The sequence below is a fragment of the Hippoglossus hippoglossus genome, chromosome 7, assembly GCF_009819705.1.
Source record: "Hippoglossus hippoglossus isolate fHipHip1 chromosome 7, fHipHip1.pri, whole genome shotgun sequence".
Taxonomy (NCBI): Eukaryota; Metazoa; Chordata; class Actinopteri; order Pleuronectiformes; family Pleuronectidae; genus Hippoglossus; species Hippoglossus hippoglossus.
Genome location: NC_047157.1, coordinates 18313025 through 18434920, shown reverse-complemented (window position 1 = coordinate 18434920; position 121896 = coordinate 18313025). Strand labels below are relative to the sequence as shown.

General features: G+C 41.2%; 3 protein-coding genes across 4 annotated transcripts; 2 read left to right on the top strand and 1 right to left on the bottom strand.

The window, feature by feature from the left end:
• Positions 1-11150: 11150 nt before the first annotated feature.
• On the top strand, positions 11151-26152 carry LOC117765103 (EMILIN-3). The gene is made up of 6 exons (XM_034591369.1): positions 11151-11794; positions 21239-21361; positions 22253-22575; positions 22751-23097; positions 23222-23572; positions 24129-26152. The coding sequence occupies exons 1-6, from the start codon at positions 11610-11612 to the stop codon at positions 25272-25274; spliced, it is 2475 nt and encodes an 824-aa protein (XP_034447260.1). The 5' UTR covers positions 11151-11609; the 3' UTR covers positions 25275-26152.
• A 4292-nt stretch (positions 26153-30444) lies between these two features.
• b4galt5 (UDP-Gal:betaGlcNAc beta 1,4- galactosyltransferase, polypeptide 5) lies at positions 30445-61050 on the bottom strand. Its single transcript, XM_034591368.1, has 9 exons — positions 60159-61050; positions 39334-39453; positions 39046-39159; positions 38421-38548; positions 36528-36644; positions 36179-36366; positions 35974-36096; positions 35571-35672; positions 30445-34966 (listed from the first exon to the last, which is right to left on the bottom strand). The coding sequence occupies exons 1-9, from the start codon at positions 60262-60264 to the stop codon at positions 34819-34821; spliced, it is 1146 nt and encodes a 381-aa protein (XP_034447259.1). The 5' UTR covers positions 60265-61050; the 3' UTR covers positions 30445-34818.
• A 1355-nt stretch (positions 61051-62405) lies between these two features.
• On the top strand, positions 62406-99098 carry slc9a8 (solute carrier family 9 member 8). 2 transcript variants are annotated; one of them, XR_004614502.1, is made up of 17 exons: positions 62406-63095; positions 63869-64047; positions 65155-65235; positions 66342-66400; positions 73723-73806; positions 74378-74479; positions 74737-74771; positions 76441-76584; positions 78432-78573; positions 78671-78776; positions 78866-78982; positions 79072-79154; positions 79247-79358; positions 79897-80117; positions 80968-81114; positions 82356-82536; positions 99073-99098. XR_004614502.1 is itself a non-coding variant. In XM_034591367.1 (16 exons), the coding sequence occupies exons 1-16, from the start codon at positions 62770-62772 to the stop codon at positions 82464-82466; spliced, it is 2049 nt and encodes a 682-aa protein (XP_034447258.1). In that variant the 5' UTR covers positions 62407-62769; the 3' UTR covers positions 82467-83689. The 2 variants fall into 2 exon arrangements, 1 of the variants encoding a protein (XP_034447258.1); XM_034591367.1 differs by lacking the exon at positions 99073-99098 and having other exon boundaries at positions 62407-63095; positions 82356-83689.
• Positions 99099-121896: the final 22798 nt, after the last annotated feature.

Below are 121896 nucleotides of genomic sequence, written 5' to 3'. Positions count from 1 at the left end.
TGCGTGTTTGACATGCACTGATACAGCAGTACACCCTGTGGTCCTTGAAACGCCGAATCGTTTTCACAGGGTTTCGTCTGTTTTCTTTCGTTCTCATTGAGTCTCTGAGTTCGGGGGGTGTTGGTTTTATTTATTGTTTCATAATGTGGCTGCTGTGAAACCAATGGGGACTGCAACTTTGATGAAGGGCTGTGCAAATAAATGGAGCCTGACGTGGCTTAAGTCATGGACACTGGTGGGAGAAGACTGCCAAAAGCACATTTTCAGAATTCCTGTGGCAGCAAAGGACGGTGTGTATGGTTTTTGTTTAACCACAAATGTTGTCTTTCTTTTCTGTTATCAATCTGGGAACTTGTTGCTCTCACTCTTTGGAGTTTAATGGCTTTTGACACCCAAAAGGGCTTTTTTCAGTTGGATACTTTTCACATCTGCAGGTCAGGAGAAACCAGTTGGCACCAGTCACTGATGCTGTGGAAGAGGGGACTCTTATTAGGTGCATTACCATGGAGCCTTCCATTCTGATTTTAAATAGTTTAAACTCAGGTTAGGTTAGTGCAGTGACATGTCTAAAGAGCAATGTACCTATGTATAACTATAGAATAAACAATATAAAAAGATATTTCAGGTTTAATGTAGTTGCTCTATGCTGAAGTGTTTTTCAAGGACTTACTTATGTAGGTTTAACTGCAGAAATATGTGTACAGGTGGTGTAAAGTTGAGACTGGAGTCTTAGGCATTATGGGCATGTTGGCCTGCCATGTGCCGCCCTGTATTGGTCAGAGCAGTACAGGCCATCTGCAGTACAGCTGCACAGTAGAGGACACTGATCAGCTTCTCAGTGACGCCCTCTACTCTACGATAACTTAGATAAACTTTTCATAAAAATGAAAACAAAGATCTAAAGGAGGAAGTTAACCTGGTGGAAAATGGATGGAGGAAGATGGAGATTCAGCTCAATCAAGAGTAGCTGAAACTAAATGATGAGCCCCTCGAAAGAGTCACTTTTAATTTGCGGCTTTTTATGTCTGCGCTTTAGTAGCATGACTCACAGGCTGACAACTGCAGATTACACACGACTTTGTTTAAGTGCTTGTGGATGTCACTCTGTTAATTTTCAAGATTAAAACATAACCGTTCTGTAAAAGAAGATGGTAGAACATGAGATACCTGTTTGTTAGAAAATACTTAAAAGTCTTTGAGCAAAAATGTCACCTTAACTATTTTGTCAGATAAGGAGTCAGAAACACAGACACATGTTTGCATCTTCGTTTAACTCTAAAATGTGACACAACAGCATTGTCAATGAAGGAGAAACTTTTTATACAGTATAAAGTAAATGCAGACTGATTTACAATTCCAAATTCAAATGCCTCCACTGGCTGGAGAACAATTAGTTAAAAATGCTTATTTATATTTTATGCTTAATTCCATCATTACTGTGCATTAGTTTCATGTATTTAACTTTTTCTACTTGAATCAAATCACCAAATAGTTCTGAAACGTCTCGTGCCAAAGAGATAAGACCGAGAGAGATGATGTATTCATCACTCTTGCACACAGCTGCTCAGATTAAATGTGTCGGTGCCAAAATCTTTAATTGGAACCATTTCAATCAGAGTTAAAAAAAAACATGCACATGTAACTGCAGCTAATGTAACTCCTGGTGCATGATGGTCTCATTGTAAAGGGGGATCAGGGCAGGTGTCTGAGAGGCTGGTGACACCTGCACCGATCGCACTTAACACACCAGGAGATATTAGCTTGGAAATGCAGCCAAGCTGTTCATGAAATTCCTCCTGAGGGTTGAAGGAGGAAGGAGTCAGTGGGCATTAGAAGGCAGGAGTAAAGAGAATGATTGCCGTCAGTGTGAACCGTGGACTATTGAGGGCGGAGGAGAGGAAGATGAGGAAACGGAGCCGACAGGTTGAGTGATACTCGTGGATATCGGCAAGGAAAAGGCAATGATGGCTTTACTCTTGTGAGTTTATGACCCTTTTCAAGTGCTGACCTCACATGAACCATTAACAACCCCCTGGTGTGTGTGTGGGAAAAACGTACACACTTACACACATAGAATGAGGGCAGGCACAAACGCATATCTGCGCACACACACTGGACGAGGTTGTTAGATTGATTGGTCATTGCTGTTTTCACCACGAGCCACAGGAAGGAGAACAAACACGAGAAAACAAGGCTCCTATTGTTTCCTCCAGCCTCCAACACAGATAAGGAAAGGATAACATGAGCGGTTACCAGGAGAAAACAACTCAAGCCCGTTTATTTGATTGGTTTATTTCCCTTTAAGGCTGATTAATGACATGACAGACTTAATCTAAAATAAAATAAAGACAGAGGGGGAAAAAAAAAACATTATGGCCAAGACTTCTTCAAACCCATCGCCCACTAAAGCCACAGTGAAAAACCCTGAACCCGCTGACCCTGAGAGAGTGAAATACTCTGAACCCTTTTTCAAGTCTCTCCAAATAACAATAATCCTCCTTCATCATGTGCGTCTATTTTGCCGTTGGAGAGGTTTCAGAGAGAGTGAGGAAAAAATGATAGAGACCACATCTCATACACATGGAGAAATGTATGCCCGTTCACACACTCTGCAGTGCTATCATAAGACTCATTGGCCCAGTGTGTGGTGGTCTCTCTGTGAAAACACACAACCTGCACCATACACGCCAGTCTGAGCCGTGGATCCCGGCCGCCTGAGAACTAATAATATTTAGCCATATAATAAACTGACACTCGGAGATTTGCTTTTGCTGTAACAGTGAGGACTGGTGAACCTGTTCTTGTTTAGGGAGAATGATTCGAAATGATCAACAGTGACTATTTAATTATATATTTCTTGAATTGAGACCAGCATTTAAGCATTTTTTAGACTTCTTAAAGGGATAGTTAACAAAAGTGTTTTGGAGTTTCAGGGGTAAACAGTGTAGCAGCCAAATTCAATACAATTGAGGTAACTGGCGACCACTTCTTCAGACTGTGGGCACAGAGGCAGCACGGACAGCACCTCCACCGGTACCAGAGGATCAATCAGTGGAGGGCTGTCAGCTGATTGAGCCTCTGGTACAAAAGGCAGCAGCAGAGCTGAGGGAGACACTGGGGAGAGAAAAACAGGAGACACCAGCAGAAAGTGCTGGCAAGTTAAGTTGCGTTGGTTTATGTTTGACGTTCGTCAATAAAAGATGCTGAAAAGCAACACGAATGTCTCTGGCTGTTTGTGAGAGACCCCGGTGGCATCGGACATTGCCACACAGACGTAAAAAAAACAACAGAAAATAAACACAACATTCCTCCATACTGCTTGTGTGGTGTCATCCAAGTGTCTGTGAATCTTCATTTTTCGGTGCATTATCCCTTTAAAGAAAGGTACGGTAAAGAGCAGTTTCTCACAGGGTAGAGTGAAATGAAAAACAGAACAATGAGTTCATTCAGGAAACCTTGTGAAGGAAGTCGGAGAGTTTTCGACTTCGAAACTCGCAAACCCTTCTCTCTGTTTACTTTTTAATCTATGAAAAAGGTGGAAGTTGACATCACTTACATTGACTCCACCCTCACATTGATATATTTTACTGCATAAGTAAAAGGTTAACACAGGCCCCTGTGTTCGATAACTATGTAGAGTCAACACATTAATTTCTGTGACTTCACAGTTGCGTTTCTGTCCCTCATCTAAATTTATCGTTATTGTAAGTTTGGCAAAGTAAGAGCGGCGTACAGGGCATCCCTTGTGCTGCAGTAACGCGTGTTTTCCTTCTGCCAGCTCCGGCTACGCTTAAATGATGTGCGTATGCTCGTGCATGTGGATACACACGCATGAGTGCATGTGCGCCTGTTTATGTCTCCCTCTGCGTGCACGTGCACATGTGTTTGTGCATGCCCGTCAGTCAGCCCTCAGCTGGGCAAACCTGGAGGATTGCATCACAGTGAAGAGAAAGGAGCAGGCCCGGCCAGTAAACTAGTCTTTAATTGCTTTGCAACTGAGAACACATTGCTGAGGAAACAAGGGGCTCATTGTGAGTGTGTGTTCATCTCAACACACCTCATATTTTCTGCAGACTGCCCACCACCAATGGCTCTGCAGCGTTTTACAATGAAACACAAAAGCCGCACAATTAAGATATAAGTGTTTGCATGCTGGCTCACATGCATACACCCTTAACACATGCGTCTGCACTTCTGCATGCCGATGTATTCCAACAGCAGACCGTGTGGCTGCTGCGGTGCAGTGTCGAAAACCCAGAGGGACAACATGAAGTCGGTCTGCTCGCTGGAGGATGAAATACAACATGGTGCTTCTGTGTTTCACTCTGCAAGAGCTCTGCATGATGAGGTCTTAAAAATGAGTGAGGTTGAAAGGTGTGTGTGTGTGTGTGCGTGTGTGTGTGTGTGTGTGTGTGTGTGTGTGTGTGTGTGTGTGTGTGTGTGTGTGTGTGTGTGTGTGTGTGTGTGTGTGTGTGTGTGTGTGTGTGTGTGTGTGTGTCTCATGATACATCTACAGTGGGTGGTGGTGGTCTGGCTTGGATGTAAACCAGATGTGGACTGGATGCAGAAGATCGTACCCACCGGAGTGAGAATGAAGCCTGTGTGTGTGTGTGTGTGTGTGTGTGTGTGTGTGTGTGTGTGTGTGTGTGTGTGTGTGTGTGTGTGTGTGTGTGTGTGTGTGTGTGTGTGTGTGTGTGTGTGCTGGTGCATGCAGAGCGCCAGCATTGATAACAAATCCAATATAATTTTGCATTGCACCAACCACATTTCGCAGAGTGGGGATTCTGTGCTGGCAGGAATGAGCTCATGCTACATATCACAGCCTCTGCTGTCGTGGAGCGTAGCGCTGCATCATACACTGATATTATTACGCCTATTTAAAAGCTGCGTAAGATGAACTGTGTCAGTGCAGGGAGATTCTGTTGAACCTATAAACGTCCAGGTCCTACGTGTATTACATTTCAGGGGGATGTAGAGATTAAGATGAAGGAATGAGCAGGAGATTTATTTTCAAGCCACTTTTCTCATGAGAGCCGACTACATGAAGTCTCATAACATGACCGACGGTTACGAGGCCACATGTTTTTGCAGAGCTGCTGAATTCGGAAAATCTGATCAACCTCTCTGACGACGCTGGGCTCAACTGCTGAGTCTCTTCAGATTTATCTTGTCTCAGTTATGTTGTCAAAATTGAATATAATTTATAATCTAACCGAGGCATGGAAATTGGATTTGGTCCCATTACCACATTAACAACAGAAATCTCAAACTAGCCATTATCTAATAATCATCATCATCATTAAATGTTTAAAGAGGAAGAATAAACTCTGAGTTAAGATGTTTTTAACTCATGTAAAAGAGAACGAGGATGGGATGAATGAACTGGTTTCTTTGACTCACATGGAACATGCATGTATTTGTCATTATCTGAACACGGAGTCTGTTCAGTGTATGTACGGCTCTTGTTTTAAATCTGTTCTCTGACCTCATCACTCGCTGCAGGAGCAGACCAAGTAAATCTCTGTGTGGGCTGGAGGCTTCAAAAAGAGAAGATTTAAGAAGGGCTTAAAAATAAATTCGAGATGCTCCTGCAGACGTTTTCCTGAAATCTTGCAGAAGGGCTTGTAAGGGAGAATGCAAATGTTCGTGTCAGTTGCTCAGGACCTTTTATGATATAACTTTTCCTACCAGTCAAGGGAGTGGGCGTGTTGATGACGTTACTGATGGACGCAAAACTGAGATGAAGAAAAAAGAAACACTTTACAATTATATCCAGATGAGAAAAAGGCGCCATACACGTAGAAGACTAAGATGTTGAGTTGGAAGACAACGAGATTTGAGAGCTTTTGGCAATAAGGGCTGACGTCTCGTATTAGATGCAAACTCCGGACCCAATTTAAATGAAATTTTCAGGAGTTCATGTGTGAAAACAGCTGTCAAAGCGTTTGGTAGATTAATGTGACTTTCATGTATATTGGTACATTCACACCAAACAAGAAGCAAATTTACGAATATACAAATTTTGGGTCATTCACTACACTCGCTTGAATTGAACCCAAACTGGGTTACCGGTCATCCTGAGGTAGCGCTGGAAAAATGGCTGTCAATCAGAGGCAGCTCCTGGAGGAGATGGTGAAGCTGTGTGTGATTTTGGACACAACTCTAGTTTGTTGACGCCATGAGGCAGCGTGGGCTCATGGGAATTGTTTTCTTCACCACCACTGTATATGAAAATCTACCTGATGCAACTCAGGTGCAATTCATGTTCACGGATGAGGTATTAAAGTTTTATTCACATTACGTTACAAATGGCAAAGAATAACTGTGATCCATGTTATTGACAGTGAAAGGAAAAAAATGCTGTTTTAATTGAAAGAAACGACCCAACCTTTTTTGGGGGGATTTCTCTGTGCTTTAACATTGTCAGAAACATTTTGGATAAGGTAAGTATACAAGTCAAAATAAATATGTAACATCGCTTTTTAATTGTTACATACTTTTTATCAACTGTTCTTCTATGGTGATATTGTTGGTGGAAAATTTAGTGCAGGATTTGCAAATGAACAGAGAGACAGAGTGACCCCCTCATTACAGTGCACTTCTTTGTAAGTCAGTGTGAGACGCTAAAACAAGGAGCTACAGATATTGGTGGGCAACAGCTCTGTGACGAAAACCTTCAGGAAGTTTCCGGGTCATCTCCAGCTCACACTGAGACTCTGTCTCCGCAGCCAAAGTTGTCACATTCTCACAGTGGAGATGCTGCTGCCGCCACAGTCTCCATGAGCTGCTCCTCTGTTCTCAGTCACACGCGGCCCCTCCCTCTCTCTTTACGTCCCACTTTAGCTCTTATTTGAGGACGGACGGCCAACACTGGATCACATACCTGCCATGGAGTGACAAGGGCTCTGGGGGCTTGTGTGGTCCAAAAAAGAAGAGGGGGAAAAAGTGACTGCACGCATGGGTGCACTCTGAAATGCCATTCCTTTCCCACACCTCCATCTTTATGAGTTCATATCCTCCCGGTCCTATTGTGGAAAAAGAAGCTGTTTCCATCACAGGAAGGCCCCTTTGACCCCTGTGAAAAAATCGGTTGTTTGTCCCTCCTGTAACGACTCGATCCACGATGATTAACCTTTGGTGTATTGTTTGAAAAGACCACACTCTACAATGAGAAATGCAGTCCTTCCCCCCTAAATAGTTAGTTGTGATCCAAGCCCTTTCTTTCACGATTATCTTAAAGTTTAAAAACGAAATTCCCGTTTTTCTCCTGAGTCGAAGATTAAACCGACCACAAGCCTCGTATATCCCCGTGACAGTGAGTTTCCGCACCGTCTCAGGACATTTTCCCGTACACTGCATGTGAGATCTTACCATCCCCAGGCCAATACAGAATACTTCCTCTCTCTTCGGTTGGAAAGCACCAGTGGGTCTTTACTGCCCGCAGAGTGGAGAGCGTGGCTAATTTATCACCATCCGTCTTAAACTGTTGTAGATGGAGGCCTGATTTTAACTGCTGGTGTCACATGTTAACGAGCAGGTTTTATGGTGGAAATGATGGGGGGTCACACCACCTAGAAATTAACGCACCAAGTGGCTAAATTGTATGTAAATGTCTCTTTTTTTATTTTTTGTCTTGATTTAGTTGGAGTTTTCCAAACTTCACATCTTTGGCAGAAGCTCTGGTGCGTCTCCAACAATGAGGAATTACGTTTTTGTCTGCAACTCTCCTGCCTTGGGAATAGAAAAATACATGACAACCATTCTCCTTGTCTTCAGCTCTTTATGAAGTTTGGGCCGCTTCCCAGGTCACTACTGTAAGAAAGGATCAAGTGTCCTCCTGGTTGCTAAGAAGCTGATGTCACTAAACTGGAATCCGTCCATTTTCTCTACTTCTCCCTCGCTGTGTCTGTGCCCCTGTGTTTAAATCTAATAAACGTGTGTCCTGTAGAAATCCAGGGGAAGACTGATAGCAACCAATGGGGATGGTTCATGAAGGGGTGAGGACAATTAAACTAATTGACTGGTGTCCTGTTGCACTAAAGTGGATTCATTAAGTTTGTCTGTTATCACTGCAGGACTGTGGAGGTTCTACACACTGATGGCTCCCATCAGGCACTGGAGGCTACAGAGAGAAACTGAACACAGGCTGCATGTCCCTGCAGGATACTGCACTCAGTGGTCAGTTTATTAGGTACACCGAGCTAAAGGCCGCTGCACACTGTTCTACTTTTGACTGATTTTAAAAACGTGGGAGACAAAAGACATAACATGGACAACTTGGCCAGAAAACCACACGCCCACAATTGTGGGAAACGATTTCACAGTGGCGATTCCAGAGACTTGGAATCTAACAGAAACTTGCAAGAGTCTTCTTCTTCAATCTTTTTGATAACAATTGGCAAACAACTTTTAGGTGCATTACCGCCACCTACTGAACTGGAGTGTGGAAAACTTGCATGATTGAACAAGACTTCAGAAGAAAAACAAACCGATGTCGTGTGTTCTGTTTTGCAGTGAAAAACAAGCTGGAGGGGAGTTGGAAGTTTATTGTTACTTTTAGTCGCAGTTATACAAGTATGCAACATCCGTTTGGTGACACTTCCTGGTCAGCTCACACCCATTGGCTATTGCGTAAATATCAAACATGTTTTTTAAGGCTGCAGTTTGTGGTGCTGTTTAACTGCATTGATGGACGACATGACAGCTCCGCAAAAAGTGAAGCCAAATCTTCGTGATTGCCCCCTGGTGGCTGGCTGCAGTAGAGGTCATAAACCCTGCCTCCTCTGGCTTAGCTGATGGGACATGGACCAAACAAAAAAGTCTGTCATTTCAGATAGTTCTTATCACACTGATATATGAGTTTTCGTTTTTCCAGTGTCTTTGATACTGCGGATTCACATCACAAGCACACACTCTGGCTTCCAATGTGCAAGATGTTGGCATTCGTTTCCAGCATATTTTGGCTTCATTTCTGCATATTAAGAGGAAATGGTGACACGTCATGTATATCCTTAATCCAAACCATAGAAAGATGAGGGAATTGCACATTGCGTGTTGTAATATTATTTGTCACAGTCACCAGCTTGGATTTAGTACAAAAGTCAAAGTTTTATATTAGCAAATGCTCAAGAAGCTACTAACTTTTCCCCCTCAGATTCCCATTAAGGACATGGAACCAGTCAAGGGCAGCAGATAAGAATATTTATCTGAAACCGCTCACAGATGTAGCACAAAGGACATTAAGTCTAATATTGGCAGAATGAGCTTCTGATCTACACATTAGACACAAGGAAATGAAAAAAGAAAAGAATAAATGGAATGAATGCAGAGGCACAAGACTTGTAGCCAATGATAATTTGTTTTTGTTCACTAATTAATAATTAAAGCAGAAACAATGTATTAGTTATCATTTCTTGTGCAATGTAGCTCTGCTTACTCTGGGAATAAAGTAATAGTAAACTCTCACAAAATCCCTAATATAGTTGGATTCAATCTCTGACCTCTATACAACCAATATTCCATTATTACTAAATGTTAACTGCATTTGTGTCAATTTATATTCAGGCTTAGGACATATTATTTATCCACCAACAAGGTGAATATGAGTCCAGCAGATGTTTTACATTATTATAAACTAACACAAGATTCACCAATATTACTTGATTTTCCCCAACATCTGGACGGTGTGCTGCATGGGACGGACATCTGTTTAAAATTGTGCCAGTCGTTTCTGTGAAAAATGGTATTTCAGAGCTGAGCCTCCTGCCAGAATAGACACGGATTCAGAGTAATTTCCTCTTCACTGTCTCCCTGCTTTTGTGAGGTGACAGTTTTTGAAGCGACGAGAGGAATCTCCTGCAGGAAGAAAAAAATTACAGATATATATATATATAGATACTAAAGAGCAAAAAACGCAAAAACATTTATAAAAAATAAATATTCTGAATAGTTTTCAAGCCCTTTGTTCCTCCGCTCCTCAGCTAGAGCCCATTTTGCTTGATAGATCCACGAACCTTCAGTCTGTATCTGGGAACTTTTCCACTTGTGTGAAGTGTCTGTTTGCCGACTGTTAAACTGTGTGTTTCTTTCACACTGAACCATAAATGAAGAGTAAATAAAGTAGGGTAAATGATGCACAGTCCACACCAAGGTGCGAAGGAAACTACAAACCAAACTGTCCAAACAAAGAGGCCCATTCAGATACCTGCCTCTTCCCCTAAAGCTCTGAGGGTCAGTCACACAACATTGAACATTGTAATTGTTGATACACTTTTAAATAATCCTGCATCATTTGTTACCACTAACAAAATGTCGAATTGCAAAGATGTCACCAAGCACCACCTATTTCATGTATCTATTGCAGATGAAGAAATACATTTCTATTTGTCCCTTTCTGCCGTTGCTGGGCGCTAACACTAGAAATGGCTGTGTTTTTGTGGGAAAGTGAAGGAAAGGCCAAAGAGATTCTGCAGGATGGGGTAAATATTATTAATTCTGTCTCGGACAAGCCTCGAGGGGGTATGAAAAATGGAACATTTCATTCAAGTCCCAGAGCGAGCCGTCTGCAAGACACAGGAGGCAGTTGAGCATGAATTCAAGAAGTACACCGAGGCGCTGCAAGACATAAGCAGGGGGTCAGGGTGTGGACCGCAACTGAAGCTGTGGCTGGGATTTTTAATGAGTGACCGTGGTGAGGCAAGGAGGAGGTCCATTGTGTCCAGAGTCTGCAGCGTCTTAGCTGGCTGCAGCCGCGGCCACGCACATGGCAGTGAACTGGGCCTGAGCTTTGATGCACAGCTGCTCCCGGAGCAGATGGAGAACGAAAAAGGAGAGGGTGAAAAAAAAAAATACAACTGTTAAGGGATTAAAGAGACAAAAACTTGAGTTTGTTTGAGAAAGGATAGAAATGGGACAGACGAGGGGATGATGAAAAGAAAAAGGAGGTGTGTGTGTGAGAGATAGAGAAAAAGAGAGAGAGAGAGAGAGACTCACCAAATCATATTAGCAGCCACTCCAGTCCTCCACCCCTTTGTGCAGAGCTGCCAGCCTGGAGTTGGGGTGGGATATGCAAATGCAGGCCATCGGTCCGCCTGCCCCTTCGCAGGCAGCAGAGCAGCACGCTGCTTCTTCTTGCACACACACCCTCACTCATGCAGAGGAGGGCCGAGCCTAGTCAGCAGGTCTCACACAAGCATGTGTGTGTGTATATGGAGCTGAAACTTTCCTAGAGGCACGCTCTCGCACACTCTCTCTTCCCTCCTTCTCTCCTCTGTCCTGCTCTCCTCTCTCTCCTTTCCCCTCCTCCTGCACACCTTTGTGTTGTTTTCCTTGCCCCTCTTCCTCCCCTCTCCCCTCCCTCTTCAGCCCTCACTTAGTTTTCCCCTCTGCTCTGCCCCGTGCACTCAGAGTGTGGTTAGTGTGCGAGCGTTGCAGGGCGAGATGCTGCTGATGCTCCGGCTGTCCGGGCTCCATGTCACCTCCAGGGCCCAGTGAAGAAGACAAGACTGCAGGTGTGCCGGGGAGCTTCAACACAACAACCTGAGGAACCTTACAAACTGTCGCTTTTTACCCTGTTCTCCTCATCACCAGTTGCATTTTAGGAAAAAACAATGAGGACCGAGTTGTGTCAACTGGCTGCCCAGTGCTTCCTCTTAGGAGTGCTGCTCTCTGTGGTGGACAGTAAAGGAACCTTCTATGGAGGCCATGTCAACCCTTTCTATGGAAACAGATACAACCTGTTCAAGGCTGGACTCAACCCTCACCATTTACCAAACAAGCCAATGACCCGTCACAAGTAAGTTCTCCGTTTTGGCCGTGTCACAGGAGCTAGTGCACGTTTGCTTTCCCTTCCCCGTGCTTCAGGGAAAACAGCTAGAGTGCATGCCAAATATCTCGAGTGCTTTGCGAGCCGGACCCACCTCGTACTGTATTCCCCCCAAGGAACACATGTCACCGGTGAGTTGTAGAAATATGGTTTCAGTTAGGGCACCGGCTCGGTATCAGATCCCTGAATTGACTCTGTGTTCCTCTCTTACTCACCATCAGCCCTTTTCTGTGGTTCACACCTAAAACCATCTGTGGCTGGGGATAAACATTATACAGCAACAATGACATTATGAAAACAAAGCCGTCATTATGGTCTTAATGGTGCAGAAGGGGTCGGGGGGTTGCTGAGTTGATGACAAGGATATTGATCCCTCGCAGCCGCTGTGTGTTTGTGTGTGTGCGTGGTGAGGAGGGGGCTCGATTAGAAGCAAGTCGTGCAGCGCGGCTGCCAGAAGGGAGTGGTAACACTAATCCTCTGTCGATTCAATTGAATTTTCAGTGAGATTACTGTTGAAAACTTTCTCTTTCTCCACTCAACTCTTCCAATATCAACACCAAGGATCTCCTGTTTCGGGTCACTGGTCTGTGATGTGTGTACACACACTGGACTGATATTGACGGGACGGTCAAACCTACACGAACAGAGTGGAATAACAATCCCTATGATGTGCATGAAATTTAAAAGTCATGAAGCCCGGGAGATGAAACTGAGCCCTGTGGATATATATTTTGCCTGGATGGCTGATATTTGGCCTGCGGGGCTCTCTCGGGTTTTCCGTCCCTTTCCCTCTCGTCTCTTTTGCTTGGCTTCCCCTGAGAGCTGTTATGTCTTTGGACAGCTCCCCAGTGACCTGCTGCTTCACTCAAACTGCCTGAGAAGACTGTTGATCGCACAGCCCCGTTGAGACTGCCGTTCACAATCACCTTCAGGGAAGAGAATCTTCAGCAACCCTGACTGCACATTCAGTTTTCTCCTTTAACTCGATCATCTGCATTCATCCTTCATCCTTCCTATTCCTTGATTTCAGGCATATTATTATGTGCACTGTTTAGCCCCCTCTCCCAGCCCTGCTTCACTTTTTCCACAGGGAAAAGTGAAAGCAGTTACTTATTACATATTGATTAACTCACTATAGCTCTGTCAAATGGACCATTAAACAACGAGACAGCCTCATGTCACTTAGTCTATAGCTGTGCATCAATTCAGGGGCCGCATCCTTCGGACCGTCGCCTAGCAACAAAGTGACGGACAAAAAAGTTCCTAATTTTTTATTTTTTAAACTTGTGTACCATTAGCCATTCAGTTTTACATTTTAAAAATAATTCTTTTAACGTTTTCGCTTTGCTTTTTGCCGCCATAACCTCTTTGAAAAACAGTTTGTCACAGAAGCGCAGGGATATGTTGGGCCAGGAAGGATCCAACTGGTGGAGGGAGCTTGTGTTGCTCGGGGGTGGAAGGACATATTTGTCTAGAGCAGCCTCTAAATTGGAACAGTCTAGTGGCACCGCTGTGACACAATCAGTCTTCAACTGCAGCCTCGGAAGGATGTGGCCCCCGAACATAGCTTATATTATAACATGTAAAGAAACTAAATTATACATTGTATATCATTGGGAATCGACCATCACCAGTGTGCTTGATGTTCGGATGCTTCATGCCAGAGGTCTCGTCCTCATCCTCGTCCTCATCCTCGTCCACCACGTCCAATACACATAGCTCCTCATGCATGTTGGCAGCGTACGACAGTGGCATGTTAACTTTTCCACAGTGGCACCAAAGAGGTTTATTTACGTCAGACACGCTTGAATCCTGCGGATCGATCAGTTTGAAGAGGGACAGATGGTCAGTAACTTCTTGTTGCTGGTAGCCGGTGACGTTTTGTGTCCATGTGTCCTGCCTGTGTTTATACGAGAGCTGCTGAACCACCTTGGACACAGTGGGCCCCGGGGACCTGTCAGTGTCAGACCACCATGACAGATATATGAGCTCAGGTGTTGTCGGCCTGACGGGTCAGTGGAAATAGAGACTTAAAAATAACACACGTGCCAAGTGTGTGTGAAAGTGTCTGTGCGAGTGTGTATCGGTCTATATGTGCGTCTGTGAAGAGTTTCACTGCTGGTAAATGCCTCCTCTCGTTTCTGACTGACCACACTGTCACATGGACAAAACTCACCTCTGTTTAGAAAGTGAGGGATATAAAAAAAATACAAATTCTCAGCTGTTGAGGTGCCAAAGACTTTTTTTTTTTTTCCTTTAGGTTGAATTATTATCTGTGTTTTGGCAGCAAAGCGAGTGATTTGATTTCACAGTCATTCCTTTCATTCAATACAGCCACTCTCTGCTGTTAAAGGAATCTAGAGCCTCTATTCACAGACTCTTAGAGTACCAGTGCACAGTTGAAATACTGCACTTTATTACACTGTGCATCAGGTGGCTTAGAGAGCTCAGATTTCCTGAAGTGTGTTTTAGTCTGTTACTGACATCTTCATCTTCAAGGGCAAATTATATAATTCAATATTCTGTGCAACACTTTCACAAAACCAGTGAGAGCAGCACAAAGGTAAAGAGCGAGTGTGCTTTGCATCTCAAAAAATTGCACAATAACATGTGAAACATAACCTCAGCACCATATACCCTTGGATTGGCTCTAGTATTTAAATCAATTAGGGTCCCAGCAGATGCCTCATGACTTCCCTGATCAGATTAGAGACATATCTGTGGGCTTGGCGATGATGTATGAGACAGAGATCAGGGGAGAAAGGTCAGTGAGTCAGTAGAGGTCAGAGGTCACGGGTTGCCGTTGTAAGTTTGTGTTGAGTGTCCAGCGGAGGACAAGAATGGAGCCAGTCTCCTGCCAAGGGTCACAGAGGCTGGGCAGTAAACTCCCAAGCTCCCCGCCAACAGCAAATATTTCTGTAACACACTGGTTTCACTGACCTTTTCGGCAAAGATTCTTTCTATGGTTACGCAGTTAATGTGGGAGGTTATGTTCTGATTGTGTGTTGATTGGTTTGATTGGAAGCAAGGTTACGCAAAACAACTAGATGGTAAAACTTTGGTGTGGATCCGAATTGCAAGAGAGGGCGTATTTTGACATTTGCACAGATTTTTACAGAGAATGGTTCAAGGACCTCGATGAGAAAAACAAGCAAACTAAGGGGACTGATCTTTATAAGTGTGTGCAAGTGTGTGCAGCTTGATTGAATTTACGGGAACTATTGGGCCTTGGCAGAGGTGCGTGCTCTGCTTAGCTCCATTTTAGTTTGTAGGTTGGATTTTCAGCAAGATTATTGAACAGATTTCCACAAAACTTGGTGCATGAATGGGGGCATGAGCCAAGAAAACACGTCGTAGAATTCGATGAAGATCTTTAAAAGAAGGGGGCGGATACAGAATTTTCTTTTTTTTCAATATTGGATGGATCTTGATGAAAAAAATCATGCATATTTAGAGGACTGTGTGTGTGCGATTTGGAAAAATCCAGATTGAACAAATTTAAATGTGGTTTCTTGAGGGTATGCACTGTACTGAGTGCACTAGTTTCTACCAACTTGCCTGGTGTAGCTGTCTTTCTTTTCTAAACAGCACTCTAGTATTTTCCAGTGACTCCTGCTACAGCTTTCACGAGAGCTACATTGTTTTGCTGAGCAGCTACAGCACCTTAATAAAGCATCACCACACATTGCTACCGGTTGTTATGTGTTATTGCTTTTGGTTTCACCCACAACTCTAACAAATCTATTTCAAAACCCTTTCTTTCAAAAAATACAGAGAACTATTCTCACTAAAGAAGATTATGTGCTTTGGGAAATGCCTGAGGATAAGTCATCAGTGTGTTTTTTCACTACCGGTCTTTGAGCTGCTTACTGTGTTCCAAGAGAAAAATTTCGAGAGGGCGAAACTTCATGGAGAATGAAGTAGCAACGACCAATACAGCGAGATCTTGTGTTGGTCTTATTTCAATGTCTAAAATTATGAATATGAACTTGTCATAATGAATAATGAAGTGTCTATAACACATGACTGCATTGCTGTTAGGATTAGAGACCAACAGGCAAACTTTAAGCACATGTCAAAGTAATGCGCTGCCTTTAAGCTATAGTAATCAGAGCTGGCTTGAATCTGAGTAACACATCTTTCCTTTAGCCCTAATCAGTAGCCACAAGAGCAACGTCAATCACCTCTGCACCATGGGGCCCTTAAGTCCGGCCAGAAATAGGACTCATTAAAAGCATATATGGAAAGAGATGGGCCCTGGAGGGGGAGTTGTTGGCCCATAGATCAGGTCCGCTGCAGCCGTAAATCTATCAGAGGCAACAGCAGTGGCCTGAGTTCAAACAGTCAGAGACCCTGCAGGTGAGTGTGTGGTTAGCACGGAGGAAGGGGGGACCCCCCCTCTAGTGCCGCAGTGTCAAAACAAGCGAGGCGATGGTTGGAGAAGTGGCAGGAGGACGACCGTGGCGCGTTCAGGCAACACGAGAGGCTTCGGTGGAAAATAAAAAGGTGGAAGGAAAAAAGAGAATATTAGAAGCAAAGGCAAGAGCAGGACTGGTATGCTTGGATAATTAAACAGAGATTACCTGCCGCTTTCGAGGAAGGTTATGAAAAAAGCAGAGCATGGAAAGGTGAATTGTTTTGGTCCCAGCAGAGGGTGGAGGTCAAGCAGCAATAATATTTGCAGAAAAGGCTCCACGTGAGAATCTGAGATGGGAATTCTGCTTCCCCCCTGGGAGGCCGGGAAGCGATTTAGAAACTGTAATATTATACTGGAAATATTTACAGTGGGCCCAGACATGGCAGTCCGAAAAATGACACGGCCCAGTGACAGAAAAAAGACAATATTTTGGTGTGAAGGGCGGCGGGGGGGGGGGCATGTTAGGAGAGAGAGAGGCAAGAGAAGTAGTAAGTGTGACTTTCCTGAAAGGAGGTGAAGGCTGTTTTGATTTTCATTATAGGGGGGGAGGTCAGGTGATGGTGGAAGGTGCACAAGAGAGTTTAAGAATTGGCGGCGGGTCAGTTGGGGTTGGGTGGTTCACTGAGGGTGTGGATGAACTGTTGACACATTGTTTTTTAGATCTTGGGTGTTTTCTTTCTGGTTTTGGTGTGATAGAGCTTCTACGTTTCTCATAACACACAAAAGAAAATGTGAAACATCATCAGGAACATTTCAAATACGGCAGCTTTAAGAAAGATGGAGTACATGAGACTCTGGCAGGGATTCGTTCATATGGGTGTTCAAGGCCTTGTTTAGTTTTAAACTGCTAATGAGACAAGCTAAATGTAATCACATTACATACATTAGGTACAGTTCAATTAAAGGAAGCATTGTGTGGTGGCTGTGGCTCAGGGGGTAGAGAGGGTCGCCCACTAACCAGAAGGATTGGTGGTTCGATCCCAGCACCTGGAAGTGTCCTCTGGCAAAATACTGAACCTCAAATTGCTGCCTACTGGTATGTGATATATTGAAGGGAATGTGTGTGTGAATGTGACTTATACCCTAAAGTGGTTGGAGTGGCCCATTAGACCTAAGAAGTGCTACATAAATACATTCCGCTTACTAAGCAGCAGGATTGGATGCTAGTAGTGTGGATCTTGGAATGGTGAAGTTGGTCATTTGGTGAATTGCATTTGGTTTGCACCACAAATATCTTACAAACTACTGGAAGGATCGTGGTTGTGGCTGCCTGACGATTCAAACCAATGACTTTGACGATGCTGACGCAGTGAGGAAACTTTTTTTGGTTCATTGTGAAAAGTCTGTTAACTATGAAATGTATGTCCTCCTCAGGATGAATAACTTTCATGATACCTGTTTGTCTCATCAAATGCCGTCATCAGCTCAAAATTTGTATCTATCCTATTCTTTGTAATAATAATAAATAATTATTATAAACTTTATTGATATTAAATAAATTACCTAATTACCTCCGCCAAGGAGATTTTCATCTGTGTTTGTTATTTACCAACATTACATAAAAACTACAGCATAGATTACTTCATAAATTGGTGAAAGGATGCAGTTTGGGTCAGGAAACAACCCATACAATTTGGCTGTAGTTCCACATCAGGGGGCAGATCCAGGCATTTAGTTTTTCCTCTTTCTTTAATTTAGCAAAATATGGCATCTTTTCTTTAGAGAGTTCTGTGTCAATCTTGATTTAAAAAATCAAACATATTTAGAGGGTGTGAACATTTTGATGCTGATTCCTAATTAAAATCTGCATCCAGTGAATTTAAATGTGTTTATATAACTGGATTGTTGAGCCTTGGTGGACATATGTGCTCTACTGATTTCATTCTATTTGGCAAATGTTAGCGTGCTAGAGCTCTTAACTGAGATGGTGACCACAGTTAACCTACTTCACCTCACCGTGAACAGGTTAGCATGGAGACATAAGTATTTAACTGGGCCAAAGTGCAGCCGTGCAGAGCCGCGAGCATGTCTGCAGACTTTCTCAGGATTTATTGACTTCCTATTCCTCTGACCTTCATCACTATTCCACCTCCAGGTCACTGAGATCCTCTGACCAGATGCTCTGCTCTGTCCCACAGGCACAGTTAGAGTTTTCTTATAAGTGACTGCGTTATTCCGTGTGGCCAACACCTCCCCTCTGTCACCCACGAGCGATAAAACAAACATCAGAAAGTATTAATAATGCACAATGCCCCCCTCTCTCCTCTCCATATTCTCCATATCCCACATCATACTGGATCAAGGCTTCTCATCCTTGCACGTGTCCAGACTGGGGATCCTCCCACACCAGCAGCTTAAACAAAGTTCTCACCTACCCTGCTGCAGCTGGTCCTGGTTGAGACAATAACAAACTCTAACATATGTCCACTTGCCGATAAAACTTGTGAAATCCTCATCCTGCAGAGCTGTGTGGCCTCCGTGGATGTAAAATAAAAGGGCCTTGAGCTTCGCTGTGAATGCGAAATATGCTCATGTGTATGTCTGCAGAGCTAAGACACGATATCCATATCTCTGGAGCTGAAACTCAACATTGCTCTTGTAAAAATCTGTTTATACGCAGCTGAGGAGGTGACCTGCTGCTGCTCTCGCCTACACCGCAGCGCAGAGGGACAGGATTTATCTCAGCGCTCAGCTTTGATTCTCGTAACGCCAGAGCCCCTCTGTCTGTAAGACTCACAATCCCAAATGACATTGACAGATCTGTGAAAACAGCCTGAGCGCAGACGGGGAGGGGAGCAGAAACAGAGACCTATAAACAGAGGAAAGGTGGTTCCTGCACTTTTTTGCTATTATGAGTCTTGGGGTCATTGGCTCCCCCCAGATGTGCACCTGACAAACAAACGGGTGAACATGGTCACTGACGGCTCTGTGCGTGAGAAGGATCACACACCTCCTGCGCTGTATTCCCAAACATACTCACTGAGTCTGCTCTCGATCAGCTGTCACAAATCCTTGTCTGCCTATAGAAGCTTTTCTCACTCTCACATACACAAAAACAAGTCATAAAGCTCCTTATTTCTCTCAATAAATCTGTCTTCATGAGGAGAGAACCACTAAAAACAATTTCGATTTAATAACATAACACTTAAAGCACTGAAGTGCTGAGAGTTTCTGGTTGGCAGTGCAGCCAGTTGCCAGGCGCCCCTGTGAAAGACTGATTACATCAGTTCCCTGCAACGACAATTTTGTGAGAACCCCCTTAAATTCTATGACCGGCTCTGTGCAGGAGCCTGCAACGGCACCATCGCTGGAAACCCCCTAACGAGGCCTCATGCCTTTTGCTTTTTGCCAAACGCTTCATAATTTTACAGGGTTGGTTGAAATTTTCAAAAAATGCGTGTGTATGAAGTGGTGGTGGGGAATTGCCCTGAAACTTTACTGCTTTACAATTTTTTATGCATGTGCACATTATGATTTTGGTTTTGTTCTCCCTTGGGTCCCTTTTGCCCGGGGCCCCCAAAGTCCCTTGAAACGCACCTGGACAGATCACTTTTTCCAGAATCCAGGAATATCAATCTCCACTACCACATGAATGTGTTATTGTACAAATATATTTGTGTCTGACATCCAACATGTCATTTATTTTGGTGCCAAAAGGCTGAAAAAATTATAATTAGGAGTTGTAAGGAGTTTTTCATGGTAAGGAAATATGGCAGAAATGGTGATGCAGCCATATTTGTTTGTTTTTATTCTCTTTAAGTGTTTTTATACACTTATAAACCACATGATACATTAAATCAATGTTTTCCAGCCACATGTTTTTTTGTTCACACTTTTGCAGCGACCAGTAAATTGCCCGTGCAAGTTTAAAGTGCTCCCATCTCACCACATCAGTTCAGGTCTTAACCGCCACTTCCTCCACAACGCATGACCTGGCAGCATGTTGTCAGGCGAGTATGAAAGGAGCTCTGTCATTCTGACTCCTTGCCCTTTTCCCTCCCCAGCTATTAACATATGTCAACACAGGGAGAGCGGTGACACCAACGCAGTCAGCGGTTTGCAGAAAGCGGCAGCAGTGGTTTCTCACAGACTTCGACAGGCTGTGCTGTTTGTTATCCCTCTGAACCTGTTAACTTGGCATGCGGACCCTGCTCAGCTCCCGTGTCCCTCCCTGCTCCTCCAAACACTTGTATTTGTCCCGAAACAGCTGTGGAGTAACATGAAGTACTGCATGTGTTGCTAAATGCTCCCTGCTGAACGTAAGAAATGCTTCACATGTGAGCCCAAAGAGCCCAGATCATCGTTTCCTGTGTTGCGCGGGGGCCAGGGGAACATTTAGCAGTTGCTATAGCTGCACTGGCAGTGGAGCGAGAGCTGAGAAGAGGTCCAGCTCCGCCATGATGCAACAACTGTTAGAAGTAGTTACAGAGAAGTTATTATGTGCTGGATTCTGGACACATGTGAAAACAGTCCCAGGAAGGTGTCTTGCTGCTGAGTTACCACTTTTAAATAAAACAAAACAAAAGACAGAGGAAAAGCTCAGAGCAAACATCTTCGTTTTCCTTGTTGTGCGAGTTTTTTTAAAGGATAAAAAACTAAAACAACATTTTTATTCAACCATATGTAACATAAAGCTCCTGTGAAACTCAAAGACTGTAAATAAAGATGGACGACGAGTTTCATCAGTGTGATAGGTCTACCTAAATTGACAGAAACCATCTTTGAGAAAAATAAAGTTGTACAATTACTTTTTACATTGGTCCTATCCATCTATCTATCGTCTATCCATCTATCTATCTGTCTGTCTGTCCATCTATTTATCTATCTATATATATCTTTGTGATGTGCAAATGTAATCTAATTGAATCCACTGAGTTTGACTGATTTACAGTAAACACACTAATGATAAATTAGATTGGGACTGTGGTGTTTTCATACCAGATATACAGATATTATCTGATTGATTTACCTCCAATGTCCCTCTGCTGTCCCCATAGAAACCACTGTGCCTACGTGGTCCAGAAGAACATCACATGCACCATGCAGGATGGAGTGTCCACCTACGTGAAGGCCGAGTACACCACCAAGTGCATCTGGGGTCAGAAGTGTCCTGTTGTCGTGTAAGTTATTATTTATTTTTCATCTTAACAAAACAACATAATGTGAAACAAACCTTTTTACAATTCAGTCTGAAGTCCAACAAGTTTGACTGAACTCTGAGGATTTAAATGTATATTTATCACCTAACATTCAGAAAACTGTGACATTGAAGAGCATACTCTATGCAAATGCTGCCCTCTAGTGTTCACATGGTGAGCTGTTCTAAGATTGATGTGGAGGTCCTCTGTTGCAAGGACAATGCAAAGAATATTTATATAAAAATTAACAACGAGCATCATTTATCTTTCAGCACATTTAGAAAATTTAAAGGCTCTGGCAAATTTATTTATTATTATGATATAATAATATGATAATATGTCATATTCTTGTTGTTCATGCCAAACTAAAAAAATATTCCAAATAATAAATGTATCATAAAAACTGTGGTCTAAAATAAACACTTTAAATGTATATACTGTACTTTTACAGTATGTGGTTTTATAAATCTTGTTAATGTCAAAAGCGCCCACACAGGGGAAATCAAAAGAGAAGACTTTTTTCCTCACTGTGTGTGTGTGTGTGTGTGTGTGTGTGTACGTTCACAATTGAAATCCAGCTTATAGGAGATAACACTGAAGTGTGGTGCTGACCCTGGTTCAATCCTCTGATGCCACATCATTCACACTACACTATATTTAATCTCCTAATCTCCCTCTAATCTGTGTTTAATCCCATAGAGAAAAAAATCCCTTTATTTCTGCCCAGCACCTCTCATCTCTCCGTCCTCTGTCCTGGGGATGTAATCTTAATTAACAGAACAAAAGCAGCTCTTCGGACAGACCCTGATGTGACAGTTGTATTAAAACCTAAACCTCTGACAGTAAACAAGGCTTTTCTCCTGTTTCCCTCAGGTACAGGACTTTCTACAAGCCAAAGTACAAGGTGGGTTTTAAATCTGTGACCGAGCTGGAGTGGAGGTGTTGTCCCGGCTACTCTGGAGAGCAGTGCTACGATGGACCCACGTCATCACCCGACGCCATGATACCACCTTTCAAGGGTGCTGGTTTGCCCCATCGTCCAGGGGTGAAGGGTTTCCCTCATGGGCCGAGACCTCCCGTGGACAAGAGGCCTGGAGGAGGCCAGTTGGAGCCAGGCAAACCTTTTCCCGGTGTGCCTGACCACAGACCAATACCAACAGGACAACTGCCTGGTGGAGGCGGAACACCAAACTATGGTAAGAACAGACTGATTTATTGTTAAGCCCAAGGGTTTAAACTCCCACAACTGTTGTCTGTGTGCAATGCTCGTGCATCTTTGTGCTTATCTGAGCGAGCATGTACAGAATTTAAAACTAAGCAGGAGCAAAAATAAATCCTCTTTTCTCCTTTTTTTCATCTCTGGAAATAAAGGAAACAGATTTGGGATTTCTGGTGTGACTGGTGAACGTTTGGACCGTATGGAGGAGGACCTGCGTCGCCTCACCCAGGGTCTGGACACGCTCAATGGGGTGGTGGCCGGCCTTGAGGAGCGGCTGAGCACATCCCTCCGAGAAGATACCAAGAAGATCCTGGTGTCTCTGCTGCCCAGCGGTCACCGCCTGCCTGACTCCGCCGTGGGATTTGGGGTGATCCCCGATGGGACTCCTGATGGACTGGAGGGAGGAGAAGGCTTCCCTGGAGTTGGAGACTTGGCAGGGAGAGTGACAGAAGTGAGCGACGAGCTGCGAGCCAAGGCTCACATCTTAGAGGAGATTCAGGTACTGTGACACCATGATGAGGCAAAGATCAAATGAATGTCTCTCCAGCTTGATCGAATCAGGCCTCAGTCTTCTCTCCCCTTCCTTAATTAAATGCTTCTTTCCGTCTGGTCTGGGTCTTTAGGGGATGGTCCTGGGGCATGATGGCCAGCTGAAGAGGCTGCTGGACGGGGCTAGAGGAAGTCCCATCCCGGGACCCGGCTCCAACGCTTACCTTGATGAGATCGTTGACACCAAGATGGCTGGCGTGCGGGCTGAGATCCTGGACGGCTTCGAGAGTCGTCTGAGCGGTCTGGAGAACCACTGCAACAGGAAGATCGGGGAGGTGCAGGAGCAGTGCCACCTGGAGCACATGGACGGACAGGAGCAGATGCAGCAGAATCTGGACGGAAGAGAGACGGGGATCAGGGAGGAGTTGGGCACCTTGCAGGCTCAGATCCAGGGTCTAACTCTGACGGAGAGCTGCTGTGGACAGGTAGGATGTGGATGAGATTGTGATTTCACCAACATGAAGTAAAAACATCCCATCTGTCAAGTGAACAGCACTGACATACATCTACTGATGGGATTTACTGTAGATGCAGCTGTTTAAATTTAGAGGCAGGAGAACTTTTTCCCTGTTTCTAGTCTTTATTATTCAATCAATCAGATCTTATTTGTACTGCACTTCTTACACAAACAATGAAACGAGTACTTTACAGAATAAAAGCAATAACTATAATAAAAAAACACCCACACAGCAAAGCAATAACAGGAAGTGAAGTCTCGTAAATTTGCAAAGAGGAAACACCGAAGGCAGGTAAATAAAGAAAGATAAAATGATAAAGATAAAATAAAAAAATACTTAAGAAATATGAAATACAAAAAACACTACTATTGTCTACCTTTGTCAGGGCAGAAATGTGTCTTTGCTTACATGTGCAAAAAGTGCCATAAAAGGTATATTAAAAACACATTTTATCACGACACTGTGATCATGTCTGACTTTTTTTTTGTTTACCAATGAACCAACACCTTCTTGATGTCTGCAGGTAAACAGTCTGTCCAAGCGGGTGCTGCTCTTGGAGGAGTCAGTGAAAGGTCTGACTGAGTCTCAGCGTCAGCTCCAGACTGCCCTCACTGACCAGAGCATCCACGTGGAGACGCTGATCGAGACGCGCCTGGTGGACATAGAGGGTCGTCTGAACACCACAGACGGTGGACCTGAGGGAGCTGGGGGGCTCCCTGGTGGTCTGGATGGCTTCAAGACCATGCTGGAGGACAAGCTGAAGACCCTGGAGGAGAGGGTGTTCGTGGCCGTGGAGGAGCTGAGCAATGCCACAGCCCCTGCTCTCCTGGAGGGCCAGGTGGTCCCAGCGCTGGAGACGGAGATCGAGTCTGTGAGGAGGAGAGTGGAGGGAGACCTGGACGGCATTCAGAAGCAGCTGATAGACCTGGAGCTCCTCTGCACCTCCTCCTGCTCGCCCTCCACCCCGCCAGCAGGGGGTGTCAGCATCACCGAGGTGGAGGAGGATTGTGAGGGGATGGAGAAAAAGATGACAGGCCGCCTGGACTCCCAATCCAACCAGCTGAACCGCCTGAACAACACCATTCAGAACCTGCTCTTCAGGATTGCACAGGAGGACTCAGAGGGCATGGTCCAGGGCGAGATCACCCTGCTGAAGGTCAACATCAACTCGGTGAACCGCACGCTGAAGGGCCTGAAGGACTCTATTAGCTTCATTGCAAGTGAAGTGGGCCACGCCAACTCCACCTGGGAGCAGAGAGAGCACCACATAGTCAACCAGGTCCAGGGGATCACCAAACTTGTGGGCCACCAGGCCTCCATCCTGGGGGCCGGGGAGAGGCGGCTGGCCCAGCTGAAGGGAGAACTGGTGACTTTGAAGAGGCGGCTGTCCGGGGAGCTGCAGGGCTGCAGGAGCACGGCGATAGAAGTGCAGAGAGAGGTGAAGGACTTTGACAGCAGGGTGAGCCAGGTGGAGGGCCAGTGCAGCAGCCTGGGAGAGCTGGCGGAGCAGCTGGAGAGGATCAGGGCGGAGCTGGAGAAACACTCGGACTCGTACCTGGCTGAGGTCAATGGGACCCTGGCCGTCCATTCAGAACAGCTAGCTGAGCTGAAAGGAGAGGTCAAAGACTGGGTGGCCAAGGAGGCAGCAAACCAAAAAGAAGACCAGTAGCATCTGAGCTACAGATTATTATTATTATTTTCTTTTGTTTTTTTACAAGGAGACTTAATGTGTGCTTCTCGTTAGGCTGATTCTCTCTTGTCGTTTTCAAATCCCATCTGTGCAGCTGCAAATGAACTGAACCGGTGAAAGACATTTCCCATAAGCCCCCCCCCAGCCCAGTGCCTCCAGATGTCCTGGGTATTTAGTTTAGCGAAGTGAGGAGGAGCAGACGCAGAATTACAAAGACACACATATGGTTGTATAGCTGGGCAATATTGTCCCTTGAGATTTTATTCAATAGGGCATTTGTTTTTTCTCAGATCATGATTGTTTCGTTTTTCATATTTTACCTTTTTTTCTTAAATTATATGAAGTGACTGCATTGATATGATGTAAACTGTTTGTATTAGAGAATTAATAGCAGAACAAAGTGAATGATATGGGACTGATACGCTGCTACGGGTTTCTGCTGACCAGCACATCCAACATCCTCTGTGCGGACTCTTGTCTGGCCCTTTTTCAAGAATACTGTATCAACTTGGTGCTATTTACATTTTTTTTGTAAACTCCACTTTTACACATGTTTAAAAATGGTATACGTGTTTCTGTTTTGACAGTTTTGACAGTTTTGTTTCCTGCCTCATTTCTCCACGTTTCAGAGAAGTTCCGTAATTCACCATTGGGGGACAGTGACGAAACGTTACATGGCATGGTAGATGGAAAAGAAATAAAATCTAAAACCCTCGAGGGCTGTGTGTAGATTGACGGCTTAATATGTACTTCTCCAAATGTTATATGGGTTGTGGATTATGTTCTGTTTAATTCAATACAACTTTATTTATCGCTGTAAATAACTGACTGTCAGTAAATGTGGAGTTTATTGTGGAGAGAGTTATTATTGTTTATCAGCAATCGCACATTTCTTTGTGTTTTTTTTTTTTATTGTCAAATTTAGCTCATCCGTAGCATTTTTTTGGTGCCAACAAATACAATAAATAGAAAAATAAAGAAAATGTTAATCACAAATCTAAAACAATCTAGATATGGTCAATCGATGAGCAAATATTATGATAAATTGGAAATGCATGAAATAATAAACCACTAAAAATAACAAAAAATACAATTACAAAAACTATCATCTATGAAGAGCTGAGAAGAGGCAAGCAGGAAGTTGATATGGTGTCATTCTGTGTTTGTTTGTTTGTCAGCGTCTCTGTTAGTTGGCAGGATTTTGATAAAACACTCGACAGACATCACTTGTAGGAGGAACAACTTCAATTTTCGTACAGGATCCAGGATCCAAATGAAAATCCCGATCTGGTGAATTTGAAATGTGGTTTTATACAGGGACTGTTGGACCTTGGTATGTGCTCTCTGAGGGGCCCTCGTGTTACAAATATAATCTGAAGGATTACAGAATTGGGTCAAACACCAGAGTCACTATTATGTGTACAGGTAGAGAATATCAACATCCTATAGAGGCAGTGATCGAAGAGGTCAGATGATCCACAATTTCCTTTACGACGTGTCGGTCAAGTGATATCCCCATGTTTCCTCTCTAGTCTTCTTTGAACAGATCTTTGAAACGTTATTAGGCTGTGTTGCTGTTTTAAAGACAAGAAAAAAGACCAAGAAGAACTTCTCTGATGAGTTTTTGAAGGAGGTAAACTTGGCCAGCCTTTGACAGTGAGAAGTTGACGGTCAAACATGAACCACTGTTTCTCTCATTATCAATATCGCAGAACCAGGAGCGAGAACAGACTTTGAATAACGACTGCGCCTTTAGTCGGGCTGCACTATCTGCAGGATTCACAGAATATCTGCACATGGTTGAAGACAGCAACATCTCCCACTGATTAAATGGCTGTCAGCCTGTAATGGGGACCAGAAATGTAATCATATATTATATACTGTGCAGCATATTGGCTCCAGGAATTTGAGGTGTGACTGCATAGAGTAAGAAGGTTTTTTTTTCTTTAGAGGCACTATTTAGAGGGCTTTTGTTCAAAACCCCTGACTTCACTAAACTACTTAAACTAAAAGGAAGCTGTGCTCATTTGATAAGAATGTAATTGAATCAGCGCATTTGACACAAAATAAACGCAGCTGCTCACAAGACTGTGGTCACGTGACCCGGTCAGATGATCACTGGGCCATTAGGTGAAAGTGTTTGTGGAGTCAGAGGTTTGGTGAGACTCGGTGATAATGGACGAAGCCGAGTGAAACCAACTGAAAAAAAACGAGTTGACCTTGCACCGCTGATGCACCGTCAGCAGGTCTTTCTGTACAGCATCAGCACATAGTTTTATATAGACAACATCTCTGGATAACCAGAACGGGATGAAGCAATGGTAGCGTAATGAAAACCAGAGGCTTCATATAAATATACACGCCGGAGAGGGGAAACCTGGAGCGGATAGAGAGGGTGGAGGTCACAGATGAAGGCACATATGGATCAGGCTGCATCTGGCTGGAATGATGATAGTGGAGAAGTACTGTATGAGAGATGTAATGAGAAAGAAGTGTATATACAAATGTGCAGTATGGTAAGAAGGTGTCAGAGAAAAAAAAAACCGAGATGAGACAGTAGATGAGAATGGATGTGACAGTCAGTGTGGGAAGGCGGCGAGCTGCGAAGATGAGCCCGGCTCGCTGGAGAGGAAAGCTCCAGCTGATAGACGGGGGATGTGACAAGGAGCTGGGCAAGCAGGAGAGCAAAGGACGGACAGTCAGTGACACAGAGAGACACAGCAGATGTGTTTGCAACCTCCCCGTCCATCGGCCGTGTCCCTGAATCCTGACGTGAGAGCAGGCGGGAGTCACAACAGGAGCAGGAGAAAACACGTCCGCTCAGATACGCAGCACACACAGAACTCTACAACCCGGCCAAACAGCGTTAATGTAAGTTTAAAGGGCCCAGAGCCCGGGGGGAATCGACTGGATGCTCTGCTGTCGTCTTTGGAAGCAGCCGCCGTACAAAGGACAGGCCTGTTAGTGATCAGGAGAAGACGGAGCACCACTGTACATATGACCAGAGAAAATACCATCATGGGGTGAGGAGGGTGGAGGGACAGGTTGTTGAAATGCAGGAAAAAATGCTTAAACCTGAGAGCAAGATGAACGGTTATGTAATACATAGCCCTGTTACAAATTCATGTGACATGCACACAGGAACGCTGCGTTGCTCTACTCCAGGGTCTCCTGTTTTTTTGCACATGCCTGAGACAGCACATAGTCATGCGTGTGTACACACACACACACACACACAATATCCCATACGGCACTGTTGTTCTCTCCCACTAAAACATCTGATTTAACAAGAAATGAGTGCAGGGCCCCTTGAATGCATGATGTCAGCACATATACTGTTTTATATAGAAGGTACACACTAAGCTATGCTGGAAAGCTAAAGGCCATGTCATTCTGTGTTTAGAGGAGGCATGCACACTCTCTCATACACACACACACACACACACACACACACACACACACACAGACAGGACGTACACACAAAAAATGCAGCTGCACAGAGGAAGTGTGGCTTGGATGAAGAGTCTGACACCATTCTGCACCACTGAAAGACTCTTCAGCTATTTCCTGATGCAGATTCCAGTTGAGGACCCTCTGAGGGGAGAATCGCTCGGAAACAGACACACAAGGCGCATACAAAGGCAAAGGCGCCACAGATGACATCAAAGCCTTTGAGTGGCACAATACTCATGGGGGTGCATGTGGATGAATTAATAACGGATGTGTGTGTGTCTGTGTGCGTTGCCTGGCGTGTGTTGTATACACATGCCAAGACAGCTCTTGAGATCTTAAGAGCTGCCCACTGTGTGTGTCTGTCAGCTAAGTGACACTGGTGCTATAGAATACCAAAGCCTTGTGTTTCCCAGACTCCATTAAGATGTGGCTACTCCAGCCAGGCTCTGTTCCTCTGCCAAGAACTCTCTCTCTCTCTCTTGCTCTCACACACACACTCTCACAGTGGCGTTTTCAATGAGGATACATTTAGGTATTTTTGCACGTTTCTAAATACACTCCATCATATGAATTACTGACATTGCACCTTATTTCTTATGTTTGGCGGAGAAAAAACAACTGTGGGAAATGGTGCAGAAAATGTGTGGAATATATTTAAACTCCCAAGTACATATCTCATCCCTGACACTTAGCATTTCCTTTTTTTTTTTTCTGAGAGCATAATTAAATTATCAGCTGTCACCAACTCGCAGAGATGCACAGTAAATGTGCTAAATGCCACAGGCCTGTCGCTGCTCTGATTCAAGCATCTCATTCTGTTCTGTGGACGACGGGCTGGACGGTTCCAACACACATCACCTCTGTCTCGGGATGTGGATGGAGACACACACACACACACACACACACACACACACAGTCAGCAGTCAGCAGTCAAGAAGAGAGAGTGGCACCATGAAGAAGAATACCAACATTGAGGAAACTGTAACAGAGATGTGGGGATTTTATTAGCAGCTGTGGATCACAAGAGCCTCAGCCATGCTGTCTGACACGCAAACACACACAATAATCCTCTGTTTGGGTGAGAGCATGTTAAGAGGGGATGTGATGCCGTCTATATCCCTGCTCACACTGCAAAACCTCACGGGTTACTCACACAGGAATTCAGCCCTCGGACCAAGGAAATTCAGTCAACTTTCCTCACATAGTTCATTTCGAAGGAATCACAGAATTCATGTGATAATAAGAGAGAAATATTTTTAAATTTTTCAGAAGTCTCTTGGAGACTCAGCGAATACAGAATTTTCCCCCTTTTTCTCGATTTCGCTAAAAAATGATTTATAGATCTTCATGAAATAGAAAAAAATCAGGCCTATTTAGAGGACTGATATCAATGAGTGTGTACAACATGGTGCAGCCTGATTGAATTGAAGGGGACTGTTAGGCCTTGGAGGAGGTATAAGCCAAAGCAAAGAGGGGAAAACTAAATATTTCTTCACAGGAAGCATGTGTGTGTACGAGTATGCACACTTGGGAAGCGCAGAAGCTGTAATATGCAGCATAACCACATTATTCTTTGGAAGAATAAAAATAGACCCACTAACCACACAGCGAAGGAAATGCTTAACCAGTGGTTCCAGGAAACACACTGAAAAGGAGATTGCGCTTAACAGACAAACGCACACAGAGAGCGATACAGTATGTTTACAAGTTTTATTGGTGTACTTTGACAATAACAATGATGGTATAAAAGAAAATCTCCATCATACAAATTTCAATAATCAAAAGATAATATGCCAATACACAAACAGATCCACGTAAGGCTGACATCAAGTTTTGACAAGTAGCTTCAAATGGCTTCAATTCAAGGAGAGTTTCTCTCCTTACAATCAGAGAGTATAGACTTTTAATTTACCAATCTGCATTCTGTTTTTTTTTAAGTAGTTAGCTTTCATACAAAAAAAAAATCTATGTCGATTTTGGAGTAGATCATGTCGCTGGTTTGGGTGCCTCTGTTTCATTGCATTGTAAGCATATGGTGTTTTTGGCTGACACATCGCTATCCTGCAGTGCTTTCCTTTGACCGTCACCTCACCCCGACTGCTGTCACTATCAAAGAGACTTCACATGCAGATACAAGGACACTGATTTTCATCTGAAGATTGATGCCAACGTCCTGCTATGATACGTCTCTCCTACCGCTGCAGCATACTAAGTGCGGGGAGGCCTCCGGAATGCGGAACACGTCTGAAATAGTGAGAGGAATCTAAGATTCATGGGATAAGTATATTTTTAATTTAAAAAAGGAGAAAAAAAAGGCTTTTGTGCTGGGAAGCGGTGATGTAAAAACATTGATGTCGCTGTGTAAGCTTCACTAGCACTTAAAAATGGCACCAGATAATTTGCCCCCCGGGCCAAACCCCTCCAAAACTTGTTCTTAACGCTAGCATCTGTAGTGATTTAAGACCTTATAGAATTTCTAAAACAGTACACACAACAATATTTACAATGATCAATATGATGATATGCACTTTTTTCAATTTAAATATTTTTGCTTATAAAAAAAAACACAACTTGAGTGAAAAATAAACAACACTGCAATAAATTAAGAAGCTTTAAGGCTGCCAGTCTTGTCAGATGCCCCAAAAAAAAATGGTCCCTTCATTTAAACTGGCACAGAATGGATCAGAGCAGGTGGGATTATGGTACAATGAAGAATGGTTTGACAGCAGCAGGCCTGGTCTTGTTCTGGACTGAGATCACATACATGGTATATGTAACAGGAACAAGACTAGCCAGGATGCTAACAATATTTCCTGTATTTAATAAAACGCATGAGGCTGATTTGCTCCTGTTAATACGCCATCTAGTGGACAAAGCTGTCCAGCAGTCGGAGAAAACCCTCCTTTTTTTGGACATGGTGTGATTAAGCTGCTCATTCTACATTATGGAGTATAGAGCTCAATACTGACTCTACAAGAATATCTACTGTACGTCATCCAGACGGCCTCCTGATATCGAGAGGTCCCTCTGCGCCTGAATCTTCACCTGAATACTCAAACTAAAACCATTTGGCTTTTCCGCTATACGTCCATCGAGCTTTTAATTTAAAGCAATGAAAACAAAAAGGTAGTATACAATGTAATCATGTTTGTGTCGAGAACTAGAAAATAAACCTGCAAGTTCTGTGAGAACCAGGTCATAGATCATTTTCTTATCAGTGCTGGAAAAACAAAAAAGCAAAATAAAAAACAAACTCAAACTCCAGATGGAGGACAGGTTTAGCCATTTCACTCAAACACACATGGAAAAGAAAACTAAACACACACGCTGCCACTGTCCTTGAATTCCACTGGGCGCCTCCCGGGTGACTGGCGAGGAGGTAAACGCGTGCTTCTGCTTGTGGCAACAAATACACATATTAGCTTCACCTGGCAGGATGAAAAGGCATCAGGATTAACGCATGTTTTGATGTAAAGACACAGAACATCTACGCCACTTCAGAGTAGATTGGAATCAAATGCAAAAGCCGTAAAAGCTGCAAGGCTGCTCTGCCTGTAGATACTAGTCTTTATGTCCGGGTTGGTTCCAGTAAGCACGTAGAGAGAGACTCCGCTTCAACAAGAGCTCTGGAAGGTCAGCACCATTGATTATCAATTAGAATAAAGGCGGCGCCCAGTGAAAGACAGTGACCACTAGCATTTTCTGATTAGGCGTCTTTCTCTTCCTGTGGTTGTCACACAAAATGGCCTCCTCCAACGTGTCTGTTCAGCAGATTAATACACACCGTTCCGTTTCATCGAAAACGAGCCCCACCCCTCCATCACATCTGAAGAGGAAAACCTGCGTCTGGATGAAACGCGACTGTTCCCAGTTTACACAGACCCGAACCTCACGATCCCACACGTATACACATTACTACAGGTTTCAGTGCATCTAACACTGTCATACAGTTTGTCACCTACTAAATCATCACATCAATCGCAAGAAAAATAAAAACTGAACAATTCCAGAAAATAATCCATAAAAGATCAAATAAATAAAAAGAGGTCCAGCCTCTTTGCTTCTTTTTTTTTTTTTTCACTGTGGGAACACAACAGTTTGTCAAACACCCACATTTTCCCCAAATAGATACATCTTAAGAAATGCATACAAGGCGATTTGTGTGAAATGAAGTAGCTGCATGACTAGGACAGCCAGTGAGGAAAGAGTGTCTGTATGTGTGTATATGTATGTGTGTTGCTTTTTTATTTTCTTTTGAGGAACTACGTGTACAGTATTGGGATATTTTTACTCGAAATCAACACTGTCAAACACAGGAATCAGGGAGGAAAATGTTAGCAACGGCTGCAAACTGCCATAGCGTTGTCAGTCTGTGCACAGATAGGTTTCATGCCATGCGACAAAAACTCTGCTGAGGCCACCACTACGTTGAGTCTGATTCACAAAACATGCCTACAAGCTACCAGGGATAATCACCTGATGTCTCAGATAAGCATTGAGCTCTGCTTTTTATCTCCCCAATTCCAAGTCACGATAAAGAAGTGCCAGTTAAAATAAAAAACAAAGGCAGCCATAGATACATTACTGAAGAGATTTCACAGCACCCACAGTGAAGGAGGGCTGGCTGACGTCATATACAAACACAAGACAATCTGAAAAATAACAAAGAAAAAAGCTTCTGTAAACACCAGTGACAGTGACAGCAATCAAGTATTTTCTACCTCCAATCCTCTTCTGTAAAAATGAAGGTGAGTAAACATCGAGGATGTTGGAACTAAAGTAAAGAGAAAAAAAAGGCGACAGTTTATCTTTCCCTGGCCTGGACTTCCACTCCGCACACAAATGTGAGGTCTCGAGTCAAGTCGGTCACAGTTTCAGGGGTGAAGACTCCTGGAAGTCACCCTGAAGACCTCGCACTGACAACAGACTACACACAGGCCATTTGCATAGCTCTCCCTCACTTCTAATCACACGCACGCACACACATACACACACGGTACTGAAAAGGGTGGCATGTTTGCTTAGGCAAAGGTGTGTTGAATGTGAAGTTTGCATACACAGTCACTCGTTCTCTGTCGTCCAATGAGGGTATGCTAGCACCCGTGCTATTGCATCTGTATAGTGAGGAAGTCTGCTGTCTGCTATTACAGCTTATTGCTAACAGGATGAGCATTGCTTTCCTACATACAGCCACTTCCAGGCAGCCAGAACATCCAACGCAACTATGCAAACACAAACATCACAGTCTGTAAATGGTATTTTCACAAGACAAACTATAGTTGTTAAGAGATGCTTAATTAGGAATTAATGTTCTCCAAACTTGGGATAAATTATTTTACATACAGTATATATATCTATATAGATATATAGATATATATATTCATAAATGAATGAAAGCACTCAGTCTTTATATATTTTCTCTTGCTCTCTTCAGCTGTAGATTTGGCATACCTTCTGCAGAACCAGCTGCAGGAATCAACGCGGTTGAAGTAGCTATGTGGTTAGAAGCTGTGGAGTGTGTGTGTGTGTGTGTGTGTGCGTATGTTTTCAACGTTTCCACAGGTTTACTGCAGTTGTGTAAATTAAGAAGTGCAAGAGCAAAGTAAAAATCAAAGCCTCAGGGACCGTGTCAGCACATGCAAATCAAACTGTTTGTGTGCGTGCGCATGCACTTGAATGAGCGTGTGTATCATGGCCTATTGTAATAAACGAGCACAAGAGTGAAGGGCCGAACTCATCGTTGACCGACTGAATCAGAAAATGAACGGATGAATGAATGAATGGATGCTGAAGGCCAAAATGGTGCAAAAGGCATGTGGAGAGAGAAGACTAGATAAGCCCAGATGAGAGGAGTGATGGACTGTAGCGCAGCATTTATCCTTATTTTCTAATATGATTTATCCAACATACTTATTTAAGTCTTCTTTTTTTTTTTTGCATACAAACAAAAGAAAGAAAGCAAAGTATCAATCAACCAAAAAGTCGTAAGCAGTACTGCAACTGGTGATATATGGCTGATGTCCCAGAGGACTTTGATTCCCATGTGGTCTGCAGTCCAGCTGTGCCTACGTCAGTAGACGGCTACGGGTGCAAGCTTTCTGCTCAAGCTGACTGTGATGTTGGTGTAGAGAGGCCTCCTGGACAACGAGGGGGAGTAGTTTAGGTTGTTAAGACCATCCACTTTCTGTCTCTCCTTTGAGTGGCGTAGTAGACTATACCTGAGGAGAGGAGAGGAGAGGAGAGGAGAGGTTTCACCTTGTTTCAATCTGAGTAATTCATAGTGCAAGTTACATAAGTTACATCAATTAGCACACTAATTTGTGAAGAATTAGGAATGAATATGAAGAGGAACAGGTTTAATTATCCCACATAGTGTCTAGATTGATGAGAACATCGCTGTCTGTGGTTTGGACAGAAAGCGACACCTGCATACTTTTTACATGGGAGTGATTCATAAGCAGATTTACCAGAGAAAAATTTTTTTTTTGTGAAATTATGTGTATTTTCATTGTCTCTGCCTCTGAATAAAGAAACGTTTATTCTTTGGGCTGTTTATAAAGAAACATTTATTCTAAGGGCTGTTTTAAGTAACTTAGAGCAGAGAGCAGAAGGAGCAATGATCAGAATTCAGCCCTGATGCGTACAAACATATCACATGCAAAGTCTTTAAAAGAGTGGAAATTCTCTCAAAGTTACTGCTTTTCATGTGACTGGCTTACATCACATGAGGCTAAGCCACATTCCAATTATCAGCCTCCACATTTAACCAAAGGGTGCGTGTGTGTTTGCGTGGGAATGAGCTGTGCGTGCATACAAACTAACCTTCCTAGGAACTGGACTTCCCCGCGATGGTGGTGTGGAATGGACATGTAGCGCCCCTGCTCTCCGCGCGGTCTACTTACTGTGAAATTGGCAAACTGCACCCTACACAAACATATTTAAAAGGTCATTTATGCATAATAAATAGTCAGGCGGTATTGTTTTCACAGGAAGTGTAATGATTATGACACTGACGAGGGACATGGCAGGGAGATAGAGGAAGTCTCAAAGTAACTGCACACAAAAGGGATCATTAGGCTAAATAAAGACACATGTTGAGAGCCCCCATGGGTGAGTACAGCTGCCTGTGAGCTGCGTGAGTGGGGGGCCGGCGAAACTGCTGTTTCTTAAAGGAGTTACAATAGGAAAAAAAATAAATAATCCAAAATCCAAAAGCTTCCCTCACCTATTCCAGAGGTCATCGTCCTCTCCTCCCCAGCCCCAGAACGCATTAGGAAATCCATTAATCTTCTTGAGCTGCTTCGCCGTCATGCCACTGACACCGCCGAAGAACTCATTATATGGAAGCCTTGGAGGGACAATTACACTTATTATATTCATGTTAAGGAAGGAACACATTCACTAGACGTGGTCACAGAATCCAGACTCACATGTAAGAGTACTTGTCGAGCTTGACCGCAAAGTGACGGGGCATGCCAGTGCAGCCGTAGTAGTTCCTGTCGTTCTCCATGAGGTGGTCCACGTCGTGGAAGACGAGACAGTCCCAGTCCAGGTCCTTCATAGCCTCCTTGTAGCCCACGTTGAACAACATGGCTCGGTTAAATGGCTCCGTGCCCCCCTAAGGAAAAAATAGATCAAAGAGATGATTTCGTATTATAGCAATTCCTGTTTTTGACGGTAGCTATGTTCAATCATTTCAAGTATCTACTGCAGACCTGAGAAAGTGTCAGGAATCACACGGATACACGTTAAACCCTGCAAATAAATGGGCGCATATACCTGCTCTACGACATAAAAGGCAAACTGGAGTCTCTGTTTCTGCAGCACTGGCACCAGGTGTCTCAGGAGGATTGGTAAGTGTTCGTGTCTGTTTCTAAATGGGACGAGGATTGCCACCTGGAAACACAGAATGGAGGAAAATACAATATATATAAATATAACAAAAATCGACAAGAAAATGTGGTAGATCGCACGGCAGCGAGATGTGTGACACAACAATGCAGGCATCCTGTTCGTCCATACTCACCCTATTACATAGACTTTAAAACTGAACAGCGGGGCAGAAAAAAGGTGCAACATTCCCATCTTGAACATGCAGTGTAAAAGGGGATTTAAGTAAACAGGAAAGTTTGTTCACAGTGTTCCATTATTTTCCACAAACTTCCATCAATAATAGAAACAAAGGGGCTCTAAATGTCTATGAAAGGAGTTAATTTTTCCCTATAGACAGTATGCGTACATTTTTACATGTGGCTGTCAGCTAGAAGAAAGTCATATTCCTGTTATGCAGCATAGGTTACAAAGTAAACAAGTTGGCATAAGCAAAAGTATGACTCCGACACATTGTGTACGTGAAAATAGGGACATTTGTTCGACATGCAGTCACTATATGTGCACTTCATCTCTTTGACATTATGTTTCTAGTGTTACATTACAGGGAAGTTAAAACAATGTGTAACAAACCAGTGTAAGTTTGATACGATCAAAGTCCTTTGCTTCAACCCTCCGGTGAACCCTGGTGCTCACTCTGACTCGCCATCTTTCCTCTGCATTATTCCCAGTCACTAGGACTAGATGCCGTCTGAGGCCGGGGGCTCTTTGCACTTTCCCTTGAATCACTAGCTCAAATGATTTGTCTACTGCTGGTTCAGTTCAGTATTCCAGAGTAAAAGTGTGAAGATATCAGCTGTTGCACACTAGTTTGTGGAGCTCAAGATAATAATCTCATTGTTACTATCAGTAACAGCTTTTTTGTTCCCCTTTTTAGTTAGAGAGTTTTGGGGAAAACTTTCCAATGAACTGTTGTTGGGGTTAGTAAGGATGACACTTCATGTGGAAAATGAGGTAAATCATACTGCCCCTGCTGTCATGAAGGTGTCAATGTTCAGCTTTTGTTGAAACTGTTTCAGGGATGTGCTGATTCAACCTTACAGTCATTTGAAGGATGTAGATTGATGTGCTGTTGAACTGCAGAGAGGTGTTTCTGTTGATATGAATAGGGTTGACAAAACAACTCATTTACCTCTCGCCAATACACAATACAATTCAGCAACTGCAGCCACCAAAAAACCCCACAGAATTAAATTATAATATTTACATATATTAACAAACAACGTGACTGAACCCGACCAGAACCACACAACTTTTGTCCAAACTAGGCCCTACTCATCAGGTCCTATGTGTCATCCAGATGGGCTCAGGTTGGGTGTCCAGACTCTACTTCACTCTGATGGAAATATCTGTCAAGGGCAATTAATATCCAGTGTCTTGCCTAAGAACACATTTCAGCATGTGGACTGGAGAAGCCGGGGATTGAACCACTGACCCTCTGGTTTGTGGATGAATCTGCTCTACCTCCAAGCTCTGCCATTTCAGATGCAGATGATACAGATTCAATGCTCCTTATAATCATTTTTCAAGTCTCAGAAGTGTACGAGAGCACACACCTTTTCTCAAAAAGACGCTTACGAAGATGTCTAGAGAGTTTGTTGTAATAAGAGCTGATGTAGGTGTGAAATCATGTGACCACAGCAGCAGACTTAATACATCACTTCCTGCCTCTGTCTGCCTCATGCGGTGGATTTGTTGCTGTTGTGAATGTGTCTCCTCCGGTGTTGTTCATGTGTGAAAGGCAACCTGCGGATAAACTCTGAAGCCAATTCTCCAACTTACCTTCCAGCGAGGTAAACAATCGTGGGGCTTCCAGTAGCCTCCTAGGGCAATGCTTGGCTCCTTCTCTAGCAAGGATCTTTCCACCTCCTCCAGCGACACCTCACTCATGTTCACCTGCAACCTGCCCTCTGTGAGTGTGTGTGTGTTTGTTGAGATGAAATAATGAAAAGAGAAAGATCAAATGTAATAAGATAAGGAAAATGGAAAGGAAAGAAATATGGAAAAGGAGGGAGGGGATAAAAAAAAGAAAAACGTTTGTTAAAGCCTGAAACAGTCGAGCGATCTGGAACATAAATTGCTGGGTAAAGCATTTCTGGGCTATTACAACATATTTGCATGCATCATCAATCCAGCTGAAATAAAACACAAGCTTAGAACCATTTCACTACTCATTGTTAGGACAAATATGTACAGAGGCACAATGAAAATCCACTTAAGGGAACATTTAACATGAGCCAAGGAAACCAGAAGAGTCACTGTTTAACGTGGTTAAAAGGTCAACCAAGGAGACTGAGGGAGATTTCCTTGTCTGATGCTGTACATATATGACAGAATCATGAGCCAGGATCAATGCCAAGCATTAAAACACAACTTTAAATCAAAAGCTTTAACGTTGTGTACTTACTCATGGAGGGAAGCCTGTCAGGACAAACCTCAGAGGGGAGGTAGGTGAAGCCCTCAGGGAGGTATGTTGGGGGAGGAGGATCGCTATCGCTCAAGTTGAAATCATAGGAATAATCTGCAATAAAAAAAAAAACGAGTCACCAACAACGAGACTGGATGACTCAAGTCGAACTTTTATTTTTGTTTAATCAGTGTTGGAAGCTGATTTGTGCCCTTGTAAGTGCATAAAAACCAACATAAGAGCTACAGGAATCATTTCTATTACACCCATCAGGCTGTATGTTCTTACCTGTGCCATTGACGCTGTATGCCCCTCTCACCACCTGCTCCAGGACCTGTGACCCGATGTATTTCACATTTTCTCTGATCTGGATCCCTCGGGCTTGGACCATGAACACGTACTCATTCACTGTGGACAGAAGGGATGCAAAAACAGAAAAGTTAGTTTCAGACAGTGTACATATTTTACAGTCCGACTATAGTTTCTTTTGTGACACGAGTCGAACATTTCTCTACACACAAAATAAACAACCAGAGTATTTGTAGGTGTTTTAGGTCCAGACAACATTTGGACTGATCTCCGCTAACAGCACATACAGATACATTTAGAAGTTGAGAGCTGATGCATTTCGATCATTGGCTTCTGGCCCCAAAATCTTGTCCCTCGCTTATGCAGAATCATATTTATAGAGACTACTCATGACCATACTCTTCTTCCCTCCATTCCCCCCCTTGTTGAGAAACAATTTAGAGCAGGAAGGTAAAATTGGAGTCAAAACACACTCTTCCACTTGATCTGGCCCAAACTGATTATCTGCCTTGGTTAGTTAACGCTGGGGGGGTGGAGCCACACATTACGGGTCATTCATTGCAAAGGAGCCAACTACTGGAATGTTAATCTATAATGATGGGGGAGGTGAGAGAAGAACGATACAACTCAAACAGGCGGAAATAAACTAAGACAACAAACGTGAATTGATTGGGCGCTTTCTTCCTTGTGTGCATGATAATTGCAATGTTTTCACTTATTATTCTTATCTGTAAAAATGTTTATTTACTCTTAGTCACGGATTTACAAAATTGATTCAGTTATCTGGTACAGGTAAAATAAAAGGATGGAACGCAGTAGAGCGCATACCTCTGCCAAGGCCCAACAGTTAACTTCAATTCAATCAAGCTGCACTATATCATATTGACTCAGAAATATCATCTCTCTAAATGTGATTTTTTTTTTTATCTAAACCCATGAAGTATTCCATGGAAAATGGTAAAAATGTGGAAAATCCCGCAATGTTAAAGAAAGTGAAAAAATGTATTCTGGATCTGTCCCCTGATGATGAATGTGTTCTTCCCTTCCTTCCACCAAGTTTCATGTAAATCCTTTCAGTTGTTTTGGGGTAAACTTGCTCACAAACTATCAAACATGCAAACCAAACAAGAAATAAACTGACAGGGGTAAAATATATCCTGAGAGCGGTTCAAGCAAAGAACGTTTCGGCCTGTATTTTAGTTTCTGGGAAAGCCTGGGCCATGTTCTGCATTACAGACTATAACCAGCACCATCAACATGCAATTAAGCACCAGCCATGACTACATCCTCAAATCACGTTTGAAATGTCTTATTGCTGCTGTTTAGTTGATTAACATGATGGTTTCTATTGGGAAGTTTACCAGAGAAGCTTAGTAACAGTTCCGCTCGTGTGTGCTGACCTAAATAAGTACAACAAAGGTCAACGTGCCAAACAGAAGCTCCACAGTGGAACAGAGGAAAGAGGAAATGTGGTCTAACTGACCGGAATTCTCCAGCACAACTCACTCAACTGTGTGCTTTAGGGTGATTATATATGCACAGTAAACAACTGTGTGTGGCTGATTTACTGGAGAGGTGACTCACACAAGTTTCTGGTGCCGAAACACGACACAGGGACAGTTTGCCCACAAGTCCTGGACTAACATCCAGGATCATTGACTACTTCTCCTGTTTCTTTGTTTGGAGAAGCAGGCCAGCCCGATGCAGCCAAACTGTGGGTTACAGCCTCAGTGAATCTAGATCCAACTCTCCGGCCATGGATCTAATCAACATTCATCTTAAAGCAATGCCAAAATAATCCACACCCTTCAGCCAGTACTTGCAGATGTGTGTCTCGGCATGTGATGCAGTGCTTGTGTATAATAATGCTGAGCTAGAAATCCACAGGAAGTGATTTGCCATTAGTAATTGTATTACAGTTTCCATCACATTCATCTTGTTTTATACAAACTGCCTTGCTTGCAGGACTAGAGACTTGTGGCGGAGCAGTTACTGAAATCAATGTTCTCATTTTACCTCTGTAACACGCAAATATTACTGTGGAGCTGGAGCAAATCTACGCGGGATAGAGACAACAAAAAGAAAAGCAAGAATACAGGGTAGATCCTGTTCTCTCTCTCTTGCTGTAAGATGCAAAAGTGGATCGACACACGCACGCACGCACGCACGCACACCCTCTTTCACTGATGCCTTTCTGAGGCATCATATGATGAGAAAATGCTGTGAGGCTTCTGGAGTGTGATCCAGTCCTGCAGGCAGCAACATATTTGTACATGTTGGTATCTCATGCCTGCCAGGAGACACAAAATGGAGTAGATGGAATGGAATCATGGGCACATATGTACTTATGGTGTGCTTCAGAGCAAAGGAAACTGGAATCTCTTCCTTGAACCATTTGTGCGTCTCTTTCTGAAAACGTCACTTGCTGGGTCCTTTAAACGACAGCTCGTCTTGATGCCCAGAGATGGAGAATATAAATAAACACTTGATCTACTGTACACAGACCAGGAGGCACACAGCTCCTCTCTCATCAAACAAGCACTCTATAGACTGGAGTAATGGTGAGTGCTGAGGTATTCACGGCTACAAACTGTGACAAATGCAATTAGACACGAGAGAGCTGGAGTTTAGAGGAAGCTAACGTGGCAGATCCGACACTAGGCCATAAGCGGCGCACATATAGGCATATGAGGGGGCACACGGACACATAAAAAACACAGAACATTCTTACGTGTCACTGGCAGGGGACATTGCATTCATACGCAAGCACATGATACACAAGTGCATGATAACCCCCCCCCCCCCCGCGTCCCAAAACTGCTTCTCATCCCATTAGAAACCCCCACTGTAACCCATGAAGCATGACTAGAGACCTTGAACGACCTTGCACTCTATAGCTCTCACGGAGCACGCTGTCCGCATGCCAGGCCTGGCCCACCTCTCCCCCTCTCTCGCCACATCCCTCTTTTATACTTATCTGTACTTCCCTGTATCTCTCCTCTTCATCCCCCTGTGCTGCTGTCTCTGTGTAATGTGGTTTGTATCACTATCTGTCAGGTCCGTTTGCTCCGATTGTTTAAGTAAATAATCTGAACGATGTATTGCAGGCTTAAGGGGACAGTTCCAGGCACAGATCCTCCACTGCACTGTACTGAGGTTAATCACAAAAACGGAAAAGGCCAACGAGGAAGCACACACACACACACACACACACACACACACACACACACACACACACACACACACACACACACACACACACACACACACACACACACACACACACCCCCCACCCCACCCCACCCCACCCTGCTTTGCCTCTGAAAGGCAATTAACTCCACATTGATAGCTCAGCAGTGGGAGGTGATCGTCCCTGTTCTGCTAGCTCCCTGATAAGAGCTGAAAGGCGGGTTTTTTTTGCACCCAGCAGTAATGGCTGCTGCCAACACAAGCGCACAAGCTCTGCAAGTACACACACACACCATACATACATCGAATCATTGCTTTCAGGGTTTAAAGCTGTCACTCTCAGAAAGACTCATTTTTACTGCCACTGCCGATCACTGACACGCAAAGACTACGGGAAGCAGGGGCAGGGTGTGTGCAAACATGTCATCCATCAGTGAATGCTGAACGTGTGCTATAGAGTTACAAAGGCCGAATTAATCACACTATCAGCTCTGTAATGCTGTAAATTAGCCATGCATGGCCTACTGCAGCACCTTATTGGAAAGTAAGCAGGCGATTACTGAAAACATCAGCACTAAATCCCTCACAATTAACTAGAACAGCCACTGTTATTTGAGCGTATTGATCTGTTGAGGATGTTTTGCGATTGGCATGAGATGCGGACTATAGATTTCTGATTGGATGTAAACTGACTTTTTTTTTTAAACACAAAATATGCGTGTTCCTTTTAAAAGATTATTGGATCTGAACTATAAGGGACAAGCATATTATTACATCCTTTGACCCTCTGTAAGTAAGTGATGCCAAGAAATCCTGAGGCTATGATGGATCGATGCACACACAGAAGCCTCCTGGTCAATACACACCATACACAACAAATTATATTTTTCATTTTCTTAAATCACCTCTTAAATTAGAAAAAAGGACTTAAAGTGGACATATCAACATCAAACCAGAGTTGCCAGAAATATTGACATGGATTTAAACATTGCCTTTACATGCTTTATCGAGCACTGAAATATTTAAGAAATTAAATACAACACAAAATCCAGAATTACAGGACAAATATGGGGCAAAACTAGAAAACATACCAAGCCCCACCAGTTTCCTTATGAAACCACATTTAAATTCACTAGATCCTCATTTGGATCTGCACTAAATTGTACACACCCTTATATCAGTCCCCTTAACATCCAAATATCCATTAATTATTCTCAGAGAAATCAACCAAAATGTTGAAAATCACCCAATCTCTCAACGTTAAAAAAAGTGAGAAAAAAAAAATCCTGGATCCACCCCCCTGATCCGGATTTGCACCAAAATAGAATAGGTTGTTTCCTGGCCCATACTACATCCTTTCATGTTTAGTTGGAATCAGTAGGGTAGGTTATTGTATAATCCTTCTAACAAACAGACAGATACACAAACAAACAAAGAAAGGCAGAACAAAAACATGAACTGATAAAAAACACCTGAATAACAAAATACAAGAATCAGATTCACTTCCAAGACCTGGCCACCTCAGTTAACCACAGGAAGGAAGGAAAGGGTATTAGAAGGGAAGGAGGATGTGGTGACTAGCTAAAATGAGGAAGATGGGGCACAACCGCCATAGCAAGATCTGACCTAATAAAATTGCTCCGTGAATCTATACATAGTATACATACAGACACAAACCTACATAAACTCTTGCATGGCTGATAATGGGGACAATATAAGTCCAGGGCTAGCTGTGGACACATAACAAGTCATCAGTAGATCATGAGGCTGTGCTCAAACCCCAAACTGCTTTGCGCACCCATGCACGCATTTGTCGTGCACACACACTCGCTCACACTCACAAAAACACAAACACAGAGCCCCTTTCACACCACACCACACCCCAACTTCCGAAAATAACAGAGGGGAACTACAATTACAGGAAAACCATCATGACTGCATTAACCAGAATCCTCACGTCACACGCGCAGGAATTCAAAAAACATTCCCAAGAGCTCCATTCCCTGATCGGAAACACAAACAGGCTGACTGGCATACATGAGACGGAGAATGAAAAAGTTCATGAGAGGAAGAAAAAAAAAAGAGAAAAAAAGGGCACAAGAAACAAGATTCTCAGAGCAGATGTCTCTTTGACGGGCTGAGTACTCCTCATTTACTGCAGCAGAAATGATGTCAGCACTCTGTCCCTGGCATCCCACCCACTTCCTGAGATCATCCATACCACTTCTATTCCCTTCTTCCTTTCCAAATTCCTCCTCTCACGGTCAGTTTCATTCATCCATTCGTTCATTCGTTCAGCTGGGACCACTTGTACTACGTCGCTACTCATCACCACGCTGTTTTTCTTTTTGTTGCCTTCATCCACATGCTGAAGTGACGTGCACATGCAGCAGCTTCAGGAAGTATTCAGAACCTGCCATCTTTGCACAAAACCTGCTCCAGAGTGCACGTGACCTATTAGCATGACATTGACCTCAAGTGTACAGTGGAGACAATGCTCCGAGTGTTTTCAGGTTTCTAAATGTCCTTGAGTGTCCCAGCCAAAGTCCAGACTTTACTGAATTAAAGGACTGAATACTTTTGTAAATTAGTTTCTAAATCCGTTTATGATCTTTAATCAATTAGAACAAGAAAGTCCCCTGTTCATCCACAAACACAGATACAAGAATGATAACATTATGGTCACATACTTCAAGCTTTTCTCAGTCAAACCCTTAGCCTGCTCGATTAACAGCACTAGAAGCCTGTTGGTGTGCACTAATACTACGTTCACACAGCAGCCCGAATCAAATTTATATCCCCTATGTGACCCAGATCAGATTTTTTTACGACAGTGTGAACAGCACAAATCACATGGAATCTGATCTTTTCAAATCAGATCTGTGCCACTTTCATATGTGGTTCTAAATCACACATTTTCTTTAAATGCAACCTCAGTCTGAATAGCCGTGTGACCAGTATTGGAATTAAGTGCGTCTTTTACGTCACTCTAGAACCACATTCTGCGAAAGAGGTGTTCAGTGGGGGGACAGTGAGGTTTTAGACATAATAAGGTCTTGGGGTGACATGTCTGTACAAGCAAAACTTGAGGGGTCTTATCGTAACCGGTCTGTGTTTGAAAGAAGAATGGGTTTAAAAGAGCACACGTGAGAATTCATCCATCCTTTACCTATACCGCTTATCCTTTGAGGGTTGCATCGAGGCTGGAGCCAAATGTGATGATAACCAACCCAAAATAGATTTAAGCCCCCTGCATAATGTCTTAAGATGGAGGTGAAAACATTCTTATTTAGATCAGCTCTAATGTATAACACTGCAAATTCACTTTACCATTCATTTAAGACCCAGGATGGGGTGTACATAGAGAGGACTCTGAAACAAAACCGTAACAGCCAACTGGTGGCCACCTCTCAGAAGCATTACACTTAACTTTATTTAGCCATTTACTGGGCAGAGCCTGAATATGCATACTGTTTTCACATCTCCTAACAGCCTACTGTTAGTGTCTAAGCTCCGTACCAAGATTTCCATCTTAATTAACCTCTCAGCTTTAAGGCTGTTTTCAACCGCCCTGGTTAATCAATGACACCATCGATTGACTAACCTCCAAACAGAGATAAAACAACACTGCTATCTTAGAAAAAAGGTTGCACTTGACACTGTAAAGAATTTGTAACTTTTTCCACTGACTCCTGACTAACAAAGATAAAACAGAGGGAGGAGCTGATAACATTCATTTACGAGCTGGGTCGTAACCCACCATGATGTGCAGTGTAATCGGAAACTAGGTGTCAGGGAAAATCTATTGTAGGTGATTAAATAAAAAAGAAGAAAAAAGGATCCTAAATAGCATATCACACTCAGACACAGCCTATACGAACACATGCCAGCAGGGACAGCATGAGATCTAGTTTGAGTTCAATTTTGGTCTTGCACTTGTCATTCTGCTCCTCCATCTGCTCTCCTGTCCCAAGTGTGTGTGTGTGTGTGTGTGTGTGTGCGCGCGTGCGCGCTCTCACACGCTGACCCTCCCTTGAATCACTGTGTCTGACAAGCCACTACATCGCAGCGAAACGCAGGGACCAGACGCTGCGAGAAGAATTACATAAACGACACGGTGGTGCCAGGCCCTTGTTTTTACTCTGCTTCAGGCAAATACTGCAAAACAGATCTAAGGGACGGAAAGTGAGAGATGGAGAGTGGGAGACAGACAGATTGTGTATATGTATGCATGTTTGGGTTAGAGCTCTAGAGAGATTCACTTTGCAGCATGACAATGATCACACACATACAGACAGAGTCACAAAGATATGTGGAAAAGAGGAACAAGGAATCCTGCATCAGATGGCGTTGCCCCCACTGAGTCCTGATATCAGCATCATGGAGTCTGTCTCTTCACATGAAGAGACAGACAACACTTAGACTAAATCCACAGAAAAACTGAGGCGAGTTCTTCCCGACCTTTACCCACGTTCACTGAAAAAATGCAAAAGTTTATAGAAGTATTGACATTTTTTGAGACACACACAGTGGTTAGCTGGTGAACATGGTGTATTTATTGAGTCAGATATATTTGAGTTTCCCCCTCAAAGACTCCTCCCACTTTTTAAAAAACAAATCATTGGGGAGATCTACAAGTTCAGTATTTAAAAGTATCTGTTCAGCTGTTTATGCTAAACAACTCTCACTTCTCCTTTGTTGTAAAGAAGAAATGTAAATACGAGGGGTTATCAATCCAACTTCCACCCTGATTACTCTGCCCTTGCTAGCTAATAATTCAGGGTCATTTTTCTCCGTTCTCACTTACTGTGGATCCCCGTATTATGGTTGAGAGGCTAAGGTAGTTGATGGCCATCTCTAGATCAGCTTTGGAGTGGCTTTCGTCATTTGTCCGACATAAATTACTGTTACTCTTCATTATGCCTCATCGGCTGAATCTCTGTCTTGTAGTGTTCCCCAAGGTTCTGTCCTGGGTCAAATGCTGTTTGTATTGTTCTTGCTTCCTCTCAGGTAAATAATAAATAATTTATTGGTGTATACCACCACTGGTATGCAGACTTTATTAAATATTTGTAATATGTAAAGCCTGGAAATATTCCCAAAAAGACATTTCTTCTAAATTGTCTATTATATGGACCATTGGATAGCTGATTACTTTCTACAGCTAAATACAGACAAAAATAAAAACTTGTAAGTCTGCCTCGGCTGGCACGGTCCCAGAGGTGATGGAAAGTCTTGGCCCTTTATCTTCTTCTGTTAAACCTCCCCTCTCTAATCTAGGTATCTCTACAGGCCAGGCTTTGAGACTAGTCCAGCATGTAAACTGTCTGGCTCATGCTGTTGCTACTAGCTGAGGAATGCTGCTAAACTCTTATTGTTTCCATAGCTAGAGATGAAGAGGATTAAACCTGCATTTAATTCCTCCCCCTCTGATGACTGTAATTCACTTTTTGCCTGTCTCAGCAACACATTGCAGAACTGCTTACTAGTGGATCGAAATGCTGCTGCCAAGCTTCTGACCAAGTCACCAGACGGTCTTATGTAACACCAATCCTGGTTTCTTTATACTGGCTTCCAATTCCAAATCAAGTTCAAATATGCTTGTGATTACATTTGGAGGCTTGCAGTGGTAGGCACCTGCCTATCTTAAAGAGCAAAAGCAGCCATTTAATTCCAGTAGGAATTTGAGGTCCTCTGATCAGGGTTTGTTGTTTTTTCCTCACTTTTGCCTCAAGACAGAAGGAGACTGTGACTTGAGGTCACAGCTCCCAAACCTTTAAATTATCTCCCATTGGATTTTCAAATTGTCGATACTGTGGACACTTTTCAAAAGCAGCGTTAGACCCATTTGTTTAGACTTGCTAGCGTTTAATTTGCCCTGTTTTGTTTCCGTCTTAATCAGTTGTATTTTGTTTTTATTTCATTGAGAAGCACTTTATCATGACTCATCTGCTATATACTTACTCACTTACCCAATAAGGAAACAGGTGAAAGCATAATTACGCATAGTGAGTCATAGCTTTCAGGTTTTGCCACTGTTAAAAAGGGTTCTTGATAAAAACTTTAAATTTCAAACATTCAAAACTAACAGAGCTGACAGAATCAGATGCATAAAGTAACGTTGATGAGGAACGAGGAGGATGCAAGTTTTTGAGCTCGCCTGGTTAGTCGAGTTTTTTTCCAGTGGCTCTTGGCTGTTGTACTAAGTGGGCCTGCAGGTGGTGGTGAAGTACCTCCACCATCTTCTGCTGTTTTGGCTCGCAACCCTTTTTCAGTTGTCTGTTGCTTAAGACTTAATTTGCTAACCAAACCCTGGCTCATCCTTTCACAACCCCTGATTTCAAAGAGCGTTTATTACTAAATAAATGCACACTATATAATTACATCTATAATCTTGTCTACTTAACCCTGCAATAATTTGGAACAACTGTTGCACACATAGTCCGGTCGCAACCGCAGCACTTAAAAGTAGTGAGACATTTAGTCGTGGGTACGGTAAGCAGTGATTGATTCCTGCAGTGGCTCCGTCATTCCCCTTCTGCCGGCCCACTTCAGCATGCTTTTTATTTTTGGCAGCTCTCCAGAGCATTCTTGTGTTATTGCAGTCGCTCAGTGCACAGGATTGGTAACACACACACACACACACACACACACACACACACACACACACACACACACACACACACACACACACACACACACACACACACACACACACACACACACACACACACACACACACACACACACACACACACACACACACACACACACACACACACACACAGCCTATTTTCTCCTGCTCGCCCTATTTTCCTATCCCCGCCCCCAGCAGGAGGATGAGGTCTCCTCACAGCTGGAGGTTACTCCTGTTGACTGAACAAATGGGCCAGAGCAGGCAGCTAGTATACCACTGCACTACCACAGTGGCTACATAGTTGAGCAAGGTGCAGAAAAAAATATACACAAACATCTCCCAATGGATTTCTACATGTTTGACACCATCTTGATGTCTTTCTACATGCTGACCTGACTTAAAAGTCCTAAAGACTTCATTTAGACCGATCGAGTTAATCAACTTCTGGCACTTCAAAAGTAGAATGCTCTTCAATCTTTTGCAAAGGCCCGAATTGGTTGATTTAAAATTTTTTTATCTCATGAAAAACTGGGACAAACAGTGCACTTACATTTTAATAATATAGTATAAATATCTGTTACAGTATCTATTCATTCTGTGTTTGCTGCAGGGGTTGTATCTGATTCATAGTACAATTGCTAGATTAAAACCATATTCTTAAAAGGTGGGAAAAGTGTATATATGGTATAGGCTATAAGCCATGTACCGCAGTACTCTGTTGTTTTATACTGCATGTATTAAATAATTGTGTACACATTAATTGAAAAAAAAAGTTTGGTAACTGCAGTTGGTGCAGTTAATATTTCATTAGACCAGGTTTGTTGTGTTAATTCACTGAGGGTTATGTAAACAGCTCAATGTGGAAGTAAGAAAAGATTAATACATTTAAAATTAGCTACAGATTACTTCATGCAACCATGAATCCAGGTCATGACACTAATTGAAAAGCTGTTTATTTGTTTCTTTCGCTGTGCATAAACAAAAGGCGATGACGGGTTTTGACTTGTAGTGTGGGATTTGAATACAAACCGGTTCCTGGTGGGGAGTCCAGAAACATGGGCTGAAATTATGTCTATAGTCAAAAGCAGTAAAAAGTTGTTCCAAATTAGAAAATAACAGTTATAAGAATATCCTCATTTAATCTGGTAGAAACCAATTGAAATAAATCTAGGTTTCTCAACATCAATCATCACTCTAGTCTATTACTAATTATTTCTTTGCAGTTTGAGCCGTTTCGAGCCGTTTCGAGCCAACTCCAAATACAGATCTAGTAGATGGTGTCACATATTTGCAGTTCACCATCTAGCCTCTAATTTTAGAGGCTATAGTCAAGTACTATTTACAAGATGCTGGGAATTATCCCACACTGAATCTGCCTGATCATCATACAGTGGCACTCAGCTTCAGCCACAGCTTTGCTTTGTTACCCAACTCAGCTGCTCCTCTGGGGTTTTATTAGAGAAGCCTTTCTAAAGCAGCTCCAACATGAAGTCAGTTCTGTGCTGATTGTTTGCATTAGCTGCTATGGTCACCCTAAAATGTTGATGTGGATACCTGAGAGTGAGACAGGTGTGTGATAGAAGGTATAGCACCAAGATATCCCCAAACAGTTAGGCTGCATAGAGACTGACAACATAAGTTGATCAAATGTGTAGCTTCCAAGTCATTTTAAAAAGAGACCACTCCATTGGTGGGATGGGGATGACACCATAGAGGGATCAGCTAAAAGACAAAAGTGCAAAAAGTATAACCTGGCACACACTGCATCACAACAGAAGCTGCTATGACACTTTGATAACAATGATAAAACTTCAACATAGACTTGCTGGTCCATATCACATCATCACCACAGCACCTGCAGCTACAAAGCCACACCAGCATAGCCCCAAGGATTTTATTAATTCAATGCGATATTAAGTCAGAGCCATTTCCCCCCAGTGTATTTATTGGGTTTTCAAAAATATATTAAATATGACAAAGAGATAATATTCAATGTCTGAAAGATGATGAGAATCAAAATAAATTATAGATCAAAGCAAAAGTATCTGTCATATGGATTTAGATTATAATTATATTACAGTTTGGTTTCTGGAGTATTCATAGAGTTTCCACACTGGTGCTGAAGAGAGCCCTTCCTCATGACATTCCAATGTACGAGATGGAGGCCAACAGTTCTATGGCCACTATAAAAGCTCATATAAAGCTTCAGGAGACTGAGTTAGCCAAATCGAGTGGATTTTACAACATTCAAGTCTTTTGAGTAGGAAATTCCTTTTATGTTACTCTCCCTCCTCCATGGCTTCAACAAGGAAAAAGACAGTAAATGTCAAGATCCTCTCTTGATATAACTGATCATACCACTGACGCTCATTAGCTTCAACTGAAGTTTAAAATGTATTTTTCCATGGAATGAGGACTGCAGACTTTGTCCTCTTTTTGCCTACATCGAAATCACATTTTAGAGGGTTCCCTTCATAGTGTGTATAGACAGGAGCGAGTAATTACGGCAATCAATAATAAAAAAGAATGTTAATTTTGACCGATTTGAATAAAACTATCATAAACTTATAGCCACAGGCCAAATTGTGTGCATTTAAAATAACTAATTTGGAAGGCCAACGAGGTATTGACAAAGAAAAAAAACATTTTTGATATTATCCTGCAGTATATAAACTATCTGCTACTTCTTAAAGGGCATGGTTGGTCTGCAGTATCCTCATAACGTCAAAGTATTTATAATTATATATTATCATGTAATTCATTTTATGTACAAATGTATGATGTCTATTTGAAAACAGCAGGCTGTCTGCACCTGTCCAGAAGTAAAGTTCAGACAGGCTTTCATTAAACACTTATTTTGGGCAAACATTACAGCAGGTGCTGTCATCACAATCCTTACAATCTCCACCCATCATCCACACAGAGATCAATGTTGCCTTTTGGATTAAGCCTTTCTGGCATCATCACACAAGTTACAGTTTGACCGCCCTCAACCACATGACCAACGTTACCCCGGTAACCGTTTCAATAACAAAGGGAGGCCCAGACCAGGTCAACAAAGACTGGGATTCTCCTGATGGGTGATTAGGTTACATAAATGATTAGTGCCTCAACACAAGTCCTTCAGTCCGCCCCTGAAATGACTGACAACCCTCCACCTTAACACTCAGTTGCACCATCTGTCTCTGGTCAAATATCCAGACTATAGGTGTTGGACGAGGGTCAGCTTACAGTCAGCAGTATAAGACTAAGAATAAGATCTTGTATTTTTGCTGAGTATTTCTACTCATAGACCAAACAGGCTTGAGTTACAGTTGAAGTATCTACATCAGGAAGACGAAGTTAGATTTAGAAAAGCTATAGGATCAACATATGTATATAAAATATGTGTCAAACTCTCATTAAATAGAATCTGAGGTCTAAACATACATAAAATGCAGATATTGTAGCTTTCACAGATCTCATGAATACGTTTGTAAAATAAATACATCAACAAGCAAGTTAACACAGAAATGCCACGGATAAAAATAGATAAAATAAGGCCGCAGTTCCCACCTTGGGGTTGGGCATCAAAGAGGAGTCATGTCAAGAGAATTAACTTGATAGAAACAAATTAAAAATATTTCTTATTTATTAGCATTTGCTACAATTTCAACACTGTTTTACCTTGTGAAATACAATACGATGTTGTTTTCAAAACAGTGGCTATATAATCAACTAAACTGAGAAGGAAGATTAATTAATTAATAGTTCAGCACTTTGCCTGTCCATTTCCACAGAGGTCCAAAGCCTAAACAGTAGAGAACCAATTGAGCAATGTGTCTGCATTGTACCATTTCACATGTAAGAGAATTAAACAGATTGAAAAGGAATTGCCGTGGGTACACAGAGAATACCGTGTACACACCGTCTATTGAATTTTCCATGCTATTGTATGGAGTGGCTATTTCATTAAAAGGGTTGGCCAAATTAATGAATCAACTGTTTATTTATGTGTTAAGCTGGGTTCTACCTAACAATTAGACCCTACCTTTTTATTAAAGTTAGACAAACATGTTCTTAGGGCTTGTCTTTGACTTAGTTGAATTAGGTGGTCAACTCCCTTATGAAGCCATGAACCCAAATTGCTCTATTCTGTGACATAATGCTGTGATGCAAATCTATCCAGTCTGAACAGGAGACTGCCACATAATGTTTGCTTGTATACGCAAGTAAATATTAATGCATCTGCAGCAACAGGTGCAAATAATTTACATAGCATATGTTGTAACCTTTTATAGTACCCAGAACTTCCCTTAAACTTACAGTATGCTTAAAGGTTCAGTGAGTTTGGTGAAAGGGATCTGTTGGCAGAATTTGAATATAAAATAATCCTAGTGTTTTCATTAGTGTGTAATCATCTAAATTGTACAAATTGTTTTTTTCTTTACCCTAGAAAGGGCCCTTTATATCTAAATACTTTATATTCAGGTCCGGAGCGGAGGCCGCCATGTTTTTTACTGTACTCCAAACTAGACAAACTAAATACCTTTTGAGTTCTTATGAAAACTCAAGGCTACCAGAGGTTCTATTTCATGTTTTGAAGGGGAGGGTGAGGTGAGGGGCATTTAGCTGCAACATACAACTTCACCACTAGATGGGACTACATTCTACACACTGAACCTTTAAATGGTTTCCTACATAAGCCAATTGTAAAAATAATAATAAGATTTTAGTGTCTCTATATGTTGCAAACCACAAGGAAGAATGTTTTTACTCACACAATCAAAAGACTTTCATAACCCATGTCCTTTTTAGGGATGAATGTGTCTGTGTATTCAGATAAGCCATATTTGGACTGCGAGTGTGTGCGTGTGTGTGTGTGTGTGTCTGTGTGTGATAGGGGGTAGCTAGTAGGGTAAGGGTATCACATGGTCAATGAAAGGCTTTAAAAGGATTGCTCATGCCACCGACTGACTCACTAGGTGCAATGAACTCCCACTCTATTGATGTTTAACTAAATTCCTTTGTTAATAGAGTATTTAGAGTCACATGTCCCTGGACTGTGCACTCACATTTACAACACTGAGAGGTAACAGACTTCCACAGCAGGCAGATATATACAAGTGTTAATGGTCTAGACGGAAGAAGAAATAACAATTTTGAATTGTTTATTTAACTAATGTGGCATGTGTTGTTCTGACCTATCAGCGGTAAAGAGGAAGAAGAACCTTTTGAAGTTATTTATACTTGATGTGATGACCTGTTTGCAGTGTACAGATGTCCCAGACAAAGAGACACTGAGTGGCTCTGTCCCAAAACGACTGTAATGACTGTTTCCTCTGGGATTTGTTGTCACCCAGATCATCGTGGAAACAAGGATGGCATGTTTCTGTGGTTGCCGTGACAATAAAAAGAAGTCAGTCATGGATGGGAACAAGCCCTTAGGGAACCATGGCAACTGCAGTGAAAATGTCAAACGCCAGACCTTAAGTGCTTCAGCCGAAGGAATTTTGGTGATTGAACTGCTGGTTGTCTAGCTTTCCATGTTTTTACCTCTTTGCTTCGGATATCAACGTTTTGAATTAATTATTACTAAATCAGGTGTTTTAAATGGCTGAGGGGGGGGGAGACTAGTAATAGAGTGGGCCTTGAAGACCAGAGATGGAAGGCTTTAAGAGTTCCAGAGAAGCATGACCGCATTAATAGCCGCATCAGCACAGCAGCACAAGTATTGCCTTAGACACTAACCGGTACTTTCTGTGGCACACCACACTAGTGCAAAAAGACAGATACAGCTATCACCACAGCAAGTGGTGACCAACAAAGCCAGAATTTTTTTTAAACTTTAAAATTGTGAAGAACACATTCCTAAAATGACCTAGATAAACCATAGCAAGTAATGATTTCTTATTTAAAAAGCAGAGAGGAAATGTGGTTTGTTTATCTGATATTTAATCCATCTAGCATTATGAACAAAGTTCAATGTGCAGTAAATTAAACAATACACCTTCCTCCTAAACAAAGTTAATGATTTATCACAATAAGCCAACCAGGGTAAATGGTTCAAGCATCCACACAGCGATGTCACAAACACATGAGAATCTCTAAACCGAGGCTAGCTACATGTGGCTTTTTATTTTCCTTCTAATGCAAAGCACTGAACCGCATAGCACCAAACATAATCTGTCTGATCTTTAAAAGCACCTTCTTACTCGACTGCCTCTCTACTGAGTTTTTATTCAAATCAGGATTCAAATGTACCTGGGGCAAAGCAGCCAGTCAATGTTGAGCTGGACACACAGCATTGCAGGAAGTGGCTGCACAAACAAATAGACAGTGAGGTGGATGGCTCATATATGTTTAAACTCAAACACAGTTTGGTGGCAAAAGTAAAGCACAATGCCATTTGGACTGAGTGATAACACAGAACTCTGCTATAAAAGTAATGTCAAGGTACGGTACGAAAGATAGTCACGCACAAATCAAAAACGGCTTGTCCCCTCCAATTTAATCCCTTGAAGCAGGGTAGGAAATTACCAAACTAAATAATACATCTGAGCTGAAAAAAGTGAGACCAGGCATCACAGGATAACAGGCAATGACCGGATTCTAAATATTTTGTTAGAATAAATGTTTTTTCTTAAATTTATAATACAAGGTAAGAAAGTCAGGGCCAGACAATAAAGTTTATCCTTAGTTATTTTCGAAATGACAGTTTGCTGGCACAGTGAAGCGGACCTGCCTGTACACATTACACCTGCGGATCTACAATTATTTCCTGGCTGTAAGAGCAGGCAGCGTGCTTACGACCAAAGGTATCGGCTATAATTTGCTTCTGAGACGTGTACTTACTGGCAATCTCCACAACAGTTGTGTGAAAATGATGATAAAGCAGATGGGGCATATGTAGGTTTCAATAAACTAAATAGGAGCTGTAAGGTCACGTCTAAGCCACATGTCTAATTAGGAGCTATATGGTTATTATAGCATTTAAGCAAAGGGTTAGCTCCTCAGCTCAACTTGGTACAGTTTGACCATCTATTGACAATACCTTAAAGCTTCTCTACCTCCCTGTTGGACATTTCCATTCCTCACTAGTCGTGTGTATGCATTACTTCAAACTGGGGTGCAACCTGAAAAACAGTCAACTCACTGTTCTGGCTGTTTTAAGATCCCACCTAGAAACAAACTCTGTACATGCCAAGATATATACAGTATTAGCGACTGATATACATTAACACACACACACACACACACACACACACACACACACACACACACACACACACACACACACACACACACACACACACACACACACACACACACACACACACACACACACACACGATCCTATGTTCTCCAGAGACAAAGGGACGCAACCTGGCTCCTTGCTCTCCCCGGACATTAAGGTGTGTGTGTGTTTGCATCGGTGTTCAAACCTATAAATAGAGCCCGTGTCTTCCCTACCTCTCGCTCCAGTGGGATCCTCTCATGTTTTAATTAAATAAACTGCTGCAATCAGGCCCAGCTGTGCCCTGCATCCCCAGCCTGCATCAGTCAGCATCAATGCTCAGGGGCAACACCGAGGCCGGGGGTGTCAGTGCATATGAGTATATGGAGTCAGAAAAATGGAGAGAGGAAAATGGAGGGATAGAGGCAGACATAGAGAGAGAGAGAGAGAAACAGACTATATGCTGTGAAAATGGGGCTTTCTGCACTGGAGCCACCTGGGTATCTTAGGAAGCCCTGCTCAGGTGTTCTGGATGGGTTCCCCGATGTGCAAACCAGCAGATAGAAAGGAGCTCAGCTCATCGCTTTCATCCTTCTCCCTCCATTTCCTGCTCCTCCTCCCCTTGCCCTTTCCTGTTTTTCTATTTACTATCTGTACTCTTAAATATTCTGCTTAACCTTTGCAATGCCCCGCTCTCCTCTCAGAAATCTGCTAACATTCAAGGTGTTGTAAGAGCACAGTTGTGGCCCATACTCCTACACGATGACGAGATGTGCAGTATAAACTAACGCTATACAGGAAGATGGTATAATGTTGTTGCTAAAGTAGACCTATTATGTTAATATAGTTCCAGCTCTTACTTTTATTTTCGGCCTCCACTAGAGTGGCTTTGTATTATTTAAAAGGGCAAAAATAAAGTCCTTATTTATCTCAAACTGCCTGTTATGCCCCTAAGTCGAGTCTCTGACTGAAACGGGAAATACTAGCTCAGGCGTTTTTAAAAGCTGAGGCCTTAAAAGCCCATTTTCTTCTGATTGGCAGAACGTCTAGAAGCCTGCGAGGGGCACCATGCCCTGCACTTGTGAGCAGCCTCCTCAAAGTGTGGAGGTTGTGAAAGCAAACTGTAAAATTAAGTAAGTAACTAACTAAAAGAGAACAAAACTGATTGGAAATGTAAATTTCTCTAATCCATCCTTAGCTGAGCCTGATTCTGATGCAGAATATGACAGTGGACATTATGAACATCTTAAAACAGGACATCTCTGTCAATTCATCAGGCCCATTACCTGCTTATTGTGTCACATACTGATGGATTTAGTCTTTAAATCTGAATTTGTAAAGCTATTTTTCCTAGATATATACGCCTCTGTTAAAAGTTGTACATCTGAGCAATTTGGTGAAATGCCGATTGAAGTATAAAACGTTTATACGTGTCAAATATTTCTCTGAACATGGGATGGTTTTCTTTCTTCAATTGTTCCACAATATTCAGAATTCTGAGAAAAGCACCACAAAGACACTTAATAGGATGTAGGGATTGTTAAGTCGAATGCTAATGCTGCGTTGTGGTTTCAAATGATTTTGTTAACTGGCCCCATTTGCTATCATTTGTCTGTCTGGCAAGACTCAGGCTCACTGGTGAAACTCTGACCACAGGAGATGAAACCTCAGCTAATGTCTACCCGTCAACATCCCTACCAGATAGTAAATCATACCACCTTATGTAAAAAACAAAATTGGAACCGTTTCTTTTAAGCACCATCACCCAACCCCCAAATGATTTCCCTGTTCAGGCCTGCTGCTAAAACTAAGTAACCCGAGTGTAACAGACTAAACTGTAGCTTTTAGCAGCAGTAGTTGAACAGAACAGCCGCCTTGCTCCTGGTTATCATCTATAATTTATGGACTGGTCCTGCTGGTGCTTGTTCTGTTTCTGAACTAACCACCAGTAATCCACATGGCCATTACAGCACTGCAGTAGTCAACACCCAGGAGGATGGATAGTGCCGCTCTTAGTCAGTCACAAGACACCATCAATACCTCAGCTGGAAAAATAGTGAACAAGTGAATAAAGGATTATTTTTAGCCCAGTCACTCAGCTACTTATTTGTTCATTTGTTTCACATTTAGGGGAATCATTGTTCCCCGTTATTGGGACTCGCGCTGGCTATTCCTGTCAGTAACATTCCTGTCAGTAATTCCATATGAGAATTGATACAATTATTGATCGGGGTGTCCAGAGCAGGTAAAAAGCGTGAATGAATCAATACCCATTTTGATGAGTAAGAGGGACGAGCTCTCTCTTTAATGTTTTAGAAAGGCTGCACTTGTGACATAAAACACTATTTCACTCGCACAGACACCATCTGTTTCAACAATGACAGGCTCTCATTATTGGCTGACTACTATACTGATTGTAAACATGTTGGAAATTAAAATGTTTCTGTCTTGCTTCTGACAACTTGGGGCTATTAGTGTATTTGCCTCACACTTGATCCATGCTCTCTTGAAATGCATGTTGTTAGGGGGGGGGGGGGGATAGCAGATAAGGTTTAAAGCATGCTGCAAGGAAGCCCGACCTCGACAAGCCTGTCTCTTCAGCCAGCACAACAGGATACCCAACGAAGGTGATGAAGCAGTAAGCCAGTGTTTCCTCAAACATGTATTTGTGAACTTCCCTCTTCATTACCCCTATATATATATATATATATATATATATATATATAAGTATGTAGTCAACTGTCTTATTACGTTTAGACATTGATCAATATTCTCTAATCCAGCCAGTGGAAAGTCAATGCATATCTGGTTGGCACAGAGTCAAGGACAGAACCTGACGAAAGTCCAAGTTTTACAATCGTCATTAGAGCTATTCCTGGAGATAAGCTCTTCCTGTTTTGCTACAATAAAGAAGCAGACGTTTGGGCACCACATGGGAGATAATGGTCCACACAACATGAATTATTGCCCTCATGTGTCCAGGCTGATACAGGAAGAGTGGACCAGGGCCTGAGCTGGAAGGCATCCAAGAGAGGGTAGGGTGAGATACTCCAGAAGGCTGAGGTCCCCCCCCCCACACACACACACACACACACACAATGAGCGACAGGAGAAAGGGGAGGGAGGAGATGAGCCACATTGATGAATTATTGATAGGTGGGATTCAGTACATGATATTACGCAAATGCATGCGACTTACAGGCAGCAGATGGTGCAAGGAATGATTTGTCATCTCTCTGCTCAGGTTTCAATACAACCCGCACTGAATGCTTACGAATCCATGAGTCATAACGTGACCTCTGACAGAACAGAAACACAGTCACACAGACAGGGTGAGGCATGTGGCATGCACATGGGTCGGCTTGGCTAACGATGAGCCCCCCAATCGAATCCAATATAGCGTATGTCCTCCTTCCCCGTGGCCTCAGCTATATGCTTTATAATCATAGCTCTCAGGCCTGCTAACATCAGTGTGATTACAGTCGCCATGATGCTCATTAGAGTCCCTATTATTAGCATGGTCAGGTACATGGATATCACAGGACTGAGCTCCAGCATCCAGCTCGGTCGCATCATCGATTGGGGGGGGGCGATCGGGGCTCAGGAGAGGCGCATGGCCCCCTCGCTCGGGCGGCACCCCCGAGCCGATCTGTCACACATGATCTAACGGGCCATACAAACAGCCTTACACCGCCCAAACCTCCGAGCATTTCAAACAACACCAGCGCATTTTGATGGGGGGGGGGGGGTTGGGGGACTCACCGATTCCGGGGGCGGAGTAGATGAAGTACAATGCGGTGGTGGACAGCGAAAAGAGGAATATGAGCCCAAATGACCTTCTCCGGAACCGCAGATGTGTCGGCATCATACAGGCAAGCAGCGGCCAACACACGGGCACGTTTTTTTTGCGTTATCAGCGGCGACGATGGAGCGGTTGTGTCCAGATGTCGCGGGTGTGGGGCCGGCGGTGTGCGGACGCTCCCGGTTGAATGAGCTGAGTGGAGGCGGTCGGTCTGCGGCAGCCGAGAGGAAACCAGGCGACGAGGAAGTTCGTGTATTTCCGCGACAGGTCGAGGGGAAGAGCACCTCCAGTCTTCAATCAAGACGACGCAGAATCCATTTCCGAGAGGAAGGCTTCGGCTGTGGCTCGGCGTACGTCCGGTGTGGAGACGGCGGGCGGTGACAGCAGCGCGGGCGGAACCTGGCCTGGTGTTTTTTTTTTTTTTTTTTTTTTTGTTGTCTTTTCGTCAGTGAGACACCATCAGTTAGCTCACACACTACGTCGCTGTCGGGTGCTCGGCCGCTCCGGCTGTTTGCCTGCCTGCCTTTCAGCCCTATGAATGGAACTGCCCCTCCGCAAAATGAGCAATACCTCGAGTGGGCGTCAACGGTATTCACCAAAGAAAAAAAAGAACGTACGCGCTCGCAACAGCGTAACCTGGCGACCGAGGTTTCGTAGCAACGCAGTCAGAGTGACAACCCTTCGCCGTAACGTCGTTGCGTGCAAAAACATTTACGACGAAAGACGATTATAGACTAGCTGAGTGACCTGCAGTTCTAATACATATTAATGAGGACATGTAAAGAAAAGAGCGTGCATTCTGGGTTAGTAAGGCCAGTCCAAGTGCATTCTCTGAACCCTCCTTTGAGGAAAAGGCTCCTTTGATGACAGAAAATTAATCTTATATGTGACAAGTCAACTTTAAGACTGAAATGATAACGACCAGCCATACTAACACTATGGATAAAGAGAATCAAAAGCATATTTTCAAATGCATATCAATATCATATTTTGAGTTATATTTCGTTGATCTAGCTATGGTGAGCTAGCCAGAAAATAAGCTAGCTAGCTTACAGCTAGTAAGAATTGTACATATTTCTCTTTCTCACTAGTAATGGATTGTAAAATAAGACTTACATGCATCAGATGTGCAGAAGCAGCTGTGTGAAATGTATGGCAGGTGTTCCGTAGTGAATGCATACTGTATGGGTTATTTTTGACCCATGTGTCTAAGATTTATGTAGAAGTACACAATGTAAGTTTGTTTATGAAGTAAGAAAGGAAAAAGGAAAATAAAGATTTTTTGTATCAAAAACAAGATACAAGATGATAAAATACATTTATTTCAAAAGAAGGAAAAGCTGCAAAAATATAGAAAATAAAATCTGAGCCGGGTCACTTTTGGTGAGGTTAGGTTAATAGTGATGCTAATTAGCCTGATCTGTTTTCTATAATTACATAATCAATTGATTAATGCTCCAATATTTATAAGATTACTACAAGTAATTGTGCCACCGTGTGCCTTATATCTGCATACTATGTCGTACCGTCTACCATGTTCTTAGTACTTATTTTGTTGTGTACTTATATGTTCTGTCTATTTATATGTTTACACCGCGGATCAGAGAGAAACAGCATTTCAATCTATGTCCTGTACATATATGGCCGAATTGACTTTGATTTGAGTTTTACCACATAAATTAGACACAAGGCCTAATAGGAATGGCCTGAAATTCCCTAGCTCAGAGGCCCTTTAATACAGACATAAGTGACATGTGTTAGTAATGGAGGCTCAATATGTATTCATGTCATGATAAGAGGATTAAGGTTTTAAAATGATCTGTTCTACTTTTTGGCAAAAGCCTTAAAACCTGTACCTCTCCACTTCACAGTTTGTTTAGATTCTGCTGTCTCAGGTCTAATTAGTGGCTAATTAAAAAAATATATTTCAAAACCAACTAATTATTTTTCAATATTTACACTGAAACTGTATTCAGGTTTAGATCTAAATATCAGCGGTCATTACATTGAGTGTTTAATGACACTCTTGAAACTTTTATAGATTTGTTTGTGGCCTTAGGAAACTATAGTGTTATGGTGGTTTCTACCCACCCTAAATATTCATTATTATTATAAAAATATGAATATAATTTATACGGGGTCATAATTATTATTTGTTTTCATTTAATTGACAATATTCCTATTTAATATAATTTTTAATTCGCGTCCAACAAAAATGTGACTCCTTAAAAGGTGACGTGTAGTTTTCATACATCTGCAGGGGATTTGCAGTTCGTGCAGGCTGCGATAAAACTACAACATCCATGAAACAGCGGGCGAAAGGCTGACTACACACTGCAGGGACTGATGGGAAATTGAGTACGGGAATTATTGTGAATATTAACATTTTATCTGAACAGTTAAACATTTACATTTTAAGCGCTGCAACTATAAGAAATACATTTTAAACCATATAGCTGCAACAAAAAAAAAAAAATGCGTGTGTTTGTTTCTGCGCTGCTCCTCGATACTGGACACGCTGCGTAAAAACTACAACTCCCTGCGCCACTTTCACCAGGAAGTGGGGCGGTGATGTCGACAGATCCACGGAGACGTCGACATGAAACTGTCAGTGACATTTTACAACAAAACGCTGCGGGTCTGTGCTACGAACGGACTGTTTTGAGGATGAGTGGCGTCGGCCATAGAGTGTTGTTGCTGTCCGTGGTGTTGTTGCTCGTGAACCCGTGCGAACCAGTGCGAGCCGAGAGAGGGCACCCTCCGGACCTGCACCAGAGAGATGTCGACGGAGCAGACGTGAAACAAGTTACCGCAGAAAACCGAGAAACACCTGTGAAACACGAGCAAAAAGATGGGGTCGATTCAAACGTCCCGAAAGAGGACGGACACTCTGTCAGGTCTGACACAGCTAACACTAATAGCACTGTGAAGCTAGTTAGCTAATAGCTTCTTTAGTATTTCCCATGTACTGCAGTCCAATCACAAACCTGCTTGTTATCAGCTGACATTCACTGCATATTTCCATTTGATGTAGCTAAATAAACATTGTACATATTTATCCTAACACGTACTATAGCAAAAACTGCAATACTTGATATATGAATCAACTACAATTCAATATTCCCGTCATGTAAACCTGCCAGAATCTTGCAACACATTAAATGTACCTCTGTAAAATTTGAATAGCCCGAGATTGGAAAATCATATAAATATGTACAAACCGCCTCACAAGTATAATATGCAAATTTAAACCCGCATGAACGAAGCCTGAAAATAATCTGCTCATGTCAGTTTTTATAGTGTTTGTGTGATTGGAGTCATGAATACATTGGCTGTAACCCATGCAAAGGATGTGGATTTTATGCATCACAAGCGTCATCACCTTGCAGGAAGCAATTCAAAGTTGTGATTACAAACACAATACCTTCACATAGCTGCCTCTGACACCTATCTTTCTATGCACACTTTTCCAAGTCTCCCTCATTTTAGTCGGCTGTTACACCACATCCATCCATTATCCAGATAGCCTATCCTGTAAGAGTTATAAGAGCCAAAACCCAGCTGACATGGGGCGAGAGGCGGGGGAAAACCCAGGACAGATTGTCAGGGTATCCCGGGGCTAACATATAGAGACAACTAACTATTCCCTCTCTCATTCCCTCTCACGCAGGTCTAATGGCACTGACAACTACGGCAATGAGACCCTCCACACTGCCACAACTACTGTCAAGCCGAGCACCCCAGCTCCTCCAACCCCCAAACCCATTCTGCCTGTGCAGACGGGGGTCAAGGCCCAAGAAGAAGAGCAGTCCAGTGGGTTGACCATATTCTTCAGCCTGCTGGTTATTGGTAGGTAGACTCTCTGTTACAGTGTTGCTGAATATCTACCCGACTCTTTTTTTTTTGGGTTCTGCTTCAATCTGTTATGCTCAATAAAAATGTGGTTTACACAAAATGCATTACTTAGACCTCATGCAAACGATAATAGAAGGCAAATGTACAGCCATTTGAGTGTTTAACTAAATTAAGTGTGGATGATCCATGATGAAGGAAGTAGACAAAGAAGAGGATGTGGTTGAACATTAGCATGTGTGAGGTCAAGAAATGCTTCTTCAGGCACAAACAGTGTCCATTAGGCAAGTTAGTTCACTGCAGGTTAAGTCAAATGCTTACCACTGTGGGGGTTTATAGAAAGGAAGTGGCATAAATCATGCATAGGGTTACTAACTAACTCTATACATAAATCATGCCTATTGTTCCCAACTAAACGACCATGGTATTTTCTCTTGGACCAAATAGCTCATCATGACAAACATTTGATTGATTTTGAGAAGCACAACATGCTAGAAATACAAAAAAAATCTGTCTTTTATACCAACTCATTAGTGGATTGCCTGATAAACTGTTTCAGAGAACAATCTAGAAAGTCCTAAATAGCACTTCCTGTGATGTTTTATTTCCCCCTTTGACTGTAAATGCTTTTCTTGATGGACTGACCTATGCAACCTCTCGTGTTGCCAACGCAGTGTCTTATGATTATCTAATTTGCAGCTCTGCATTTTTTACCATATGTATGTATTGCCTTTCACTTAATTACTTCATTGTGGCCTTGGGGTTTGTCATCATAATTATGCTAATATGCATAAACCGTGATTTAGCACATTGATAAACAATGGTTGCCTTTGCTACTGTCAGAAGTGAATTTAATTTGTTATATTGGGGGCAATTTTCTTTCAATGCACCGTTTCCCAAGTTAAATTTGTGTCAAACCACTGCATTGTAGTCCTTATGTCAAGCAAGTAGATTTGTATTTTTTCAAAGACATCCTTGCCCAGATCTTAACACTAGATGATGTGGTGACTACTTGGGCTGATCTGAGTTGCTGTGACATGTGGCAGTGCAGACATGGATGTATTTGTCCCAAATATTCATTCGCGTGTTTTTTGCTCTCCCCAGGTATCTGCATCATATTGGTGCACCTGCTTATCAAGTTCAAGTTGAATATTCTTCCAGAGAGTGTGGCTGTTGTGTCCCTGGGTGAGTACGTCTTACATAAGCATCACTCTGTGCAGGCTGGATCTAGGAGTGTAAAATGTTTCTGTACTTAAGAGTTCTCTAGGAAAGTATGTTTTTTTTTTTAATACTGAAATTATTTGGTAGTTTGCCAAAAAACCCTTGCTTTTTAAGAGCCTGTGTAAATTATGAAGTAAATGCCATAGTGTTGCCATGATTTAAATCTGGTACTCTATCCATCCTTTCTGAACCATACTGTATGTCATAGTTGATTCCTAACATTACTGACTGTTTGTGTTCATCTTCTAAAGTTTTGTAAGGCTATAGTAGAAAAATAATTTAAATCTAAATCAAATGTGTATTTTAGAACGAGAATGGATTTAGGAAGTATTCAGAGAAACAGAGATAAAGTTTTGTTTTTTTGTGACGTCACATGAGGATAATTCTACTTCCTCTAAACCCCTCCATTGTCTCCCCTTTCACATGTTTGTGCAGTTACACTCTCTCAAACTCAGTGACACACATCTGTCTTGACCCTGAAGTTCTTTTCCTCTCTCATGCCCGGCATGCTGCACACGAGACGGCGCTCCTCTCAGTGTTTGGCGCAGGGGACTCTGCTGTAGAGAGATAACACTCTGCTTACAAATCAGGAGGGACTACTTTTCCTTCCTCGTAACTTCCTCTTTCTCATCTAGTCATTGTCAGTGTCTTCCCCTGCGCTAGCTCGTTCCATCTCCTGTAAATCTGGGTCTTACACAGAGCTTTGATGCTTGTACTTAATTTCTTTTCCAATCTTATCTCTCTCTTTTTCTCTGCCCTTTACACATCTTTGTGTTTCTCTCACCCTTTTAATTAATGTTCTGCGGGGCCATGTAAGAGGAGAGCTGAAGGCCCAAGGGGACTCTCTCAAAGACAAAAACTAAGACTATAGCCCTTTTATACCCTTTGTATCTAATTTATCCCCGAACTATGGTGGTCATTTGCCAGCCATCCATTTGTTTTAACCACTAAAATAGCACTTTCCCTCAGGTTTGCACTCTATCTGTGTTCTGTTTTTATTGAAATGTCCATATGAAGTAGTATATTATTTAAACAGTGATATTGTTTTTCATGTCTTTTGTTCTTTCCAGGGATTTTAATGGGAGGCTTCATCAAGCTTATTGAGTTCCAGGAGCTAGCCAACTGGAAGGTACAGTGTTTGACAAGTCGGCACAGCTTCTCTTCTTCTATCCACTCTGCAATGGCTGCATTACACAATAAATGACCGATATCGCAATGAATGGTGCTTAGTTTGGTTTGATTCATTTAGCATTGAGTCAAAAAACCACAGTCCTCCATACACGAACATGAACAGCAGACACACAGCCCCTTTAAACTTTTGGCAATACCAAGGCATGTGGGTTTAAAATCGATACAACAATTACGAACAACTGTTGTGCTGAGCAACAGACATCGAACAAGAAACTTTGTGAAAGCTGTGAAGAAAAACATTAAATCACCGTCTTCCACAGAGGAGTGGTCAAGGTATCACAGTCCACTGTTCAAAGACTTTGAGAGCAGAGCTCATACCACCAAGATGCAAACCACCATAAGAATCAAAAGGCCAAATCGTAATTTGCTAAGACGTATTGAGATGAGCCACAAAAGTTGTGGAATAATGTTTTATGAATCGTATATTTACCTCTACAAAGTAATAGAAAGGCCAAAGTGTGGGGAACAGATTTGCTCACGAGCCAGAAAAAAACAATCTCCTCTGTGAAGCACGATCGAGGTGGTATCATGGCTTATGCCTGCATGGCTGCTTCTGGGACACTGATTGGCTCACTAATCTTTATTGATAATGTAACTCATGATGGTAGTACAGAATTCTGATTGACATTTTGTCACCAAATTAGAGCGAGGTGAAGCCAAACTCATCAGGAGAAACTTCATCAGCCAGCAAGACTGAGACTCAAAACACAACAAAGGCTTATATCTGGGGGAAATTGAAGGTTTTAGACTTGCCAAGTCAATCACCAGACCTTAATCAAAGAGCATAGCATCCCCCTTCCTAGGAAGAGATTCCTCTTGAAAAAAATACCAAAATAAAACAGGAAACCAAAGTCTGCGGTAAAAGGATGCTTAAGTGTGATAAGTGACGAATGCCACAGTTTGAGGATGTCAGTGGTTTTCAGGCTTGATGCTGTTCTTTCAAGCAAGGGTTGTGCAACCGAATCTTGCTAATTTAAGACCATTTGTTCCTTTATTTTTGCCCACTGAAAATCGAGTGGTCTGGTTGATAAATAGGTGTCGTGTCCTAAATTCTGTTCCACATTTAGATAGAAATAAAAGCTGAAAATCTGAAATCTTTTCACATATTCATTTGATCTTAAGCCTACATGTGTTCAGTGTACAACACAAATCAAACGGATTGCTAGCTTGCAGCAGGTATTGGATGTAGTTGTCCTATTCGATGGAAATAATCAATGGCTGAAATTTGAGTAATGCCACACTTCCTCCACGGTTGCGAAAATTGGAGTTTTTGGTCTTTAGAAAGAAAACAAAAGTGATGGTGTGAGTACTGCAGCTGATGTTAGCAAGCCTACAGATGTCTAAACATAATTTTATCAGCACGGCCGGAGAAATTCAAATGGTTAATTTGGAGGTATTAATATTAAAATTGGCTGTGACAAAAGTCTCGCATTCACTTTGCTGTAGATAGTAGATCTTATTCTGAATAAGCCATTTAATTATTGAACAACAAGGTTTGCATGGGGTCATACAAACATTTAAAGAGACTAAAATTCAGTTATCTGAATTTTAGACCTTACAAATTCTTAATTACGTAAAAATATTATGTGCTTGGTCTTAGTCTACCCAACTAAATATATTTAGTTTAATGCTTTCAAATTAGTTGTTTTCTTTTTTACATGGGCTGTTTCTCCGACATGCATTGTTTGTCATGCCTCCGTGTGTCTATTCAACGATAAAGATATACAGATATGTAATAAAACTACAATCACCAACGTGGAACTCATAACTACACTCGTCTCAGCTGTGGGAATGCCTACAGCCTGTGCATGCATTTTATGAGATAATGCAGCTTTTTGGGGGGATATTCTCTACTATTTTCACTTATATGGTAGTTTTAAGTAATTTGGGGACATTTCTTCATATCTGTCATACTTGAAATGGGTCTTAAACTCCATTCATTGTTGTCTAAAAAGTTCAACTAGACAAAAAGAGTATTCTTGTTATTAAGTGTAAGTTAGTTGTCAGGGAGAAAGCGCTCATGACCCTGAAACTGACACAGCTGAATGAAATTCAACCATCATGCATTAAATTTTTTTTTTACAATTTCCTGTGACATGTTAACATGTCTGGTGTGAAAAAGGTTCATGATAAATACACTGCATTTATATAGCACCTTTCCAGTCTCAACAACCAGTCAAAGCCCTTTGTGTTAAGTTCACACATGCACATCCATACAGGGCCTATTTTATACATATTGCTTTTCTAACACAAATGCTGAAGTGTTGGTTTGTTGAAAACAGGCTTTCCCTAGTTCTTGAATGATGCAATTCATCCCACTGCACCTTCACCAGGAAATCCCCCACCCACCGAAACCCAGTAAACGTGATGTTCCTGTGCTGCACTATTTCATCTCTGGTTCTGTGCCTGTCTGTTTTCTTCAGTCATTCATTTCCTGCTCGCTTATTTTGCTACAAATCCCATCTCTTTATCTCCCCCCGTTACCTATCCATAATGGCATCCGCTATTCTTCGCTGGGTATCTTCCCCTGCCTGTCCCTGTGAGCCCTCCTTTATTTCTTCCTGGATCTCATCCTTTAATTAACATTCCTTGTTCTCTGCCATTGAGTGAGAGAACAAATGAACAAGAGAGGTAGAAAGAGGGGTGTGTAGAGTGAGGGGGAGGGAGGAAAACAGGACAGGTTGTGTTAGTGTTTCTTGCACACAGGGGCCCATTGTTTTTTATTCTGGGGGCCCCAGGGTGTTGCTGAGTCATCGGCACTAGTAACCAGAGCCCCTGGAGCCCCTTTCCCCTGTTTGCCCCTGTCCTGTGAATTTTTAAACCGATATCTCTGTTTTTGTGTTTAACTTTGAGTAAGCATACCTGCTCATCCGGTAACACGGCTTCATGATCTATGATCTCTGTACAGCTTCATAAAAAAAACTGTCTGAGTAGAGCGTTATGAGGTTACACTGTGATATCCAGTAGCTTCTTTGCAGGAACATGGAAATGCTAAGTGGTTAACAGGCTGGTGGAGACCCAGGCCATGATGCAAATCTATTATGTCTGACCTATTTGTGTTTGAGAGAGCCCCTTAGAGGAGGGTGCGCCATGTAACCTGTAAGTGACTAACACAGCCAGTGGCAAAACTGTGATTCTATCAGCATCACTTTTTTCACTTGCACCTCTTTTGAAATTGTGTCTACAGTGCACTTATTTATCGGCTATTGACAATATTCGCTGCAACTTGAAGTCACCACTAGCATCTCGGAACAACATAAAAAAGTTATTTGCTGGCTACCGAGATGTAATTTTTACATCCCTGCCAATCAGAGCTAGTGCCTTTACACAGTATAAACATGGGATGGGCCAGCGGTTTTACAGGGAGGGAAACCCATGCACTGACATGAACTCGCCCGGCCACTATAACAAACAGCGCTGACTCTGGGATAACAAGACACACACAGAGGGAGTGTGACTTCACTACCTGCTCAGAAAATATTTGGCCTTATTAATGTTTAAAATCTCATATGGAACCTTTAAAGGTTCACCATCACAGAAGGAATACATCCACTGGCAACCCTTTTTATGCATCATCAATCAATCTATATATATATACGCACACGCACAAGCTACCTGGATTTTTTAATTTATTTAAATAATTTTTTTTATTCATTTGTGTTAAGGGGCCAAATTCATTCTGCTTTTATTGGGGAAGGGGAGTTATAGCTCAAGTGAAGCCAATGGTGTGGCCATCAAAGCTTTTTTTTTCCTTCTGTCCTTTGCTTCAAGAAGCTGGTGCGACATCTAGTGGCAGTGAAGTGTGTGTGTGTGTGTGTGTGTGTGTGTGTGTGTGTGTGTGTGTGTGTGTGTGTGTGTGTGTGTGTGTGTGTGTGTGTGTGTGTGTGTGTGTGTGTGTGTGTGTGTGTGTGTGTGTGTGTGTGTGTGTGTGTGTGAGACCTTCAAGGCGTGTGACATCTCCAGTCAGTAGCACGTTTCGAAAGCTGGCCTACTTGGCTAATCTAGCAAGCCTCCAGGATTTCCTCACAAACCACCAAGGGTGTGCAAACCCCGTAGGCGGCAGCATCCTGTCACCACCAATCTGCTTTCTTTTCCTCCTCCTCCTCCGACCAACCTCTCTATTTTCAGTCCCCTTCGTACAATTCAGCGTGTGAAAAGAAGCTCTTTTCCCGCATGTGCGTTTCTGGTACTATTCACTGCTTTGCCTTTTCTCTCATCTGCCCATCTCTCCCCTGTGCTCTGACACAGATTGAGGAAGAAATAGCATGCTAGTACAAAGCAACTCGCTAGCAGCAATTTGTCTCTGCAGGCAAAGCACAGAGAGAGATGCATAGGTGACTATATTTGCATCTCCAGTGTGCTTCAGATAATACTTTGGTTTGCTTCCTGTTTTAGCATTCTAGCATGCGTTGTTTAATCTAGGCTCTTCATTTTTCCTCAGTGACTGCAGTGGTGTGTTTTAAGCCCCAAAGGGCAGCACATACTTTTAATAGATATCTCCCATGCCGCAGAGAGAGACACACAAGGAGAGCAGTTTTAATTGTGGTTTCAGGGGCCTTTTTCCCATGTGGTGATGTCACAGTGTGTCAAAGCTGATCCTTCAGGGAGCCTGTACTCTGAATGAAGGTCTCTCCGTCGCTCCTGCTCATATTTTTCTGTTATCGCTCGACCCTCTTTTAACTGTGTTCTCTTCATCTTTGGCATTCATCTTTTCTCATTTACTTCAATCTCTGTCTCAGCACTTCCCCAGAGTACGCCCCTCCTCTGCTCTCTGGATTCATTTCATCTTTCCTTCTTTTACAACACGTTTTATTTCTCTGCTGTCTTTCAGCATCCATGTTCCTGAAATCTTACCCCTCCATAGGTCCACAACTTTCCCTCGTGGTTTCAGGAGGTCAATGTGGCGATTTCTTACCTACTGAATAATTAGTCAATCAACAGAGATCAACAAGAGTTTTTATAAATATATTAAATAATTGTTTATTTATCCAGCAAAAATGCACACATTTTCTGCATTTTAAATGTCATAATTTGCTGTTTTTCTTTATATCATTGTAAATTGATATATTCTGAAATTGTTTGGTTGAAACAACAAATTTGAAAAGGCCACCTTGGGCTCTGAGTGATTGTGATGTGCATTTTAAATAGTTTTTAGAATTTATTAAGTAAGTAATTAATCGCCTAATCAATAATAATATCAATATTAATCCTAGTAATCTCTTGATCAGTTAACAGGTTAATTGATACGGATTTGAACACTTAATGGCATCCGCTACAAACAGTCTCTTATCGACATATAGTCAGAAGTGGAAGCTTGTAGATATGAAAAGAGTATGTTCAGGACTTCAGCTTTTAATGTCAGATTTCAGTACATGCCTAATATACAACTTCCTATGTCTCAGGTGTTCATATTCATTGTTGACCTTTCACCTAACCTAAAGGGTAAAGTACTTTTGGGATGAATGTCCAGAAAAGGTGTGACCTGGAAGCATTCCTTGCTGCCTTTCTTTTTCTAAAATGTGAATGTGTGATAAGTAATAGTGAGCTAAAGCATTACCTTTTACTCCAGCATACATCCTCTACAGGCTATCTTCAGTGTGTCTGGCCTGTTTTTAGGGCATCTTTCTTGAATAGTGTTGGTTGGTGTCATCATTGTAGCGGAAGCCAATATGTGTGCTGTGATATTGTCTCACCTCATTCGCAAATTGCTTGCTTTTTTTAGGTCTTGGTTTTAAATTATTGCCTAGATGTAAAGAAATAGATAATAATTTCAGATTATTTCCAATAATAGGTGATTCAAATTATTTTTATAAAATGAGATTTTTCATTCTGCAAAAGTTTTTAGTTTCGTTTCTACAGAAATATGTGTAAAGTAAACTCCTTTTTGATTAAACCTCACATGAAACTTCCTGTTAGTTTTAGACTCCACCAACTGTCAAAACTTGCTTACATAATACGATGAAAGAGATTGTTGAGTAAATATGGGCCTATTTACTATAACTGCTACTTGCCTAACCCTAATGATTTACATCATGGGGACTTTCGTTTATGTCCCCCACAACATGAGCAATACTTACACACACACACACACACACACACACACACACACACACACACACACACACTCCCACTCCCACTCCCCTGTCATCCACAGACACATTGGCAGCCAGAGCGTAACGCACAGGCACATGATTCCTACGTGTGATCTGTGATGTTGGCCCATTTAACTGAGAAGCAACAATGATCTCATTATATCGCTGAAATAATCAGAGGGCTAAGGTCTCTGGGATTCTCTCTCTCTCTGTCTGTGTGTGTGTGAGGACAATTTGGGCGATCATTTGAGGGTGGTTTTAGACTTGGAAGACTTGGTTTTAGGGTTAGAATTAGCTTTAGGTAAGGGTTAGGGTAAGGCATTTAGTTGGATGGTTAAGGTTAGGTTAAGGGTCTAGGGAATACATTATGTCAATAAGTATCCTCACTAAGATAGAAGTACAAAAAGCATATGTTGGTATTCACATCCTATTTAAAGCAAGTGGAAGAGAGCCTGTCAAAAGTTGTGTTTAAATGCATATAAGAATTGGCAGGCAGGCATTTACCCCTGATGAATACTGCGTGTGCGTGTCTGCGTGCGTGTCTGCGTGTGTGTCTGCGTGTGTGTCTGCGTGTGTGCTTACATGTGCATCATCCTTGGGTCAACATCCAAATGAGTTTTGTCACATTAAGGGCTGTTACTCACAGCTCATTCATGGCCTCCCACATCACAATTTCCCATGACTAAGTATGAAATTATGATGATCACTGAACCGACCTTCATCAGTCGGACAGATACTTGGTAGTAGTGGTTGAGGACTACATAATAGTAACCACAAGCACATGTTTTATGCAATAAAAATCTTTTATGTTTTATTATTCTGTGACACACATAATTTGTTTGGATAAAAGACTATTGTTGGATTCAAGAAGACAAAGTCTGACAGAATGTGTAATAACCCTGTGCAAGTCAAATTGTTTCATAAAAAATGTCCCTGTTCACTCTACTAAAAAGGCTACATTCCCTTTTCAAAGTATATATGATTTGAATAAGAATTTCCTACTCTATTCTTCACTTTAACTGGACTTTTCCCCATATCTTTACAATTTGTTTCTACTGGCCAGCATGCAGCTCAAAGCCAAGGTTAATAATCTATCACCTTAGCACTGCAGCTTTAGTACCATTGATGTGAATTGCATGTTTGTAACTTTGTCCTTCTTCTCTTAAAGGAGGAGGAAATGTTCCGGCCCAACATGTTCTTCCTTCTGCTGCTGCCTCCCATCATCTTTGAGTCTGGATACTCTTTACACAAGGTACAACCGAGTGTGCGCATGAAGCTGAACTGACAAACCTACATACGTATTTAAACAAACATTTAGGTTTTTCAATGGTAAATATGAAATTATCCTCATGTGCAGAACAAGAATCACAGAAACAAAGTCAATGCAAGAAAGAATGGAAGTAGGAAGGAAGGAAGGAAGAAAATATAAAAACAAAACAAACTTGTATATACTTTGTTCCCCGACTGTAATTTTTTCAAATGGTATATTTGATTTTGGTTCACGCCTCTGTTATTATTTGTATATACTTTAGTTACATACATTTTAAAATTAATCTAGAAAAACCCATAGGCAGCTCATAACATTATATTTATTTTTATTGACCTTATTTCTCTTGTTCTTCTTTCTTCTTCATACGCTAATATCTCAAACAGGGTTTAAAATAGATACATTCAGCTCCATGACTTGCAATGTATAACCATTTTCTCTGTACCTATACTGTGCCCTACTTAATGCTGGCTACATGTTATCTAACACCATGCTACTTCAAATGTCATGCTACTATGCCCATGAATACTTAAAATGTGTGTCCATGTACGTTCAGGGGAACTTCTTCCAGAACATTGGCTCCATCACCCTCTTTGCTGTGATTGGCACAACGATCTCCGCCTTCATAGTCGGAGGAGGAATCTATTTCCTCGGACAGGTAAGGATTTTAACAGCATCTGCTCACAGCTCTGTCGTCGTCAGTGTGAGCGGGAACTTGTTTATGCATTTCTCTTTGACTTCCCCTTAAAACCACTACCTCGTTTTGATCCAAAGAATGTTTAGTCACATCATGTAGGAGAAATGTTCTAATGTTGTAGCCATTAATACTTTCTTATTTTTATTAGAATCTTAGACTATTCCTTGTCTCAGTTGTGCTACACTTGTGTCAATGAGGTTGTCTTTGTGTTTCGTCAGGTGGATGTGATCTACAAGATGTCAATGACTGATAGGTGAGAGTTTTACCCCCTAACTAGCATTCATGTATCGCGTAAGCTGCTTTTCAGACATACTTTGGATGCTTTTACTGACATTCTCAGGAGGCGGCTGTATGTTAGAACAAAAATATACGATTGTAGGATACACTGACGAAGATGTCAAGAGAATGTTTGGTGATAAGGGCCGACGTTGATGTGCTGTACACAGAAACACACAGCGGACTTAACACGTTACGTCCTGCCTCTGCCGGTTGTGCCACCCCTCACCTGATGCTGCTGTAGATTAGGAATATCTACAAACTTCTAGATATTTAACTTTTGTACCTTTATACTTTTCACTCTTTCTGTCCAAAGCAACATAAAGGGAAATGGGACTTTCTTAATCTACAGCAGCATCACTGGCACCTTCAGTCTCTTGTTAAGTTTGAAAGCTTTTGACTTTATCCATTAGCAGGGTTGCTGGAGATACTATAACTGAGACTCACGCTTTTCCAAACCCATGTGTTTTTGGTGAAACTTAAGATTGTAAATGTGCACAAGTGTGAATCCCTGTTTGTACACAGTCTGAACAAATTGTGTGTTTGTTGTTATGTATTCAAGCAGGGTGTTGCCTTTTGCAATGAGAATGTTTTTAGTCTCACTTGTCCTTATAGCGGAAATGACTCAGCATATTTTAATGATATTTGTGGGAATTCAGGACATGGGCTTAGTAAGAACAGATTAGATTTTGTTCGGGGAAGTCCCAAAAGGTTATGACTTACACGGTTTTTGTTTTCTGGTTTGTTCTTGTCCCAGCACATACTGTACTGTATCAAGCCATCAATTTCTGCCTACACATTTTTACTACTCCTCTATAATCCCCTCTACAAACAGTGTGCTGGCACATACTTTGTGTAGATAACCTTTAAAAAGCGGTTCATTTGTACTGTGACATCCTTTACTCTTTCCTAGAAAGAGTAACAAAATGCCTCTGGCCACTGGCAAAAATATTCACTTAGATTCAAGGATTTACTCACTTGATTTTGTTAGTCAAAGGTTAAGGTCACAGTAGCCTCAAAGTATGTTTATATATTTCTCAGATCTGCATGAGGGAGTTTCTCTTTAAATTTGGTACAAACATTCACTTAGACTGAAGGATGAATTGATTACATTTAAGTGGTCATAGGTCAAAAGGTCAAGGTAATGTCACATATGAGAAATTCCCAAAAGGAATTTCATTATATCTGGAACAAACATTCACTTGGGCTCAAGGATTCCTCGCAAAACTTGATTTTGGACTCTTGAATATGTCAATATCTCAAGACTGCCTTTAGCGAACTTTTGATCAATTGTCACATAGACTCAAATATTAACTGATTTAGATTTCATTGGTCAAAGGTCATGGTGACCTCGTGAATCTGGAATAAAAAAAAAAAGAGTGTAGATGGAAACTGCACTAGTTGGTGGAGGCATACAACCTTGATGCGGTATTTCTAGTTGTTTTAGAGGCATATTTATGTGACTCAAATTACTGAATGATTGTGCTGCAGTCCTTGTCTCTGTTGGCTTGTAGATGTTTTGTCCCTGCTCATTTGTGTTTGTTTCTGAATGCTTTTTAGGTACTTTCATACCTGTAAAAGTGTCTTTTCACCATTATTAAACTGTAACTTTCCACTTACTCTCTGTCCTCCCCGCCCTGCTGTAGCTTTGCCTTTGGCTCGCTGATCTCAGCAGTCGACCCTGTAGCAACCATCGCCATCTTTAATGCCCTCCAGGTGGACCCGGTCCTCAACATGCTGGTGTTTGGCGAAAGCATACTCAATGATGCCGTCTCCATTGTCCTCACCAAGTAAGAGCCCTTATCTGCCCCCTCATGGCTTGTTTGTTCTCCAACACATACACTGGATATGTTTACTGTACATTTGCCCATGCATGAACTTTGCTCAGCTTGACACCACTACCCTCTAAATGTTGCGAACATGGAAAAACCCTCTGAGCCATAGGTGGATGTACATTTTACCTACCCTGCCTCTGATTGGGTTTAGGCAGAAAGACTGGTGATGATTAGTTAGGGTTAGTGATGCACATCAGGATAGGGACTAGTCTCAAAACACCCCCAGACTCTCAGAATTAATTGTAATTAAGTTTTCAGGTTTTTGAAAATATATTTATATTTATTTTATCATTTGATACTGGGAGGACTTGTGTTCTCCTTATTCTGCTACACTGATCTGCTCCAGTGCAGTACACCTCACACACAGTGGTGATTAAGGGAAGATGTCAGTGACATCTGTCAACCTTTGAACGCCACCTGCTGTTTGCTCTATCAATCTGTCAAGCAGATGAATGTGGATGGCATCCATGGCGTTCACAGATAAGGTTTGTTGAATTGTTACTGTAAGGTTTTCATAGCATTTGTGTCAGATAAGAATATCAGGGTTCCTTTGACACCCTCAGGTCTTCATATCTGTCAGAAAGGCTACTGTATACTTGAGCAGCAGTCTATTTGTAGTATCACCGTGTGTTATCACCGCTGTGATCTGTTATAATACTGTCTTCAGATTGGTGGCCCACGTATGAACACGGAAACAAAATCTTGTCAGACAGGTTTGACGGAAACGGACAGTTGGCAGGAAAACCTTGTTTGTACGCATTACGTCATCTTATCACTGGCTTTATCTCTCCTGCTCGGAACCAGCTAAATGTGAAACGGATCTCAAGTGTCTGCGTGCCCATGTAGAGTAAATGAACGCATGAATAATAGATTGGCTGAACAGCCCTGGCAATTTGCTTGTTGATAGCACCTCGCAGACAAGCTTTCTTGGAAAGCTACTCTACTGTATGGCTCATTTTTTCAATGCAACCACACGGCTAAAGCTTTCACTTGGGAACTTGAGCATTAAAACCAGATTATTAATTACGACTGTTTGTCTGAATAACTGTCAATTATAAGGAGGATTTAAATTGGACAAATAAACAAATAGATTGTTTCTATTCCTACTTCCTACTACAATAAATAAAAACTATCCAAAATGCTACTTTTTGGACATGGCGAGAAATTATTTTCACCCAATTAAAGTCCAAAGTCTATATTATAATGAATCAAGTGAGAGAATTTGGTAGCTCAATACATGGGACTGTATTTACTACAAAAGAAGTCACAGATGTTGTATAGGAAATAATGAAGCATTATTTTGTCATAATAGTTTATCTTTGCCTTAAACTTTTGGTGCTTAATAGTTCCTGATGTGTTTACAAGTACCTAAGACTCTTGAAGAAGTAATGGACATAAAACATTCAAAAATAAATAAATAATAATTATAAGTTCCTTCATGTTAAATTCCCGTAGAGTCACTGGGGTGATTCAGCTAACTTCTGTTTAGCCAACATGACTTTGATGACAAACTATGGAGACCTGTCCATGAAACTAATTCTACCCATAACTCATCTTGACCAAGTCTTAACCCTCAAAGAATCCATTTTAACTGGACAGGTCCGAGTATAGTGGGCGCCTTGTTTTTGGACCCCACAACTATGTTAAAACAAGATCTCTCTATCTCTTTCTCTCTCATACTGCTGAGTTTTGAGGATTCAGTGGTGGAGTGTTTCTGCCCTCTAGAGTCAGATAGAGGTATAACAAAAATGATCGGGCTTCACTTCACTCATTTCTTTTTCTTTTCTTCTTTTGTCTTTCAGCACAGCCGAGGGTTTATTTTCCAACTCAGAAAACTCCACGGTTACAGGCTGGGAGACTTTTGTGCAAGCGTTGGGGTATTTTCTCAAAATGTTTTTTGGATCTGCTGCGCTGGGAACCCTCACAGGACTCATCTCGGCTGTTGTATCCAGACTTCTTTTGTGCACGTGTGTGTTTGCGTACTTGATATTCTTCTCTGTATTGTCTGGTTTTGTTAAAAGTTCCCTAACTCTGTGACCAGTTTCTGAAACACTTTGACCTAAGGAAGACTCCTTCTCTGGAGTTTGGGATGATGATCATATTTGCATATCTACCCTATGGCCTGGCAGAGGGATTAAAACTATCTGGTGAGCATACACAGGCACAATTTACAGCATTTTGTGTGTTAGTCTTTTTAGGACTGTTTTGTAATAACATGCTTTCTCTCTATCTTTAGGGATTATGTCCATCCTGTTTGCGGGGATTGTGATGTCTCATTACACCCATCACAACTTGTCTCCTGTCACCCAGATCCTCATGCAGCAGACACTGCGCACAGTAGCCTTCATGTGTGGTCAGTAGCACTTCTTATTTTTCCTGTTTTCTCTTTGTTTTCATTTTTAAAATACGTTCTCATCACAAAGTTTCAATTTCTCTCCCCAGAGACGTGTGTGTTTGCCTTCCTTGGTCTCTCCATCTTTAGCTTCCCACATAATTTTGAATTATCCTTTGTGAGCTGGTGCATAGTAAGTGCTCTTGTATTTCTTTAGTTTTATTTAAATGGGATCTGAAATTGTTGCCATGACAGTCAGTGCTACAGCTGTTGTTCTCTCGACAGTTCCTGGTTCTTCTCGGCCGAGCGGTGAACATCTTTCCTCTGTCATTCCTGCTGAACTTCTTCAGAGACCACAAGATCACCCCCAAAATGATGTTCATCATGTGGTTTAGTGGTGAGATGATACAGTGAACCTTTTCACCAGTGTGTTACCAGTGTGTTACCAGTGCAGTGTCATTCCCCTAACATAGTTTGCCCGTCTCGGGCGCCAAGTGAAAGTAGTAACAACCAGAGGTTAAAACAGGTAGTGATTAATTGTTTATTAGATCAACAGAAAATTAAGCAGCAGCTATTTGGGTCATCAATTCATTGACTTCGTCCTTTTCTAGCATTGGTTTTTGGACCTATGACCAGAAAAAACATTAAAAACATATCCTGATGGATTCTGTAATCAGTGAAGGCCACTTTATATTATTTTCTGCTAATTTATAGATCAAGAATATACCAGCAGATAATTTCATAAAGCTGTGGGTTGCGTTGTTGTTAATAATGAATTAAAGAAAAAAATACATATTCTCAGCCCTAATATTGTAAATGCAAACCAAACGAGAGTTAAAACATATTCTGTATATGTACAAGTGTCAGGATTCAGTTTACATATACACATGTTTTTGTTCCGCAGTCTCACTCATGTCTGTTTCTCTGTCTGTTAGGTCTGAGAGGAGCCATCCCGTACGCTTTGAGCCTCCATCTGGGCCTGGAGCCCATTGAGAAGCGGCAGCTCATCGGCACCACCACTATCATCATCGTGCTCTTTACCATCCTCTTTCTGGGGGGCGGGACCATGCCGCTCATCCGCATCATGGACATTGAGGAAAGCCAGACACGGCGAAAGAGCAAGAAAGACATCAATCTCAGCAAGACAGAGAAAATGGTAATGGATGAAGCACTTTGGTTTAACTTGCTTGCTTGCACGCGCACACACACACACACACACACACACACACACACACACACACACACACACACACACACACACACACACACACACACACACACACACACACACACACACACACACACACACACACACACACACAAATACACAAAGACAATTTGTTGAAAGTCGCTGTGCCCTTCTCCCATCTGCCATCAGACACTTACTGCCCTCTTCAGAGAGAGAGAAGCATCAAAGGGTTTATTGTGGTTTGTGTGAGAGACACTGAATCAGTGGGAAGCAAAGCACTCTCATCCCAGAGATGCACAAGCACAGATAAAACCCTACAACTAGTACAAATATAATTCACCAGAATTGAGTGAAAGCTGTTGTGTTAAATATTTTACAAGACTCCATTGGCTCTGGTTGATTGGTCTTTCTAAGTGCATCCTCCCATTGATGTCACAGGCAGCTTGTGGTGTGTGTGTGTGTTTGCATAACTTGTGTGTACAGTATTTGCATGTTTGATGTCTTCCAAAGCGAAGTGCTACACCCCAGGGTACCAGCGACTGGATCTAGCATTTATCCTTACGGCTCTCATGCCCTCTTTGATGTGATTCTCGCTCTTTGCTCCCTCTGCTCTTTCTCCCTCATCCTTCTGCGTGTGATCTCCACTCTCCCGCACCCTCAGCGCTGTCCTGTCATTATGACTTTTCCTTGCACCAAACCTCCTCTCTCCTCCGTGTCTTTCACCTCTTGTCTCATTTGTTGGCCCGTCTCACTTCATTTCTTTTTATCCATCTATCTGACTCTCTGCCCCTCTTTTCTTCTCCCTTTGTCTCTCTAGGGTAACACCATTGAGTCGGAGCACCTATCAGAACTGACAGAGGAGGAGTACGAGGCTCACATCTACCAGAGACGAGATCTGAAGGGCTTTTTGTGGCTTGATGCTAAGTACCTTAACCCCTTCTTCACTCGCAGGCTTACGCAAGAGGTGAGAGAGAACAGAAGTCCTGTGAGGTCACATGATGTTGTTCACGACCACTTAAACACATTTCATTTTTTTGTAGTTATACTGATTCCAATAAATAGAAATGCTTCACAATACATCACCCACCCAGTAAATTCCTATTTTATGAGGCTTGTAATTGTTGTACTTTCTCTCAGAAGTTAATTAGTATGTTCCCAATTTTTTTTTAAAGCTGTACAAGGATACTCACCTGTAACTGTAAAAGCGAGCTGCAGTAATTGAGTAAAGACCGGCTGCTGGTCACCGTCTGCAGAATCCTGAAGCAGTTGCTGCTGCACAAAGAGCTGTTCACCTGTTTGTTTAGTTCAGTGAAGCTGGACCCTGACCTGGAGAATCAGTTGCTGTTGTCATGATCAATAGCGTCACTTATGTCAATGAGTTCCAGCGGTTTATACAAATTTTATTGACAGTGCTCGATCCAACTCAAACATCAAATTTGACACTGCACTTCCCTGGGCCCTGAAGAACACACATGCCGAGTGTGAAGCTTATAAGATGAATGGTTCTTGAGACAGTAATATACTTAAAGCAGTTTAAATAGATTATTACAGAAACTCCCTAAGATCCCCTCATATATTAATTGATCTTTTCGTTGAGCTAAAATAACATCACATCATTTATCTAACATTTCCTCACACACTGTACTTACTTCCTTCTACTGGACGAAAACACTTGTGCACTTGTTCATTTCAACGACTATTCCAGCAGCAGAAAACCCTTGTGTGTAGCAGCAAGTGTCTAAACAGCCCAGCATCAGATCTTATTTCACAGCACTTAATGCAAATCAATTTAACTGCGGCTCTGCTCATTTACATCATTAGTCTTGGTAAATGTTCCCACGACCACAGAAATATTTACTCCCATGATGGAGATTTACAGTTTGACTCAGTTTATTGTTTTTGGACGTTAAGCAAATATCGTTTTAGAAGGGGACGCACTTTCTAAATTTCTGGTCATTAACAGAGCAACATTGCATTGTTTGCCAAGGGAAGACATTTCAAACTCAAAAGGATTTTATCTTCAGTAAACCACAAGGGGCTCACCAACTTGGGCGTTCTCACAAATGTACTTTACTCTGAGATGTGTTGTTTAGTTCATCCATCTGCTCCTGTTCATGTCTGTATTCCTGCACGGCCCTGTTTGTTCCTTCTTGCATGCCGATGTGTGGATCTGTGTTGTGTATGTAACTGATCTGTGTCTGACAGGACCTGTTACGAGGCCGGATCCAGATGAAGACCCTGACCAACAAGTGGTACGAAGAAGTTCGCCAGGGACCCTCAGGCTCCGAGGACGACGATGAGGCAGAACTTCTTTGAACTGAACAGACACAGACAGTTCATATGAAAACAATGGATGGACATTGTGTGTCCCTGGGCGGGGGGGGGGGGGGGGGGGATGTGTGTGAGGACACTCTCCTTTTGTTCACCTGCCACAATGTTTATGTGACAAAGGAGTTTCCCTCGGTGCCCACTGTGGATGTTCAACACACTAAGTGGCCTGGAATGTGTCAAACTTTACTTAATTATAACACTGGATGAAGGAAAAAAGAAATCTGTGAAATTTTGTGTTTCTCTTATGAATGCCATATTTTTACTGACAGGATATCGAAATGAGAGTTAATCGATCTGCCGAATAGCACAGGGGACGTTTTATTGATCCTGAGAAACTTTTCTCTTCTAAAGGTTTTGGTCTGAGGGGGGTGGATCAGGTAGGTATGTGGACAATTTTTGATGTAAAGCAATACTAGAGCACCTTTCTCACCTTTTTCTCTTCACTTTTGTGTTGTTCATTGTTATGTGGCACCGGCTTATTTGAAACGTGCTGGAATTTGTACTTGTCAACTTAAAGTCGCTGCAGCCTCTGTTTTTACAGTGAAAAGCCACAAGCTGCTGCTTTGAATATCTTCCTGTTCTTCCTAGATTGAATTCTCACTGGGTTATGCATGTGGACTAACGGTTCTGAGTTAATTTATTGAAAGACACATACTGTATGTATGCATACATGTATTGAAGATAAAACAAGAAGTGCTGCATGAGCTTCACCCTCCAGCGACCAGCCAACAAAGAGAAATACAGGAGAGAGTTGAATCTAGCAAAACGTGCACGGTGAAACCAATACTTTTCATTTCATTAAACACAGCTTACAGGAGAATAATAATGAAGAATTGAGGAAATTAGAAAATTGCTTTCTTTTTCGAGTATGGTCCCAGTATGGTTTCCTTAAATCAACCTTTCTCTAACAGTTTCCGTTCTCTGGTGAGGTTCCTGCCTCTTCACTGTGAAGGTTTAAGTCAGTTCAAGCTATAAAATAGAACTCGAAATGTTGCTTTTGTAATTTTTCCTCATGGATTTCTATTGAGGATATAGCCACCGAAGAATGTGTGGGTAACTGGGAATTTGATCATGTGAATGTTAATGTATTTTCTTCCTATTTATTTATACAAATGTTTGTGTTCTTTGTGGGATGAAAGCTTTTATACAAGCTCTATGAGCAATTTCAGACTTATAGAAGACATATCTATAATAAATCCTATTGACATATGCACAGTATCAAATGTTTCTTTCATGGGCGAAGAGCCGCAACATCGTACAGAGTTTATGGTTGCAAATGTCTCGTGACAAAATGTAATAGTTCCTGCTTTTTTAGAGAAGTATCATGAAGTACTGCATTTATTTGCGATTTATGGATGTTTTTAGAGGAACCAAAATTAAAGAAGTGCAGGTAATACTGTACCACGTGTTTGAGGCACATTTTCTTACAACATATATATATCTATATATATTTCATTTTGAGCTCCAGTCGAGTTCCCTGTCACTACACTTATTTCATCTGCAGATAATCAATTCAGGCATTGTAAATTTGGAGGTTATTATGTCTCTAGTGAATAGAATATGAAATAACGTGTGGTCATGCTGGGGAACGGGCGAAGCTCTCACGTCCGACTCAACGACACGCTGACATACCCTTGAAACGTCTTCTGGGATCTCATAGGACATATTGATGAGGGTGTTAAACTGTAGGGAGAAGTCATATCAGTGTTGAAGTCAGTGGTGTAATTGGTGTTGGCTCCACACTGTAACTCAGGGTGGTGCATGTCTATGTGAGGAGACTGATGCACGCTCTGTCACTTTTCTGTCCAAACTAGTGTGCAACTGCACTTCTTTGTATTCTTGTCGAAATGTGTGTCATCATTTTGCTAGATTAGATAACGTCAGATTCAAAGAGTGCATTTGTCTGATGATTAGATTTTTGTAATGAGGATGTATAACCAGCAGGGGGGTCTAAATCCACACCATGGTGCATGAAAAATGAATGATGGCTGGGTCGCAGTGGATGACACTGCTGCATTATTTACTATTCATTACACCATTACACCCAGTTACTCCTCCACTGTCCACTGCAACTGGTTGAAAGGTAGGAAGTGAGAGTTCAAGAGGGGCAGAAAATGAATGAGAGTTTCCAGTCCCACAGTGAACAGCTTCAGCTCGGCCTTCATTCACTCTCAAAGTGTTTTTCACATTTTACAAGTTTATTCTTTGTTTTAATCACACGATACATGCACACCTTGAAAAGCCATGTTTCTGAAAGGTTTCCCTAAATTTTCAAATCAGCTGGACAGTTAGTGATACACATTTGCAGCAAAAAATGTTTTTCATTGATAATTCACAAAACATTCTAATATTCTCCCAATATTTGTTTCTCTTTTGCCACATTGAAATGCTATTTTAGTAATCGGGCTGTCAAGATACCTTTTCTATTTTGTTAATCCTCCTTTTATTTGCTCTTCATTTCCATGTGTTTCAATGACGCAGATTTCAGGTTTTTTTCATAGACACATCAGCTGTGGTGAGGGGGGTTTATTTAGGGCCCGAGCACCGAACGGTGGGAGGACCTATTGAAATTGTAAGGATTTTTCTTATTAGGGCCCGAGCACCGATGGTGGGAGGCCTTATTGTATTTCAAAGGATTTGTATTTCCCTTTTGGGGCTTTTTCAGGGCCTAGACATGCTCAAATTGTTACCAAAGTTTGCAGGGAATTCAAAACCCCAAAAAGTAATTGTATTCTGGAGTAATTTGAAATGGGCGTGGAAAAATGGCTCAACAGCGCCATCTAAGGAAAAGCCCCTCAGTTAGCTTTCACCGATCTTCACAAAAATCGTAGCCCAGGTGTATCATGACAAGACAAACAAAAAAGGTCAGAGGTGCAATGGGAAAAAAGCAACAGGAAGCCCGCCATTTTGCCTTTAGTGGCCATATTGGCCATTTTCCACATTTTTACTTTGATGTACTTGTCCCAGGGCTTTCATCAGATCAACTTCATATGGAGATGCGTGTCATCACAACAAGATGGAGATGAAAACTACCTCAAAGACCGATTTTTCGTCACACGGTGTGACCGTGGCGTCAAAGTTTGATTACACGCCATCAAAACACGAGGTTCTGTATCTCAGACATATTTGGTCGAATCGAGTCCAAACTAGACATGTAAAACAAAAGTCCCGGCCTGATGACATCTACACAGAAATCAGAAAAAAAGACCGCAGCCATGTCAAACCTATGTCAAAAGGGTCTCAAGACATTGATAATGTAGGCATAAGATTACTGTGACTTTTCATCAAACGCCATATTAATGGCGTGGCGTTAAAGTTCATCGACTCGCTGTGACACACGAAATTGCTGTAACTTCCGTGTTCATGCTGTATCTCCCTCAAACTACATTTGTGTAGCAACAGCCCCCCCCCCTGCAGACATTCATATGGTTTTAAGGAATGGGCGTGGCAAAATAACTGACTAGCGCCCCCTAAAGGGCAGCCCCGGCACCACGAGTTGTGGACATGTACAAAAAAACATTAGGGACACGTGTCTTCTCATAACAAACAAATAAGTCTCTTGGATAGATATGCTAGACCAAACAGGAAGCCCGCCATTTTGACTTTAGTGGCCATTTTGGCAATTTTTCACATTTTTACTTTGACGAAGTTGTCGTAGGGCTTTCATCAGATCAACTTCATATTGAGATGAGTGTCATTTAAACAAGATGGAGATAAAAACTAACTCAAAGATCGATTTTTCGTCACACTGTGTGACCGTGGCGTGGCGTCAAAGTTTGATTACACGCCATCAAAACATGAGGTTCTGTATCTCAGACATATTTGTTCCAATCGAGTTCCAAACTAGACATGTAAGACAAGAGTCCCGGCCTGGTGACATCTACACAGAAATCTTGACTTAAAATCACAGCGCCACCTGCTGGCTACAGGAAGTGAGATGTTTTTACTTTGCTGAACTGCTCCTGGCTGCTTTACAATATACAGCTCAAAAGAGCTCAGTCAAGTCATTGGATCATGGTCAGAATTGTGACATTTCCTCAAACCGTGTAAACATTGAGGTGCGGCGAAGGTTCATCCTTCGCCAAAGGAGACGATGTTGTCATAAGTCCAGTGTGCATTGTCCTATCACCACCAAACTGATGTCTCATGATCAGAGACCAAGCCTGAACAGCTCTATGTGTCAATATTTCCTCAGTGTCATAGCGCCACCTACTGATTCGCCATGAAACAGGAAGTACTTTGTAAATCCACTCTGCATTATCCAACCGGCTCCGAACTACTGACCTATGATCACAATCCTGACCTGAACACATCCATATATTAATATTAGTTCAGGGTCATAGCGCCACCTACGTTACGTTACTTTACGTAACTTTTAGTTACTTTTAGTTACTTTAGTTACTTGTCGTTACTTTGTAACTTTTCGTTACTTTTAGTTACTTTTAGTTACTTTGTTACTTTTCGTTACTTTGTTACTTTTCTTTACTGTTAGTTACTTTTCGTTACTTTGTAACTTTTCGTTACTTTTCGTTACTTTGTAACTTTTCGTTACTTTTAATTACTTTGTTACTTTTCGTTACTTTTCGTTACTTTGTTACTTTTCGTTACTTTTCGTTACTTTGTTACTTTCCGTAACTTTTCGTTACTTTCGTACTTTTCATTACTTTCGTACTTTTAGTTACTTTCGGTACTTTTAGTTACTTTTTAGTTACTTTTGTACTTTGTTACTTTTTAGTTACTTTCGTACTTTTAGTTACTTTTTAGTTACTTTTGTACTTTGTTACTTTTTAGTTACTTTTGTACTTTTAGTTACTTTTTAGTTACTTTTGTACTTGTAGTTACTTTTTAGTTACTTTGTTACTTTTCGTAACTTTTCGTTACGTTCGTACTTTTCGTTACTTTGTTACTTTTCGTTACTTTTCATTACTTTCGTTACTTTTAGGAACTTTCGTACTTTTCATTACTTTCGGTACTTTTAGTTACTTTCGTATTTTTAGTTACTTTCCTACTTGTAGTTACTTTTTAGTTACTTTTGTACTTTTAGTTACTTTTTAGTTACTTTTGTACTTGTAGTTACTTTTTAGTTACTTTTGTACTTTGTTACTTTTCGTAACTTTTCGTTTCGTTCGTACTTTTCGTTACTTTGATACTTTTCGTTACTTTTCATTACTTTCGTTACTTTTAGGAACTTTCGTACTTTTCATTACTTTCGGTACTTTTAGTTACTTTCGTACTTTTAGTTACTTTCGTACTTTTAGTTACTTTTTAGTTACTTTCGTTCTTTTAGTTACTTTTTAGTTACTTTCGTACTTTTAGTTACTTTCGTACTTTTAGTTACTTACGGTACTTTTAGTTACTTTCGTACTTTTAGTTACGTTTGGTACTTTTAGTTACTTTCGTACTTTTAGTTACTTTCGTACTTTTAGTTACTTTTTAGTTACTTTCGTATTTTTAGTTACTTTTTAGTTACTTTCGTACTTGTAGTTACCTTTTAGTTACTTTTGTACTTTTAGTTACTTTTTAGTTACTTTTGTACTTGTAGTTACTTTTTAGTTACTTTCGTGCTTGTAGTTACTTTTTAGTTACTTTTGTACTTTGTTACTTTTTAGTTACTTTTCGTTACTTTGTTACTTTTCGTTACTTTCGTTACTTTGTTACTTTTCGTTACTTTCGTTACTTTTAGTTACTTCCGTACTTTTAGTTACTTTTGTACTTTTAGTTACTTTTTAGTTACTTTCGTACTTTTAGTTACTTTTTAGTTACTTTTGTACTTGTAGTTACTTTTTAGTTACTTTTGTACTTTTAGTTACTTTTGAGTTACTTTCGTACTTTTAGTTACTTTTTAGTTACTTTTGTACTTTTAGTTACTTTTTAGTTACTTTTGTACTTTGTTACTTTTAGTTACTTTCGTACTTTTAGTTACTTTCGTACTTTTAGTTACTTTTTAGTTACTTTCGTTCTTTTAGTTACTTTTTAGTTACTTTTGTACTTTTAGTTACTTTTGAGTTACTTTGTTACTTTTCGTAACTTTTCGTTACGTTCGTACTTTTCGTTACTTTGTTACTTTTCGTTACTTTTCATTACTTTCGTTACTTTTAGGAACTTCCGTACTTTTCATTACTTTCGGTACTTTTAGTTACTTTTGTACTTTTAGTTACTTTTGGTACTTTTAGTTACTTTTGTACTTTTAGTTACTTTCGTACTTTTAGTTACTTTTTAGTTACTTTCGTTCTTTGAGTTACTTTTTAGTTACTTTCGTACTTGTAGTTACTTTTTAGTTACTTTTGTACTTTTAGTTACTTTTTAGTCACTTTTGTACTTTTTGTTACTTTTTAGTTACTTTTGTACTTTTACTTACTTTTTAGTTACTTTTGTGCTTGTAGTTACTTTTTAGTTACTTTCGTACTTGTAGTTACTTTTTAGTTACTTTTGTACTTTTAGTTACTTTTTAGTCACTTTTGTACTTTTTGTTACTTTTTAGTTACTTTTGTACTTTTACTTACTTTTTAGTTACTTTTGTGCTTGTAGTTACTTTTTAGTTACTTTTGTACTTGTAGTTACTTTTTAGTTACTTTCGTGCTTGTAGTTACTTTTTAGTTACTTTTGTACTTTGTTACTTTTTAGTTACTTTTCGTTACTTTGTTACTTTTCGTAACTTTTCGTTACTTTGTTACTTTTCGTTACTTTCGGTACTTTTAGTTACTTCCGTACTTTTAGTTACTTTCGGTACTTTTAGTTACTTTTTAGTTACTTTTGTACTTTTAGTTACTTTTTAGTTACTTTTCTACTTGTAGTTACTTTTTAGTTACTTTCGTACTTTTAGTTACTTTTTAGTTACTTTTGTACTTGTAGTTACTTTTTAGTTACTTTTGTACTTTTAGTTACTTTTGAGTTACTTTCGTACTTTTAGTTACTTTTTAGTTACTTTTGTACTTTGTTACTTTTCGTAACTTTTCGTTTCGTTCGTACTTTTCGTTACTTTGATACTTTTTGTTACTTTTCATTACTTTCGTTACTTTTAGGAACTTTCGTACTTTTCGTTACTTTCGTTACTTTTAGTTACTTTCGTACTTTTAGTTACTTTTGGTACTTTTAGTTACTTTCGTACTTTTAGTTACTTTCGTACTTTTAGTTACTTTTTAGTTACTTTGTTACTTTTCGTAACTTTTCGTTACGTTCGTACTTTTCGTTACTTTGTTACTTTTCGTTACTTTTCATTACTTTCGTTACTTTTAGGAACTTCCGTACTTTTCATTACTTTCGGTACTTTTAGTTACTTTTGTACTTTTAGTTACTTTTGGTACTTTTAGTTACTTTTGTAGTTTTAGTTACTTTCGTACTTTTAGTTACTTTTTAGTTACTTTCGTTCTTTGAGTTACTTTTTAGTTACTTTCGTACTTGTAGTTACTTTTTAGTTACTTTTGTACTTTTAGTTACTTTTTAGTCACTTTTGTACTTTTTGTTACTTTTTAGTTACTTTTGTACTTTTACTTACTTTTTAGTTACTTTTGTGCTTGTAGTTACTTTTTAGTTACTTTCGTGCTTGTAGTTACTTTTTAGTTACTTTTGTGCTTGTAGTTACTTTTTAGTTACTTTTGTACTTTTTGTTACTTTTTAGTTACTTTTGTACTTTTAGTTACTTTTTAGTTACTTTCGTACTTTTAGTTACTTTCGTACTTTTAGTTACTTTCGTACTTTTAGTTACTTTCTGACTTTTAGTTACGTTACGTGACGTTACGTTACGTGACGTTACGTTACGTGACGTTACGTAACTTTACGTCACGTTACGTTACTGTACGTTACGTTATGTTACTTTACGTTACATTACTTTACGTTATGTTACGTTACTTTACGTTACGTTACGTTACGTTACTTTACGTTACGTTACGTTACGTTACGTTACGTTACGTTACTTTTCGTTACTTTTAGTTACTTTTAGTTACTTTTAGTTAGTTGTAGTTACTTTACGTTACTTTACTTTACGTTACTTTACGTTATGTTACGTTACGTTACGTTACGTTACTTTACGTTACGTTACGTTACGTTACTTTACGTTACTTTACGTTACGTTACCAGGGCAGGAGGAGAGGAGGAGGAGGCCGCTGATTGGATGGATCCATTAAGATGTGTAGAGTCCTTGTTAACCTCCTCACTCTGGCTGTGATAGGAGGTGGTGTGAAACCCTGGGCCTCTCTTGGTGTGAATGAGAGATCCGATGGTGAGGATCATCCCAGCAGTCACAGTGCACAGCTGCAGATGGCTGACGTCCCCACGCGGTAGAATCTCTGTGATGAAGAGGTAATACATGTAGGCCAGAGAGAACAGCGCCAGAGTGAGGAAGAAGAGGGTGCGTCTCCTCTTGCGGTGCGTGGCGTAGTAGTACCAGAGGACCAGGCTGGGCAGAGCTGTCAGGATGATGATGCCCAGCAGGTAGTGCAGCGCTGCGGCCCGGAGCAGCAGAGGCAGCAGCACCAGGGCCAGGATCATGGAGATCTCCAGGTTGTCAATCAGGGCCCCGAGAACAGGAGAGTGACATCCGCTGTGAGGGGGTTTGTGTCTCAGCCACCTGCAGCGCACACATTCAGGCAGAGTTACAAACACTTGAAAATAAAAAAACTTAATTAGGAATGATGCTAATACACTTTCATTGATCTAACTAATAAGATGATATGAGGAAAAATCACATGTTGTTTTCTTATTAGAAGGGTCAGACCCTGTAATTTTAATATTGTGCTTTGGTGTGATGTCACACGTGTTTGGTTTTAAATAAACTGTAAAAAGATAAATAAATGGATAACGAGCAGCCGAAGCGTTTATCTGATTCAAGATCAGTTCAACCACTCAGTGTGTCTGTGTGTGTGTCTGTGTGTGTGTCTGTGCGTGTCACAGTATTATATTTGTTATTATATGTCATTTTTTACATATACATGTTCAGTTTTCATCATTGAGATTGATGTACACTAACCAGCATCTGGAATAAAAGAGCAAACTGGGATAAGATTATTTTTTATTTTCTATTTTCCAAAAATATGTATGTAATACAGGTGTGAGGAGGGAGGGGAGGGTAAGGAGGGGAGGGGGGGAGTCAGGATGAGGGGACGGTTGAGGAAGAGGAGGACCTCTGTCGTTTAAAGAGAAAACAGGGGAACATCTTCCTCCTCTGTGTCCCTTCTCTCTCCTCCTTCTCCTCCTTCTCCTTCTTCTCTCTCTTCTTCAGTTCTTTATTCTCCTTCTTCTCTCTCTTCTTCAGTTCTTTATTCTCCTTCTTCTCTCTCTTCGTCAGTTCTTTATTCTCCTCCTCTTTCTCTCTCTCCAGTTGCTCTTTCTTTTCCTGCTTCTTCTTCTCCTTCCTCTCCTTTTTGACCTTCTCGTTGTACTTCAAGGCGAGATCCTGAAAAGACAGAGACACAACATAAGTGTCAACATTTTCTTCTTCAAAGTCTGAACATGAAACAAACCTACAATCCATATAATTCAAATCCAAAATGATCTGATGTAATGAACCTGAAGCTCAGAGTTCTGCAGGATCAGGAGTTCTACTTCCTTATGCTCAGCAGACAACTTCTCCTTTGTCTCCGTGATCTGGTTTATGAGATGCTCTATCTGCTGGAAGTAGGCCTCATGTTCCAGGACGGTGCTCCTCAGCTTCTCCTTATAGTCCAGCAGAGCTTGAAACTTCACCTTCCAGTGGTTTTCCACTTTCTGGTTCTCCAGTTGCTGGAACTGAAGATCAACTGATCTCCTGCTGTGGAAGTCACCAGGGAGGCTCAGAGGGTCGGAGCAGAACTATCGTACAAGAATATACTTATTAAACCACAGCAACAAAAGCACTCACAGACTCAGGGTCGGGTTGGATGATCGATCGATGGTCAATCGAACCTCAGTCACATGTCTCCTATGTCTGTTTCTTTATTACCCCTTTCCAAGGAAGTTATGCTTTCACCCCTGACCATTTCAGATTTCGAAACTTGGTGGAAGGATGAGACATGGGTCAAGAAAGAACCCATTAAAGTTGGAGGTGGATCAGGACAAAGGGACTGATCCAGGGTTTTTTTGTGGACATTTTCACTGATTTCAGATGAATCTTAATGAAAAAATCTACCATAATCAGGAGACTGGTGTCTATGAAAGTGTGTAATTTGTTGCAGATCCAAATAAAAACCAGATCCAGCAGTTTTTAATGTGGTTTCATGAGGGGACTGTTTGGCTTCTGGCCGAGGTATGAGCTCATAGTTCTCTTTGCTATGTGCTATGTGTCTTGCTTTTTTCCCAAATCTTCAGTTTTTAGCTACAGTCTCACTTGAGTTCTTTGTCTCAGGAAGAGAAATGGTTGAGAAATTTGAAGAGACTGAATGTCAGTGAAAGCAGAGAAGACAATGAGGATGTGTGGTTTATGTCAACTTATGAAAATAACATAGAACTGAGCCGACACTGCAGCTAAAGTGCATCTTACAGTAAATGTGTAATTGTTAAACATAGGGGTTGTAACATCTGGATAATCATCATTACGTGTGAATTGCTTTCCCTGATTTAACATGTGGGGTTTATAGGGACTGCATTGTTTGTCCTTGTACTTCCACGAATTCAGGGGAAATAAACCAGAGCCAACAGGATACAGATCCTCTTTTATTGGACAATCTTGTAAAGTCGACACAAACTTTATCATGTCCATTTAGTGATTTGACAGGAGGAACCAAACTTGAGCAGATGCATATCTGTCTGGTCTGTCTGTGTGTGAGCGAGCGAGCCTGGTGCTGAACTCCTCATGTCTGCAGACAGATGCAGGCGGTTATGTATCTGGCAGCCGGGGGCCGAGTCTGTGGATGTGAGAGACTTGGCTTCCTCTGATTTAAGGTCAGTGAGTTGCCATGGGAACTGACTTCAGGTCAGCGATAAGTTTTTTAGCCGTGAACAGTCGACAGCCTTGTTGACCTCTTGAGATACGAGAGGTTTTCAGAACAACATCAGAAAGTTGGTGCCAGTGAGATTCCTAAAAATAGCTAATTCGAACAGAGAAGCTAAACCCACCTGGTCCTTTCTGTTTATATCAACGGCAATGATCTGGAACCTGTAGAGAATATTTTAAAAAGGCAAAAAACTTCTCCAACTGAAACTATACCTTAAACAAACTCTACTGCTAACACCCTTTTATCATTTTTTAATGATGTAAACAACTATAACTTCTCCTTATAGAGCATATACATACAAATCAGTGTGTGTGTGTTTTTAAAGTATTTAGAAGCAGGACTTTTTTCCAAGAGGCAGGTTTACTATATTATCTCCATAACGTTTTTAGTAAAACCTGGAACCTCAGCAAACTGGAACAAAAATACTAGTTCTGCGAATGATAAAGTTATCATGAACTCATCAGTAAAAGTGCGTCACACACAAATGAATGCGTGATACATTTTTGGGAACATATCTGGCATTTCCACTGAAAAGGGAACTTTAAACAATGTGCACATATTTGCTTAATGAACACTGATGAATGCTGATAGAAGAGCTGAGATGTCAAGAGCGGGTGATTAAGTATGAATGTGTGTTATGGTGGAAACAAAGTGAGTCTCTTCCTCTTTTTCCTTCACCACTTTAATCATGTTGTACAAGTAGATGTTAACTTATCGATGTTAATTATTATCAATGATTAGAAATATCTTTAGGGACATTCTCCAAAGATAAAGAACAGTGGTTGTGTTACTAACATAATATCTGAAGTGTAATGACATCAAGCAAACTTTGAGAGATGAAACAAACATGGGCACACATGTTGTGATTTATTTATTGTTAAAATTTAATGTAAACTTAATTTTGTTTCATAAGATGTTGTTGTTGATCTTCTTCTTTTTATTGCAATTATTATTATTATTATATTATATAATTTTACCATAATAATATCAGTGACAGTAGTACTGTAGTAATATAGTATATCAAGAGACAGTGAATTGCCCTATAATAACCCCAGAAACAGCAGTAGAGGCCCAGAAGTTTTGGAGCTCGGCATTTAGATTCAAACACAGACAAAATCTTTCAGAGAAAAAAAGGGGCAAGATTAAATTTGGGCTTTGCTTTGTAATCGTTAACTCATAACCAAAACATATCTATAAATACCAAGGCCCGGTACTTAGCACAAATTAAAAAAACTTTAATTAATTCTTTAATAAATGGGCTATTTATTAAAGGTTTTTAAATTTTCGCAGAGCAGTGAGCCTCGGTGTTCAGGGGAATGAGTCATTGATCACAACGCAGAGCACAAATCAAACCTCTGCCCTCTTTTGGTTTCATGACACGTCCTTAGATCCACCTGTTTTTGATATGAGCCGCTCAACTGGTGTTTGCTCTCACTGCAGTCTGACAGTAGCCTGAGGGCAACGACTGTACAGCACCAGAGGTAAAACACTCTCTGAGGTAATTGACAACAGGAAAGTGGACGCACATGACCACATTTACTCCTTTGGGGCCACTTAGAGTGAAAATATAAACTTAAGTGAAATTAATTCATATTTCAACCCTAAGTGCATGAATGAAAGATTGTTATTATATTCAGCCTTCAGGGCCTCAAACAGATAAAGGGGGGTCTCCTGAGGGTCTTTCTGTTAGAGACATGAATGCTCGCCAGCAAGATACCGTTATTCTACAGTGTACCTACTTTACTCTACAACAGTTTCTTACTGTAAAAAATATTACAGTACTATACTGTGTATTTAAATGTTTTGTTACTGTAATTTCCATTTATGGTTTATATAAAATTACTAGGAAATCTGATTATACAGTAAAACATTGCTAGAAGCTTATGATTAGATTTCACAATCATAACCAATTGCAAGCATGTAAATGGTTCAGGCAAGAACTGGCCTTCAACCCTTTGGTTTTTATTGAACGGTAAATGGTCTGTATTTATATAGAGCTTTTCTCATGACCACTCAAAGAACTTCACAGTACAGTTTTTTTTTTTCGCCATCCACCCATTCACACTCACATTCATACAGTGCATCTATCGGCAGCACTTTCTTCTATGAGGGGCAATATTACATTGGCAGATGGGGAAGACTGGGATTGAACCGCTGACCTACTGGTTGGAATTCCACCGCTCTCCCCCCTCAGTCACGGCCACCAGTCAATGCAATATTAAACATATTTAATAACTGACAAAATCAAAGCATCCATAAAAAACATCATTCCTCATCCTGAACAGGTTCTCAATCGGCATGAATTCTGTTCTCTTATTTAACTTTCACAATAGATGACCATATTTGATAAAGTCACCGCATTAAGCACATTCAGTTACTAATATTTTGTCATTTCTAATGAAATTCTTGGAAAATGAAATCCACAAAACAATCAACAAGTTGTTAACAAACTGTTTACCACTTCAAGACCACACGTCATGTACCCTGTCCCCGGAAGATGTGTCAGGCTCCATTTAGTCTCACTTAAAGTACATGAGTACATTCTCCAGTCTTCTTAAACAACACATGCCCGGGCTGGCCTTTGGTCCTGTCTCAGGGTTGACGAGAATAAATTGCCTAAAAATGTAAAAAGATAAATAAAATAGTGATCATTTGCAGAGCTTGTGGGATCCTCTTGAGGCTGCAAGCTGATCACAAGTTGGCAGTAAAAACTGGGTTGGATGCCCTCATGACTTTAAGATCATCTAACATCCCTTTGTGACTTTGTCATGATGCAAACAACAGCAGTGTTTCTGCCAGATTTGCTTATGTGACACTTACCTAGCAGTTGTTGTTGTGGACTGGCTGTGAGGCTCAGGTGCCATCAACAGGCTGGAGTGGGAGACAGTAGAAGATGGACGATGCTAAATAAAACACACAACTCTTTGGCTATGAGCATAACAAGCAAGTTTCCCTCCCGGGAGGAGGAGGAAAGAAACATGATACAATAGATCTGCAACTTAAGGTCAAATAGAACCTACTCTCTTCTTTAGATTTTAAAACAAATCATTGATCACATTTGAACACTGACATAGTAAATAAATGACAAATTAACGTTACTTTAATGACCAACCTAGATATATAATCAATCATTTTACACAGCAGCTGAAATGGTGCATGTTTGCTAATGTTACTTGAAAACGTGTATCTTTGCAACATGCAGCTAACACGTATGATATCAAGCAGTGATTTTGACTTATATCATTTCAAATTCAGCAAAAAGGACAAAACAGGGAAATGTTGTCTGTAATGTTGTTTGCTGTTTGCAGTTAATACGATTTGAATGACCTCTATAGTAATGATGCTATGTGTCTATGACCTGATCGTCTGGTTATAAATGGGACAAATGCAAGTTATTTTCCACACATGTTGCGTTATTTTAAGACATGATGAGATAAGACTGCTGATCGAGGCTGATATTGCCCTTGGCTTGGAGGTGACAGATTTGTGAATGTGTGTTTGCTCTGTCTGCCACTTATCCAATACGTCCTACAGCCTGTGTGTGTAACTGTGAGCATGTTTGCACATGCCTCCATGCATGTGTATGTAGGACCTTGGCCCACTTGGAAATATGATGTACATTGGATAGAGAGAACATGGAGTAGATGTGAGTGGGCTGAATTGACCTCTCAGCAGAAAGTTGCAGAAAGTCAGTGGTGGCAATGACAGTGATTAACAATGCACAGTACAGATTTATGGTTAACGTATTGGTGGTAATTGGATGATGGGATTAAGAGGCTTATGGTGGCTAACAACAATGACATTTTATTGGACATCCGTCCAGCTGGAATATCGATAGCTGCTCCCTGTGTGAAGCCCGGCCAAAGAAAAATCACTATCGCCATCCATAACCTTTGTTTTCCGAGAATTAGGTATCATTATCATATATCACATTTTTTCCACACAACATATGGTGGTTGTTTTGTGTCAAGTGCACTGCACCCCCCTATAGGGTAAGATACAGGTGTAGATTTGGTAAGGTAAGAGGACTTGTCCCCACCAATGTCACAGAGTATGGAATTTTCCATATCAATATATTTACCCATCTCGAACAGTCTTGCCATCTATGCAGTTTCTGAAATGTGTGTTTTCCGCAATATAGAAGAGAAAGACTGAGATATGGGGGGGATACTCGAGTATGATCTGGCAACCGTTAACTTCAAACTGTACTCCACAGTATTGACCAGCTGCAGCTCAGGAGGTTTTGTGAAGTGTTTGCGCATTTGTGAGGTTGAAAATTCCTTCCAAAGCAAATCAATACATCACGTCTAAGTTGATGAAGATGAAGTCAAAGTAACAGCCGAGGTCCGCTAATAAGAAAGTGCTGCAGTCAACCCCAAACTACTTACTGTTTAATGCCTTCCCCCTTTTCCGTGGCTGGCTCAAGAGTTATTAATGCAAATACATGAGTCATGGACATTATTTATAAAGTAAATGATGCCCAGTTTATCTGAGGAATGTCAGGAAAAGCTTTATTCTGAAAGTCCTGTTTGATAATAAAAATGTCAGACTACGGAAGACAGTAAGAAGATGTTAAAGACGAAATAATAACAATAATCTCTATGAACTGAGATAAAGAGAAACCGTTTGGTGAATGTCTGTCTTTGTTTGTTAACTCATTCCATGGAGGGTGGATTCTTATTTTCTTTATTATATTGTATGTTTTCTTCTTTTGATAGAAACCATTCCAAAATAATCCCAATCAAAATAATGGATTGGAAACTTCAAATCAATGCTCATCTGTCATGACTGACACACTGAGTGAGACTGACTGAGTTGATTGTTACTGGAACTAAAACCTTAAATGATAATACTGTTTGCTTGTTTTGACTGCTCATCCTGGTATTTGAGTCCTGTTGCTTTAACCCCCTGTGATTTATCAATTTATCCATTGGTGCAGCTGTGGCTTCGAGTTTAGTAGAGATGTTGTCCTATAACCAGAAAGTCCACTCAATTGCTTTAAGTGGTCATCAAGACCAGAAAACACTATATAAACACAAACCATTTACCATTCTTATGTTACTGAGCAACAGCGCCCTCTACACACGTGGTGATGAATTCTGTTGGGCTCTGTGTCCGAGCAATTAAGTGAATTTCATGTGGGGGAAAAACAAAGTCTATCCCTTTGTATTACCCATAATCCCCGGCTTCTTGAGCCAGAAGAGCTGCGGCTGTAACAAACAAACCAAATCTTCACATTTTAATAGTTAATTCACTGAATATTTGAGATAAACGCTGTTTTTTAATGACTTCTGAGTCTTTTAACTGATCAACAGTTTGCCATTACTCTTAAACTTGCTGATCCTGGATCAGTCGGATACACACTTCTCACACGAGACCAACTCACTAAAGTTGCATAGAGTAAAAACAAGTCTTCAGGGTGAGGAGCAGGAATGAGAACTGCACAAATCTCCCTATTTCCACTCAGTGTAGCGTCAAACTAATTTTGAAGCTGATATTTAAGGTAAAAAAAGTTGCATAGTGTTGCTTTCAATCACAGAAATTGCAATTTCGACTTCTACCGAGACCAAAACCGAAGACTAACAACTGCTAACATCTACTGGTAGTTGGTAACTTAAATTGTGCAGAAGACCTTCAATAGTGCAAGAGATATTCAACATTGTCCTATATTGTAAATGATCCAGTGTGTGTGTGTGTGTGTGTGTGTGTGTGTGTGTGTGTGTGTGTGTGTGTGTGTGTGTGTGTGTGTTTGTGTTTGTGTCTGTGTTGAGTATAACTGTCTCTTCTCATAATGAATGTGATGCTCAGCTCCTAACTGTATATTGATTGGGAGGAATCACAGACCTTAGGAACACCTATGCATGCCAAACGTGAATAAATCCATAGTTTACAGATTATAATGCATGTTCACAGGGGACCGGGAGAGTCTTGGGGTGAGGGGTTGATTTGAAGATGGTGGGATGAATGTCAACCTCACTGTATAATGTCCACAACAACATGTGACAGACACTCACCAGCTATAACTCTTGACTTTGAGGTGACACACAACGAAGCCCCATGACCATGATTCATCATGAGTCCACAACAGCTCTTGTCAGGTTTTAAAGGTGCTAATGGGAAATGCTTTTTGTTTAATGCTAAAAGAAGTCACTACCATACATTTGTAAAATAACAATGTGGGTGTGTGATGATAAAGGACTTTGATGTTTCATGTTACTTTGAAATTCCTTAGCTTATTTTCTGTGAATTCCTGTGAATGTGATTATCTGCCCGCCCTGTTGTGTTTAACCTGGTCGGCTGTGGCTCTCTCGAACCAGAAGGTCAGTGGTTCGTGATAAATAGAGTGCTGTGTGTAGCTATATAAATGTGTGTGTGTGTGTGTGTGTGTGTGTGTGTGTGTGTGTGTGTGTGTGTGTGTGTGTGTGTGTGTGTGTGTGTGTGTGTGTGTGTGTGTGTGTGTGTGTTTCCTGTTCTGCTGCTTCCATGTTATGTATTTGGATTCCTGACTTTTCTTTTTCTTCCTCCATTGATCTTTAAACATAGACTGTGGCATTTATAATTAAACATTTCCTCCAGTCTCATTTTCTGCAATTTATGTCCTGCGAACCAGTTAATAAATGAACAAAATCGTGAAAGAAAGTGTACACATGGTGCATACATGATTATGGCTGCTGGCGCTGCTGCTGCAAACGACACATTCTAACAGTCTGACTCATTTAGTGTTGGCACCTCAAATCTACCAAACCTTCAAGAGCACTACTGGCCAGCTGTACCTTGTCAATACATATATGTACATCACGTTTATGAGAATTATGAGTTTGTTTTTATTGGAATTACCATGAAATGACTAACTGAAATGGAGGAAGGAATTAATGCAAGTGAAATGGTATTTTTGAGAATAGTTGTTAATGTCTGAACTACATCAGACTGGGAGATAACTGGAAGGCAGCTCTGCAGAGCAACACAAGGAAAAACATCTTCTAAACCTTTTGTTGCCCATGATGCTGTTTCCACAACATGTGTTTGTTTTCTATTTTGGCATCACTGGGAATACTGGAAGAACTCCAGGGGGATTATTCAGAAATGATCCTGTTTAATGCAGATCAAATGAATGCGAATACATCTCTCTCAGGTAAACCGCAAATGGCTTCCTGTCACCTATACTTTGACACATTCTGACTCACAGTATTCAGATTTTAATACGTGAAAAACACAAACACGCTGTGAAATGTTTCATTTCCAATGTGCCGGCTCTGTTTTGAACAGACCTTGCATTGGCCTCATCAACCGGAACATATACATCAAGCAATAACTGTCCGAACAACCTTTTTGTAATCATCCGCTCTGTCTTAAAATGGATTTATCAGTAATCTTCTGGTTAAGAAACATCAGAGATAAAAATCTATGGGCTGTATGTGGTGGTGGGGTCATCATACAAATACTCATATCAATAATAAAGGCAGATGGAAAGCATCCATCAATTCTCCATTCTGAAATCCAGCTCCAATCTAATCTCCTGTTGCTACTTTCATTTCCTTTTGCTGTGAGCATGGCATTGATTAGGAAGCAATTTAATCCATTATTGCATGCATGGATGTTCTTTATGTCAGTGGCCCCTATCTACTCTTACATGGTTGCACATAAATGAAGCGACAGGATAACAGCAACTCCCTATGTTGTGCACAGACTTGTAATCACACGCACACACATTTACAATACATGTTCAACTTTCATTTCCCCTGAGATAGTGTTTCACAATGCTGAGAATTACATGTTAACCTTCGCTTCCATAACACAAAAGAAGGAGAGTGTGTAAACATGCGGCATTACAGGGATGTAAATAAATGACGAGAGACATGCATCCCCAGCATTTTCCTAGAACAATCCCGACTCAGTATTTAAAATGTTTTCTGACAAGCACAGAGAGAAGTGAAATAACCTCGGAATTTGCGTCATCAACAAATGGCCTCACCTACAGGAACATGTGGACAAAGTGTGCATCGCAGCAGAGCTCTGTGAGTCAGGCGAAGGTGGTAAAGAGAGGAATAGGAAGAGTGACAGAATGAGGAATTAAGAAAAAATGCTGTAAGACTGATGGAGAGGAGGAATGTGAAAGAAACTTCTTCCTCTAAAGGCTGCAGTGTCACAAACCGTCATGGTCATATCAACATTATTGAAATGGAGCTGTTCTTTTTTTCAGATCAATAAACCGACAATATGCCACCGCAGTGACAGTGAAGTGTGCATTAGCTGAGCCATCATCCTGCTGATAAACAAACTGAATTGAGGTCATGCCCCTGCGTCTTTTATAATTCATATTCAATTGTTATAATGTACTGTGTTATACCCACATAAAACACCCCCTGATGGACAGAAATAAAACTTACATGAATGTACACCTGCAATCGAGCACAGTTTTTTATGAATAAGGATTTGGAAAAGGAACACAGACCTCAAGCATTTTACTGCTGCAGCTTATCGAGATTTTAAGTGCACTTAAGTAATGTAGCCCACTGGTTCACAATCAAGGGGTGTTACATGTGACTCCTTTAGTTTTGGTCTGGAGGTCCTCAGTAGTCCAGTTATCTGTTTGCTTAGTTTAATAGTTGGGACTGTTTTCGGTAGCTTAGGGGGATGAGTGTGACGGCCCCACTGTGAAGGCTGGCTCAGTAGCTTCCCCTTCTCCAACCCTAGTTTGTTTCTTGATTTATATCTGGGTATAATAATTGCTAACCCTCTTTATTTTCAATTGTCATGGCATCCTTTCTCATATGTTCCGGTCTCCAGTTGAGTCATGGTTTGTTAAGGGAGGCAATAACAAGGGGTCAGCCTCCTTGTAAAGGTGACAGGCTAAATCTGAGGAGGTGTGAGATTATTAAAAGTAAAGGACAAAAGACAAAAAAGTTCTAGAAATCGATGCACAATGTTTGGACAACTATCATCTAAGAAATGTAGCAGGGAAACTTATCTTTAATGAAACCCAAACCAACCCAAAAGGCTGGGACCCAACTAAGGAGCAGAGCTGGATTATAATTGTTAATGTATTGATGAAATTCTTCATGATAAGGAGGATTAATAGTGGTGATGTAGGGCTGGGCGATTCATGTTTTGACAGACAACACGAACAGCCAATGATAATGACAATAGTGCCATGCCGAACCAATCATGTGGCTGGAATAGAGCTACCGAAGAAGACACCCTGACGGATACAGTCCAAGGCTAAAAAAGGACATTGTTGAAGAGAAGGGTCCGAGGAATTCAGTAGTGTGGAGATATTTTGGCTATTTCAAATCTGACAAGAAGCAGAGTAGCGTGCACTGCAAACTGTGTCGAAAGCATGTTCCCACAAAGACAAGTGATACTAGTAATCCTTTTTACCATCTGAAGCAGAAATGACAGAAATAGTGATTTGATTTATATCGTGATATATATTCTATAAGATTTTTTTCCATATCACCCAGCTCTAAGGTCATGTGTATTTTAAAAACATGGATCCTCTGTGTGGTTTGATATTAACCTGAATGTTTGATATTAACCTGAATGTGATCAAACCTTTTCAGTTTCTTCACTGCGTGGAGGCCCTAGCTGCTGTCCGTGGTGCTGATCTGGCTTTAAGCCCAGGGACACATTCACAGCACCTTTCTCTCTGCTGCTGATCCCATTGTGAGACACTGAGGACATTCTGTAATGTACGCCATCGTCTTTGTCTGACTTGACTCGAAATGGTTCGGCAGAAGGTCTCCCTCTTCACTAAGTTGGAGTTTGCCGTTTCTTCTAAAAAATTGTTTGCAGAGAACTATTATAAAACCCACTGAACTCCCTGCTTATCTGGTATCTGCGCTTCAGGTTTGAGCTTTGCAATGTGATAAAAATAATAAATAGGCACAGGCCAGGAAAAAAAAAACGTCTTTGTGCGTCAAGGAATTTCCACGTTGTGATGCTCCTCTCAAGAATCTGGGCCCTACATCTTCTTTGGCCTGAGATGTAGCCTCTGTATGCACTTGTGATTTGTCCTTGCTTCATTCACAATACTGACTTCACATTCAGTGGTTTGTGGTTTAAGTGCACAGAGGAGAATTTTTTGAAGTGCACTTCAACGGTTGTTACCCATGTCATCGTGCTCAGCTCACTCCTGCTTTCACTTTCCTTTCCCCCTTTACTGGAAGTCACAAGATGACGTTACCAAAGCGCACAGTGTCTGTTATATCCAATCACTAAAAATGATGATCCCTCGCCTGCCACAAATTGTGCAGATTACAGCAATAGGCGTGTGTGTGTGACATAAATGCCCTTGGGGAAGGGATGTGTGAGGGATTTCCACACACTGACTGCAATTATAGAAATTCACTCTGGCTTCGTTCAATGTTTATAGAGCCTGAATTTATAGCGTATGTTTTACCTCTTCCTTCAGGGAACCTTTATTGAAAAACTATATCCATCATCTCTTGCTTGAATACTGCAACATCCTTTATCATGGTCCGAGTCTTCTTTAAAGGGGAGTATAGATCGTCATAGAAAGCTCACTGCCTCAACCTAGGTGTAATTACTCCAAATCTTTAGATCTGACAAGTCATATTTCACTACTTTTCCTCAGGTGCAAGGCAACAGTGCAGTTAAAAAAGCTTGTTAGATTTAGGATGGTCTATTAAAAGCAGAAATTGAACGATGATTGGTCCGAGTTGTTATTTCTTGGTCCGAATGAGCTTCTCTGTTTCAGTATGTGTTTAAAAGTAATTACAGATCTGGTCAGTGGATCAATTCAAAACCTGTAGATGTTCAAACAGCCTACTCTTTCCAAGCTAGGATCAACCTGGAACTTCATCTTTTGATCAGGAAACTGAATATAACCTTGGAAGGGAAAAGACTCTTTATTAAACTAGTGCAGTGCCTGTTTGGAATGAGTTGCAAAAAAGGCAGCCTCTGGTGATGCTAATTCTAGTTTTCTTTCTGAAACTGTAAAGGTGACCTGCAGTAATTGAGCTGCAGACAGTAAGGACCAGCTGCAGGACTCGATCCACAGAACCTGAAGAACCCTGATGCTGCATCACATCAAAGTTCAGTGAAGCTTGACTCCGAACGCAGAAACTCAAACTAACTAATCAGTTGTCGTTGCTGTTTTCATGATCGACAGTGTCAATTGACGAGTCGCAGCCGCTGGTGACCTATATTTATTCAAATATTACTAATTCTGAACTGCACTTCACTGTGCCCTTAACAATACACAGGTGTGAAGCCAATAAGATGACGGTTCTCAACATATTTCCTACAGCCATGTTATGCCAGGCGATGGGAAATGATAAAAGGGTTGGAAGGTGTAAGCAGTGAGAGAGATGGAGAGCAAATTTAATGATCTTAAGTTGTGAAATGGCAAAATCTCTTTCCCTTAAAATGCGCCTTAAATGTTTTCATAAAAGTCTGAGAGAAAGGCTTCATATTGAGTGTTAAATTCAGGCTTTCATTCAATGTTCTCACCGTGATTGAACAGGAAAGGATGAAGGATCCTCTGAAACGCCACAGTTATATATTGGCATTGGACTAAATCTCTTCGGTCCAACGAGGGCCAACCTTTCTGTCCAAGGTCATCCAGGTTTCCATGACATGTATCGTCGCGTTTTAAATGCTATGATCTCATATGAAGACAAGTATCAGGAAAGACATTTGTTTCAAAGAAGGAAAAGAAGCTTAAACTGTAGTCTTGGTGATCGCCCTACTTACACAATCATCCTCTCTCCCATTTCTTCACATTTCTTGTCAAAGAATTTCACACCAGAAGATTGAATTGTGACCAACCATATCTATACCATATCTCATCTTTGGATGAAATGAAAAATAATTAAGGATCACTTATACTGAGGCTTGTAGCTTTAGGTCCATACGTGCACTGAAGTCAGATTATCCTCCACAGGATTTATCATATTTGTAAGTTCTGTCCACACTGAGAAATAGGCCCCGCTGTTCACGGTCTCCACTGTGGATCAATGAAAAAGAAACACCGGGGGGGGGGGGGGGGGGGGGGGGGGCAGTGAAGCAGGCGAGGATGGACAGGGGGAGTTGGAGGTCAGTGTTATTTACTCTGCAGGGGGGTGTCCTTGAACATAAACATCCCTTGCATTTGGACCAAACAGCCCCCCCGTGAAGCGACACAGGAATCATAATTGACCGTGAGTGCCGGGTGCTGGCTGGCTAAAGTACTCGGAGGCGTGATTGGATTTACAATGAGCCACACTTCAGGTGGACAGAGAGTGGCTGCAAATCTCCCGCTGCACGTTTGTCCATAACAAGACTTGAGTTGAAATACAACCACTGTTGAAAATTGGTGTGAAATAAGCTTTTGGTCATACATTACAAGGTGGGTTGTGTGCTGTCATCCATACTAATGCATGGAAAAGGACATATAGAATGCAACAGTGCATCGCCAAATGCACATGTGAACCTTTCCTGCATTGGGGAGTTTGCTGTTGAGATCCATGGCTGCAACTTGTTTGGACTCAAGAATTTGTTTTAATACGGATTTGATAAGAATTATTTAACTTAACCTTCAGCAGGAGAAATGAGGCTTTTACCTGTTGGATTTCAGGAGATTTTGTATATTTCAACTCTGCCAAGGATGTTATGTTTGTTATTATTGGCGGGTGGTTGGTTGGTTTGTTTGTTTATCAATCAGCAGGATTACACCCAATTTCCCAGGAAATATTTGGATCTTGATTTAAAAACTCATATACTCTTATATTTAGGGGACTGATTTACAATGCAGCTTGATTGAGATAAAGGGAATTGTTAAGCCATGGTTGAGGTATGTGTTCTACTGAGTGCCAAGCATGCCACAGAGGCCATGTTATCATTTGAAGTTATTTGCTTGTGTTTATTTGTTTGTTATTTAGCAGGATAATGTAAAAAAAAACATGAAATCTTGGAAACAATTCATGGACCTTGATGGAAAAATCTGATATGATTAAGGGACTGATATTTATGAGTGTGTGCAATTTGGTGCACTTCCAACTAACAATCCAAATGAAGTGAATTTAAATGTGGTTTCCTGAGGGTACTGCTCAGTGTTGGCAGAGGCATGTGCCCTCCTGACTTCCATTCTAGTTGTATATGTGATTAGATACAGTACATTCCATGTTTACACTGAATGTGTGTATTTGTTGCAAGCTATGTATGCTGTACATAAAATGCATGTGATATATTGATTGGATGAGAAAAATGCCTGTGTCCAGAACATAACACAGAAGATAATGAGGGAGACTTTAAATAGCTCCAGAGAAAGTAAGGAGTTCGGAGAAAATGTAACTGCAGCGATGCTGTCCTCAGTAACCTTTCCTGCTTCTGCTATTCATGTTAATGTGAAGACTATGTCTAAGTGTGCCAAAGTTTTTCATGGTATGAGACTGGACTCTGGTAAAAATATGACAATATCACAGTATTTCGTGGAATCATCTTTGTGAGAAATTCTTAAAAGTGGGTGCCTGGAACTCGGGGGGCACAGACATTGCAGATATGGAAAAGAGAGAATTGCCCTAATGAAAGATGAGACACATCTATTAAGGTTATGAAATGTAGCTGTGAAGTGAAGGATAATTCTGACCAATATGAATAAAAAGAAAAAGGTGAATAATTACAGGGAAGAGGGAAAATCTTGGTACCATGGAGAAGGAAGCAAGACAGGACATGGGACATGACTGTTTTAAATGAGGTACGCTAGAGTTGCACTATGCTGCAGTGCTTTTCTTTGTATTAATTAGATTCAGTGATGAGTGGGTTTCACTGCCCTGGAACCCAGCAGCACCCGGCCTGTCTAGTCCTCGTGCACCGTAAGCTGGCCTGTCTGCTCTGAGACAGGGTGAGATGGTGTAGGGCCATCTTGCACCCCTGGGACACTGTGTAACATCTGCGGCCCCCAGAGTGTTGGACTTACAAAAAAAAGCTTTTTATTTCCATGTTCTGGACTTTCCTCAAGAATCATGCCCTGAAGAAATAATCCTAAATCCAATTAACAGAAAACTGCAGCACGATGAATACCTCTACTTTGAATAGTTTTAATACAAGTAAACACAGTTTGCTGAAAATAGTGTAACTTAACACCCAACAGTCCCCTCGTGAAAACACATTTACTTGATCTGCATTTGTTTTGTGGTCCACAGCAAATCTGCAGAAGAATCACAGATATCTGCCCCATAGATTTGCCTGTTTTTTGTTATTATTATTATTAAGATCCATAAATTATTCTGAGAAATCTGTGAAAATGTAAAAAAAATGCAGTATTTTGCATGGCTAAAGAAAAAAAGAAATCCCTGGATCTGTCCCCTTCATCGAATCCTTTCCAAAACGTAGCGGGTTCTTTTTCAGCCCATGTCCTTCCACCAAGTTTGTTGAAAATCCATAGATGAAAACAACCCCTCCATGGTTGAGGTAACAAACTGCAAACAGGTGGTGAATGGGAATCGTGGAGGGTACATGATCATAGTGATAGCCAAGTGAACATGCACACAATATTCTCTCATGCACGCACCCGAATAACGGGCACACAGGTGTTATGTTGGGGTTTACCTGCCTGCTGAGAACTGCACGGACAACATGCACAGTTGAACTCAAAGCTGATTTTCGCATGGTCCACTGGTCAACCATCATGGAGGGATCTTTCCCAGGGCTGCCCATGGCCAGTCCGACTGTGACAAATGGGTCAATGTGTTTGTGAGAAAGTGAGACAAAGAGAGAGAGAGAGAGAGAGAGAGAGAGAGAGAGAGAGAGAGAGAGCAACATCGAGCCACTCACGTGTGTTCTGATTTGCAGTGAAAAAGAAAAAAAATATGAAGTCATGGCTGAAGGCGGAATAAGCTTTTGCACCGCGAGCTGGAGGTGAGTTGGAAATGTGTTGTTGTTTTCAGTCGCAGCTGTACAAGTACGCGACATCCGGGTGGGGACGCTTCCCGGTCAGCTCGCTCTCAATGGGAATTCTGGGTTTGCTCAGTATTCTGTCTGAGCTATAAACGTAAATTTCACAAATATATGTTTTGATATTTACGATTCCAGACCAGGAAGGCTCCGAAACAATCAGTATTAAGATTATTTCGTAAACGCCTCACACTCAGGCTCCTAATCAGGAGCCTGAAACCAAAGCAGCTAAATGGAAATCAAGCAACAATAATATTATTATATTGTTATTTACTCTACTTTTTCGAGTGATATTCTAAAGTCGGGGCCTTTTTTCTGTGGCCATGTCGCTGCACCTTTTACTCTTAGTCATTTGATCCATTGTTAACATTAAATATGGATGAAAGTAGCTTAAAAAGTAAAAGATTTGACAGCTTCCTCCACAACTGACCCTCTTCCACTGAGACCCAGGAAACTCTCCTTGTTTGTTAGCTCTAATAAGCTTGTTCATGCTGGAATTCAGACTCTCTCTCTCTCTATATATATATATATATACTGTAAACACCCTCCCCCCTCTCTTGTCACAAACACTTCAACAGAATAACAACTACCACCTCATCTTTTACTTATCACCTTGTCTTGCAAGCACATATGAGCGGCTGCCCAAAACAGCTTTGAGGATTTCTGCGCTACAGCTTGAGACACTTATAGTCCCCCTACTGCCATGTACTGTAAATGTCTTATGTACCGAGCACATGATGACCACACGTGTGAATTGTCCCCTCATACGTTACTGAAGGGCTTTCCGCATGATGTGCAGGACAGAAATAGTCCCACTTTAAATGAACCATGAACAGAGCCTGGCACACTGGAGGTCTGAAGATACAGAGGCCTCCTAATGATTCAATTCTGCAGTTATCGTGTAGAGCTCACATTTAAGTCATTACCTTTCTTACTAAATTGTTAATTGTAATTGAAGAGGGACCACAAGCTTGTGTCAAAGACCACAACAGTAATGGATCAGTACCGAGAGGGTAAGACGTCAAGTAAATCTCACAGAACAGTTTGGTCATCGCACACCTACACAGTGTCCTCATGCTGGGACCTGAGTGGGGATGATCCTGCATGAGTGTGTGTGTGTGTGTGTGTGTGTGTGTGTGTGTGTGTGTGTGTGTGTGTGTGTGTGTGTGAGTGTGTGTGTGTGTGTGTGTGAGTGTGTGTGTGTGTGTGTGTGTGTGTGTGTGTGTGTGTGTGTGTGAGTGTGTGGGTGTGTGTGAGTGTGTGTGTGTGAGTGTGTGAGTGTGTGAGTGTGTGAGTGTGTGGGTGTGTGTGTGTGTGTGTGTGTGTGTGGTGCAGAGGCTGATAAGAGTTGCTTGGACGTGTCCTCTGGATGTCACAATACCCTGAGGGAGAAGGTGTCACAGAGGATATCAGGCAGAACAAAGGCTGCTCTGCTCTGTGAGTCGTCGCTCCTCTTGGGCCTCACCTCCCCGTGCCTCTGTGTTATTGCTGTTTGCACTTGCAGCACTGGTTTTACTAGTATTACTGGCGTAACCATTGCACTCATAGACTTACAGTATTTTTCATCATATTCAGGGATGGCCGACAGTTTCAGTTACAAGATTATTCATTAATTCAATACTTTTTAAAATTAATACATATTTTATCTACACTACTTTACTCTAGACCAGTGTGAAGATGTATGACATGTCTTCCACGTTCAACCACATCACCTGGAGCCAGTGTCGATCAGGGGGTGGAGCCACAGGATCGAGGTCCCACCGATACAAACGTTTTTATAGCATCAAACAACTTATTAAAATCAAACAACACTTGGAGAAACATCAGTGAAATAAGAAATACTCTAAAATGATCAACCCCATCTTTGAGAAAAAATAATTTGACGTGTGCTTTGACCTTTTAGTTTGGTCCATGTCCCATCTGCCAACATGGATGAGGAGAGGGTTTATGATTTATTGCCATGAAGACTGATGCAGACATGGTAAACTGTACACCTGTGTATTGTTGTCATATTAGTAATGTCACTGTGAACTTGTTAGCATGCTGATGTTTAGCTCAAAGCAGCGCTGTGGTTAAATATAGTTTGTGGCCGTACAGAGGCTATAGCATGACTACAGACTCTTAGGGCCCCCTGCTCACTCCACAGGCAAAACAGCACCATGTGCATCATTTCTATTTGACAAACAAAATTGCCTGACACTCTGAAATGGACTTCACAGTATGACAATATCCCCAACTTGAAATATTTTAATGAAAAAACCCACTAGGAGTCACCCCTGTTTTTGCTGTCTTGTACGTCCACATTTATATTAACATACATTATTCATGGTTTCTTTAAAATGAACTGAATGAGTGAACTGTTAAGATCGAACCCATGATGTGTTTATGTGTGTTGCTAATACTTTGCACAAACCTAAAGTGGTCACTGGCGACCAGGAGGGTGCAAAGAGGTCAGATCCATTTTACAATGACTATAGGTCACAATGCTTTTAACGAGCAAATCTGGGTGGTCCACAAATGATTTGTATTGAATATTAGGCAATATGTGACGACACAAACCTTTCAAGCTAAAACGAGTTTGATACTTTTTAGGACTATTTTTAATCTTGGGAGAGATCCAGCCAAGCCACCCTGTCTCCAGTCTTTATGCTAAGCTTGGCTATAAACACCTGCCAGAGCAAGCTCTATACTTAAGGCACCAATATGAGGTTTAATATAAATATCATTATATTATCTATCCTATCTATCTGTGTGTTAGTCTGTCTGTCTGCCTGTCTGTATCTATCTATCTATTACTCTTTATCTCTATCTCTCTATACATCTATCTATCTCTCTATATGTATCTCTCTATCTAGCTCTCTATCTATGTCGATATCTTTATTTATCTCTGTATGTGTTTATCTAAGCACTGTGCCTATAACTCATGTGAATGTCCCCGTCAGCTGCTGATTCGTCTCCCTCTCTCTGTGCCCCCCCCCCACAGTCTCATAACAACACAGTTGTTGTTATTTTAAGTAGCTGACGGCCTGTGAGGCAGGAGGAGAATGAGCCCCATCTCATCATGACTTCTGGGAGGTTTTTTCCCATCTTTTCATTTTCTCTCTTATGGTGTTTTGATTATGCAACGCGGTTGGTTCACAGGCACACATGACAGAGATGTGACCTACAGTGACAAACACATAAATGCAAGTGAAAGTTCACACACACATGCATGGTCCTATGCAGGCGCACGTTATACACACACACTTATACATCCACATTAACACATTGTCACACAGGCTGCTGAGAATCTGTGTTGTTTGTCGTGGTGAGATGTCAGAGGTCATCTATGTAATTCCCTCCACTTTGCTCCATTGAAACAAACACAGCTGGGATTTTACTTGAATTTACAGATTTATTTTTTTCCCTCTGTGGCCCACGATATGCTCATCAACATTTTATTATTACTGTGAATAAGAAATACAGGGATTATATATTGATTATAGATACATGATAGAATTACAAGTTTAGTTGTAAACCAAACTGCAGTGTTATCTAATGTGTTAAGTTGCAGGTTGATCTCTGTCATTAGATTTAAAGTATAACAAATTGAATGTGTTGGAAAGACACGGATGAAGGTGAAATACGCATCCAATTCAAATCAGTTAAATTAACGCAGCACCAAATTATGAATTACATTAGCCCAATACCCTTCACAAAATAAGATCAAAACCTGATTATACTTTAACACCAAACAGTTCCCACAGTGGAAAAGTTGTACAGTATATACTGTTTTCAGCAGACTGCTTGTTATTATGATAATTGATATAGTAACACTAGTAAGAAATGTAATAGTGACATTGATAATAACACAATTACAGCTATTTTAGCATTTGCTAATAATAATTATTAATGATAAATTGACTGCAGATTTGGATCCTGTAACTCCAATAAGGATACAACTACTGAGAGAAGACACAAAGTTTATGACTCACAGTGTGACATAAATGCATGAAAAGAGAGAGAGGAAATAGAGAAACTAAATTCCAATTAAGTCCTGGCGAAAAATATTTGGTAGAGTTAATCTGCCCATGTCTGGTCCACTCAGTCACTGCAGCTGCGTCCGATGAGATGACCAATCAACAGAATCTAGAATTCTGCAGATGCATTGAAGAAAATTACCAACAGTGCACATGGAGCAGAATTACATATGTAGAATAAGAATATGATTTATTCTTTCACCTTAAGTCAAGTTCCCAATATCAGTTGGTGCTGAGATGAACCAGCGTCACTCAAACGCTCTCAAACTAAAGTGTAACTGAAGTGCAAAGAAACACTGGAAAGAAGAAATGAAGCACCAGAGCAGATTAGAGTTAACTGTCCCTAAACGGAGATTATGAATCAGCAGCATCTCCCTCAACTGTCACAGACAAAAGGTCCAGGTTCCATCGAATTATGATGCTTTTCTCCAGAAAAACGTCACTTTTATCAAACTTTAGAAGTAAACAAAAACTTACAGGTCATCCAGACCTTTTATATCTTTTTTTTTTGCTTTGTTGCTCTGGGAAGTGCGGGAGGCGAGGCGACGAGAAGACAGAGAGAGAATCAGGATAAATTGAGAGGTGCATGCTCTGATAAACCTGAGATGTAAACCTGCAGTCATGGCTTATTTTCCAAGGAGGTCACCTCCCCAAGCAGGACACACTCCCCTTCCCGACCAAAGTAAAACTATTTCAAGCACAACTCAGAAGTGACTGTTTCCTCCAATATGAAACTTTGCGACCAACATTTTTCTTTGCGTGGTGTTTCAAGTGTTTTGTTTGTTTCGGTGCCTTGAGAATTTCAAATATCGCTTAAACGTAAATTCAAGTATGCACAAGTCTGATGCCTCATTATTTGTCCGACTTCCTGTCAAATAACAGGTACAATCTCCCTGCGGAGATGTCTGGCATCACAAGTGGTGCATTCATTTCACATGTTCAAGAAGTCATACATTTGTTCTCCAGCTCGGAACATATTTGAAAAATGTTCAAACACTAAAAGAAATCAATTTTCTGCAATTTGCTGGAAGGCAGATGATTCATCAATGGTCGCCCTTGATGATGCTGATCAGAACACTCAGCCGGGCTCTGTCAGGTTCTTTATCGTCTCTTCAGGGTGAAACCGTTATAATGGTTCTTCCTGTGGTCTTTCACATAAAGTCCAAGTCTAGACCCGCTGCAGGGTCGGAGCTGACGGAGGAAGTTCCCACACACGCTAACATGCATATGTAGAATGTACACATAAACCCACACAGATACACTTTAAACTATATTGTTTCTTGCATTCAGATTAAGTAAAAGTAAATGTGTTATCACATAGTATGTGTTTTGAATGTTGGGCAGAAATAATGACCCCTGTGACTTATTTGTTACTGGATAAATATGGAATTTAATTATTATTATTATTATTATGTAAAGCTGGCTGAAGGAAATTCAATTTAAACTGTTGTATATCAAGTTATGTAGAGGAGAGAAATGTTTATCTATATTTCCTGAAATGTAGTGAGGTACATGAATAAAATGGAAATGCCCTACGGAGTTGTGCTTAGCTTTATGTTTTATTTTAGCAAAGGAAATATCCTCCTCCTGACAATATCAGCAGCCACTGTAATATTTACAATCTAAAAAAGTGTGTTGGTGCTTAGAAATAAATTAGTAATGGAATTCATGAATTTGAATATACAATATCAATTATTAAAATTAATCCATTGAACATTACAATACTAAACAGTAAGATGATTTATTATTTATTAAAGAAATATCACATTTTCTCGCATTAGTTATTTATGATGTAGTTTCACTGAATTGCATTTTCTATTAAAATCTTCATTAGGGAAACAAACTAGGGAACATGATGTCAACCACTATTTTAGTTTAAATCACTTTTCAAATGTCTTGCTTGATGCGACTGAATATTAATTTTACCACAACAGAAGCAGAAAGAATTCACATTTGAGAAGCTGAAGACGAACTTTCTTTACTTCAAAAAGTATCAAATGATTAGAATGTTTGCCAAGTGATTTTGTGACGATGGACTAATTCATTCGTTTCCTCCGAGCTCCCAATGGAATCTCTGTCTTTTTACCTTTCTCCTCAGGAAAATCAAGACAAATCGAAAGTGACCTGCTAAAAGAGAGAGGACATAATGGAGCCAAACGGTGGATGTTTTTTGATTGGACAACTTATTATTTCCGTGCATTGAATCATTGCATTAATCACATGGATGATTTGAAATGTCTCTGACAAGCGTGCACATTGTAATCAACTCTCTTTACAATCAACTCCATTTACTGTGAAAAAAGCAACAATCTGCAGCAAGATCTGGGTTTTGTCCTGCAAGGGATAACAGCGTGACATTCATACGTTGCTCCCGTATTATATGCATGTTCCTATAAATTATATAAATATTATATACGTATAATGAAATATACATTAAACATCAATACACATGATCAGCTTTTCCCCAGAGGACAAATGAGACCCCTACCTGAGCTCACAACAGCAGACAGCAGGAACACCCTGTATTTTACAGGTTACAGTTTTTGAAATTGGGATGTTACTATTTTGGTTTTTACCGATATGAGTTATCAGTCCAGGCTCGGGTCATATACAGGAGTTTGCTGCCTCCAGGACAGATAGTCAGCGACATGAGGAAATAACGAGATAGCCAAATATATATATTTCTTTCTCGCTAACCTGTTTCTCACAGAGGGAAGGCAATGGTAGAGTTCCAAAACTTTGGAGAATGAGGAAAGTTAGAGGAAACTGGGGTAGTCCGAGCAAGGTCATACAGAAAAGTAAAGAGGACCTGAAAAGTTCAGCACACACACACACACACACACACACACACACACACACACACACACACACACACACACACACACACACACACACACACAAAGCCTAGCATAATACAGGCATGATTAAGTAGTGATGAGGAGAGTATATATAACTCTTATGCTGCTGTTTCAGTCAATAGCCAAGTTTGCAAAATGAGGCAGATTTCAAGACTCATTCAAAACTAAACAAGCTCCATATACATATATTACATATATATACACTTCGCTTTAACCTCATCAGGTCACTTTGCTACTTTTCCACGTGAGTGCGTGCGCCACCATAAATGACATAATCTACCAACTAGAGTGTGCGTACCTTAGCAGAACCTGGCCGGGTTCAGACTAAATATTTTCAATGCTATTTCTCATCTAGTTTGGTCATGTTGGCAGGGCTCTACTTTCATCCACAGATTTATTTTACACTGCACGTACCTATAATCTATGGAAAGTACTTGGCTTGCACCTAAGTGTTATAATGAGAAATCTTTAGTATTTCCAATCTAGTCTTACAGCATTTTACAGGTGATTGTAACATTAACAACAGGATTTAAAATCTCTAATCTTTTACTTTTGTACATTGTGAAATAATATTTAGAGAAAAAACTGCAACGCATCTCAAAATAGTACATCCTCACCGCTACTCCTTTACAGCTGTACACTGCTTTTGTGATTCAGCTGTGTTATGCAAGGGGTGGATGATTTTAACTCTAAGCACCTATGAGCCTCAAGCAACACAGGTCCGGCATGTTGGCTTCTTTCTCCCCAAAAACACCTGACTTATAAACTTCCAAACTTATTTTCTTCAGCCTCGAGTCACCGATTCAAGGAAGATGACTTTATCCGTGATTCATGCCCCTGGACAACGAGCAGGAATCTTGTTTACTTCTGCCTAAAAGATGCTGAGTACAGGAATTCCAGTGGGAAAGTGAGATGATGACTATGGTTACAGGTGCTTTAACTCCAACTTAAATAACAAATCCTAGGGAGACTGTGGAATAGATGGAGGCGGTCATTACCATTTAGAAATATTTTGATCTTATCTCACAGCAAACTAATTGTAAACCAAAAGCTTAAGACAATACTTTCCATCAATTATCCTTTGAGGGTACCGGGGTGGACCTGGAGCTAATCCCTGCCGACACCGGGTGAGAGGCTGGGTACACTCTGGACACAGCCAAACAACCGTCTCCTCTCACATTCACACCTAGGGCCAATTTAGAGTTTTCAATTAACTCTAATCTGCAAGTCCTTGGACTGTGGGGGGGAAGAATATGCAAATTCAACACAGAAAGAGGGATTCAAACCTTCCTTCTGTGAGTTAACAGTGCTAACCACAGCACCCCCTTGCCACCCCAACACTTTCCACACACGTTAATCCTATCGAACCTTATGGCATCGGGTAAAACACCGCGTGTAAGTGTGCATACAAATGGATTTGTATTGTGCGTGTGCGATGGCTGAACGTCCGGCACAAATTCAATACCCCTGGCCATTAATGTCACAACGGTTATCTAATAACTGCTGAATAAAATGTATATTTCAATGTCTCTCTCTCTCTCACATTTTCCCACACGGTGTGGAGAGGATGGCAGGATTCTGTCAGCAACAGCAGAACCAATTTACAATCACATCACTTATCCACCGCAGCCATCAAGCCTATTTATATCATATTCATCCCAGTAACAGGCAGGAAACCTGGACTCCATCAACACACTGTACTGAACAATACAATTGAATTACATCTCCAAGTGAAGCAGGCAATACACACACTGGAACACAAGCCCAAGTACACACACACACACACACACACACACACACACACACACACACACACACACACACACAGATGAGCACAAACATTTGATCTGCATCCTTTAAGCAGTGTGACACCAGCGTGTTGTGGCAGGAGGTAATTGATTTGAGGCAGGTGAGGTAAGGCTTATTGCTAACCTCTTACATGTTAATAAAGTCCCACAATCCATCTGTCGCTTACCGCACGGCTGGTACACCGGCACCGAAGGTCATCCCATCCTCAACGTGGCGTGGTCGCTGCAATCAGCCATGATCATTCTGATTACATTACAATATACACACACACACATTTCAAATATCCTCTGACTATTTACAACAAAACGTAGTTTGTCAATATCACTGACATCCTAATTTCACATCCTGTCCATTTAATAGTTTCAGTTTCATTTGATTTAAGAAGAAGTATGATGACAATTAATCTGAAAAATTTGTTTCATTCACTAAACTCTTTCAGGTCGACTTCATGTGTCCTTCACACTCTCTGAACAGTCAGTGAAACACCACTGAGCCGCCTTGTGCCAAATATCTCACAGTTGTTCAAAGCAAGGTTGTTATTTTCTGGGGGACAGATGGCTTCCTCTGGTGTTGTCCTTGTGCAGCTCTTTATGTCCTTTCTCATCTTTGCTGTAACTATGTTTTATGCAGTTGCCGATCGATGCTCTGTAGCTCCTCCTGAAGCCTCCGGCAGGTTTCTTGAAGTTCCTTACAGTAAGAATGTGGGGTAAGGAGCAGCAGTTGTGACGTCTTGCAGATACACACACACACACACACGACCAATAGTCACCAAATAACATCAAATAACTCATTAAACTAATTTCACTGAAAAAAAGGGGGCAAGAACTATAGAAATAACAGAAACTATCTGCGAGACAAAAACATTTGACCTGTTCTTTGACTTTTTGGTTTTGTCCATGTCCCATTCACTAACGTGGGGGAGGTGGGATTTATGAAACATACAGCAGCCAACCATCATGTCGTTCAATCATCATATTTAGTCAATGGTTGGTATAGGCACATGTCCTGGTTGAAATATAATGGAAAATATGCCATTTAATTAAATTGGGTGCTCTATGAAATGGTTCTGTGAGCTGCTGCAGTGCAAGTCAATCATGTTTATTGTGTCACTCACTTTCAGCAGCTAGTGCCTTACGGCGATTAGCCTCTAAGCAGCATCTGTCTGACCACATTCAGTTGGTAGATGCATGTGATAAACACTGAACTGAACTCGAATGCATGTTTTTAGTTTGAGGCAGTAACGGAGCTTGAGAATGAAAAAGCCATTGAAATATATCCATTCACACACATGCTGACACCTACGTAGTTCCATGATTGATTTAGTTTCTCATATCAGCAAAGACATATGAGCAGAAGAAAAGCAGCGGCCACCACAGACCTTCACTCCTGCTATTAAATCTGCAGCTCATTATACACTGGTGCAAGTTAATGACTTCAGTAGGAGCTTAAAGATAAAAGTTTTACGTATGAAATCACTATATTTAATTAAACTGGCCGTCATTTTCTCCTTTTGATTGATTTTTAATCATTCAAGTCACATTATTGTCCACTTGGAGGCTGAAGGTAAAATAGACAGGGGTAGTAAATTGCAAGGTTGCTAGTGCAAAGCTTTAATATGTGAAAATATCAAAGATTTTGTTTGAAACAGGAGCATTAACTGGTATTGAACAGCAGAAAAATGGAAGAGTAGCACAGAATGAAACCATGAAGTAAATAATGCATTGGTATCAATTTGAAAAGTCAATGCAGAACCAGAGATATCAGATTATTTATTCCATGTATTTGTCTTCCTTGTCACAACCTGGTGCCGACATTACAACACAACGTCTGTTTCTTTACATTGTTATAGCACAGCTTGTCTAAAATATGTAACCGTTTCTGCATTGTCTTTTATTCCAGATGTAGATTGGTGAAATCTTTTTTTCTTTATTCATTTGACTACCATTGGTATTATTCTCAATTTAAGTTTGAAAGAATTTTACAGAATGTTTTCCTCTACCCGACTTATCCAGAAACACGCTCAATTTCTTTTGCATTTAAAACTCTATAAATAAATAATTTAACTAATGCTAGTTTCATTTGTTTTCATTTTGACAGTTGCAGTCTTCAGCCGCAGCCAACGCTGCCCAGTAAGCATCACTTGAGGCAATTAACTCACACATACAGTGGTGCTCTCCAAAGAAGAGGCCAACAATTATTCTCTTACAGTGCACTATAAATACTTTGCACGGCATTACAATTTAAAATACTACACATACACAGTAGACAAAACTATTACAAGGACATGTTACTGTTAAATAATACAGTGATTTATTATATTGGTTTAATTGACTCGTCATACCAGAAGCCCTTCTCTTGCACAGTATGTGAGGTTCAATAAAGAGAGTTACATCACCAAATTTATTCACATACATCACATGATGTCAGTTAATATCTGCCGCTGCCATGTGGATCAGCCTAATGATGCCAATTAAATGCCAAATGACAAACAGCACGAGGCAGGATGCTGATATAGCGGAGTCTTCTAGTGTCGCTGTCTCACATAATCAAAGTGACAGTAAATGATTAGGAGTTAATAATGTCCGCTGACTCCACTTCACATTGAAAGCTCTTAGAAATCAGTCCTGCACAGACAGACAGAGAAATGCCCTGACATTGCAAAGGAGAAACAACTAATCATGTCTCAAGTTACCAAACCATTTTAAGGTGATGAATGCTTTTTTTTTGTACTGAAAAAAAAGAGGAAATTTTGAGGCTGTTTGATTAAGGTCATGGGAGAAACTTCAATGGCAAAAAGTGAAGGAATGTTTCTATTTATTAAATTATAAATTGTAATACTCTACTATACTTTACCTAGAGCAGCAACTGTCATTCAATCAGTGGTAGGATGTAAATGAATACATTTACCTTTGAGGTCCTTGAACTTTACTTGGGTATTTATTTATCAATTTGATGCTTTCTACTGTAATATTTGAGAAAACTATTGCACTTATTAATTAAACATCTATAGTTACTTATAGTCTAATCTCCGATTCAGATTAGATTGGTTAGAACCTAAAATCGTTGGTTGGTGATTTTCACTGTGAGTTGCAGCTCTGCTAACTCATAATTTGTGTTGTGGGAAAGTACAGTCCAAGTGGGTTCTAATGAACGTATATATCAATTGAGACCATTAAACAGATTCAGTACTCCACAAAGAAGAAGCCACTATTCATCGATTTACAGTGTACTATAAATAATTTGCACAACTTTAAAATTATATTTATTTACATAAAATACGCTAATTCAAATGAGAGCTTACGATAACGTGGTATGGGCCAAAGAGGAACCATCAAATTTTTGGAGTGGATTTGATTTTTTTTCACTTTCTTTAACATTGAGAGATGGGCTGTTTTTCAAATTCTTTCAATTTCTCAAGAAATAATGCAGAAGTCTTGATGCAAAAATCTGGCATATTTAGGCGACTGATATTTATGAGTGTGCCGGGTTGAATTTAAGGGAACTGTCGGTCCTCGGTGGGGGTTTGTGCTCATTCACGTTGTTTCTTGCAGCCAGTGTGAACAAGCAGTAAAGTCCACAGGAGGATCCAACCAGAGACTCTCAGGGGAGGTCAGACTGGTTCTGCTTTGACCTTCCCGTTGTCTGAGAAGGCCGGAGAATTTAAGGAACACATTCATCAAAACTTCTCACCATGACCTGCTGCCAGCTGGCTCACCACTGCCCTGCCTAGTAGCTTGGTTCACTGCTACTGCTCTATGACGGGCGCACACACACACACACACACACACACACACACACACACACACACACACACACACACACACACACACACACGCACATGCACACTCTCATACATTAGGTTAAATCTTACATTTATCTTCAGGGTGTGCATGAAACATGGTGATGGATGATAGCTTTGTCGGGTTCTAAAAGTCCAACTAAAAGTCCAAAGTGGTGTATAGAAATACAAGTGTTATTCACAACATAGTCATGATAATATTCAGTTATGAAGTACTTAGCCTACTGGTGTTTGGCTGTTTAACATATTGTAGAACATGTCATATGCTGCTTTCAAACCTTCACTGAACCCTGGAGATCCTCTGCAGTTTCTCCAGAGGAGGCCCCCATACTATAAAGTCTGCATAAACACACAACAGACGCAACAGTTACCATGTCGGAGCAGAGAACCCCCGGCTGCGATGTGCATGTGTGAAAGACAGACTACGGAGAAAGTCTGGACCCAAAATCTCCAGAGACCCCCTGCAGGACAGGTCTTAAAATGGCTATGGAGACCCGCAGGAAAAAATTAGTATTCGGCCCAGAGGTAGGAAGTTGATGAAACACTTGATCATGCATGGAATAAATTTAAGGGCAGAAAGTCGCTTTGTAAACAGAACGGACAGCAGCCACCGTCCTTATCATTCACGTCCACCTTACGCTACTGAGCCTCTTTCATAATCATCACCACTGGATTCTGCCTCATCCCAATTTACTGAGGAGTCTGAATGGGGGGTGATATGTAGCAAACAAATAAATGTGGGGCTATATGTTGGTGCGGCGGTTAGTGCTGTCGCCTCACAGCAACAAGGTTCCCGATCAGAATCCCAGTTTGGTTTGGGTCTTTCTATGTGGCGTTTGCACGTTCTCCATGTGTCTGCCTGGGATTTCTCTGCACACTCCGGCTTCCTGAGAAATGCAGATTGTCCCTAGGTGTGATTATGAGGGTGAATGATTGTTTGTCTCTGTACGTTGGCCATGCAATACGTTGGTGATCTGTCCGGGTGTCAGCTGGGATTTGCTCAAGCTGAGGATAAGCGGCAGAGATGATGGATGGATGGATTATAATTTGGCTAACATGTACATGGTTGTTACTGAACTCATTATACAGCAGTCGTTACCAGTTGGCGCTTTCATACATCTTCATTTA

What these genes read in the sequence shown, in the direction of transcription:
- slc9a8 (XM_034591367.1), top strand. Translation starts at nt 62,770, where the DNA reads ATGTCGACAGATCCACGGAGACGTCGACATGAAACTGTCAGTGACATT. An exon ending in TGTGGCTGTTGTGTCCCTGG is followed by an intron (nt 65,236 to 66,341) that starts GTGAGTACGTCT and finishes TGTTCTTTCCAG; the next exon opens with GGATTTTAATGGGAGGCTTC. An exon ending in AGAGGGATTAAAACTATCTG is followed by an intron (nt 78,777 to 78,865) that starts GTGAGCATACAC and finishes CTCTATCTTTAG; the next exon opens with GGATTATGTCCATCCTGTTT.
- LOC117765103 (XM_034591369.1), top strand. Translation starts at nt 11,610, where the DNA reads ATGAGGACCGAGTTGTGTCAACTGGCTGCCCAGTGCTTCCTCTTAGGA. An exon ending in AAGCCAATGACCCGTCACAA is followed by an intron (nt 11,795 to 21,238) that starts GTAAGTTCTCCG and finishes CTGTCCCCATAG; the next exon opens with AAACCACTGTGCCTACGTGG. An exon ending in AGGCGGAACACCAAACTATG is followed by an intron (nt 22,576 to 22,750) that starts GTAAGAACAGAC and finishes CTGGAAATAAAG; the next exon opens with GAAACAGATTTGGGATTTCT.
- b4galt5 (XM_034591368.1), bottom strand. Translation starts at nt 60,264, where the DNA reads ATGATGCCGACACATCTGCGGTTCCGGAGAAGGTCATTTGGGCTCATA. An exon ending in CTCGACAAGTACTCTTACAT is followed by an intron (nt 36,097 to 36,178) that starts GTGAGTCTGGAT and finishes TGTCCCTCCAAG; the next exon opens with GCTTCCATATAATGAGTTCT. An exon ending in GACGATGACCTCTGGAATAG is followed by an intron (nt 35,673 to 35,973) that starts GTGAGGGAAGCT and finishes ATGTTTGTGTAG; the next exon opens with GGTGCAGTTTGCCAATTTCA.